The sequence below is a fragment of the Oncorhynchus mykiss genome, chromosome 5 (genome assembly GCF_013265735.2).
Source record: "Oncorhynchus mykiss isolate Arlee chromosome 5, USDA_OmykA_1.1, whole genome shotgun sequence".
NCBI classification, from domain to species: Eukaryota; Metazoa; Chordata; class Actinopteri; order Salmoniformes; family Salmonidae; genus Oncorhynchus; species Oncorhynchus mykiss.
This window is the reverse complement of record NC_048569.1, coordinates 84,582-228,760: the sequence shown is the minus strand read 5'-3', so window position 1 is coordinate 228,760 and position 144,179 is coordinate 84,582. Positions and strand designations below refer to the sequence as shown.

Below are 144,179 nucleotides of genomic sequence, written 5' to 3'. Positions count from 1 at the left end.
GACAGGCTATGTGCACACTATCCACAAAATGAGGTGGAAACTGAGCTGCGCTTTCTAACCACCTGCCAAATGTATGACCATATTAGAGACACATACTTCCCTTAGATTATACAGATCCACAAAGAATTTGAAAACAAACCCGATTTTGATAAACTCCCATATCTACTGGGTGATAGACCACAGTGTGCCATCGCAGAAGCAATATTTGTGATCTGTTGCCACAAGAAAAGGGCAACCAGTGAAGAACAAACACCATTGTAAATACAACCCATACATCCAGGTCTGTGCCCAAACAGTTTGAGCTTCTACTTTTTAAAAATCAACCTTTCAAGAAATAAGTCTCTCAATGTTGCCGCTTGTTATAGACCCCCCTCAGCCCCCAGCTGTGCCCTGGAGGCCATATGTGAATTAATTGCCCCCCATTTATCTTCAGAGTTCGTACTGTTACGTGACCTAAACTGGGATCCACTTAACAGTCCGGCGATACTACAATCTAAGCTAGAGGTCCTCAGTCTCAAACAAATTATCAAGGAACCTACCAGGTACAACCCTAAATCCATAAACATGGGCACCCTCATAGATATAATCCTGACCAACCTGCCCTCCAAATACACCTCTGCTGTCTTCAACCAGGATCTCAGCGATCAGGATCTCAGATAAAACACTTCTGCGAGCAGACTTTTCTAATCAACCTGGCCCGGGTATCCCGGAAGGATATTGACCTCATCCCGTCAGTAGAGGATGCCTGGTTGTTCTTTAAAAGTGCTTTCCTAACCATCTTAAATGAGCTTAAATAAGCTTAAATAAGAACACTCCACTCCAGACTTGAATGCACTTGACCAGCACAAAAAATATTCTGTGGTGTACAGCACTAGCATCGAATAGTCCCCGTGGCTATGGCTGGCCATGCTTTCCACCTGGCTACCCCAACCCCAGCCAACAACTCTGCACCCCCCCGCAGCAACTGGCCCAAGCCCCCTCCCCCCCACTTCTCCTTCACCCAAATCCAGACTGCTGATGTTCTGAAAGAGCTGCAAAATCTGGATCCCTACAAATTAGCTGGGCTAGACAATCTAGCCGCCATTGTTGCAATCCCTATTACTAGTCTGTTCAACCTCTCTTTCGTACCCCTCTTCATAGGGGGAGACACTCTAGACCCAAACTGTTACAGACCTATATCCATCCTGCCCTGCCTTTCTAAAGTCCAGGAACACAATGACAACCGCCGCCCTCGAAGCAGCGTTACCCATGCAGAGCAAGGGGAACAACTACTCCAAGTCTCAGAGCGAGTGACGTTTGAAACGCTATTAGCGCGCACCCCGCTAACTTGCTAGCCATTTCACATCACATCGTTACACCAGCCTAATCTCGGGAGTTGAAAGGCTTGAAGTCATAAACAGCAGAGCTGCTGGCAAAACGCACAAAAGTGCTGTTTGAATGAATGCTTCAGAGCCTGCTGGTGCCTACCACTGCTCAGTCAGACTGATCTATCAAATCATAGACTTAATCATAATAAACACACAGAAATATGAGCCTGCTGGTGCCTACCACCACTCAGTCAGACTGCTCTATCAAATCATAGACTTACGATCCTTAGGTCATTAATATGGTTGAATCCAGAAACTATCATCTCGAAAACAAAACGTTTGTTCTTTCAGTGAAATACGGAACTGTTCCATATTTTGACATCCATCAGTCTAAATATTCCTGTTACATTGCACATCCTTCAATGTTACGTCATAATTACGTAAAATTCTGGCAAATTAGTTCGCAATGAGCCAGGCATCCCAAACTGTTGCATATACCCTGACTCTGCGTGCAATGAGCCAGGCGGCCCAAACTGTTGCATATACCCTGACTCTGCGTGCAATGAGCCAGGCATCCCAAACTGTTGCATATACCCTGACTCTGCGTGCAATGAGCCAGGCGGCCCAAACTGTTGCATATACCCTGACTCTGCGTGCAATGAGCCAGGCGGCCCAAACTGTTGCATATACCCTGACTCTGCGTGCAATGAGCCAGGCGGCCCAAACTGTTGCATATACCCTGACTCTGCGTGCAATGAACGCAAGAGAAGTGACACAATTTCACCTGGTTAATATTGCCTGCTAACCTGGATTTCTTTTAGCTAAATATGCAGGTTTAAAAATATATACTTCTGTGTATGGATTTTAAGAAAGGCATTGGTGTTTACGGTTAGGTACACGTTGGAGCAACGACAGTCCTTTTTCCCGAATGCACACTGCATCGATTATGTGCAACGCAGGACATGCTAGATAAACCAGTAATATCATCAACCATGTGTTGTTATATCTAGTGAATATGATTGATTAAGTTTAATGCTAGCTAGCAACTTACCTTGGCTTCTTACTGCATTTGTGTAACAGGCGGGCCCCTCGTGAGGCAGGTGGTTAGAGCGTTGGACCAGTTAACTGTAAGGTTGCAAGATTGGATCCCTTGAGCTGACAAGGTGAGAATCTGTCGTTCTGCCCCTGAACAAGGCGGTTAACCAACCGTTCCTAGGCCGTCATTGAAAATAAGAATATGTTCTTAACTGACTTGCCTAGTTAAATAAAGATTAAATAAAGGTGTAAACATTTTTTTTTTTTAATGGCATAATCGGCATAATTAATCTGCCATTCCAATTAATCGGTCGACCTCTGACTTAGAATATGTGGACAACTACAAATACAAATACCTAAGTGTCTGGCTAGACTGTAAACTCTCCTTTCAGACTCATATTAAGCATCTCCAATCCAAAATTAAATCTAGAATCAACTTCCTATTTCGCAACAAAGCCTCCTTCATTTATGCTGCCAAACGTACCCTCGTAAAACTGACTATCCTACCGATCCTTGACTTCGGCGATCTCATTTACAAAATGGCCTCTAACACTCTACTCAGCAAACTGGATGCAGTCTATGACAGTGCCGTCCGTTTAGTCACCAAAGCCCCATATACTACCCACTTTTTTATTTTACTCACCAGTATCTCTACTTGCACATCCTCATCTGCACATATATATCACTCCAGTGTTATTTGCTAAATTGTAATTACTTCGCCACCATGGCCTGTTTATTGCCTTACCTCCTTACTTCATTTTCCCACACTGTATATAGATTTTTCTATTGTGTTATTGACTGTACGTTTGTTTATCCCATGTTTTGTCGCACTGCTTTGCTTAATCTTGACCAGGTCGCAGTTGTAAATGATAACTTGTTCTCAACTGGCCTACCTGGTTAAATAAAGATGTATAAAATAAAAAATTTATATATTTTTTTCCATTTTGTACTTTCGTTATTTTCGTACATCGTTACAACACTGTATATAGACATAATATGACATTTGTAATGTCTTTATTCTTTTGAAACTTCTGTGAGTGTAATGTTTACTGTTCATTTTTATTGTTTATTTCACTTTAGTTATTATCTACTTCACTTGCTTTGGCAATGTTAACATAAGTTTCCCATGCCAATAGTCTCTTGGACGGACGGACAGACGGACAGACAGACAGACAGACAGACAGACTCATTCATTCATTCATTCATTCATTCATTCATTCATTCATTCATTGAGGGACTCACCATAGCTGTGAGGGCTGGTTTAGACATGATTCCGTTTCCTGTAGCCATGGGGACTTGTGGAGTCCGCCCTTTAACTAGAGAAAGAAAACCATAACACTGATGAGATCACCATCAGCATCACCATCATCACTATCATCATCATCATCATCATCATCATCACCATCACCATCATAAATTAAATCACCATTACCTTCATCATCATCATCATCATTACCATCATCCTCCTCCTCATCATCATCATCCCCATCATCATCATTACCATCATCATCATCATCATCATCACCACCACCACTACATTATTCACCATCACCATCATCACCACCACCACTACATTATTTACCATCATCATCATCATCATCATCATCATCACCATCATCACCACCACCACTACATTATTTACCATCATCATCATCATTACCATTATTACCTTCCTCATTACCACCATCACCACTGTACCTCCCTGCTGCTAAGACATCATATATACCACTGTACCTCCCTGCTGCTAAGACATCATATATAGCACTGTGTGTACTGTAGCTACCCATTTTGTACTGGCTATGCTTACTGAAGCCCCACAGGGATTCTCCCAGCTGAGGTTCGCATGGAAGATGCCATTCATCAAAATGTATTATTTAATGAATATTCATCAAAATTGATGACCACAAACAGGAGGCACTGCTGTAGTAGAGAATGTTTACTCTAATCTGTCCCTCCAGGGTTCTACCAGTGATTATCTCTGGCTTTATCTCAATAGGGTAGCGTGTGTTTGTCTCTTCTTTGTTCATGCTACATGAGCCACCTAATTGAATTGGCCAGCCGTCACCCCTTGTTGCAGGGGCAGACCGGGACCAGAAATCGGCCCTGGTATTTCAAACACAACAGACAATTTTCTCCTTTCAGGCCCCAACATCGGCCTATTGTTTTCCTTAAAGTCGCCATTAACAGCCAGATTAAAAAGTTAGACATGTCCACTGGGCTAAAAATGGACCAGCCCATCTGGCATTCGCTCGGATGGCCAGTCCACCCTGCCGTGTTGTCTTCAGATAAATTAGGGCAGTAGCCTGACTGTATATCAAGGAGGGAGCTGTGAGGTGGAGGTGGTTTGGTGGGGGGCAGAGAGAGAGAGAGTGCCCAGGCTGCTTCTCAGCCCTATCTGCCCTGGTCAAAAGTAATGCACTATATAGGAAATTCTACTTGGGATGCAGCCGTAGCGTCTTCCAGGAACAGCTTGATCTGTTACCATGACTCCTCCTGTCCTCCCCATGCTCCATATTGTCAGCATATTACTGTTCTCTCCAGCATGTCCTATGTGGTGTTTGTCATCAGAGAAACATTATTTATGGGGTTTGTCATCAGAGGAACATTATTTATGGGGTTTGTCATCAGAGGAATATTATTTATGGGGTTTGTCATCAGAGAAACATTATCTATGGGGTTTGTCATCCCATCAGAGAAACATTATTTATGGGGTTTGTCATCCCATCAGAGAAACATTATTTATGGGGTTTGTCATCCCATCAGAGAAACATTATTTATGGGGTTTGTCATTCCATCAGAGAAACATTATTTATGGGGTTTGTCATCAGAAAATATTATTTATGGGGTTTGTCATCCCATCAGAGAAACATTATTTATGGGGTTTGTCATCCCATCAGAGAAACATTATTTATGGGGTTTGTCATCAAATAAACATTATTTATGGGGTTTGTCATCAGAGAAACATTATTTATGGGGTTTGTCATCCCATCAGAGAAACATTATTTATGGGGTTTGTCATCAGAGGAACATTATTTATGGGGTTTGTCATCAGAGAAACATTATTTATGGGGTTTGTCATCAGAGAAACATTATTTTTGGGGTTTGTCATCCCATCAGAGAAACATTATTTATGGGGTTTGTCATCAGAGGAACATTATTTATGGGGTTTGTCATCAAATAAACATTATTTATGGGGTTTGTCATCAGAGAAACATTATTTATGGGGTTTGTCATCAGATAAACATTATTTATGGGGTTTGTCATCCCATCAGAGAAACATTATTTATGGGGTTTGTCATCAGATAAACATTATTTATGGGGTTTGTCATCAGATAAACATTATTTATGGGGTTTGTCATCAGAGGAACATTATTTATGGGGTTTGTCATCAGAAAAACATTATTTATGGGGTTTGTCATCAGATAAACATTATTTATGGGGTTTGTCATCAGAGAAACATTATTTATGGGGTTTGTCATCCCATCAGAGAAACATTATTTATGGGGTTTGTCATCCCATCAGAGAAACATTATTTATGGGTTTTGTCATCCCATCAGAGAAACATTATTTATGGGGTTTGTCATCAGAGGAACATTATTTATGGGGTTTGTCATCAAATAAACATTATTTATGGGGTTTGTCATCAGAGAAACATTATTTATGGGGTTTGTCATCAGATAAACATTATTTATGGGGTTTGTCATCCCATCAGAGAAACATTATTTATGGGGTTTGTCATCAGATAAACATTATTTATGGGGTTTGTCATCAGATAAACATTATTTATGGGGTTTGTCATCAGAGGAACATTATTTATGGGGTTTGTCATCAGAAAAACATTATTTATGGGGTTTGTCATCAGATAAACATTATTTATGGGGTTTGTCATCAGAGAAACATTATTTATGGGTTTTGTCATCCCATCAGAGAAACATTATTTATGGGGTTTGTCATTCCATCAGAGAAACATTATTTATGGGGTTTGTCATCAGAAAATATTATTTATGGGGTTTGTCATCCCATCAGAGAAACATTATTTATGGGGTTTGTCATCCCATCAGAGAAACATTATTTATGGGGTTTGTCATCAAATAAACATTATTTATGGGGTTTGTAATCAGAGAAACATTATTTATGGGGTTTGTCATCCCATCAGAGAAACATTATTTATGGGGTTTGTCATCAGAGGAACATTATTTATGGGGTTTGTCATCAGAGAAACATTATTTATGGGGTTTGTCATCAGAGAAACATTATTTTTGGGGTTTGTCATCCCATCAGAGAAACATTATTTATGGGGTTTGTCATCAGAAAACATTATTTATGGGGTTTGTCATCAGATAAACATTATTTATGGGGTTTGTCATCAGATAAACATTATTTATGGGGTTTGTCATCAGATAAACATTATTTATGGGGTTTGTCATCAGATAAACAATATTTATGGGGTTTGTCATCAGAGGAACATTATTTATGGGGTTTGTCATCAGATAAACATTATTAATGGGGTTTGTCATCAGATAAACATTATTTATGGGGTTTGTCATCAGAGGAACATTATTTATGGGGTTTGTCATCAGATACACATTATTTATGGGGTTTGTCATCAGAGGAACATTATTTATCGGGTTTGTCATCAGATAAACATTTTTTATGGGGTTTGTCATCAGATAAACATTATTTATGGGGTTTGTCATCAGAGAAACATTATTTTTGGGGTTTGTCATCAGATAAACATTATTTATGGGGTTTGTCATCCCATCAGATAAACATTATTTATGGGGTTTGTCATCCCATCAGAGAAACATTATTTATGGGGTTTGTCATCCCATCAGATAAACATTATTTATGGGGTTTGTCATCCCATCAGAGAAACATTATTTATGGGGTTTGTCATCAGAGGAACATTATTTATGGGGTTTGTCATCAAATAAACATTATTTATGGGGTTTGTCATCAGAGAAACATTATTTATGGGGTTTGTCATCCCATCAGATAAACATTATTTATGGGGTTTGTCATCAGATAAACATTATTTATGGGGTTTGTCATCAGATAAACATTATTTATGGGGTTTGTCATCCCATCAGATAAACATTATTTATGGGGTTTGTCATCAGATAAACATTATTTATGGGGTTTGTCATCAGATAAACATTATTTATGGGGTTTGTCATCCCATCAGATAAACATTATTTATGGGGTTTGTCATCAGAGAAACATTATTTATGGGGTTTGTCACTCTACCCTATACTACTCTACCCTACACTCTACCCTATAATACACTACACTACTCTACCCTACACTCTACACTACACTACACTACTCTACCCTATACTACACTACTCTACACTACACTACACTACTCTACTCTACTCAACTCTACACTACACTATTCTACACTACCCTGAACTACCCTACCCTAACCTACACTACTCTACCCTACACTCTACCCTATACTACACTACACTACACTACTCTACACTACACTACACTACTCTACACTACACTACACTACTCTATCCTACACTACTCTACCCTACACTACACTACTCTACACTCTACCCTATATTACACTACACTACTCTACTCTACTCTACTCAACACTACACTATTCTACACTACCCTACCCTAACCTACACTACTCTACCCTACACTCTACCCTATACTACACTACACTACACTACTCTACCCTATATTACACTACACTACTCTACTCTACTCTACTCTACTCTACTCTACACTACACTACTCTACTCTACACTCTACCCTATACTACACTACACTACACTACTCTACCCTATATTACACTACACTACTCTACTCTACTCTACTCTACTCTACACTACACTACTCTACCCTACACTCTACCCTATACTACACTACACTACACTACTCTACCCTACACTACTCTACACTACACTACTCTACCCTACACTACACTACACTACTCTACCCTATATTACACTACACTACTCTACTCTACTCTACTCTACTCTACACTACACTACTCTACTCTACTCTACTCTACTCTACACTACACTACTCTACTCTACACTCTACCCTATACTACACTACACTACACTACTCTACCCTATATTACACTACACTACTCTACTCTACTCTACTCTACTCTACTCTACACTACACTACTCTACTCTACACTCTACCCTATACTACACTACACTACACTACTCTACCCTATATTACACTACACTACTCTACTCTACTCTACTCTACTCTACACTACACTACTCTACCCTACACTCTACCCTATACTACACTACACTACACTACTCTACCCTACACTACTCTACACTACACTACTCTACCCTACACTACACTACACTACTCTACCCTATATTACACCACACTACTCTACTCTACTCTACTCTACACTACACTACTCTACTCTACACTACCCTACCCTACACTACACTACACTACTCTACACTACCCTACACTACACTACCCTACCCTAACCTAACCTACACTACTCTACCCTTCCCTACCCTACCCTACTCTACCCTTCCCTACCCTACCCTACACTACACTACCACTACACTACTCTACCCTACACTACACCTACTACACTACTACTACTACACTACACTACCACTACACTACTACTACAGTACACCACTACTACACTACACTACACTACTACTACATTACACTACTACTGCACTACACTACTACTGCAGTACACTACACTACACTACTACCACACTACACTACTACTACACTACACTACACTACACTATGACTACACTACTCCACACTACACTACTACTACACTACACTACAAATACTGTGTATACTACACTACAACTAATATGTACACTACACTACACTAGACTACACTGCAAATACTGTGTACACTACACTACACTACAAATACTGTGTACACTACACTACACATACTGTGCACACTACACTACAAATACTGTGTACACTACACTACACTACAAATACTGTGTACACTACACTACAAATACTGTGTACACTACACTACAAATACTGTGTACACTACACTGTGCCCTGTGCATATGAGAAATATGTGTTTCATTATAGTGTGTTTCATTATAGTGTGTTTTATTATTCGGTGTCAGGATCATTCACAGCTAGATTCAATCAAAACATTTAGTGGAAAAATCTCCCTGTCCCCCGTTAGCTGATCACACTACATTGTGTGTTTTTGTATGGTGCCGTAACACTGGCACTTTGCAGTGTGGGTTTGATTGAATATATTTTCAGTGACCTCCTTGCTCTTCCCCCAACCTGGGGATTTTGGGGGTTAGAGACACATCTGGAGGGTGCAGTACGTCACATCACAGCACAGCGCTTACCCTAATCTGACCTGGGTGGGTCTAACTAACATTGTCAGTTACATTGGTTAGGAAATCCTCTTCAAGTAGAATATATGTAGGGGGTTAAAGGACCCGCCCCTTTTTTTTAAATGTTCACCTAAAATGACATTCCCAAATCTAACTGCCTGTAGCTCAGGCCCTGAATCAAGGATATGCATATTCTTGGTACATTTTGAAAGGAAAACACTTTGAGGTTTGTGGAAATGTGAAAGGAATGTAGGAGAAAATAACCCATTAGATCTGGTAGAAGATAATACAAAGAAAAAACAACCGTTAGTTTGTACCATCTTTGAAATGCAAGAGAAAGACCGTAATGTATTATTCTAGCCCAGGCGCAATTTAGACTTTGGCCACTAGATGGGATCAGTGTATGGGCAAAGTGACTGATCCAATGAACTCTTACATATCTATTAAAAATGTTGTATCAACACTGCCCAAATGTGCCTAATTGGTTAATTCATACATTTTCAAGTTGAAAGTTGTGCACTCTCCTCAAACAATAGCATGGTATTCTTTCACTGTAAGAGCTACTGTAAATTGGACAGTGCAGTTAGACTAATAAGAATTTAAGCTTTCTGCCAATATCAGATATGTCTATGGCCTGGGAAATGTTCTTGTTACTTATAACCTCATGCTAATCGCATTAGCCTACGCTAGCTCAACCGTCCCGCGAGGGGGATACTGATCCTGGAGAAGTTTTCAAGTGAGCTGTTTTCATTATGTTGTGAATTGATTTAAAAACAAGATGGGTTTACCTTTCTCTGTGTGTATTGAGCTGGGTTTAGCTCTCAGTGTATTGAGCTGGGTTTAGATCTCTGTGTATTGAGCTGAGTTTAGATCTCTGTGTATTGAGCTGATTTTAGCTCTCTGTGTATTGAGCTGGGTTTAGCTCTCTGTGTATTGAGCTGGGTTTAGCTCTCTGTGTATTGAGCTGGGTTGACCTCTCTTAGAGTAAGCACAGCTCAACACAATGTGTATTGAGCTGTGTTGACCTCTGTGTGTACTGAGCTGTGTTGACCTCTCTCTGTGTTGACCTCTATGTGTACTGAGCTGTGTTGACCTCTCTTTGTGTTGACCTCTTTGTGTTGAGCTGTGTTGACCTCTTTGTGTTGAGCTGTGTTGACCTCTCTCTGTGTTGACCTCTCTTTGTGTTGAGCTCTCTCTGTGTTGATCTCTCTGTGTTGACCTCTCTTTGTGTTGAGCTCTCCCTGTGTTGATCTCTCTATGTGTTGAGCTGTGTTGACCTCTCTCTGTGTTGACCTCTCTTTGTGTTGAGCTCTCTCTGTGTTGACCTCTCTTTGTGTTGAGCTCTCTCTGTGTTGATCTCTCTGTGTTGACCTCTCTTTGTGTTGAGCTCTCCCTGTGTTGATCTCTCTTTGTATTGAGCTGTGTTGACCTCTCTTTGTATTGAGCTGTGTTGACCTCTCTTTGTATTGAGCTGTGTTGACCTCTCTTTGTATTGAGCTGTGTTGACCTCTGTGTGTACTGAGCTGTGTTGACCTCTCTCAATGTTGACCTCTATGTGTACTGAGCTGTGTTGACCTCTCTTTGTGTTGACCTCTTTGTGTTGAGCTGTGTTGACCTCTTTGTGTTGAGCTGTGTTGACCTCTCTCTGTGTTGACCTCTCTTTGTGTTGAGCTCTCTCTGTGTTGATCTCTCTGTGTTGACCTCTCTTTGTGTTGAGCTCTCCCTGTGTTGATCTCTCTTTGTGTTGAGCTGTGTTGACCTCTCTCTGTGTTGACCTCTCTTTGTGTTGAGCTCTCTCTGTGTTGACCTCTCTTTGTGTTGAGCTCTCTCTGTGTTGATCTCTCTGTGTTGACCTGTCTTTGTGTTGAGCTCTCCCTGTGTTGATCTCTCTTTGTATTGAGCTGTGTTGACCTCTCTTTGTATTGAGCTGTGTTGACCTCTCTTTGTATTGAGCTGTGTTGACCTCTCTTTGTATTGAGCTGTGTTGACATCTCTTTGTATTGAGCTGTGTTGACCTCTCTTTGTATTGAGCTGTGTTGACCTCTCTTTGTATTGAGCTGTGTTGACCTCTCTTTGTATTGAGCTGTGTTGACCTCTCTTTGTATTGAGCTGTGTTGACCTCTCTTTGTACTGGGCTGTGTTGACCTCTCTTTGTATTGAGCTGTGTTGACCTCTCTTTGTATTAGGCTTTGTTGACCTCTCTTTGTGTTGACCTCTCTTTGTATTAGGCTTTGTTGACCTCTCTTTGTGTTGACCTCTCTTTGTGTTGAGCTGTGTTGACCTCTCTTTGTGTTGCACTGTGTTGACCTCTTTTTGTGTTGAGCTGTGTTGACCTCTCTTTGTGTTGAGCTCTCTGTGTTGATCTCTCTTCGTATTGAGCTGTGTTGACCTCTCTTTGTGTTGAGCTGTGTTGACCTCTCTTTGTGTTGCGCTGTGTTGACCTCTCTTTGTGTTGAGCTGTGTTGACCTCTCTCTGTGTTGACCTCTCTTTGTGTTGAGCTGTGTTGACCTCTCTCTGTGTTGAGCTGTGTTGACCTCTCTTTGTGTTGAGCTGTGTTTACCTCTCTCTGTGTTGACCTCTCTCTGTGTTGAGCTTGGTAGTTGCATCAGTAGATGAAACAGGAAGTATATGAAACCGGAAGTGGTTGGGATGTTAGTTACAATAGTTGTGGTACTGGAAGGTTTCAGACTGTTGCTGCTTTCCAAATGGCACCCTATTAGAGCAGTGAAACTACTGACCTGGTCACTATATAGGGATTAAGATGCCATTTTGGATTTACACTGTTTATGGAGTTAGTTGTTATGGCTTGGTGATATAGTAGAGATGCATTGGACCCAGAAGGCAGAGAGTAGTAGAGAGTAGCTTAGTGGTAGAGTAGTGGTAGAGTAGTGTAGTGGTAGAGTAGTGGTAGAGTAGTGGTAGAGTAGTGTAGTGGTAGAGTAGTGGTAGAGTAGCGTAGTGGTTGAGTAGTGTAGTAGTAGAACAGTGTAGTGGTAGAGTAGTGGTAGAGTAGTGTAGTGGTAGAGTAGTGGTAGAGTAGTGTAGTAGTAGAGTAGTGGTAGAGTAGCGTAGTGGTTGAGTAGTGTAGTAGTAGAACAGTGTAGTGGTAGAGTAGTGTAGTAGTAGAGTAGTGGTAGAGTAGTGGTAGAGTAGCGTAGTGGTTGAGTAGTGGTAGAGTAGCGTAGTGGTAGAGTATTGTAGTGTAGTAGTAGAGTATTGTAGTGTAGTAGTAGAGTAGTGTAGTGTAGTAGTAGAGTAGTGTAGTAGTTGAGTAGTGTAGTAGTAGAATAGTGTAGTGGTAGAGTAGTGTAGTAGTAGAGTAGTGGTAGAGTAGCGTAGTGGTTGAGTAGTGTAGTAGTAGAGTAGTGGTAGAGTAGCGTAGTGGTTGAGTAGTGTAGTAGTAGAACAGTGTAGTGGTAGAGTAGTGTAGTAGTAGAGTAGTGGTAGAGTAGCGTAGTGGTTGAGTAGTGTAGTAGTAGAGTAGTGGTAGAGTAGCGTAGTGGTTGAGTAGTGTAGTAGTAGAACAGTGTAGTGGTAGAGTAGTGTAGTAGTAGAGTAGTGTAGTAGTTGAGTAGTGTAGTAGTAGAATAGTGTAGTGGTAGAGTAGTGTAGTGGTAGAGTAGTGTAGTAGTAGAACAGTGTAGTGGTAGAGTAGTGTAGTAGTAGAGTAGTGTAGTAGTTGAGTAGTGGTAGAGTAGCGTAGTGGTTGAGTAGTGTAGTAGTAGAACAGTGTAGTGGTAGAGTAGTGTAGTAGTAGAGTATTGTAGTGTAGTAGTAGAGTAGTGTAGTGTAGTAGTAGAACAGTGTAGTGGTAGAATAGTGTAGTGGTAGAGTAGTGTAGTGGTAGAGTAGCGTAGTGGTTGAGTAGTGGTAGAGTAGTGGTAGAGTAGTGGTAGTAGTAGAACAGTGTAGTGGTAGAGTAGTGGTTGAGTAGCGTAGTGGTTGAGTAGTGTAGTAGTAGAACAGTGTAGTGGTAGAGTAGTGTAGTAGTAGAGTAGTGTAGTGGTTGAGTAGTGTAGTGGTTGAGTAGTGTAGTGGTTGAGTAGTGTAGTGGTAGAGTAGTGGTAGAGTAGTGTAGTGGTAGAGTAGTGTAGTGGTTGAGTAGTGTAGTTTTAGAGTAGTGGTAGTGTAGTGGTTGACTAGTGGTAGTGTAGTGGTAGAGTCGTGTAATGGTAGAGTAGTGTACTGGTAGAGTGGTGTAGTAGTTAAGTAGTGTAGTAGTTGAGTAGTGTAGTGGTAGAGTAGTGTAATGGTAGAGTAGTGTACTGGTAGAGTGGTGTAGTAGTTGAGTAGTGTAGTAGTTGAGTAGTGTAGTTGTAGCGTAGAGTAGTGTAGTGGGAGAGTATTGTGGTAATAGTGTAGTGTAGAGTAGTGTAGTGGTTGAGTAGTGTAGTGGTAGATTAGTGGTAGTGTAGTGGTAGAGTCGTGTAATGGTACAGTAGTGTAGTGGTTGAGTAGTGTAGTTTTAGAGTAGTGGTAGTGTAGTGGTTGACTAGTGGTAGTGTAGTGGTAGAGTCGTGTAATGGTAGAGTAGTGTACTGGTAGAGTGGTGTAGTGGTAGAGTAGTGTGTTAGTAGAGTAGTGTAGTGGTAGAGTAATGTGTTAGTAGAGTAGTGTAGTGGTAGAGTAATGTAGTGGGAGAGTAGTGTGATAATAGAGTAGTGTAGTAGTAGTGTAGTAGTAGAGAAGTGTAGTGGTAGAGTAGTAGTAGAGTAGTGTAGTATTAGAGTAGTAGTGGAGTAGTGTAGTGGTAGTGTAGTAGAGTAGTGGTAGAGTAGAGTAGTAGTAGAGTAGTGTAGTAGTAGAGGTGTGTCGTAGTAGAGTAGTGTAGTAGTTGTGTAGTGGTAGAGTAGTGTAGTAGTAGAGTAGTGGTATAGTAGTGTAGTAGTAGCGTATTGTAGTGTAGTGGTAGAGTAGTGGTAGACTAGTGGTAGAGTAGTGTAGTAGTAGAGTAGTGTAGTGTAGTGGTATAGTAGTGGTAGAGTAGTGGTAGAGCAGTGTAGTAGTAGAGTTGTGTAGTGTAGTGAAAGTGTAGTGGTAGGGTAGTGTAGTAGTAGAGGAGTGTAGTAGTAATGTAGTGTAATAGTAGAGTAGTGTAGTAGTCGAGTAGTGTAGTATAGTGGAAGTGTAGTATAGTGGAAGCGTAGTGGTAGAGTAGTGTAGTAGTAGAGTAGTGTTGTAGTAGAGTAGTGTAGTGTAGTGGTAGAGTAGTGTATTAGTAGTGTAGTGTATTGGTAGAGTGGTGTAGTAGTAGAGTGGTGTAGTGTAGTGGTAGAGTAGTGTAGTAGTAGAGATGTGTAGTGTCGTGGAAGTGTAGCGGTAGAGTAGTAGAGTAGTGTAGTGTAGCGGTAGAGTAGTGTAGTATTAGTGTAGTGTAGTGGTAGAGTAGTATAGTAGTAGAGTGGTGTAGTGTAGTGGTAGAGTAGTTTAGTAGTGTAGTGTAGTGGTAGAGTAGTGTAGTAGTAGAGTAGTGTAGTAGTAGTGTAGCGTAGTAGTAGAGTAGTGTAGTAGTAGTGTAATTGTAGAGTAGTGTTGTAGTAGAGAAGTGTAGTGTAGTGTAGTGGTAGAGTAGTGTAGTGGTAGAGTATTGTAGTAGTAGAGTAGTGGTAGAGTAGTGTAGTGTAGTGTTGTAGTAGAGTAGTGTAGTGTAGTGGTAGAGTAGTGTAGTAGTAGTGTAGTGTAGTAGTAGAGTAGTGTAGTAGTAGAGTGGTGTAGTGTAGTGGTAGAGTAGTGTAGTAGTAGAGTTGTGTAGTGTCGTGGAAGTGAAGCGGTAGAGTAGTGTAGTAGTAGAGTAGTGTAGTGGAGTAGTGTAGTAATAGTGTAGTGTAGTATTAGAGTAGTGTAGTGTAGCGGTAGAGTAGTGTAGTATTAGTGTAGTGTAGTGGTAGAGTAGTGTAGTAGTAGAGTGGTGTAGTGTAGTGGTAGAGTAGTTTAGTAGTAGTAGTGGTAGAGTAGTGTAGTAGTAGAGTAGTGTAGTAGTATTGTAGTGTAGTAGTAGAGTAGTATAGTAGTAGTGTAGTAGTAGAGTAGTGTAGTAGTATTGTAGCGTAGTAGTAGAGTAGTGTAGTAGTAGTGTAATTGTAGAGTAGTGTTGTAGTAGAGAAGTGTAGTGTAGTGTAGTGGTAGAGTAGTGTAGTAGTAGTGTAATTGTAGAGTAGTGTTGTAGTAGAGAAGTGTAGTGTAGTGTAGTGGTAGAGTAGTGTAGTGGCAGAGTAGTGTAGTAGCAGAGTAGTGTAGTAGTAGTGTTGTGTAGTAGTAGTAGTAGTGTAGTGTGGTGGTAGAGGAGAGTAGTGGTTGAGGAGAGTAGTGGTAGAGGAGAGTAGTGGTAGAGTAGTGTAGTGGTAGAGTATTGTAGTAGTAGAGTAGTGGTAGAGTAGTGTAGTGTAGTGTTGTAGTAGAGTAGTGTAGTGTAGTGGTAGAGTAGTGTAGTAGTAGTGTAGTGTAGTAGTAGAGTAGTGTAGTAGTAGAGTGGTGTAGTGTAGTGGTAGAGTAGTGTAGTAGTAGAGTTGTGTAGTGTCGTGGAAGTGTAGCGGTAGAGTAGTGTAGTAGTAGAGTAGTGTAGTGGAGTAGTGTAGTAATAGTGTAGTGTAGCGGTAGAGTAGTGTAGTATTAGTGTAGTGTAGTGGTAGAGTAGTGTAGTAGTAGAGTGGTGTAGTGTAGTGGTAGAGTAGTTTAGTAGTAGTAGTGGTAGAGTAGTGTAGTAGTAGAGTAGTGTAGTGTAGTGGTAGAGTAGTTTAGTAGTAGTAGTGGTAGAGTAGTTTAGTAGTAGAGTAGTGTAGTAGTATTGTAGTGTAGTAGTAGAGTAGTATAGTAGTAGTGTAATTGTAGAGTAGTGTTGTAGTAGAGTAGTGTAGTGTAGTGGTAGAGTAGTGTAGTAGCAGAGTAGTGTAGTAGCAGAGTAGTGTAGTAGCAGTAGTGTTGTGTAGTAGTTGTGTAGTAGTAGTGTAGTAGTAGTAGTGTAGTGTGGTGGTAGAGTAGTGTAGTGGTAGAGGAGAGTAGGGGTAGAGTATTGTAGTAGTAGAGTAGTGGTAGAGTAGTGTAGTGTAGTGGTTGAGTAGTGTAGTGTTAGAGTAGTGGTAGAGTAGTTTAGTAGTAGTGTAGTAGTCGAGTAGTGTAGTGGTTTAGTAGAGTAGTGTAGTGGTAGAGTAGAGTAGGAGTAGAGTAGTGTAGTGGTAGAGTAGTGTAGTAGTAGAGTAGTGTAGTAGTAGAGTAGTGTAGTGTAGTGGTAGAGTAGAGTAGTAGTAGAACAGTGTAGTGGTAGAGTAGTGTAGTAGTAGAGTAGTGTAGTGTAGTAGTAGAGTAGTGTAGTGGTAGTGTAGTGGTAGAGTAGTGTAGTGGTAGAGTAGAGTAGTAGTAGAATAGTGTAGTGGTAGAATAGTGTAGTGGTAGAGTAGTGTAGTAGTAGAGTATTGTAGTGTAGTAGTAGAGTAGTGTAGTGTAGTAGTAGAGTAGTGTAGTAGTAGTGTAGTGTAGTAGTAGAGTAGTGTAGTAGTAGAGTAGTGTAGTAGTAGAGTAGTGTAGTGTAGTAGTAGAGTAGTGTAGTGGTAGAATAGTGTAGTGTAGTAGTAGAGTAGTGTAGTGGTAGAATAGTGTAGTGGTAGAGTAGTAGTAGTAGTAGAGTATTGTAGTGTAGTAGTCGAGTAGTGTAGTGTAGTAGTAGAGTAGTGTAGTGTAGTAGTAGAGTAGTGCAGTGGTAGAGTAGAGTAGTAGTAGAATAGTGTAGTGGTAGAGTAGTGTAGTAGTAGAGTAGTGTAGTAGTAGAGTAGTGTAGTAGTAGAGTAGTGTAGTGTAGTGGTAGAGTAGTGTAGTGGTAGAGTAGTGTAGTGGTAGAGTAGTGTAGTAGTACAGTATTGTAATGTAGTAGTAGAGTAGTAGTAGAGTAGTTTAGTGTAGTAGTAGAGTGGTGTAGTGGTAGAGTAGAGTATAGTAGTAGTAGAGTAGTGTAGTGGTAGAATAGTGTAGTGGTAGAGTAGTGTAGTAGTAGAGTATTGTAGTGTAGTGCTAGAGTAGTGTAGTGTAGTAGTAGAGTAGTGTAGTAGTAGAGTAGTGTAGTGTAGTAGTAGAGTAGTGTAGTAGTAGAGTAGTGTAGTGTAGTAGTAGAGTAGTGTAGTAGTAGAGTAGTGTAGTGTAGTAGTAGAGTAGTGTAGTAGTAGAGTAGTGTAGTAGTAGAGTAGTGTAGTAGTAGAGTAGTGTAGTGTAGTAGTAGAGTAGTGTAGTGGTAGAGTAGTGTAGTGTAGTAGTAGAGTAGTGTAGTGTAGTAGTAGAGTAGTGTAGTGGTAGAGTAGAGTAGTAGTAGAATAGTGTAGTGGTAGAATAGTGTAGTGGTAGAGTAGTGTAGTAGTAGAGTAGTGTAGTGTAGTAGTAGAGTAGTGTAGTAGTAGAGTAGTGTAGTGTAGTAGTAGAGTAGTGTAGTAGTAGAGTAGTGTAGTGTAGTAGTAGAGTAGTGTAGTAGTAGTGTAGTGTAGTAGTAGAGTAGTGTAGTAGTAGAGTAGTGTAGTAGTAGAGTAGTGTAGTAGTAGAGTAGTGTAGTAGTAGAGTAGTGTAGTAGTAGAGTAGTGTAGTGTAGTAGTAGAGTAGTGTAGTGTAGTAGTAGAGTAGTGTAGTAGTAGAGTAGTGTAGTGTAGTAGTAGAGTAGTGTAGTAGTAGAGTAGTGTAGTAGTAGAGTAGTGTAGTAGTAGAGTAGTGTAGTGTCATAGTAGAGTAGTGTAGTAGTAGAGTAGTGTAGTAGTAGAGTAGTGTAGTAGTAGAGTAGTGTAGTAGTAGAGTAGTGTAGTAGTAGAGTAGTGTAGTAGTAGAGTAGTGTAGTGTCGTAGTAGAGTAGTGTAGTAGTAGAGTAGTGTAGTAGTAGAGTATTGTAGTGTAGTAGTAGAGTAGTGTAGTGTCGTAGTAGAGTAGTGTAGTAGTAGAGTAGTGTAGTAGTAGAGTAGTGTAGTGTAGTAGTAGAGTAGTGTAGTGGTAGAGTAGAGTAGTGTAGTAGTAGAGTAGTGTAGTAGTAGAGTAGTGTAGTGTAGTAGTAGAGTAGTGTAGTGGTAGAGTAGAGTAGTGTAGTAGTAGAGTAGTGTAGTAGTAGAGTAGTGTAGTGGTAGAGTAGTGTAGTAGTAGAGTAGTGTAGTGTAGTAGTAGAGTAGTGTAGTAGTAGAGTATTGTAGTGTAGTAGTAGAGTAGTGTAGTAGTAGAGTAGTGTAGTAGTAGAGTAGTGTAGTAGTAGAGTATTGTAGTGTCGTAGTAGAGTAGTGTAGTAGTAGAGTAGTGTAGTAGTAGAGTAGTGTAGTAGTAGAGTAGTGTAGTAGTAGAGTAGAGTAGTGTAGTAGTAGAGTAGTGTAGTAGTAGAGTATTGTAGTGTAGTAGTAGAGTAGTGTAGTGTCGTAGTAGAGTAGTGTAGTAGTAGTAGAGTAGTGTAGTAGTAGAGTAGAGTAGTGTAGTAGTAGAGTAGTGTAGTGGTAGAGTAGAGTAGTGTAGTAGTAGAGTAGTGTAGTGTAGTAGTAGAGTAGTGTAGTAGTAGAGTAGTGTAGTGGTAGAGTAGAGTAGTGTAGTAGTAGAGTAGTGTAGTGTAGTAGTAGAGTAGTGTAGTGTCGTAGTAGAGTAGTGTAGTAGTAGAGTAGTGTAGTAGTAGAGTAGAGTAGTGTAGTAGTAGAGTAGTGTAGTGGTAGAGTAGAGTAGTGCTAGAATAGTTTAGTGTCCTGATAATTGAAGAACAGTGTGTTAGAGAAAGAACCATAGCAAAGACACAGGAGGGTAGGCACACTGAACAACTGCTGTTTATTGGACTGCTTATCATACCGTACAGAGGGAGATGGGGAGAATAAAAATCACTGCTTCAGCAGGCCAGACCACCGATAGATTGACTGGACTGAAGGGCATGAAGGAGGAACAGTTTGAATTGACAGAGAGAAAATATCGTAAGCATAAATAACTGTAAAAAAAAAAAAAATGGCACCTCAGCTTTCCAAAGTGAAGTATTACTTTGTTGTTTGGTTAGTTCTGAAACCTGGCACCTTATTCTGTCCACAATGCTCTCTGTTTGACCTGATTCCAGGGCCCTCAGCGTCACACCGATGGGTCTAAAGTAGTGCTCTGTTGGAATAGGGGGCCATTTGGGAAGGGGGCCATTTGGGATGCACTTTGTCTGCTCAACGGCATTCGGTCAAGGCCCGGTACGTCCTCACACACAAACTCACGGTTATTATCGTCAACTCAAAACACAGAGGGTTCTTCTACATGGCACCACATTCCCTATATAGTGCACTACTTTTTTACCAGTGTCCGGTCAAAACTGCTTCACTATGTAGGGAATAGGGAGACATTTTGGGACACAGGCCCATATTTGCAGACGATATTTCAGTGATATTTCTAGATTTTTTTTCACACAAAAACATCTTCACTAACAAATGCTCACTTCCCGAAGATGTGAAAAACATTCCTTGTTTATAGCTAGTGGTCTGAATTAATTCGATCATGGAGGTTTGTCGATTGGTGAGTACAGTGGTGGCCTCTGTAAGACGAGAGAACAGGTGTGGCGGATTGTGCTTGGCTTAGAATGAAGGGATATTGTAGCGACCTTAAGCCAACACCTAGCAACTTCAGCAGGCGGTTCAGATCTCTTGGTGTAACGGAGAAGGCATTGGGTTGGCAGTTGTTGGACCAGAGTTGGAATCCGGTGGGGGGGGGGCGGCTGCCCCCTGAATTCACTTCCTTAGTATTGTGTTATTATTCCATCGTCTCTGAGTTGAACTACTAAGGCCTTTTGAAACCAGACACGTGCTGTCATCCTGAAGTAATCACACGTTGCATAAAAACAAAAATAATTATAAATCATTGTTTTATATACGTAGAAACTTCAACACACTCTAGGAAAAAAATTATCCAGGTTTGTTGTTATTAGAACGTGTTGGCTTTGACTAGAATACCCCTGTCTACTCTCTGCTGTGGTGCATCTCGGGGCCTGAATAAGAGGTGTGTGTCCCCCCCCCCCCAATGCCCTGTCTACTCTCTGCTGTAGTGCATCTTGGGCCTGAATAAGAGGTGCCACCCCCCCCCCCCCAATGCCCTGGCTACTCTCTGCTGTGGTGCATCTTGGGGCCTGAATAAGAGGTGTCCCCCCCCCCAATGCCCTGGCTACTCTCTGCTGTGGTGCATCTCGGGGCCTGAATAACAGGTGCCCTCCCCCCAATGCCCTGGCTACTCTATGCTGTAGTGCATCTTGGGGCCTGAATAAGAGGTGCCCCCCCCCCAATGCCCTGTCTACTCTCTGCTGTAGTGCATCTTGGGGCCTGAATAAGACTGCTGAACAATTAATAAAATGGCCACCGGATTATTTACATTGACCCCCCCTCCATTTGTTTTTACACTGCTGCTACTCACTGTTTATTATCTATTACCTGTCCATAGTCACTTCAACCCTACCTACATGCACATATTACCTGTCCATAGTCACTTCACCCCTACCTACATGCACATATTACCTGTCCATAGTCACTTCACCCCTACCTACATGTACATATTACCTGTCCATAGTCACTTCACCCCTACCTACATGCACATATTACCTGTCCATAGTCACTTCACCCCTACCTACATGTACATATTACCTGTCCATAGTCACTTCACCCCTACCTACATGCACATATTACCTGTCCATAGTCACTTCACCCCTACCTACATGCACATATTACCTGTCCATAGTCACTTCACCCCTACCTACATGTACATATTACCTGTCCATAGTCACTTCACCCCTACCTACATGCACATATTACCTGTCCATAGTCACTTCACCCCTACCTACATGCACATATTACCTGTCCATAGTCACTTCACCCCTACCTACATGCACATATTACCTGTCCATAGTCACTTCACCCCTACCTACATGCACATATTACCTGTCCATAGTCACTTCACCCCTACCTACATGCACATATTACCTGTCCATAGTCACTTCACCCCTACCTACATGCACATATTACCTGTCCATAGTCACTTCAACCCTACCTACATGTACATATTACCTCGACTAACCTGTACCCCTGCACATTGACTCTGTACCGGTACCCCCTGTATATAGCCTCCACATTGACTCTGTACCGGTACCCCCTGTATATAGCCTCCACATTGACTCTGTACCGTAACACCCTGTATATAGCCTCCACACTGACTCTGTACCGGTACCCCCTGTATATAGCCTCCACATTGACTCTGTACCGTAACACCCTGTATATAGCCTCCACACTGACTCTGTACCGCTACCCCCTGTATATAGCCTCCACATTGACTCTGTACCGTAACACCCTGTATATAGCCTCCGCATTGACTCTGTACCGTAACACCCTGTATATAGCCTCCACATTGACTCTGTACCGTAACACCCTGTATATAGCCTCCACATTGACTCTACCGGTACCCCCTGTATATAGCCTCCACATTGACTCTGTACCGTAACACCCTGTATATAGCCTCCACATTGACTCTGTAACCGGTATCCCCTGTATATAGCCTCCACATTGACTCTGTACCGGTATCCCCTGTATATAGCCTCCACATTGACTCTGTACTGGTACCCCTGTACATAGCCTCCACATTGACTCTGTACCGGTATCCCCTGTATATAGCCTCCACATTGACTCTGTACTGGTACCCCCTGTATATAGCCTCCACATAGACTCTGTACCGTAACACCCTGTATATAGCCTCCACATTGACTCTGTACCGGTACCCCCTGTATATAGCCTCCACATTGACTCTGTACCAGTACCCCCTGTATATAGCCTCCACATTAACTCTGTACCGGTACCCCCTGTGTATAGCCTCCACATTGACTCTGTACCAGTACCCCCTGTATATAGCCTCCACATTGACTCTGTACCGTAACACCCTGTATATACCCTCCACATTGACTCTGTACTGGTACCCCCTGTATATAGCCTTCACATTGACTCTGTACCAGTACCCCCTGTATATAGCCTCCACATTGACTCTGTACCGGTACCCCCTGTATATAGCCTCCACATTGACTCTGTACTGGTACCCCCTGTATATAGCCTCCACATTGACTCTGTACCGGTACCCCCTGTATATAGCCTCCACATTGACTCTGTACCGGTACCCCCTGTATATAGCCTCCACATTGACTCTGTACCGGTATCCCCTGTATATAGCCTCCACATTGACTCTGTACTGGTACCCCTGTATATAGCCTCCACATTGACTCTGTACCGGTATCCCCTGTATATAGCCTCCACATTGACTCTGTACCGTAATACCCTGTATATAGCCTCCACATTGACTCTGTACCGTAATACCCTGTATATAGCCTCCACATTGACTCTGTACCGGTACCCCCTGTATATAGCCTCCACATTGACTCTGTACCGGTATCCCCTGTATATAGCCTCCACATTGACTCTGTACCGGTACCCCCTGTATATAGCCTCCACATTGACTCTGTACCGGTACCCCCTGTATATAGCCTCCACATTGACTCTGTACCGGTACCCCCTGTATATAGCCTCCACATTGACTCTGTACCGGTATCCCCTGTATATAGCCTCCACATTGACTCTGTACCGTAATACCCTGTATATAGCCTCCACATTGACTCTGTACCGTAATACCCTGTATATAGCCTCCACATTGACTCTGTACCGGTACCCCCTGTATATAGCCTCCACATTGACTCTGTACTGGTACCCCCTGTATATAGCCTCCACATTGACTCTGTACCGGTATCCCCTGTATATAGCCTCCACATTGACTCTGTACCGGTACCCCCTGTATATAGCCTCCACATTGACTCTGTACCGGTACCCCCTGTATATAGCCTCCACATTGACTCTGTACCGGTACCCCCTGTATATAGCCTCCACATTGACTCTGTACTGGTACCCCCTGTATATAGCCTCCACATTGACTCTGTACTGGTACCCCCTGTATATAGCCTCCACATTGACTCTGTACCGGTACCCCCTGTATATAGCCTCCACATTGACTCTGTACCGGTACCCCCTGTATATAGCCTCCACATTGACTCTGTACCGGTACCCCCTGTATATAGCCTCCACATTGACTCTGTACCGGTACCCCCTGTATATAGCCTCCACATTGACTCTGTACCGGTACCCCCTGTACATAGCCTCCACATTGACTCTGTACCGGTACCCCCTGTATATAGCCTCCACATTGACTCTGTACCGGTACCCCCTGTATATAGCCTCCACATTGACTCTGTACCGGTACCCCCTGTACATAGCCTCCACATTGACTTGGTACCGGTACCCCCTGTATATAACCTCACTATTGTTATTTTATTGTGTTACTTTTTATTATTGTTTACTTTAGTTTATTTGGTAAATATTTTCTTAACTCTTTCTTAAACTGCACTGTTGGTTAGGGGCTTGTAAACATTTCAGGTAAGGTTGTATTCCCCGCATTTGACTAATAACGTTTTGGGGGATTTGATCAGTTCACTACTTTAGGGCTAGAGGGCAGGAGGGCAGGAGGGCAGGAGGACAGGAGGACCGGAGGACAGGAGGAACAGAGGACAGGAGGACTGGAGGACAGGAGGGCCGGAGGGCCAGAGGACAGGAGGACTAGAGGACAGGAGGACTAGAGGACAGGAGGACTGGAGGACAGGAGGACTGGAGGACATGAGGACAGGAGGGCTAGAGGACAGGAGGACTAGAGGACAGGAGGGCTAGAGGACAGGAGGGCTAGAGGACAGGAGGACAGGAGGACAGGAGGGCTAGAGGACAGGGGGACTAGAGGACAGGAGGGCTAGAGGACAGGAGGACTGGAGGACAGGAGGGCCGGAGGGCCAGAGGACAGGAGGACTAGAGGACTAGAGGACAGGAGGACTAGAGGACTAGAGGACAGGAGGACTGGAGGACAGGAGGGCTAGAGGACAGGAGGACTAGAGGACAGGAGGGCTAGAGGACAGGAGGGCTAGAGGACAGGAGGACAGGAGGGCTAGAGGACAGGGGGACTAGAGGACAGGAGGGCTAGAGGACAGGAGGACAGGAGGACAGGAGGACAGGAGGGCTAGAGGACAGGAGGACTAGAGGACAGGAGGGCAGGAGGACAGGAGGGCAGGAGGACTAGAGGACAGGAGGACTAGAGGACAGGAGGGCTAGAGGACAGGAGGACTAGAGGACAGGAGGGCAGAAGGACTAGAGGACAGGAGGGCTAGAGGGCAGGAGGACTAGAGGACAAGAGGACTAGAGGACAGGAGGGATAGAGGACAGGAAGTCAAGAGGACAGGAGGGCTGGAGGACAGGAGGGCTGGAGGACAGAAGGGCTAGAGGACTAGAGGACAGGAGGACAGAAGGACTAGAGGAAAGGAGGGCTAGAGGGCAGGAGGGCAGGAGGACTAGAGGACAGGAGGACCAGAGGACTAGAGGACAGGAGGGCTAGAGGACAGGAGGGTTAGAGGACAGGAGGGCTAGAAGACAGGAGGACAGGAGGACTAGAGGACAGGAGGGTTAGAGGACAGAAGGGCTAGATGACAGGAGGACAGGAGGACTAGAGGACAGGAGGACAGGAGGACTAGAGGACAGGAGGGATAGAGGACAGGAGGACTAGAGGACAGGAGGACAGGAGGACTAGAGGACAGGAGGACAGGAGGACTAGAGGACTAGAGGACTAGAGGACATGAGTTGGAATAGATCCCCATTATGTTTCTCTACAGATTGGAAAACATCCCCATTATGTTTCCCTCCAGATGTCACACCCTGATCAGTTTCACCTGTCCTTGTTATTTATTTTTTTTTTGTTATTTATCCCTGTGTTTCCTGTCTCTCTGTGCCAGTGTATTTATCCCTGTGTTTCCTGTCTCTCTGTACCAGTGTATTTATCCCTGTGTTTCCTGTCTCTCTGTACCAGTGTATTTATCCCTGTGTTTCCTGTCTCTCTGTGCCAGTGTATTTATCCCTGTGTTTCCTATCTCTCTGTGCCAGTGTATTTATCCCTGTGTTTCCTGTCTCTCTGTGTATTTATCCCTGTGTTTCCTGTCTCCCTGTACCAGTGTATTTATCCCTGTGTTTCCTGTCTCTCTGTACCAGTGTATTTATCCCTGTGTTTCCTGTCTCTCTGTACCAGTGTATTTATCCCTGTGTTTCCTGTCTCTCTGTACCAGTGTATTTATCCCTGTGTTTCCTATATCTCTGTGCCAGTGTATTTATCCCTGTGTTTCCTGTCTCTCTGTGTATTTATCCCTGTGTTTCCTGTCTCCCTGTACCAGTGTATTTATCCCTGTGTTTCCTGTCTCTCTGTGCCAGTGTATTTATCCCTGTGTTTCCTATCTCTCTGTGCCAGTGTATTTATCCCTGTGTTTCCTGTCTCTCTGTGTATTTATCCCTGTGTTTCCTGTCTACCTGTACCAGTGTATTTATCCCTGTGTTTCCTGTCTCTCTGTACCAGTGCATTTGTCCCTGTGTTTCCTGTCTCTCTGTACCAGTTCCTCTTATATGTTCCAAGTCAACCAGCGTGTTTTTCCCATGCTCCTGCCTTTTCTATTCTCTTTTACCTTTACTAGTCCTCTTTTACTAGATTTAATGGCTATGCACATCACAAATGAGAATATTTTGTGTTTAATTCATCTCTTATAATATGCCCACAAGGTTTCCACAACCTAATTAAATGTTCCGGAAACCTCTAAAGATCTCTGAAAGGATGTTCTGTAAACAGAATATTTTGTGCACACTGATACAAACATGATCATAATATGAGCGTGACTGGACATACAGTATGCCCACAATGTTCCCAGAAAAACCTAAATAACATTTCTGGGAACCTTTAAAGAACAGACAACGTTTTGTTCTGGGAATGTTGTTGAACCCTAAGGTGACTGTTTTTTCCACCCTAAAATAAACATTGTAGAATCACCCGGCTGTCATTAACTACTGTAACCACTCGATAGTCTGTCATTAACTACTGTAACCACTCGATAGTCTGTCATTAACTACTGTAACCACTCGATAGTCTGTCATTAACTACTGTAACCACTCGATAGTCTGTCATTAACTACTGTAACCACTCGATAGTCTGTCATTAACTACTGTAACCACTCGATAGTCTGTCATTAACTACTGTAACCACTCGATAGTCTGTCATTAACTACTGTAACCACTCGATAGTCTGTCATTAACTACTGTAACCACTCGATAGTCTGTCATTAACTACTGTAACCACTCGATAGTCTGTCATTAACTACTGTAACCACTCGATAGTCTGTCATTAACTACTGTAACCACTCGATAGTCTGTCATTAACTACTGTAACCACTCGATAGTCTGTCATTAACTACTGTAACCACTCGATAGTCTGTCATTAACTACTGTAACCACTCGATAGTCTGTCATTAACTACTGTAACCACTCGATAGTCTGTCATTAACTACTGTAACCACTCGATAGTCTGTCATTAACTACTGTAACCACTCGATAGTCTGTCATTAACTACTGTAACCACTCGATAGTCTGTCATTAACTACTTTATCCAACACATACAGTGCATTCTGAAAGTATTCAGACCCCTTGACTTTTTCCACATTTTGTTACACATTTTGTTACAGAATATATAGTGGTGACAGTAAAGTATTCAGACCCCTTGACTTTTTCCACATTTTGTTACACATTTTGTTACAGAATGTATAGTGGTGACAGTAAAGTATTCAGAGCCCTTGACTTTTTCCACATTTTGTTACGTTATTCTAAACTTGATTAAATAGTTGTTTTCCCTCATCCATTGACACTACAAGCTTGGCACACCTTTATTTGTGGAGTTTCTCCCATTCTTCTCTGCAGATCCTCTCAAGCTCTGTCAGGTTGGATGGGGAGCATCGCTGCACAGCTATCGTCAGGTCTCTCCAGAGATGTTCGATCGGATTTAAGTCCGGGCTCTGGCTTGGCCACTCTAGGACATTCAGAGACTTGTTCCAAAGCCACTCCTGCGTTGTCTTGGCTGTGTGCTTAGGGTCAGTGTCCTGTTCGAAGGTCAACCTTCGCCTCAATCTGAGGTCCAAAGCGCTCTGGAGCAGGTTCTCATCAAGGATCTCTCTGTACTTTGCTCCGTTCATCGATCCTGACTTGTTTCTCAGTCCCTGTCAAATCCCCACAGCATGATGCTGCCACCACCATGCTTCACCGTAGGGATGGTGCCAACTTACCTCCTGACGTGACGCTTGGCGTTCAGACCAAAGACTTCAGTCTTGGTTTCATCAGACCAGAGAATCTTGTTTCTCATGGTCTGAGAGTCCTTTAGGTGCCTTTGACAAACTCAAGGTGAGCTGTCATGTGCCTTTTACTGAGGAGTGGCTTCCATCTGGCCACTCTACCATAAAGGCCTGATTGGTGGAGTGCTGCAGAGATGGTTGTCCTTCTGGAAGGTTCTCCCATCTCCACAGAGGAACTCTGGAGTTCTGACCAAGGCCCTTCTCCCCAGATTGCTGAATTTGTCCGGGCAGCCAGCCCTAGGAAGAGTCTTGGCGGTTCCAAACTTCTTCCATTTAAGAATGATGGAGGCCACTGTGTTCTTGGGGACCTTCAATTTCTGCAGAAACGTTTTGGTATCGTTCCCCAGATCTGTTTCTCGACCCCAATCCTGTCTCAGAGCTCCTTCGACCTCATTGCTTGATTTTTGCTCTGACTTGCACTGTCAACTATGGGACCTTATATAGACAGATGTGTGCCTTTCCAAATCAATTTCCAATCAATTGAATTTACCACAGGTGGACTCCAATCAAATTGTAGAAACATCTCAAGGATGATCAGTGGAAACAGGATGAACCTGATCTCAATTTAGAGTCTCATAGCAAAGAGTCTGAATACTTATGTAAATAAGGGATTTCTGTTTTAATTTTTTTTTAAATAAATGAGTAAAAAGTAAAAAAAAAAAATGTTTTTGCTTCGGCATTATGGGGTATTGTGTTTAGATTGAGGATTTTGATTTATTTGTAACGTGGAAAAAAGGGTTCTCAATACTTTCCGAATGCACTGTATACAACATATGAAAACAAAAGAAGAGATCAATAATATCTGTCCAGCCTTTGCTGCTTTGCTCGCAGATTTGTAAAATATCACCCAAAAGTATTTAATAATAATAATGTAAAATGAGACACACAAAGCAGCGCAATAGAAATTGAATTTCACCTATGCAGATCAGACGGTAATTTCATAAAGTAGATGACTCAACTGTTAATTAATTTATACTCTCTTGTGTTTCCTATTTGGCTCAGTGTTTGATACACCTATTAGTCACGTTATGACTGACTTGTGATCATTTCCGTTGCTAGTTTGATTATATTGACATTCCCTGCCTTAGTTACATTCGTCCGTTTTTTGTCCGAAATATTGAACTGAAGCAGTGCATCCCGAATGGAGGCAGCAAACAATGTACCAGGCCTGTTGGGATTTAAAACCTCATTGGGATTTAAAACTTCATTGGGATTTTGTTTTGGACGAGCAAGAAGTTAATTATATTAATCAAGCATTGAACTGCATCCATCTATTCAGCCAACAATACCTCACTGTACGTCATGGGATTCTGATTCAAATATAAACTTTGTTTACTTATTTTCCACCATAATTTGCAAATAAATTCATTAAAAATCCTACAATGTGATTTTCTGGATTTTTTTTCTCATTTTGTCTGTCATTGTTGAAGTGTACCTATGATGAAAATTACAGGCCTCTCTCATTTTTTTAAGTGGGAGAACTTGCACAATTGGTGGCTGACTAAATACTTTTTTGCCTAACTGTATATTTGTGGTGGGCTTGTGCAGAGCTAAGCCAGATCCCACAATTGTTAGCACCATGTTAACTAGAGATTGACCGACTGGCCGATTAATTAGGGCCGATTTCAAGTTTTCATAACAATTGGTTATCGGCCTTTTTGGACGCCGATTATGGCCGATTACATTCCATGAGGAGACTGCGTGGCTGTTAAGCGAGTGCAGCGGCAAAAGGACCTAGTGGAGCCAAGGTAAGGTGCTATCAATCTTAACATAATCACTAGTTATAACTAAACATGGTTGATGATATTACTAGGTTAACTAGCTTGTCCTGTGTTGCATATAATCAATGCGGTGCCTGTTGATTTACCATTGAATCAAAGCCTACTTCAACTTCGGAGCGGTTCCGTATTTCACTGAAAGAATAAACGTTTTGTTTTCTAAATGATAGTTTCTGGATTCGACCATATTCATGACCTAAGGCTCGTATTTCTGTGTGTTATTATAATTAAGTCTATGATTTGATAGAGCAGTCTGACTGAGTGGTGGTAGGCACCAGCAGGCTCATATTTCTGTGTGTTTATTATGATTAAGTCTATGATTTGATAGATCAGTCTGACTGGGCGGTGGTAGGCACCAGCAGGCTCGTAAGCATTCATTCAAACAGCACTCTACTGCGTTTGCCAGCAGCCCTTTGCAATGCTTGAAGCATTGCGCTGTTTATGACTTCAAGCCTATCAACTCCTGAGATTAGATTGGCAATACTAAAGTACCTAATAGAACATCCAATAGTCAAAGGTATATGAAATAAAAATGGTATAAAGAGAAATAGTCCTATAAATACTACAACCTAAAACTTCTTACCTGGGAATATTGAAGACTCATGTTAAAAGGAACCACCAGCTTTCATGTGTTCTCATGTTCTGAGCAAGGAAATTTAAACGTTAGCTTTCTTACATGGCACAAATTGCACTTTTACTTTCTTCTCCAACACTGTGTTTTTGCATTATTTAAACCAAATTGAACATGTTTCATTATTTATTTGAGACTAAATAGATTTTATTGATGTTGTCACGAACCTCACCGAGGTTGGTGCCTCTTCCTGTTCGGGCGGTGCTCGGCGGTCGTCGTCGCCGGCCTATTAGCTGCCATCGATTCCCTTTCCGTTTGTTTTGGGTTATTGGTTAATTGGGTACACCTGTTTTGTATTAGGATTTGTTTGTAGGGTATTTAAGGGCACTAGGCCCGCTGGGTATTTGTGCGGGCTTGTTTTTGTTACTCTGTGTTTTGTTGGTGTGATTTATTATTGTATTTATTCTCCGGACTGTTTAGTCCTGTTGTTGTTTTGGACTAGCAACGTATTTACGCCCTGTGTGTTGGCGTGACTGTTTTTGTTGCGCTGGGGAATAAATCTGAGGAAAACGACTGAACCCTGCTCTCTGCGCCTGATTCCACCCACCACACCTAGTAGATCGTAACAGAAGCCCGCACCACCTGAAATGGAGTCAGCAGGAGCAGCGACCACTCCTCTCCCCACTATGGAGGAGCGCGTTCATCACCATACAGCTGTCCTCCATCGGATTGGTACCGCGATGGATCAGATGATGGAGAGGATGGAACGATGGGAGCGGAGTGGTCTCCCGACATCTACCCCAGCTCCCCCACTCCCGACACCACCTACTCTACCTACATCGTCCTCTGGGTCCGGCGCACTACGTCTCTCCCCCCCGAGGGAGTACGATGGAGCGGCTGCTGGGTGCCAGGGATTTTTGCTCCAGCTGGAGCTCTACCTGGCTACCGTGCGTCCGGCTCCCTCGGGTGAGGAGAGTGTGAGCCTCCTCGTCTCCTGTTTAACGGGCAGGGCCCTGGACTGGGCTAACGCAGTCTGGAACAGTCCAGACTCAGCTCGGGACAACTGCCTGGAGTTCACTCGCCGTTTCCGTGCAGTGTTCGATCATCCACCAGAGGGTAAAGCGGCGGGTGAGCGACTGTTCCACCTCAGACAGGAGACGAGGAGCGCGCAGAACTTCGCGTTGGAGTTTAGGACCCTAGCTGCTGGTGCTGGGTGGAATGACAGGGCCCTGATGGACCATTACCGGTGTAGTCTCCGGGAGGACGTCCGCCGGGAGCTGGCTTGCAGGGACACAACTCTCTCCCTGGATGAACTAATAGACATGTCTATTCGATTGGACAACCTGCTAGCTGCCCGCGGGCGTTCAAAAGGGGTCCTGTTAATTCCACCGTCCAGCTCTCCCACTCCCACTCCGATGGAGTTGGGAGGAGCTGCATCTAGGGGGATCAGAGGGGGCTCCTCCTGCTCCTATTGTGGACGGAGAGGACACACTTCGGACCGGTGTTGGAGGAGTCCCTCTGGGAGTCGAGATGGTCGGCAGAGCGCTCCTCGGCCACCCCAGGTGAGTAAGCACCAAACTCACCCAGAGCTCCCTGTTGGTCACATGTTTTTGTTAATTTTTTTCCCTGCATTTTTCCCCTCTCTTCAGCATAAGGCGCTAGTCGATTCAGGCGCAGCTGTGAGCTTTATGGATCGTGGACTCGCCCGTAAATTGGGTATTCCGTTAGTGCAGATAGACCCACCTGTCCCCGTGCACTCCTTAGATAGCCGACCGCTAGGGTCAGGGCTGGTCAGGGAGGCCACGATTCCGCTGGACATGGTAACGCAGGGGAATCATAGGGAGAGGATCAGTTTCTACCTTATTGATTCACCTGGGTTTCCGGTGGTGTTGGGGGTTCCCTGGCTGGCTATTCACAATCCCCTTATTTCCTGGAAACAGGGGGCTCTTAAGGGGTGGTCAGACGAGTGTTCAGAGAGGTGTTTAGGAGTTTCCATCGGTGCCACGACGGTGGAGAGTCCAGACCAGGTTTCCACCGTGCGCATTCCCCCAGAATATGCCGATTTGGCTATCGCTTTTAGTAAGAGGAAAGCGACCAAATTACCACCCCATCGACGGTGGGATTGCGTGATAAACCTCCTGGAGAACGCTGCACTTCCCCGGAGTCATGTGTACCCACTGTCACAGGAGGAGACGCTGGCTATGGAAACATATGTCACGGAAGCTCTGAGACAGGGGTACATTCGGCCCTCCATGTCACCCGTCTCCTCGAGTTTCTTTTTTGTGAGGAAAAAGGAGGGAGGTCTGCGTCCGTGCATTGATTATCGAGGTCTCAATTCGATCACAGTGGGTTTTAGTTATCCGCTACCTCTCATCGCTACGGCGGTGGAATCATTCCACGGAGCGCGTTTCTTCACAAAACTGGACCTCAGGAGCGCGTATAATCTGGTGCGTATTCGGGGAGGAGACGAGTGGAAAACAGCGTTTAGTACCACATCAGGCCACTATGAGTACCTCGTCATGCCGTATGGGTTGAAAAATGCTCCAGCCGTCTTTCAATCCTTTGTAGATGAGATTCTCAGGGACTTGCACGGGCAGGGTGTGGTAGTCTATATTGATGACATCTTGATTTATTCTGCCACACGCGCCGCGCATGTTTCCCTGGTGCGCAAGGTTCTTGGGCGACTGCTGGAGCATGACCTATACGTCAAGGCTGAGAAATGTGTGTTTTCCAAACCAGCCGTTTCCTTCCTGGGTTATCGCATTTCCAGCTCGGGGATGATGATGGAGTGTGACCGCGTTAATGCCGTGCGTAATTGGCCGACTCCGACCACGGTAAAGGAGGTGCAGCGGTTTTTAGGGTTTGCCAATTACTACCGGAGGTTTATCCGGGGTTTTGGCCAAGTAGCGGCGCCCATTACCTCACTGCTGAAGGGAGGGCCGGTGCGTTTGCGGTGGTCAGCAGAGGCTGATGGAGCCTTCAACCAGTTGAAGGCACTGTTCACTGGGGCTCCCGTGTTGGCGCATCCGGACCCTTCGTTAGCATTCATAGTGGAGGTGGATGCGTCCGAGGCTGGGGTTGGAGCCGTGCTGTCTCAGCGTTCGGGTACGCCACCGAAGCTCCGTCCCTGCGCTTTCTTTTCTAAGAAGCTGGGTCCGGCAGAGCGGAACTATGATGTGGGGGACCGGGAGTTACTAGCTATGGTAAAGGCCCTGAAGGTGTGGAGACACTGGCTAGAGGGGGCTAAACACCCTTTTCTCATCTGGACTGATCACCGTAATCTGGAGTATATTCGTGCAGCGAGGAGACTGAATCCGCGCCAGGCTAGGTGGGCCATGTTCTTTACACGTTTTAGATTTACGATCTCTTACAGACCAGGTTCCCTCAACACTAAGGCCGACGCGCTGTCCCGTCTCTATGACACTGAGGACCGGTCTATCGAACCCACTCCCATCCTTCCTGCTTCTCGGCTGGTGGCCCCAGTGGTATGGGAGGTGGACGCGGACATCGAGCGGGCGTTGAGGGTTGAACCTGCGCCTGCACAGTGTCCGACTGGCAGAAGTTACGTACCGCTTGGTGTTCGTGATAAGTTGATTCGGTGGGCTCACACACTACCGTCTGCGGGTCATCCGGGGATCGATAGGACAGTGCGGGGTCTTAGAGGGAAATACTGGTGGCCCACCTTAGCTAGGGATGTGAGGCTCTATGTCTCTTCCTGTTCGGTATGCGCCCAGAGTAAGGCTCCTAGGCACCTTCCTAGAGGGAAGTTACAGCCCCTCCCGATTCCACAACGGCCATGGTCCCATCTCTCGGTAGATTTCCTTACTGATCTTCCCCCTTCTCAGGGGAACACTACCGTTCTGGTCGTTGTGGATCGGTTCTCTAAGTCCTGCCGTCTCCTTCCATTGCCTGGTCTCCCTACGGCCCTACAGACTGCAGAGGCTCTTTTTACCCACGTCTTCCGGCACTATGGGGTCCCAGAGGAGATCGTCTCCGATCGGGGTCCCCAGTTCACATCTCGGGTTTGGAAGGCGTTTATGGAGCGTCTGGGGATCTCGGTCAGCCTTACCTCTGGTTATCACCCCGAAAGTAATGGGCAGGTGGAGAGAGTAAACCAGGAAGTGGGCAGGTTTCTGAGGTCATATTGCCAGGACCGGCCAGGAGAATGGGCAAGGTACGTCCCATGGGCAGAGTTAGCCCAGAATTCTCTTCGGCATTCGTCCACGAATATGTCGCCATTCGAATGTGTACTGGGTTACCAGCCGGTCCTGGCTCCGTGGCATCAGAGTCAGACCGAGGCTCCTGCGGTGGAGGAGTGGGTACAGCGCTCTAGAGAGACCTGGCGGGCAGTCCAGGATTCTCTCAGGCAGGCCAGTGAACGGCAGAAGAGAGACGCTGACCGCCACCGCAGTGAGGCCCCGGTGTTCGCACCAGGGGACAGGGTCTGGCTCTCGACCCGAAACCTGTCCCTCCGCCTGCCCTGCCGGAAGCTGGGGCCGCAGTGTGTGGGGCCATTTAAAGTCCTGAGGAGGATAAACGAGGTGTGTTATAGATTGCAACTTCCCTCTTATTATCGTATTAACCCCTCGTTTCATGTGTCTCTCCTCAGGCCGGTGGTAGCTGGTCCCCTACAAGACAGTGAGGTACCGGAGGTCCCTCCACCCCCTCTGGACATCGAGGGGTCCCCGGCGTACACAGTACGAGCTATTCTGGACTCGAGACGCCGGGTGAGGGGCCTGCAGTACCTCGTGGACTGGGAGGGGTACGGTCCGGAGGAGAGGTGCTGGGTACCGGGGAGGGACATTTTAGATCCTTCCCTCTTGAGGGATTTCCATCGCCTCCACCCGGATCGCCCTGCGCCTCGTCCTCCGGGTCGTCCTCGAGGCCGGGGTCGGCGCGCTGCGGGAGCCGCGCGTCAGGGGGGGGGTACTGTCACGAACCTCACCGAGGTTGGTGCCTCTTCCTGTTCGGGCGGTGCTCGGCGGTCGTCGTCGCCGGCCTATTAGCTGCCATCGATTCCCTTTCCGTTTGTTTTGGGTTATTGGTTAATTGGGTACACCTGTTTTGTATTAGGATTTGTTTGTAGGGTATTTAAGGGCACTAGGCCCGCTGGGTATTTGTGCGGGCTTGTTTTTGTTACTCTGTGTTTTGTTGGTGTGATTTATTATTGTATTTATTCTCCGGACTGTTTAGTCCTGTTGTTGTTTTGGACTAGCAACGTATTTACGCCCTGTGTGTTGGCGTGACTGTTTTTGTTGCGCTGGGGAATAAATCTGAGGAAAACGACTGAACCCTGCTCTCTGCGCCTGATTCCACCCACCACACCTAGTAGATCGTAACAGATGTATTATATTGAGTTAAAATAAGTGTTCATTCAGTATTGTTGTAATTGTCAGATCATGTTTTCACTGTGTCAGACATGTTCTCACTGTGTCAGACATGTTCTCATTGTGTTAGACATGTTCTCACTGTGTTAGACATGTTCTCACTGTGTTAGACATGTTCTCACTGTGTCAGACATGTTCTCACTGTGTTAGTTAGACATGTTCTCACTGTGTCAGACATGTTCTCACTGTGTCACTGTGTCAGACATGTTGTCACTGTGTCAGACATGTTCTCACTGTTTTAGTTAGACATGTTCTCACCGTGTCAGACGTGTTCTCACTGTGTCACTGTGTCAGACATGTTCTCACTGTGTTAGACATGTTCTCAATGTGTCAGACATGTTCTCACTGTGTTAGTTAGACATGTTCTCACTGTGTCAGACATGTTCTCACTGTGTCAGACATGATCTCACTGTGTTAGTTAGACATGTTCTCACTGTGTTAGACATGTTCTCACTGTGTTAGACATGTTCTCACTGTGTTAGACATGTTCTCACTGTGTTAGACATGTTCTCACTGTGTTAGTTAGACATGTTCTCACTGTGTTAGACATGTTCTCACTGTGTTAGACATGTTCTCACTGTGTTAGACATGTTCTCACTGTGTCAGACATGTTCTCACTGTGTTAGTTAGACATGTTCTCACTGTGTTAGGCATGTTCTCACTGTGTCAGACATGTTCTCACTGTGTCAGACATGTTCTCACTGTGTTAGTTAGACATGTTCTCACTGTGTTAGACATGTTCTCACTGTGTCAGACATGTTCTCACTGTGTCAGACATGTTCTCACTGTGTCAGACATCTTCTCACTGTGTCAGACATGTTCTCACTGTGTTAGACATGTTCTCACTGTGTCACTGTGTCAGACGTGTTCTCACTGTGTCAGACATGTTCTCACTGTGTCACTGTGTCAGACGTGTTCTCACTGTGTCACTGTGTCAGACGTGTTCTCACTGTGTCACTGTGTCAGACATGTTCTCACTGTGTCAGACATGTTCTCACTGTGTCAGACATGTTCTCACCGTGTTAGACATGTTCTCACTGTGTTAGACATGTTCTCACTGTGTCAGACATGTTCTCACTGTGTCAGACATGTTCTCACTGTGTTAGACATGTTCTCACTGTGTCAGATATGTTCTCACTGTGTCAGACATGTTCTCACTGTGTTAGTTAGACATGTTCTCACTGTGTTAGTTAGACATGTTCTCACTGTGTCACTGTGTCAGACATGTTCTCACTGTGTCATACATGTTCTCACTGTGTCACTGTGTCAGACATGTTCTCACTGTGTTAGAAATGTTCTCACTGTGTTAGTTAGACATGTTCTCACTGTGTCACTGTGTCAGACATGTTCTCACTGTGTCAGGCATGTTCTCACTGTGTCACTGTGTTAGACAAGTTCTCACTGTGTTAGTTAGACATGTTCTCACTGTGTCAGACATGTTCTCACTGTGTCAGACATGTTCTCATTGTGTTAGTTAGACATGTTCTCACTGTGTTAGTTAGACATGTTCTCACTGTGTCAGACATGTTCTCAATGTGTTAGTCATGTTCTCACTGTGTTAGTCATGTTCTCACTGTGTTAGACATGTTCTCAATGTGTCAGACATGTTCTCACTGTGTTAGACATGTTCTCACTGTGTCAGACATGTTCTCACTGTGTCAGACATGTTCTCACTGTGTTAGACATGTTCTCACTGTGTCAGACAGGTTCTCACTGTGTTAGACAGGTTCTCACTGTGTCAGACATGTTCTCACTGTGTCACTGTGTCAGACATGTTCTCACTGTGTTAGTTAGACATGTTCTCACTGTGTCAGACATGTTCTCACTGTGTTAGACATGTTCTCACTGTGTTAGACATGTTCTCACTGTGTCAGACATGTTCTCACTGTGTTAGTTAGACATGTTCTCACTGTGTCAGACATGTTCTCACTGTGTCACTGTGTCAGACATGTTCTCACTGTGTTAGACATGTTCTCACTGTGTCAGACATGTTCTCACCGTGTATGACATGTTCTCACTGTGTCAGACATGTTCTCACTGTGTCAGACATGTTCTCACTGTGTTAGACATGTTCTCACTGTGTCAGACATGTTCTCACTGTGTTAGAAATGTTCTCACTGTGTTAGTTAGACATGTTCTCACTGTGTCACTGTGTCAGACATGTTCTCACTGTGTCACTGTGTTAGACAAGTTCTCACTGTGTTAGTTAGACATGTTCTCACTGTGTCAGACATGTTCTCATTGTGTTAGTTAGACATGTTCTCACTGTGTTAGTTAGACATGTTCTCACTGTTTCAGACATGTTCTCAATGTGTTAGTCATGTTCTCACTGTGTTAGACATGTTCTCACTGTGTCAGACATGTTCTCACTGTGTTAGACATGTTCTCACTGTGTCAGACATGTTCTCACTGTGTTAGACATGTTCTCACTGTGTCAGACATGTTCTCACTGTGTCACTGTGTCAGACATGTTCTCACTGTGTTAGACATGTTCTCACTGTGTCAGACATGTTCTCACTGTGTTAGTTAGACATGTTCTCACTGTGTTAGACAATTTATCACTGTGTCAGACATGTTCTCACTGTGTCAGACATGTTATCACGGTGTTAGTTAGACAAGGTTCTCACTGTGTCACTGTGTCAGACATGTTCTCACTGTGTTAGACATGTTCTCACTGTGTTAGACATGTTCTCACTGTGTCACTGTGTTAGACATGTTCTCACTGTGTCACTGTGTTAGACATGTTCTCAGTGTGTCACTGTGTTAGACATGTTCTCACATGTTCTCACACCAGCTGGCCGGTGTGTTTACGGACATATTCAATCAATCCCTATACCAGTCTGCTGTTCCCACATGCTTCAAGAGGGCCACCATTGTTCCTGTTCCCAAGAAAGCTAAGGTAACTGAGCTAAACGACTACCGCCCCGTAGCACTCACTTCCGTCATCATGAAGTGCTTTGAGAGACTAGTCAAGGACCATATCACCTCCACCCTACCTGACACCCTAGACCCACTCCAATTTGCTTACCGCCCAAATAGGTCCACAGACGATGCAATCTCAACCACACTGCACACCGCCCTAACCCATCTGGACAAGAGGAATACCTATGTGAGAATGCTGTTCATTGACTACAGCTCGGCATTCAACACCATAGTACCCTCCAAGCTCGTCATCAAGCTCGAGACCCTGGGTCTCGACCCCGCCCTGTGCAACTGGGTACTGGTAGGCAACAACATCTCCTCCCCGCTGATCCTCAACACTGGGGCCCCACAAGGGTGCGTTCTGAGCCCTCTCCTGTACTCCCTGTTCACCCACGACTGCGTGGCCACGCACGCCTCCAACTCAATCATCAAGTTTGCGGACGACACGACAGTGGTAGGCTTGATTACCAACAACGACGAGACGGCCTACAGGGAGGAGGTGAGGGCCCTCGGAGTGTGGTGTCAGGAAAATAACCTCACACTCAACGTCAACAAAACTAAGGAGATGATTGTGGACTTCAGGAAACAGCAGAGGGAACACCCCCCTATCCACATCGATGGAACAGTAGTGGAGAGGGTAGCAAGTTTTAAGTTCCTCGGCATACACATCACAGACAAACTGAATTGGTCCACACACACAGACAGCATTGTGAAGAAGGCGCAGCAGCGCCTCTTCAACCTCAGGAGGCTGAAGAAATTAGGATTGTCACCAAAAGCACTCACAAACTTCTACAGATGCACAATCGAGAGCATCCTGGCGGGCTGTATCACCGCCTGGTACGGCAACTGCTCCGCCCTCAACCGTAAGGCTCTCCAGAGGGTGGTGAGGTCTGCACAACGCATCACCGGGGGCAAACTACCTGCCCTCCAGGACACCTACACCACCCGATGTCACAGGAAGGCCATAAAGATCATCAAGGAAATCAACCACCCGAGCCACTGCCTGTTCACCCCGCTATCATCCAGAAGGCGAGGTCAGTACAGGTGCATCAAAGCTGGGACCGAGAGACTGAAAAACAGCTTCTATCTCAAGGCCATCAGACTGTTAAACAGCCACCACTAACATTGAGTGGCTGCTGCCAACACACTGACACTGACTCAACTCCAGCCACTTTAATAATGGGAATTGATGGGAAATGATGTAAATATATCACTAGCCACTTTAAACAATGCTACCTTATATAATGTTACTTACCCTACATTATTCATCTCATATGCATACGTATATACTGTACTCTATATCATCGACTGTATCCTTATGTAATACATGTATCACTAGCCACTCTAACTATGCCACTTTGTTTACATACTCATCTCATATGTATATACTGTACTCGATACCATCTACTGTATCTTGCCTATGCTGCTCTGTACCATCACTCATTCATATATCCTTATGTACATATTCTTTATCCCCTTACACTGTGTACAAGACAGTAGTTTTGGAATTGTTAGTTAGATTACTTGTTGGTTATTACTGCATTGTCGGAACTAGAAGCACAAGCATTTCGCTACACTCGCATTAACATCTGCTAACCATGTGTATGGGATAAATAAAATTTGATTTGATTTGATTTGACTTTGTCAGACATGTTCTTACTGTATTAGACATGTTCTCACTGTGTCAGACATGTTCTCACTGTGTTAGACATGGTCTCACTGTGTCAGACATGTTCTCACTGTGTTAGACATGTTCTCACTGTGTTAGTTAGACATGTTCTCACTGTGTCAGACATGTTCTCACTGTGTTAGACATGGTCTCACTGTGTCAGACATGTTCTCACTGTGTTAGACATGTTCTCACTGTGTTAGTTAGACATGTTCTCACTGTGTCAGACATGTTCTCACTGTGTCAGACATGTTGTCACTGTGTCAGACATGTTCTCACTGTGTCACTGTGTTAGACATGTTCTCACTGTGTTAGACATGTTCTCACTGTGTCAGACATGTTCTCACTGTGTCAGACATGTTCTCACTGTGTTAGACATGGTCTCACTGTGTCAGACATGTTCTCACTGTGTTAGACATGTTCTCACTGTGTTAGTTAGACATGTTCTCACTGTGTCAGACATGTTCTCACTGTGTTAGACATGTTCTCACTGTGTTAGTTAGACATGTTCTCACTGTGTCAGACATGACATGTTCTCACTGTGTTAGTTAGACATGTTCTCACTGTGTTAGTTAGACATGTTCTCACTGTGTCAGACATGTTCTCACTGTGTTAGTTAGACATGTTCTCACTGTGTCACTGTGTCAGACATGTTCTCACTGTGTTAGTTAGACATGTTCTCAATGTGTCAGACATGTTCTCACTGTGTCAGACATGTTCTCACTGTGTCACTGTGTCAGACATGTTCTCACTGTGTCAGACATGTTCTCACTGTGTTAGTTAGACATGTTCTCACTGTGTCACTGTGTCAGACATGTTCTCACTGTGTTAGTTAGACATGTTCTCAATGTGTCAGACATGTTCTCACTGTGTCAGACATGTTCTCACTGTGTCACTGTGTCAGACATGTTCTCACTGTGTCTGACATGTTCTCACTGTGTCAGACATGTTCTCACTGTGTTAGACATGTTCTCACTGTGTCAGACATGTTCTCACTGTGTCAGACATGTTCTCACTGTGTTAGACATGTTCTCACTGTGTCAGACATGTTCTCACTGTGTTAGACATGTTCTTACTGTGTCAGACATGTTCTCACTGTGTCACTGTGTCATACATGTTCTCACTGTGTTAGACATGTTCTCACTGTGTCAGACATGTTCTCACTGTGTTAGACATGTTCTCACTGTGCCAGACATGTTCTCACTGTGTTAGACATGTTCTCACTGTGTTAGTTAGACATATTATCACTGTGTTAGACATGTTCTCACTGTGTCAGACATGTTCTCACTGTGTCAGACATGTTCTCACTGTGTCAGACATGTTCTCACTGTGTTAGACATGTTCTCACTGTGTCAGACATGTTCTCACTGTGTTAGACATGTTCTCACTGTGTCAGACATGTTCTCACTGTGTTAGTTAGACATGTTCTCACTGTGTCACTGTGTCAGACATGTTCTCACTGTGTTAGTTAGACATGTTCTCAATGTGTCAGACATGTTCTCACTGTGTCAGACATGTTCTCACTGTGTCACTGTGTCAGACATGTTCTCACTGTGTCAGACATGTTCTCACTGTGTTAGTTAGACATGTTCTCACTGTGTCACTGTGTCAGACATGTTCTCACTGTGTTAGTTAGACATGTTCTCAATGTGTCAGACATGTTCTCACTGTGTCAGACATGTTCTCACTGTGTCACTGTGTCAGACATGTTCTCACTGTGTCTGACATGTTCTCACTGTGTCAGACATGTTCTCACTGTGTTAGACATGTTCTCACTGTGTCAGACATGTTCTCACTGTGTCAGACATGTTCTCACTGTGTTAGACATGTTCTCACTGTGTCAGACATGTTCTCACTGTGTTAGACATGTTCTTACTGTGTCAGACATGTTCTCACTGTGTCACTGTGTCATACATGTTCTCACTGTGTTAGACATGTTCTCACTGTGTCAGACATGTTCTCACTGTGTTAGACATGTTCTCACTGTGCCAGACATGTTCTCACTGTGTTAGACATGTTCTCACTGTGTTAGTTAGACATATTATCACTGTGTTAGACATGTTCTCACTGTGTCAGACATGTTCTCACTGTGTCAGACATGTTCTCACTGTGTCAGACATGTTCTCACTGTGTTAGACATGTTCTCACTGTGTCAGACATGTTCTCACTGTGTTAGACATGTTCTCACTGTGTCAGACATGTTCTCACTGTGTCAGACATGTTCTCACTGTGTCAGACATGTTCTCACTGTGTTAGACATGTTCTCACTGTGTCAGACATGTTCTCACTATGTCAGACATGACATGTTCTCACTTTGTCTGAGACAGTAGGGCTATGCAAATAGAGCTCCCTCCTATACTCTGATACGCTGGTAGAGTTCCCTCTATACTCTGATACCCTGGTAGAGTTCCCTCCTATACTCTGATACGCTGGTAGAGTTCCCTCTATACTCTGATACCCTGGTAGAGTTCCCTCCTATACTCTGATACGCTGGTAGAGTTCCCTCTATACTCTGATACCCTGGTAGAGTTCCCTCCTATACTCTGGTAGTTCCCTCCTATACTCTGATACCCTGGTAGAGTTCCCTCCTATACTCTGGTAGTTCCCTCCTATACTCTGATACGCTGGTAGAGTTCCCTCTATACTCTGATACTCTGGTAGAGTTCCCTCCTATACTCTGATACGCTGGTAGAGTTCCCTCTATACTCTGATACCCTGGTAGAGTTCCCTCCTATACTCTGGTAGTTCCCTCCTATACTCTGATACCCTGGTATAGTTCCTTCCTATACTCTGGTAGTTCCCTCCTATACTATGATACCGTGGTTGTTCCCTCCTATACTCTGATACCCTGGTATAGTTCCTTCCTATACTCTGGTAGTTCCCTCCTATACTATGATACCGTGGTTGTTCCCTCCTATACTCTGATACTCTGGTAGTTCCCTCCCATACTATGATACCGTGGTTGTTCCCTCCTATACTCTGATACCCTGGTAGAGTTCCCTCCTGTAATCTATTACCCTGGTAGTTCCCTCCTATACTCTGATACCCTGGTAGTTCCCTCCTATACTCTGATACCCTAGTAGAGTTCCCTCCTACACTCTGATACCCTGGTAGAGTTCCCTCCTATACTCTGAAACCCTAGTAGAGTTCCCTCCTATACTCTGATACCCTGGTAGAGTTCCCTCCTATACTCTGGTAGTTCCCTCCTATACTCTGATACCCTAGTAGAGTTCCCTCCTATACTCTGATACGCTGGCAGAGTTCCCTCCTATACTCTGAAACCCTGGTAAATTTCCCTCACATACTCTGATTGTTCCCTCGTATACTCTGATACCCTGGTAGAGTTCCCTCCTATACTCTGATACCCTGGTAGTTCCCTCCTATACTCTGATGCACTGGCAGAGTTCCCTCCAATACCCTGATACCCTGGTAGTTCCCTCCTATACTCTGATACCCTGGTAGAGTTCCCTCCTATACTCTAATACCCTGGTAGTTCCCTCCTATACTCTGATACCCTAGAAGAGTTCCCTCCTATACTCTGATACCCTAGAATAGTTCCCTCCTATACTCTGATACCCTGGTAAAGTTTCCTCCTATACTCTAATACCCTGGTAGTTCCCTCCTATACTCTGATACCCTGGTAGAGTTCCCTCCTATACTCTGATACCCTGGTAGTTCCCTCCTATACTCTGATACGCTGGCAGAGTTCCCTCCTATACTCTAATACCCTGGTAGTTCCCTCCTATACTCTGATACCCTGGTAGAGTTCCCTCCTAGACGCTAATACCCTGGTAGTTCCCTCCTCTACTCTGATACCCTAGAAGAGTTCCCTCCTATACTCTGATACCCTAGAATAGTTCCCTCCTATACTCTGATACCCTGGTAAAGTTTCCTCCTATACTCTAATACCCTGGTAGTTCCCTCCTATACTCTGATACCCTGGTAGAGTTCCCTCCTATACTCTGATACCCTGGTAGTTCCCTCCTATACTCTGATACGCTGGCAGAGTTCCCTCCTATACTCTAATACCCTGGTAGTTCCCTCCTATACTCTGATACCCTGGTAGAGTTCCCTCCTATACTCTGATTGTTCCCTCCTGTACTCTGTCATGGTTCGGATGAGGAGCTTATGTACAGTGCCTATCGTTAATTATGATAACTGTTCATGTTTCTTACAGTACAGACAGAAGGTCATAAGTAATGCCCTTCTCAGGATATATCCCAAATTGCACCCTATTCCCTATATAGTGCACTACTTTAGACCAGAGCCCTATTCCTTATATAGTGCACTACTTTAGACCAGAGCCCTATTCCCTATATAGTGCACTACGTTTTACACAAATCCTCACATAAAACATATTTGGTGTTGTATCAAGGTCAGGGCCTCTCTACCCTCAAGGCTCTGGTCAAAAGCACTGTGTTACATAGGGAATAAGGTGCAGTTTCCTCTAGGTACAGATCTAGGATCAGCTTCCCCTCATCCAATTCTGACCTTCATCTGTAGTCATAAAAATCTAAAACTGACCCTTTATTCGGGGCAACTTCAACTTCCACCGTTGTCCTACTGAAGGGAGTGACAGAGTGCCTTTACTTTCCTGGGGGGAGGGGGGGGTCAAAGGTCAAAGTTAAAAAGAATGATGTCAATGCAGCCAAGTTCCAGGCGTCAGAGGGTAGGTTCTGTTAGTAGCCGTGAGGAGGAATAGGAGGAGGAGGAGGAGGAGGGTTTAGGGAGGAGGGAGATCAGAGCCTTGATTAACCAATGAGCTCCTCTCTCCCTGCAGTCCCAAGAGTAACAGAGAGTTGTGGGTAGTTTAGTTAAAGTAATGAGGTCACATGATAGTACAGCAGTGGCAGCGCTCTTTCTTCTCTATACCTGCTGGGGAGGGGAGTTCCTTGGTGGCCGTGGCAGAGCTCTCGTCCTTCCCCTCCGACGACAGTTCAGTGGTGTCACTGAGCGGCCGGGAGCCGGACACCAGGTCGGCGGCATTGCCGTCCATGGTGGAGTAACCGTCTGTCACCGTTTTCTCCCGTAGCGACTTCTCATCGTCCTCATCGATCAGGACGATCTCAGCCTTGATGGTGCCGTCGAATCCCAGCAGCCTCTTGGTCTCATCCTGGTCGTCTACATTATGATTGCCCATGAAGATCATCGTGATCGGCTTCTCTGCCGTAGCCTGGGGAGCCTCCGTCACCTCACCCCCGTATATCACCTCCCGGCAGGATGGAGGCTGGGTGGTGATAGGGGCGCTTGGAGCGTGGGGCTGGGGAATCTTGTGGGCCGTGGTGGCAGAGCTAGGGACAGCTGGGGGGGTAGTGTAGGGGGTGTAGTTGGTAGGGAGGTCAGCGGAGTGGTAAATGGACCTGGGGGAGGTTTTGGGGTCATCAGCGTCGGTGTGGTTGACAGTGACCTTAGCCTTGCCTCCCTGAGCACAGCCGGTGGTCGCCCCGACCCGCTTCATCAGCTCATCCACCTGTTGGGAGCTCCAGTGGTGAACCCCATTGTCCAGGGTAGAGGACCCCCCCGAGCGGACCTCGTAGACAACATTCCGGCCGTCGTCGAAAACCTTGACCCCGCAGTCAGGCACTTCGTCAGGGCTGACTGCAGACGCTGACAGGATCCTGGTGTCCCCTGTCTTTCTGTCCTTCTCCACGTTGATCTCCATGGCGTACATCGCTGGATAAAAGACAGACAGACAGACAGACAGACGGAGGGAGGGGGAGAGAGAGAAAGAAGATATCATGTTACCATTATAGTACATCTCTGGGAGACAGACAGACAGACAGACAGACAGACAGACAGACAGACAGACAGACAGACAGACAGACAGACAGACAGACAGACAGACAGACAGACAGACAGACAGACAGACAGACAGACAGACAGACAGACAGACAGACAGACAGACAGACAGACAGACAGACAGACAGACAGACAGACAGACAGACAGACAGACAGACAGACAGACAGACAGACAGACAGACAGACAGACAGACAGACAGACAGACAGACAGACAGACAGACAGACAGACAGACAGACAGACAGACAGACAGACAGACAGACAGACAGACAGACAGACAGACAGACAGACAGACAGACAGACAGACAGACAGACAGACAGACAGACAGACAGACAGACTGACTGACTGACTGACTGACTGACTGACTGACTGACTGACTGACTGACTGACTGACTGACTGACTGACTGACTGACTGACTGACTGACTGACTGACTGACTGACTGACTGACTGACTGACTGACTGACTGACTGACTGACTGACTGACTGACTGACTGACTGACTGACTGACTGACTGACTGACTGACTGACTGACTGACTGACTGACTGACTGACTGACTGACTGACTGACTGACTGACTGACTGACTGACTGACTGACTGACTGACTGACTGACTGACTGACTGACTGACTGACTGACTGACTGACTGACTGACTGACTGACTGACTGACTGACTGACTGACTGACTGACTGACTGACTGACTGACTGACTGACTGACTGACTGACTGACTGACTGACTGACTGACTGACTGACTGACTGACTGACTGACTGACTGACTGACTGACTGACTGACTGACTGACTGACTGACTGACTGACTGACTGACTGACTGACTGACTGACTGACTGACTGACTGACTGACTGACTGACTGACTGACTGACTGACTGACTGACTGACTGACTGACTGACTGACTGACTGACTGACTGACTGACTGACTGACTGACTGACTGACTGACTGACTGACTGACTGACTGACTGACTGACTGACTATCATGTGGTTTCAACTATAGTACAACTCTGGGTGATTATTTAAGATACTATTTGAAGACAGAGTTTCAGATATTTTTGGAAGATGGGCAGGAAGCTTTCCCACAAGGACCTGAGGTGGCGGAACAGAGTGCTCTCGTTTGGGGTGTAGGGTTTGAGCCTGAAAGTAGGGAGGGGTAGCTCCTCTTGCTGCTCCGTAGGCAAGCACAATGGTCTTGGAGTGGATGCGAGCTTCGACTGGAAGCCAGTGGAATGTGCGGATGAGTGGGGTGACGTGGGAGGACTTGGTAAGGTTGAACACCAGGCGGGCTGCAGCATTTGATGGCGCAAGCGAGGGAGCCCTGCCAAGAGTGAGTTGCGGTAGTCCAGACGGGAGATGACAAGTGCCTGGATTAGGACCTGCTCTGCTTCCTGTATGAGGAAGGGTGGTTCTATGGATGTCGTAGAGCATGAACCTGCAGGATGTTTTGCAGAGAACGACAGGGCAACGCCAATGTTCTTTGATGTCTGAGATGGGGACACCATGGAGTTGTTCACCATGATGAAGAGGTCTTTGAGCAGGTAGGCCTTCCCCGGGAGAAAGAGCAGCTCCGTCTTATTGAGGTTGAGCTTCAGGTGGTGAACCGACCAAGCTGAGGTATCTGGCAGGCATGCAGAGATGCATGTCACTACCTGGGTGTCAGAAGGGGGGAAGGAGAAAAGTAGTTGAGTGTCATTCGCATAGCAATGATAGGAGAGACATTGAGAGGAAATCATGGAGCCAAGTGACTTGGTGTATAGAGAGAAGAGGAGAGGGCCTAGAACCGACACCAGTCGTGAGTGGTGCAGACACTGATCCTCTCCACGTCACCTGGTAGGATCGGCCTGCCCGGTAGGATGCAATCCAAGAGCGTGCAGAGCCTGAGACGCCCAGCCCTGAGTGGGTGGAGAGGAGGATCTGATGGAGCCTGAGACACCCAGCCCTGAGAGAGTGGAGAGGAGAATCTGATGGCGCCTGAGACGCCCAGCCCTGAGAGAGTGGAGAGGAGGATCTGTTTTATCACGGTGTTGAAAGCAGCGTATAGATCTAGGAGGATGAGAACAGAGGAGAGAGAGTCAGCTTTGGCAGTGCAGAGAGCCTCTGTGACAAAGAGAAGAGCAGTCTCTGTTGAGTGACCCGTCTTGAAGTCTGACTGGTAAGGATGGAACACAGCCAGTGGTCAGGGATGAGTTGATAAGGATGGAACACAGCCAGTAGTCAGGGATGAGTTGATAAGGATGGAACACAGCCAGTGGTTAGGGATGAGTTGATAAGGATGGAACACAGCCAGTAGTCAGGGATGAGTTGATGAGGATGGAACACAGCCAGTGGTCAGGGATGAGTTGATAAGGATGGAACACAGCCAGTAGTCAGGGATGAGTTGATAAGGATGGAACACAGCCAGTAGTCAGGGATGAGTTGATAAGGATGGAACACAGCCAGTAGTCAGGGATGAGTTGATGAGGATGGAACACAGCCAGTGGTCAGGGATGAGTTGATAAGGATGGAACACAGCCAGTGGTCAGGGATGAGTTGATAAGGATGGAACACAGCCAGTAGTCAGGGATGAGTTGATAAGGATGGAACACAGCCAGTAGTCAGGGATGAGTTGATAAGGATGGAACACAGCAAGTAGTCAGGGATGAGTTGATGAGGATGGAACACAGCCAGTGGTCAGGGATGAGTTGATAAGGATGGAACACAGCCAGTAGTGAGGGATGAGTTGATAAGGATGGAACACAGCCAGTGGTCAGGGATGAGTTGATAAGGATGGAACACAGCCAGTAGTCAGGGATGAGTTGATGAGGATGGAACACAGCCAGTAGTCAGGGATGAGTTGATAAGGATGGAACACAGCCAGTAGTCAGGGATGAGTTGATAAGGATGGAACACAGCCAGTAGTCAGGGATGAGTTGATGAGGATGGAACACAGCCAGTAGTCAGGGATGAGTTGATAAGGATGGAACACAGCCAGTAGTCAGGGATGAGTTGATGAGGATGGAACACAGCCAGTAGTCAGGGATGAGTTGATAAGGATGGAACACAGCCAGTAGTCAGGGATGAGTTGATAAGGATGGAACACAGCCAGTAGTCAGGGATGAGTTGTTGAGGATGGAACACAGCCAGTGGTCAGGGATGAGTTGATAAGGATGGAACACAGCCAGTGGTCAGGGATGAGTTGATGAGGATGGAACACAGCCAGTGGTCAGGGATGAGTTGATAAGGATGGAACACAGCCAGTAGTCAGGGATGAGTTGAGGGAAGTGAGGAATGGCAGAAGGTCTCCAGAGATGGTCTGGAGAAAGGAAGAGGTGTTGGAGTCGAGTGGGTTGTTGGGCGGCTGGACCTCACTAGTCAAAGGATTTCATCTGGAGAGAGATGGGGAGAAAGAGGTCAAGGCGTTAGATAATTCTGTGTGAGTGGGACCAGTGGACTCAATAGGCTGAGTGAATGAGACCAGTGGACTCAATAGGCTGAGTGAATGAGACCAGTGGACTCAATAGGCTGAGTGAATGAGACCAGTGGACTCAATAGGCTGAGTGAATGAGTGGGACCAGTGGACTCAATAGGCTGAGTGAATGAGACCAGTGGACTCAATAGGCTGAGTGAATGAGACCAGTGGACTCAATAGGCTGAGTGAATGAGACCAGTGGACTCAATAGGCTGAGTGAATGGGACCAGTGGACTCAATAGGCTGAGTGAATGAGACCAGTGGACTCAATAGGCTGAGTGAATGGGACCAGTGGACTTAATAGGCTGAGTGAATGAGACCAGTGGACTCAATAGGCTGAGTGAATGAGTGGGACCAGTGGACTCAATAGGCTGAGTGAATGAGGGGGACCAGTGGACTCAATGGGCTGAGTGAATGAGTGGGACCAGTGGACTCAATAGGCTGATTGAATGAGTGGGACCAGTGGACTCAATAGGCTGAGTGAATGAGTGGGACCAGTGGACTCAATAGGCTGAGTGAATGAGTGGGACCAGGGGACTCAATAGGCTGAGTGAATGAGACCAGTGGACTCAATAGGCTGAGTGAATGAGACCAGTGGACTCAATAGGCTGAGTGAATGAGACCAGTGGACTCAATAGCCTGAGTGAATGAGACCAGTGGACTCAATAGGCTGAGTGAATGAGACCAGTGGACTCAATAGGCTGAGTGAATGAGACCAGTGGACTCAATAGGCTGAGTGAATGAGTGGGACCAGTGGACTCAATAGGCTGAGTGAATGAGTGGGACCAGTGGACTCAATAGGCTGAGTGAATGAGTGGGACCAGTGGACTCAATAGGCCGAGTGAATGAATGGGACCAGTGGACTCAATAGGCTGAGTGAATGAGTGGGACCAGTGGACTCAATAGGCTGAGTGAATGAGACCAGTGGACTCAATAGGCTGAGTGAATGAGTGGGACCAGGGGACTCAATAGGCTGAGTGAATGAGACCAGTGGACTCAATAGGCTGAGTGAATGAGTGGGACCAGTGGACTCAATAGGCTGAGTTAATGAGTGGGACCAGTGGACTCAATAGGCTGAGTTAATGAGTGGGACCAGTGGACTCAATAGGCTGAGTGAATGAGACCAGTGGACTCAATAGGCTGAGTGAATGAGACCAGTGGACTCAATAGGCTGAGTGAGTGAGACCAGTGGACTCAATAGGCTGAGTGAGTGAGACCAGTGGACTCAGTAGGCTGAGTGAGTGGGACCAGGGGACTCAATAGGCTGAGTGAATGAGTGGGACCAGTGGACTCAATAGGCTGATTGAATGAGTGGGACCAGTGGACTCAATAGGCTGAGTGAATGAGTGGGACCAATGTACTCAATAGGCTGAGTGAATGAGTGGGACCAGTGGACTCAATAGGCTGAGTGAATGAGTGGGACCAGTGGACTCAATAGGCTGAGTGAATGAGTGGGACCAGGGGACTCAATAGGCTGAGTGAATGAGTGGGACCAGTGGACTCAATAGGCTGAGTGAATGAGCGGGACCAGTGGACTCAATGGGCTGAGTGGGACCAGTGGACTCAATAGGCTGATTGAATGAGTGGGACCAGTGGACCCAATAGGCTGAGTGAATGAGTGGGACCAGTGGACTCAGTAGGCTGAGTGAATGAGACCAGTGGACTCAATAGGCTGAGTGAATGAGACCAGTGGACTCAATAGGCTGAGTGAATGAGTGGGACCATTGGACTCAATAGGCTGAGTGAATGAGGAACAGATGTTGTCGACTTTCTTGTCAAAGTGGTTGACAAAGTCATCCACAGAGAGGGAGGAGGGGGGAGGAGGGAGGAGGGAGGGGGAGAAGGATTAAGGAAGGAGGAGAAGGCGGTAAAGAGTTTCCTAGGGTTAGAGGCAGAAGCTTGAAATTTAGAGTGATAAAAGTGGCTTTAGCAGCGGACCCAGAGGAAGAGAAAGTAGAGAGGAGGGAGAGGAAGTGTGATATGTCCTCCGGATGTTTAGTTTTCCTCCATTCACACTCAGCTGCCCGCAGCCCTGTTCTGTAAGCTCGCAATGAGTAACTCAGCCACGGAGCAGGGGAGTAGGCAAACAGCCTCTAGTAAAGATGAGGTCAACTGTATTGTCTGCCTTGTGAGTGGGAGGGGACTGGGAAAGGGTCAAAGTTGGAAAGAAATTAATAGAAGTCAGTCGTCGGGAGGTTGAAGTCGCCAAGTACGAACAGCGGTGAGCCATCGTCAGGACATTAGCTTATCAAGGTGTCAAGATCATTGATGAACTCTCTAAGGGTTACAGTGAGATTAGTAGGAGAACAGAGACCTGAAGGGGGTCACAGTGAGATTAGTAGGAAAACAGAGACCTGGAGGGGGTCACAGTGAGATTAGTAGGAGAACAGAGACCTGGAAGGGGTTACAGTGAGATTAGTAGGTGAACAGAGACCTGGAGGGGGGTCACAGTGAGATTAGTAGGAGAACAGAGACCTGGGGGGGGTTATAGTGAGATTAGTAGGTGAACAGAGACCTGGAGGGGGTTACAGTGAGATTAGTAGGAGAACAGAGACCTGGAAGGGGGTTAAAGTGATATTAGTAGGAGAACAGAGACCTGGAGGGGGTTATACTGAGATTAGTAGGAGAACAGAGACCTGGAGGGGGTCACAGTGAGATTAGTAGGAGAACAGAGACCTGGAGGGGGTCACAGTGAGATTAGTAGGAGAACAGAGACATGGAGGGGGTCACAGTGAGATTAGTAGGAGAACAGAGACATGGAGGGGGTCACAGTGAGATTAGTAGGAGAACAGAGACCTGGAGGGGGTTACAGTGAGATTAGTAGGAGAACAGAGACCTGGAGGGGGTTACAGTGAGATTAGTAGTTGAACAGAGACCTTGAGGAGTTTGTAGTGAGATTAGTAGGAGAACAAAGACCTGGAGGGGGTTACAGTGAGATTAGTAGGAGAACAGAGACCTGGAGGGGGTTACAGTGAGATTAGTAGTTGAACAGAGACCTTGAGGAGTTTGTAGTGAGATTAGTAGGAGAACAAAGACCTGGAGGGGGTCACAGTGAGATTAGTAGGAGAACAGAGACCTGGAAGGGGGTTACAGTGAGATTAGTAGGAGAACAGAGACCTGGGGGAGGTTTACAGTGAGATTGGTAGGAGAACAGAGACCTGGAGGGGGTCATAGTGAGATTGGTAGGAGAACAGAGACCTGGAGGGCTGTTACAGTGAGATTAGTAGGAGAACAGAGACCTGGAGGAGGGTTACAGTGAGATTAGTAGGAGAACAGCCTCCAGTAAAGATGAGGTTAAGAGTATTGTCTGCCTTGTGAGTTGGAGGGGATTGGAAAAATAAATCAATCGAAGGCGATCTCGGGAGGTTGAAGTAACCAAGTACGAATAGCGGTTAGCCATCGTCAGGAAGTGAGTTTATCAAAGTGTCAAGCTCAGTGGATGAAGTCTCCAAGGTGTGGAGCTCATTGGATGAACTCTCCAAGGTGTGGAGCTCATTGGATGAACTCTCCAAGGTGTGGAGCTCATTGGATGAACTCTCCAAAGTGTGGAGCTCATTGGATGAACTCTCCAAGGTGTGGAGCTCATTGGATGATCTCTCCAAGGGCTTCTGGTGGGCGATATATGACAATAATGTTAAGCTTGAGTGGACAAGTGACAGCGATAGAATGGAATTGAAATGAGGAGATGGACAGGCAAGAGGAAAAAAACTGAAAATCTCCACTCAGGAAAAATGTGTATCAATGTGCCACCAGAGCGATGACCAGATGCTCTCGGATTATGATAGAAAAAGTATTCAGATGAAGAGAGAGCAGCTTGAGTAGCAGTATTTTCTGAGTTGATCCAAGCCTCCGTCAGGGCCAAAAAGTCAAGGAACTGAAGGGCAGCGTAGGATAGGATGAACTTGGAGTTCTTGACCTCAGATGGGCAGTTCCAAACACTACCTTAGACGAAGGAATTCCACATTGGGTTGTGCGGGCTTGGTACGCTAAATCAGAAATAGCCAGTTGTGAGATCTGTAAATAACTAAGTAAGATACTCAAGTGAGAGAGTGATGGGAAGCTACTCTATTTCCTTCCAGAATAACTCAGCTGAACGGTATTAGTTTAACAACCAGACCACTGCTGAGAAAAACAGGAGAGACTGATGTACTAATACTATTGCTGATTGGCTTGAAGATGAACCCCCCCCCCCCCCCCCCCCCCCTTGATTACCTAAACAAGTCATAAATTGCCCTGACAATCCTGGTCGATGTGTCAACAAATGTCTTCAAGTTGTGAGCAGTCAGCAGTTCACACACCAAGTAGGTCACTGGGAAGACAGACAGCATTTAAAGTAGATGGCCCTAGTTAAACCTCTCACGTCCGGAGATAACAGGAGTCCTCTAGCTCTAGAACCTGTTAGTCCTGTGATCAGAGCCCAGTCCCAGGACCCAGTCCCAGCACCCAGTCCCAGGACCCAGTCCCAGGGCAGCTCCAGTGTTAATATGTTGAACTGATCAGTGTTCTGAGTTTGAGTGTATTTATATTTTTACAGGGACAGTGCACATGAATCAACGTTTCAGTAAAAGTGATGGTTTTAGCCAGTCGGCAAATTTTGACCTGGAGTCCCTGGGCAAGTTTTTAAAAACAAATGACAATACAGACAGACCATGAGTAGTGAGCACATGCAGAGAAACATAGAACGAGGGACACGGAGCACGCAGACAGAGACACGTAGAACAAGAGACACTTAGCACGCAGACAAAAAAACATAGAACAAGAGACACGTAGCACGCAGACAGAGAGACATATAGAACAAGAGACACGTAGAACAAGAGACATATAACACGCAGACAGAGAAACATAGAACGAGGGACACGGAGCAAGCAGACAGAGACACGTAGAACTATAGACACTTAGCACGCAGACAGAGAAACATAGAACAAGAGACACGTAGCACGCAGACAGAGACACATAGAACATGAGACACGTAGCACGCAGACAGAGACACATAGAACAAGAGACACGTAGCACGCAGACAGAGAGACATATAGAACAAGAGACATATAACACGCAGACAGAGAAACATACAACGAGGGACACGGAGCAAGCAGACAGAGACACGTAGAACTATAGACACTTAGCACGCAGACAGAGAAACATAGAACAAGAGACACGTAGCACGCAGACAGAGAGACATATAGAACAAGAGACACGTAGAACAAGAGACATATAACACGCAGACAGAGAAACATAGAACGAGGGACACGGAGCAAGCAGACAGAGACACGTAGAACTATAGACACTTAGCACGCAGACAGAGAAACATAGAACAAGAGACACGTAGCGCGCAGACAGAGACACATAGAACATGAGACACGTAGCACGCAGACAGAGACACATAGAACAAGAGACACGTAGCACGCAGACAGAACAACATAGAACAAGAGACACGTAGAACAAGAGACACGTAGCACGCAGACAGAAACACATAGAACAAGAGACATGTAGCACGCAGACAGAGACACATAGAACATGAGACACGTAGCACGCAGACAGAGGCACATAGAACAAGAGACACGTAGCATGCAGACAGAACAACATAGAACAAGAGACACGTAGAACAAGAGACACGTAGCACGCAGACAGAAACACATAGAACAAGAGACATGTAGCACGCAGACAGAGACACATAGAACAAGAGACATGTAGCACGCAGACAGAGACACATAGAACAAGAGACACGTAGCACGCAGACAGAGACACATAGAACAAGAGACATGTAGCACGCAGACAGAGACACATAGAACAAGAGACACGTAGCACGCAGACAGAAACACATAGAACAAGAGACATGTAGCACGCAGACATAGCAACATAAAACAAGAGACACGTAGCACGCAGACAGAGACACATAGAACGGGACACGTAGCACGCAGACAGAAGAACATAGAACAAGAGACACGTAGCACCCAAACAGAGACACATAGAACAAGAGACACGTATAACAAGAGACACGTAGCACGCAGACAGAGAAACATAGAACAAGAGACATGTAGCACGCAGACAGAGAAACATAGAACAAGGAACACATAGCACGCAGACAGAAACACATAGAACAAGACACGTAGCACGCAGACAGAACAACATAGAACAAGAGACACGTAGCATGCAGACAGAGAAACATAGAACAAGAGACACGTAGCACGCAGACAGAGCCACAGAACAAGAGACACGTAGCACCCAAACAGAACAACATAGAACAAGAAACATGTAGCACGCAGACAGAGAAACATAGAACAAGGAACACGCAGACAGAGAAACATAGAACAAGAGACACGTAGAACAAGAGACACGTAGAACGCAGACAGAACAACATAGCACAAGAGACACGTAGCACACAGACAGAGAAACATAGAACAAGAGACACGTAGCACGCAGACAGAGACACAGAACAAGAGACACGTAGCACCCAAACAGAACAACATAGAACAAGAAACATGTAGCACGCAGACAGAACAACATAGAACAAGAGACACGTAGCATGCAGACAGAGACACATAGAACAAGAGACACGTAGCACGCAGACAGAACAACATAGAACGAGGGACACGTAGCACGTAGACAGAGCAACATAGAACAAGAAAAACGTAGCACGCAGACAGAGACACATAGAACAAGAGACACGTAGCACGCAGACAGAACAACATAGAACGAGGGACACGTAGCACGCAGACAGAGCAACATAGAACAAGAGACACGTAGCACGCAGACAGAGACACATAGAACAAGAGACACGTAGCACGCAGACAGAGACACATAGAACAAGAGACACGTAAGCACGCAGACAGAGACACATAGAACAAGACACGTAGCACGCAGACAGAACAACATAGAACAAGAGACACGTAGCACCCAGACAGAGACACGTAGCAGGCAGACAGAGCAACATAGAACAAGAGACACGTAGCACGCAGACAGAGACACATAGAACGAGGGACACGTAGCACGCAGACAGAGCAATAGCACAAAAAACCACAGTGTTTCCACACCTCACCAGCTACAGACAACAGGCAACATGGAAAGCGACAACACACAGCTAGGGATGATGTTCATTAGTCTGATTGACCTATAGCCATGTCTTTATGTTTTTTGTGAAGGTGTGATCGGTGGTGCAGGTCTGTGTCTGATGGCAGTGTATTCCAGACATGGGAAGCTCTCACAGTGAAAGCAGATTTACTAAAGGTGCTTTTCCTTAAGGGAACTATACAGTCACCTCTCATGGCAGACTTGTTGATCTGCTGCCATATGTTTGGGTTTTCTGTTTAACAGAAGTACTGAGTGGAGGGGGAGGAGCCTGGCCATTTAGGATCTTGAATACAAGACATGCGTCGGTGTATTGTACATGATTTCTGAGGATGTAACAGTGATGATGGCTATTGGGCTTCCTATCAAGCACTTTGAGAGCCTGTTTGTAGACAGACTGAATAGGTTTCAATGTTGTACAGCAAGCTGGGCCCAACTAGTCAAGCAGTATGTTTAAGTGGGGGAGTATCATAGATTTGAAGTACAGTTTTGCTACCTCTGTAGTCAAACAATTTCGTATAAATCGGAAAATTAGCGAGGTTGAATTTGGTCATTTGAGTTGCCTTTTTCACCTGCTTTTTAAAAGACAGGTTAAAATCAGATACCACCTGCAGCATCTCCCCTGACACATAGACATCTGTCTCAGTAGCATCTGATACCACCTGCAGCTTCTCCCCTGACACATAGACATCTGTCTCAGTAGCATCTGATACCACCTGGAGCATCTGCCCTGACACTTAGACATCTGGCGCAGTAGCATCAGATACCACCTGGAGCTTCTCCCCTGACACATAGACATCTGGCTCAGTAGCATCTGATACCACCTGGAGCATCTGCCCTGACACACAGACATCTGGCTCAGTAACATCTGATACCACCTGGAGCATCTGCCCTGACACACAGACATCTGGCTCAGTAGCATCAGATACCACCTGGAGCTTCTCCCCTGACACAGACATCTGGCTCAGTAGCATCAGATACCACCTGGAACATCTGCCCTGACACACAGACATCTGGCTCAGTAACATCAGATACCACCTGGAGCTTCTCTCCTGACACATAGACATCTGGCTCAGTAACATCAGATACCACCTGGAGCATCTGCCCTGACACACAGACATCTGGCTCAGTAACATCAGTTGTCAACTTTGTGAAGGAGATGCAGACAGTTTTTTCACATTGAGATTCAAACATGAATCACTGAGCCACTTTGTACCTTCCTATTGGTGAGTCTGTGGGTTGCCACATTGTACCTCCCTCACTCTCCGTTAGCTAGCTACTACCCGCTACCCCTCCCTGGTCCTAGTACTGTCCTCCCTTGGCTCCGGTCCAAACCTCACAACTCCTTCCTCCCCCACCCAGCACCTACCAGGTTTCTTTGGCTGTTCCCCAGAGGCAGGTGCTGTTGAGGCTGTGGCCTGATGAAGAGAAGTGGTGGAGGAGTCTCTGATGTCTGGCTGCTGCTCTGGGAGCTGGTCGGGGAGCTGGGGTGAGGCGTTACTCACAGCATCTGGTTGGGGCGGAGATTAGGAGAGGAAGTCAGACTGGACTCTCCCACCCTAGCACACTCAATCTCTCTCTCTTTGTATCTGTCCCTTTCTTGCTCTCTCCCCCCTCTCTCTCCCTCTCTCCCTCTCTCTCTGTATTCCTCTCTTCCTCCCCCTCTATCTCTCTTCCCCCTCTCTCCCTCTCACTTCCCTTCTATCTCTCTTCCCCTCTCTTCCCTCTCTGTATCTCTCTCTCCCCCCTCTGTATCTCTCTCTCTTTTTCTCTCTCTCTCTCTCTCTGTATCTCTCTCTCTCTCTCTCTCTTCCCCCTCCCCCCCCTGTATCTCTCTCTCTCTCTGTATCTCTCTCTGTATCTCTCTATCTCTCTTCCCCCCTCCCCCCTCTGTATCTCTCTCTCTGTATTCCTCTCTTTCTCCCCCTCCCATGTATCTCTCTTCCCCTCCCCTCTCTCTCTCTGTAACTCTTTCTCTTCATTCCCCCAGCCCAGTGCTACGTTCAGCAGAATGTGTAGAGTGGTGTATTAGAGAGGATCAAAGCGACCCTGGGTTGGGGGGATTCCCTGTGAATAGGTGGATCAGGGTGAACAAAGTACAGGGCTACTGTCTTATGTTGGAGCACTCAATAGTACCGCTGAGGCAGGTGGGAAACGATCCAAGGGGCAAATGTGGCAGAGAGAGAGAGAGACCGAGAGTAGAGATCGTAGGGAGAGAGCAGAGAGAGACACGGAGAGAGTAGAGAGAGAGTAGAGAGATAGTAGAATGAGAGTAGAGAGAGAGTAGAGAGAGAGAGTAGAGAGAGAGAGTAGAGAGTAGAGAGTAGAGAGAGTAGAGAGTAGAGAGAGTAGAGAGAGAGTAGAGAGAGAGAGTAGAGACTGAGTAGAGAGAGAGTAGAGAGAGAGAGTAGAGAGAGAGTAGAGAGTGAGTAGAGAGTAGAGAGTGAGAGTAGAGAGAGAGAGAGAAGAGAGTAGAGAGAGAGTAGAGAGAGAGAGTAGATAGAGAGAGAGAGTAGATAGAGAGAGAGAGTAGAGAGAGAGAGAGAGTAGAGAGAGAGAGGAGAGAGAGAGTAGGGATTGAGAGTAGAGAGTAGAGAGAGAGTAGAGAGAGACAGACAGAGAGTAGAGAGAGAGCAGAGAGAGAGAGCAGAGAGAGACACAGAGAGAGGAGAGCAGAGAGAGAGGGGGGAAAGAGAGAGAGCAGAGAGAGAGAGCAATATGCAGGGCACTGTTTTACAAAGCCCTGTAACAGCGAGGGGGGAGTGTTTAAAAAACATTTTTTTATTTTATTTTATTTAACCTTTATTTAACTAGGCAAGTAACGTTATCAGGCAGTAGGACTGTGTGTGTGTGTGTGTGTGTATGTGTGTAGAGGGACTGTGTGTGTAGTGTGAAGTGTGTGTAGAGGGACTGTGTGTGTGTGGTGTGTGTGGTGTGTGGTGTGTGGTGTGTGTGGTGTGTAGTGTGTGGTGTGGTGTGTAGTGTGTGTGTGTGTGTAGAAGGTATATCAGTGGCATGGAGCTGTTGATCATGAACGTATTTGAATAGCCATGGTAACCATCCAACACCACACTGTTCTGAGTGTTAAATGAGTGTTTTGAGTGTTAAATGAGTGTTTTGAGTGTTAATGTGTTAATGCTTCATTGTGCTTTCCTCTGGAATCAACACAACTAACATCAATAAATCAACCTGATCAATAATGATCAACAGTATGTAAATAATAGATCACTCACCATGCTCATTCTGGAGACTCTGGAGAGAAAAGAGACATGAAGAGACATGATGAGACAAAGAGACATGATGAGACATGATGAGACAGGATGAGACATGAAGAGACATGATGAGATAAAGAGACATGATGAGACAGGATAAGACATGATGAGACATGATGAGACATGATGAGACAGGATGAGACATGATGAGACATGATGAGACATGGTGAGACAAAGAGCCATGATGAGACATGATGAGACAGGATGGGACATGATGAGACATGATGAGACATGAAGAGACATGAAGAGACATGATGAGACATGATGAGACAAAGAGACATGATGAGATAAAGATACATGATGAGACAGGATAAGACATGATGAGACATGATGAGACATGAAGAGACATGATGAGACATGATAAGACATGATAAGACATGAAGAGACATGATGAGACATGATGAGACAAAGAGACATGATGAGACATGATGAGACAGAATGAGACATGAAGAGACATGATGAGACATGATGAGACATGATGAGATAAAGAGACATGATGAGACATGATGAGACATGATGAGATAGGATGAGACATGATGAGACATGAAGAGACATGAAGAGACATGATGAGACATGATGAGACATGATGAGACAGGATGAGACATGAAGGGACATGATGAGACATGATGAGACATGATGAGACAAAGAGCCATGATGAGACATGATGAGACAGGATGGGACATTATGAGACATGAAGAGACATGACATGATGATACAGGATGAGACAGGATGAGACATGAAGAGACATGAAGCGACATGATGAGACAAAGAGACATGATGAGACATGATGAGACAAAGACATGATGAGACAGGATGAGACATGATGAGGCATGAAGAGACATGATGAGACAAAGAGACATGATGAGACAGGATGAGACAGGATGAGACATGAAGAGACAAAGAGCCATGATGAGACATGATGAGACAGGATGGGACATGATGAGAGATGAAGAGACATGAAGAGACATGATGATACATGATGAGACAAAGAGACATGATGAGACATGATGAAACAAAGACATGATGAGACATGATGAGACATGAAGAGACATGAAGAGACATGATGAGACATGATGAAACAAAGAGACATGATGAGACATGAGGATACATGATGAGACATGATGAGACATGATGAGACATGAAGAGACATGATGAGACATGATGAGACATGAAGAGACATGATGAGACATGATGAGACATGATGAGACAAAGAGCCATGATGAGACATGATGAGACAGATGAGACATGATGAGACATGAAGAGACATGAGACATGGTGAGACATGATGAGACATTATGAGACATGAAAAGACATGATGAGACATGATGAGACATAATGAGACATGAGACAGGATGAGACATGAAGAGACATGATGAGACATGATGAGACATTATAAGACATGAAAAGAAATGATGAGACATAAAGAGACATGATGAGACAGGATGAGACATGAAGAGACATGAAGAGACATGATGAGACATGATGAGACATAATGAGACATGAAGAGACATGATGAGACATGATGAGACATTATGAGACATGAAAACAAATGATGAGACATGATGAGACAGTATGAGACATGAAGAGACATGAAGAGACATGAGACATGATGTGACATGAAGAGACATGAAGAGACATGAAGAGACACAATGTGACATGAAGAGACATGAAGAGACATGAAGAGACATGATGAGACATGATGAGACATGATGAGACATGATGAGACATGATGCGATAAGACAAACATTTCTAAATGATTTGACAATTGCTTTACTGATTTTAAAGTGCTTTACCAATTACTGGAATCATTTCAACAATCAGTCAATCAATTGGTAAAGCACTTTACAATCAGTCACTCAATTGGTAAAGCACTTTACAATCAGTCAATCAATTGGAAAAGCACCAATAGCTTTACTGATTGTAAAGTGCTTGACTGATTGTAAAGTGCTTGACTGATTGTATTGACAGTGCATTGAAGCTGAAATCTTAATAGAAAAACTCCCACATGTGAAGTATGACTTTATTGAGCTCATCTATTGGCAACTGGTCATTGAACTTACCATTACCATTATATTGGTTTGATACGAGATGTATTTTCATATACAATTTTATCAACTAATACAAAACTAGAATATGAGCTAGGGTTCTACAGGTCTGCAGTTCGATGATAGAGCAGTCACAGAGTGTTCATGCAGTCACAGTTGGCTGAAACTATTAAATCTGTGTCCTAAACGGTACCCTAATCCCTAGGCTCCTGGTCCAAAAAGTGCACTATATAGGGAATAAGGTGCCATTTTGGACTTAAAGTGATATGTTGTGTCGGTAAATAGATGAACGCTCTCTTACTTTCTGTAGGTCTTCTATGGACCTCTCTGTCTTCCTCAGTCTCTCCCTGAGGGTCTGCTCTTTAGCTGAGATCTGACACTCCTCGCTCTCCAAAAGACCAATCTCTGACTCCAACCTAGAACGACAGAACAGGAAGAACATCACCTCTGTTAATACAGATCTATAATATAGAATGACAGAACAGGAAGAACATCACCTCTGTTAATACAGATCTATAATATAGAATGACAGAACAGGAAGAACATCACCTCTGTTAATACAGATCTATAATATAGAACGACAGAACAGGAAGAACATCACCTCTGTTAATACAGATCTATAATATAGAATGACAGAACAGGAAGAACATCACCTCTGTTAATACAGATCTATAATATAGAACGACAGAACAGGAAGAACATCACCTCTGTTAATACAGATCTATAATATAGAACGACAGAACAGGAAGAACAACATGCCCCGAGTCCTGTAGAACACATCTCACTGCCCTGAGTCTTGTAGAAAAAATCTACCTGCCCTGAATCCTGTAGAACACATCTCACTGCCCTGAGTCCTGTAGAACACATCTCACTGCCCTGAGTTCTGTAGAACACATCTCACTGCCCTGAGTCCTGTAGAAAACATCTCACTGCCCTGAGTCCTGTAGAACACATCTCACTGCCCTGAGTCCTGTAGAACACATCTCACTGCCCTGAGTCCTGTAGAACACATCTCACTGCCCTGAGTCCTGTAGAACACATCTCACTGCCCTGAGTCCTGTAGAACACATCTCACTGCCCTGAGTCCTGTAGAACACATCTCACTGCCCTGAGTCCTGTAGAACACATCTCACTGCCCTGAGTTCTGTAGAACACATCTCACTGCCCTGAGTCCTGTAGAAAACATCTCACTGCCCTGAGTCCTGTAGAACACATCTCACTGCCCTGAGTTCTGTAGAACAAATCTCACTGCCCTGAGTTCTGTAGAACAAATCTGTGTGTGTGTGTGTGTGTGTGTGTGTGTGTGTGTGTGTGTGTGTGTGTGTGTATGTGTGTGTGTGTGTTTGTGTGTTTGTGTGTGCGTGCATAACTGAGACAGCTCAGATCGACATGCAGGGTGTATATTTTGTGTATATAATGTGTATACATGCAGGGTGTATATAATGTGTGCATAATGTGTATACATGCAAGGTGTATATAATGTGTATATAATGTGTATACATGCAGGGTGTATATAATGTGTATACATGCAGGGTGTATATAATGTGTATATAATGTGTATATAATGTGTATATAATGTGTATACATGCAGGGTGTATATAATGTGTATATAATGTGTATACATGCAGGGTGTATATAATGTGTATATAATGTGTATATAATGTGTACATAATGTGTATACATGCAGGGTGTATATAATGTGTTTATCATGTGTATACATGCAGGGTGTATATAATGTGTATATAATGTGTATACATGCAGGGTGATTATAATGTGTATATAATGTGTATATAATGTGTATACATGCAGGGTGTATATAATGTGTATATAATGTGTATATAATGTGTATATAATGTGTATATAATGTGTATATAATGTGTATACATGCAGGGTGTATATAATTTGTATACATGCAGGGTGAATATAATGTGTACATAATGTGTATACATGCAGGGTGTATATAATGTGTATATAATGTGTATATAATGTGTATACATGCAGGGTGTATATAATGTGTATATAATGTGTATATAATGTGTATATAATGTGTATACATGCAGGGTGTATATAATGTGTATATAATGTGTATATAATGTGTATATAATGTGTATATAATGTGTATACATGCAGGGTGTATATAATGTGTATATAATGTGTATACATGCAGGGTGATTATAAGGTGTATATAATGTGTATATAATGTGTATATAATGTGTATACATGCAGGGTGATTATAAGGTGTATACAATGTGTATACATGCAGGGTGATTATAAGGTGTATATAATGTGTATATAATGTGTATATAATGTGTATACATGCAGGGTGAATATAAGGTGTATATAATGTGTATATAATGTGTATATAATGTGTATACATGCAGGGTGATTATAAGGTGTATACAATGTGTATACATGCAGGGTGATTATAAGGTGTATATAATGTGTATATAATGTGTATATAATGTGTATACATGCAGGGTGATTATAAGGTGTATACAATGTGTATACATGCAGGGTGATTATAATGTGTATATAATGTGTATATAATGTGTATATAATGTGTATACATGCAGGGTGTATATAATGTGTATATAATGTGTATACATGCAGGGTGAATATAAGGTGTATATAATGTGTATACATGCAGGGTGTATATAATGTGTATACATGCAGGGTGAATATAAGGTGTATATAATGTGTATATAATGTGTATACATGCAGGGTGTATATAATGTGTATATAATGTGTATATAATGTGTATACATGCAGGGTGATTATAAGGTGTATATAATGTGTATACATGCAGGGTGTATATAATGTGTATACATGCAGGGTGAATATAAGGTGTATATAATGTGTATACATGCAGGGTGTATATAATGTGTATATAATGTGTATATAATGTGTATATAATGTGTATATAATGTGTATATAATGTGTATATAATGTGTATACATGCAGGGTGTATATAATGTGTATATAATGTGTATATAATGTGTATACATGCAGGGTGAATATAATGTGTATATAATGTGTATATAATGTGTATATAATGTGTATATAATGTGTATATAATGTGTATATAATGTGTATACATGCAGGGTGTATATAATGTGTATATAATGTGTATATAATGTGTATATAATGTGTATACATGCAGGGTGTATATAATGTGTATATAATGTGTATACATGCAAGGTGTATATAATGTGTATATAATGTGTATACATGCAGGGTGTATATAATGTGTTTATCATGTGTATACATGCAGGGTGTATATAATGTGTATATAATGTGTATACGTGCAAGGTGTATATAATGTGTATATAATGTGTATACATGCAGGGTGTATATAATGTGTATATCATGTGTATACATGCAGGGTGTATATAATGTGTATATAATGTGTATACATGCAGGGTGTATATAATGTGTATACATGCAGGGTGTATATAATGTGTATATAATGTGTATACATGCAAGGTGTATATAATGTGTATATAATGTGTATACATGCAGGGTGTATATAATGTGTATACATGCAGGGTGTATATAATGTGTATATAATGTGTATACATGCAGGGTGATTATAAGGTGTATATAATGTGTATACGTGCAGGGTGTATATAATGTGTATACATGCAGGGTGTATATAATGTGTATATAATGTGTATACATGCAGGGTGTATATAATGTGTATATAATGTGTATACATGCAGGGTGATTATAAGGTGTATATAATGTGTATACGTGCAGGGTGTATATAATGTGTATACATGCAGGGTGTATATAATGTGTATATAATGTGTATACATGCAGGGTGTATATAATGTGTATATAATGTGTATACATGCAGGGTGTATATAATGTGTATATAATGTGTATATAATGTGTATATAATGTGTATACATGCAGGGTGTATATAATGTGTATATAATGTGTATATAATGTGTATACATGCAGGGTGTACATACTATGCATGTGATTGATTGTATCTGTCATGTTCAAAACTCTTGATCAAGTTCATGGTCTTAATTTTAGGTGCTCCTGTAACTGTACAGAACCTTGAATATAATTAATCTGAACTGAGCAGGAACATCCTTGTAGCATGCAACACACACACACACACACACACACACACACACACACACACACACACACACACACACACACACACACACACACACACACACACACACACACACACACACACACACACACACACACACACACACATTCCAGATTTCCCTGAGGGCCTGGATCTGGGTAATTCTTAATGCTGACAGCCAATCAGGAAGCAGCGTTCGGAGGAATCCGCTCTGCCTCCTCCCTGGCCATTTCCTGCCATTGTTTAGTCCTGGAGGTTCTAGAACACCTCAGAGGTTCCATGGTCAGCCATAACAAAGACAAGGATGCTTCCCACGACATCAAAACTTATTCCACACTAAGCCGTGAATACTGGAGAATAGACTATTGTCTCAACTACTTGACATCGATTGGCTTGTTGATATCTAGTCTGAATGGGAGGTTGTTGTGGGTTGTAGGCCGTGAACTTTCTCTACAGTGCTGTATCGTGAGGTAGGGGCCAGGGTTAATACAGTATCTGCCCTGTGGGACAAGGTGAAAAGTAGTGCACACATTGATGTCAGACGTGCACCTATCCCCAATGCTCTGTTTCTGATGACTGGGGTGAATGCAGGAGCAGATTTCAGGAGCAGGACACCCTCCCGTTGACTAATTACTGGGGTGAATGCAGGAGCAGATTTCAGGAGCAGGACACCCTCCCGTTGACTGTTGACTGGGGTGAATGCAGGAGCAGATTTCAGGAGCAGGACACCCTCCTGTTGACTGTTGACTGGGGTGAATGCAGGATCAGATTTCAGGAGCAGGACACCCTCCTGTTGACTGTTGACTGGGGTGAATGCAGGAGCAGATTTCAGGAGAAGGACACCCTCCCGTTGATTGATGGCTGACATAAGGGCATTTACTTTAAGTGATAGGCCTATCTGGCTTATATCATTATGATAGTCATAATGCTCCTTGACATAAAGGGTGCGTTCGTAAATTCACTCTAGATTGTCAGAGTGCGCTCTGGCAGTTCATAAATTCAGAGCGTTCTTTGATTGTCAGTTAGTGAATCCAGAGCGTTTTGCTCTCGGAGCATTCAGAGCCACACTGGACACTCTGGCCGAGGAGTCGAGTTGATCCGAGCGTTCTGACCTCAAAATGGCAGTGTCACATCTTCTCCCGCTTCTCCTCCGCCGTTCTGACCTCACAACGGCAGTGTCACATCTACTCCCGCTTCTCCTCCGGCGTTCGACGTCGCCTGTATACTCATCACCGGTCCTGGGATCCATCATTATGCCCACCTCTTCAGAATAACGTACAAAGTACCGGTTCGTTCCATCCCCTGGATGCTGCTTCAGTCCGGAAGGTGAGCGTGTACTCAGCAGCCATCTGGTCCCTTGCCGTAATTGGAGTGAGCGCTCACTAAAGATTTGGCATGGTCCCTCAGATCCTCAAAAAGTTTTACAGCTGCACCATTGAAAGCATCTTGACAGGCTGCGTTGTCACTTGGTATGGCAACTGCTTGGCATGTAAAGTGCTTCTCCAGGACTGAGTAGTCAACTGAGCTGGTTTAAGAGAGCTTCAAAGTGTCCACCCTACCTCGGGACTACTTAGTTTGGTCCTTTATGAGAGTGGACCTACTTCTGAGGAGGCGCTCCCATCCAGAGCAACCCACAGCTAGTGCGTTCATCTCAAGATAGCCAGGCTAGACAACCACATATCACAGTCGTATCCCAACCACGTATCACATCCATAATACAATGGAGAAGAAAAAAATATCTGTTTTTATTGCTAGTTTGAGTTGCCTGGGTTACCAGAGAGTTCCATGTAGTCATGGCTCCATTTAATACTGTGTGTTTCCCAGCCTCTGTTCTGGACCTGGGAGCTGGACCTGGGAGCTCTGTTTTGGACCAACTGCAATTTGCCGATGTCCCTTCTTGCCACAACAGACCACCCAGCTGGACAGTAGTCTTATACAACTGACTAGATATCCCCCTTTCCCTGTACAACTGATGAGGTATCCCCCTTTCCCTTTACAACTGACTAGGTATCCCCCTTTCCCTTTACAACTGACTAGATATCCCCCTTTCCCTTTACATCTGACTAGATATCCCCCTTTCCTTTACAACTGACTAGATATCCCCCTTTCCCTTTCGAACTGACTAGGTATCCCCCTTTCCAACTGACTAGGTATCCCCCTTTCCCTTTCCAACTGACTAGATATCCCCATTTCCTTTACAACTGACTAGGTATCCCCCTTACCTTTACAACTGACTAGGTATCCCCCTTTCCCTTTACAACTGACTAGATATCCCCCTTTCCCTTTACAACTGACTAGGTATCCCCCTTTCCCTGTACAACTGACTAGATATCCCCCTTTCCCTTTACAACTGATTAGATATCCCCCTTTCCCTTTACATCTGACTAGATATTCCAGGTGTAACAAAACGAGGTTCTGTAGGCCATTTGTGGTTGACTGAGATATGTTTCTGTCATTGTTTCTGTCCCACTCTGTTATCATGGACAGCCCTCTTCCCATGTCAGTAACCAATGAGACTATATGTTTTAAGCTCTCTATCTAGGGTTTCACCCAGTGTTTTAGTCTCTTCAGCTGGAAGGCTCCACCATGGATGTCATTATCTCTGGTCCAGGGTGTTAGTTCAGCTCCACCATGGATGCTTGTCATTGTCTCTGGTCCAGGGTGTTAGTTCAGCTCCACCATGGATGTCATTATCTCTGGTCCAGGGTGTTAGTTCAGCTCCACCATGGATGCTTGTCATTGTCTCTGGTCCAGGGTGTTAGTTCAGCTCCACCATGGATGCTTGTCATTATCTCTGGTCCAGGGTGTTAGTTCAGCTCTACCATGGATGCTTGTCATTATCTCTGGTCCAGGGTGTTAGTTCAGCTCCACCATGGATGCTTGTCATTATCTTTGGTCCAGGGTGTTAGTTCAGCTCTACCATGGATGTCATTATCTCTGGTCCAGGGTGTTAGTTCAGCTCCACCATGGATGCTTGTCATTGTCTCTGGTCCAGGGTGTTAGTTCAGCTCCACCATGGATGCTTGTCATTATCTCTGGTCCAGGGTGTTAGTTCAGCTCTACCATGGATGCTTGTCATTATCTCTGGTCCGTGGCGTTAGTTCAGCTCCACCATGGATGCTTGTCATTATCTCTGGTCCGTGGCGTTAGTTCAGCTCCACCATGGATGTCATTATCTCTGGTCCAGGGTGTTAGTTCAGCTGCACCATGGATGTCATTATCTCTGGTCCAGGGTGTTAGTTCAGCTCCACCATGGATGCTTGTCATTATCTCTGGTCCAGGGTGTTAGTTCAGCTCCACCATGGATGTCATTATCTCTGGTCCAGGGTGTTAGTTCAGCTCCACCATGGATGCTTGTCATTATCTCTGGTCCAGGGTGTTAGTTCAGCTCCACCATGGATGCTTGCCATTATCTCTGGTCCAGGGTGTTAGTTCAGCTCCACCATGGATGCTTGTCATTATCTCTGGTCCAGGGTGTTAGTTCAGCTCCACCATGGATGCTTGTCATTATCTCTGGTCCAGGGTGTTAGTTCAGCTCCACCATGGATGTCATTATCTCTGGTCCAGGGTGTTAGTTCAGCTCCACCATGGATGTCATTATCTCTGGTCCAGGGTGTTAGTTCAGCTCCACCATGGATGCTTGTCATTATCTCTGGTCCGTGGCGTTAGTTCAGCTCTACCATGGATGTCATTATCTCTGGTCCAGGGTGTTAGTTCAGCTCCACCATGGATGCTTGTCATTATCTCTGGTCCAGGGTGTTAGTTCAGCTCCACCATGGATGTCATTATCTCTGGTCCGTGGCGTTAGTTTAGCTCCACCATGGATGTCATTATCTCTGGTCCAGGGTGTTAGTTCAGCTCCACCATGGATGCTTGTCATTGTCTCTGGTCCAGGGTGTTAGTTCAGCTCTACCATGGATGTCATTATCTCTGGTCCGTGGCGTTAGTTCAGCTCTACCATGGATGCTTGTCATTATCTCTGGTCCGTGGCGTTAGTTCAGCTCCACCATGGATGTCATTATCTCTGGTCCAGGGTGTTAGTTCAGCTCTACCATGGATGCTTGTCATTATCTCTGGTCCGTGGCGTTAGTTCAGCTCCACCATGGATGCTTGTCATTATCTCTGGTCCAGGGTGTTAGTTCAGCTCCACCATGGATGTCATTATCTCTGGTCCAGGGTGTTAGTTCAGCTCCACCATGGATGCTTGTCATTATCTCTGGTCCGTGGCGTTAGTTCAGCTCCACCATGGATGTCATTATCTCTGGTCCAGGGTGTTAGTTCAGCTCTACCATGGATGCTTGTCATTGTCTCTGGTCCAGGGTGTTAGTTCAGCTCCAACATGGATGCTTGTCATTATCTCTGGTCCGTGGCGTTAGTTCAGCTCCACCATGGATGTCATTATCTCTGGTCCAGGGTGTTAGTTCAGCTCTACCATGGATGCTTGTCATTGTCTCTGGTCCAGGGTGTTAGTTCAGCTCCAACATGGATGCTTGTCATTATCTCTGGTCCGTGGCGTTAGTTCAGCTCCACCATGGATGTCATTATCTCTGGTCCAGGGTGTTAGTTCAGCTCTACCATGGATGCTTGTCATTGTCTCTGGTCCAAGGTGTTAGTTCAGCTCCACCATGGATGTCATTATCTCTGGTCCGTGGCGTTAGTTCAGCTCTACCATGGATGCTTGTCATTATCTCTGGTCCGTGGCGTTAGTTCAGCTCCACCATGGATGTCATTATCTCTGGTCCAGGGTGTTAGTTCAGCTCTACCATGGATGCTTGTCATTATCTCTGGTCCGTGGCGTTAGTTCAGCTCTACCATGGATGTCATTATCTCTGGTCCAGGGTGTTAGTTCAGCTCCACCATGGATGCTTGTCATTATCTCTGGTCCAGGGTGTTAGTTCAGCTCCACCATGGATGTCATTATCTCTGGTCCAGGGTGTTAGTTCAGCTCCACCATGGACGCTTGTCATTATCTCTGGTCCAGGGTGTTAGTTCAGCTCCACCATGGATGCTTGTCATTATCTCTGGTCCAGGGTGTTAGTTCAGCTCCACCATGGATGTCATTATCTCTGGTCCAGGGTGTTAGTTCAGCTCCACCATGGACGCTTGTCATTATCTCTGGTCCAGGGTGTTAGTTCAGCTCTACCATGGATGCTTGTCATTATCTCTGGTCCAGGGTGTTAGTTCAGCTCCACCATGGACGCTTGTCATTATCTCTGGTCCAGGGTGTTAGTTCAGCTCCACCATGGATGCTTGTCATTGTCTCTGGTCCAGGGTGTTAGTTCAGCTCCACCATGGATGTCATTATCTCTGGTCCAGGGTGTTAGTTCAGCTCCACCATGGATGCTTGTCATTGTCTCTGGTCCAGGGTGTTAGTTCAGCTCTACCATGGATGTCATTATCTCTGGTCCGAGGCGTTAGTTCAGCTCTACCATGGATGCTTGTCATTATCTCTGGTCCAGGGTGTTAGTTCAGCTCCACCATGGATGTCATTATCTCTGGTCCAGGGTGTTAGTTCAGCTCTACCATGGATGTCATTATCTCTGGTCCAGGGTGTTAGTTCAGCTCCACCATGGATGTCATTATCTCTGGTCCAGGGTGTTAGTTCAGCTCCACCATGGATGCTTGTCATTATATCTGGTCCAGGGTGTTAGTTCAGCTCCACCATGGACGCTTGTCATTATCTCTGGTCCAGGGTGTTAGTTCAGCTCCACCATGGATGCTTGTCATTGTCTCTGGTCCAGGGTGTTAGTTCAGCTCCACCATGGATGTCATTATCTCTGGTCCAGGGTGTTAGTTCAGCTCCACCATGGATGTCATTATCTCTGGTCCAGGGTGTTAGTTCAGCTCCACAATGGATGCTTGTCATTGTCTCTGGTCCAGGGTGTTAGTTCAGCTCCACCATGGATGTCATTATCTCTGGTCCGTGGCGTTAGTTCAGCTCTACCATGGATGCTTGTCATTATCTCTGGTCCGTGGCGTTAGTTCAGCTCCACCATGGATGCTTGTCATTATCTCTGGTCCGTGGCGTTAGTTCAGCTCTACCATGGATGTCATTATCTCTGGTCCAGGGTGTTAGTTCAGCTCCACCATGGATGCTTGTCATTGTCTCTGGTCCAGGGTGTTAGTTCAGCTCCACCATGGATGTCATTATCTCTGGTCCAGGGTGTTAGTTCAGCTCCACCATGGATGCTTGTCATTATCTCTGGTCCAGGGTGTTAGTTCAGCTCCACCATGGATGCTTGTCATTATCTCTGGTCCAGGGTGTTAGTTCAGCGCCACCATGGATGCTTGTCATTATCTCTGGTCCAGGGTGTTAGTTCAGCTCCACCATGGATGTCATTATCTCTGGTCCAGGGTGTTAGTTCAGCTCCACCATGGATGCTTGTCATTGTCTCTGGTCCAGGGTGTTAGTTCAGCTCCACCATGGATGTCATTATCTCTGGTCCGTGGCGTTAGTTCAGCTCTACCATGGATGCTTGTCATTATCTCTGGTCCGTGGCGTTAGTTCAGCTCCACCATGGATGCTTGTCATTATCTCTGGTCCAGGGTGTTAGTTCAGCTCTACCATGGATGCTTGTCATTATCTCTGGTCCGTGGCGTTAGTTCAGCTCTACCATGGATGTCATTATCTCTGGTCCAGGGTGTTAGTTCAGCTCCACCATGGATGCTTGTCATTGTCTCTGGTCCAGGGTGTTAGTTCAGCTCCACCATGGATGTCATTATCTCTGGTCCAGGGTGTTAGTTCAGCTCCACCATGGATGCTTGTCATTATCTCTGGTCCAGGGTGTTAGTTCAGCTCCACCATGGATGCTTGTCATTATCTCTGGTCCAGGGTGTTAGTTCAGCACCACCATGGATGCTTGTCATTATCTCTGGTCCAGGGTGTTAGTTCAGCGCCACCATGGATGTCATTATCTCTGGTCCAGGGTGTTAGTTCAGCTCCACCATGGATGCTTGTCATTATCTCTGGTCCAGGGTGTTAGTTCAGCTCTACCATGGATGCTTGTCATTATCTCTGGTCCAGGGTGTTAGTTCAGCTCCACCATGGATGCTTGTCATTATCTCTGGTCCAGGGTGTTAGTTCAGCTCCACCATGGATGCTTGTCATTGTCTCTGGTCCAGGGTGTTAGTTCAGCTCTACCATGGATGCTTGTCATTGTCTCTGGTCCAGGGTGTCACCCAGCCTCATCTGCTTCAGCCTGTCCCTATTCACATCCAGTTCAAGAGGAAATGCTTTACCATAGATGCTTCCGTTCCTTATGCTTCTTAGCTCAACACTGAATGTATCTGCAGTAAATTTGTGAATGATGGTAAAAAGTGAAAGAGACAGAGACAGTGACAGAAAGAGAAACGAAAACAGAAAGACAGTGACAATAACAGAAATATAGACAGAGACAGACACAGAGACAGAGGAGACAGAAACACTGATAGAGACAGAGACAGTGACAGAAAGAGAAACGAAAACAGAAAGACAGTGACAATAACAGAAATATAGACAGAGACAGACACAGAGACAGAGGAGACAGAAACACTGATAGAGACAGAGACAGACACAAAGACAGAGACAGAGGAGACAGAAACACTGATAGAGACAGAGACAAAGACAGAGGAGACAGAAACACTGATAGAGACAGAAACAGAGACAGACAGAAACAGAGACAGAAACAGAGAAAGAAACAGAGAAAGAAACAGAGAAAGACACAAAGACAGAGACAGAGGAGACAGAAACACTGATAGAGACAGAAACAGAGACAGAAACAGAGACAGAGACAGAGACAGAAACAGAGAGAGACAGAGACAGAAACACTGATAGAGACAGAAACAGAGACAGACAGAAACAGAGAAAGAAACAGAGAAAGAAACAGAGAAAGAAAGAGAGAAAGACACAAAGACAGAGACAGAGGAGACAGAAACACTGATAGAGACAGAGACAGAAACAGAGACAGAAACAGAGACAGAGACAGAAACAGAGACAGAGACAGAGACAGAAACACTGATAGACAGAGACAGAAACAGAGACAGAAACAGAGACAGAGACAGAAACAGAGACAGACAGAAACAGAGACAGAGACAGAAAAAGAGACAGAAACAATGATAGAGACAGAGACAGAAACAGAGACAGAAACAGAGACAGAACACTGACAGAGACAGAAACAGAGACAGAAACAGAGACAGAAACAGAGACAGAACACTGACAGAGACAGAAACAGTGACAGAAACAGAGACAGAACAAAGACAGAATCAGTGACAGAGACAGAAACAGTGACAGAACACTGACAGAGACAGAAACAGAGACAGAAACAGTGACAGAAACAGAACACTGACAGAGACAGAAACAGTGACAGAAACAGAGACAGAACACTGACAGAGACAGAAACAGTGACAGAAACAGAGACAGAACAAAGACAGAATCAGTGACAGAGACAGAAAATGTATGTGAAACCAGTGTGTAACATTTTCCCCGTCTCATATTCACCAGCCATCAGAGACTTAACAGGTTATGCTGCTCTCTAGTGATGCAACTGGTAACTACTGCTATTCAGAAGCACACCAATGACTAGTCACGCCACAAACCAGTCAGATGGAGAAAGGGACACAAATCCTTAGCCTGATTAGAAAGGTCTGCAGAGGGAAACCACCTCAATCAGCAGTGTCACTGTGTATTTAGTGTGCTTTTAACTGGAACAGTGTGAGGATACAGCTAGAACACTGAGAGGATAGAGCTAGAACACAGAGAAGATAGAGCTACAACACAGAGAGGATAGAGCTAGAACACTGAGGAAACATCTAGAAAACTCAGGATATAGCTAGAACACTGAGGATACAGCTAGAACACTGTGGAAACAGCTAGAACACTGAGGATACAGCTAGAACACTGTGGATACAGCTAGAACACTGAGGATATAGCTAGAAAACTGAGGATACAGCTGGAACACTGAGGATACAGCTAGAACACTGAGGATACAGCTAGAACACTCAGGATATAGCTAGAACACTCAGGAAACAGCTGGAACACTGAGGATACTTCTAGAACACTTAGGATATAGCTAGAATACTGAGGATACATCTAGAACACTGAGGATACATCTGGAACACTGAGGATACAGCTAGAACACTGAGGATACAGCTAGAACACTGAGGATAGAGCTAGAACACTGAGGATACAGCTAGAACACTGGGGATACAGCTAGAACACTGAGGATACAGCTAGAACACTGAGGATACAGCTAGAACACTGAGGATACAGTTAGAACACTGTGGAAACAGCTAGAACACTGAGGATACAGCTAGAACACTGTGGATACAGCTAGAACACTGAGGATACAGCTAGAACACTGAGGATACAGCTAGAACACTGAGGATACAGCTAGAACACTGAGGATACAGCTAGAACACTGAGGATACAGCTAGAACACCGAGGATACAGCTAGAACACTGAGGATCAATCTAGAACACTGAGGATAAAGCTATAACACTGAGGATACAGGTAGAATACTGAGAATACATCTAGAACACTGAGGATACATCTAGAACGCTGAGGATATAGCTAGAACACTGAGGATATAGCTAGAACACTGAGGATATAGCTAGAATACTGAGAATACATCTAGAACACTGAGGATACATCTGGAACACTGCGGATACATCTGGAACACTGAGGATACATCTAGAACACTGAGGATATAGCTAGAGCACTGAGGATATAGCTAGAACACTGAGGATACCGCTTGAATACTGATGATACAGCTAGAACACTGAGGATATAGCTAGAACACTGAGGATATATCTAGAACACTGAGGATACCGCTAGAACACTGAGGATACATCTATAACACTGAGGATACAGCTAGACCACTGAGGATAAATCTAGAACACGGAGGATACAGCTAGAACACCGAGGATAAATCTAGAACACCGGGGATACAGCTAGAACACCAAGAATATAGCTAGAACACCGAGGATACAGCTAGAACATCGAGGATATAGCTAGAACACCGATAATATAGCTAGAACACTGAGGATATAGCTATAACACTGAGGATACAGCTAGAACACTGTGGAAACAGCTAGAACACTGAGGATACAGCTAGAACACTGAGAATACATATTGAACACTCAGGATATAGCTAGTACACTGAGGATATAGCTAGAACACTGAGGATATAGCTAGAAGAATGAGGATACAGCTAGAACACTAAGGATACATCTAGAACACTGAGGATACAACTGGAACACTGAGGATACAGCTAGAACACTGAGGATACAGCTAGAACACTGAGGATGTAGCTAGAATACTGAGAATACATCTAGAACACTGAGGATACAGCTGGAACACTGGGGATACAGCTAGAACACTGAGGATATAGCTAGAACACTGAGGATATAGCTAGAAGAATGAGGATACAGCTAGAACACTGAGGATATAGCTAGAAAACTGAGGATAAATCTAGAACACTGAGGTTACATCTTGAACACTCAGGATATAGCTAGTACACTGAGGATATAGCTAGAACACTGAGGATATAGCTAGAACACTGAGGATATAGCTAGACCACTGAGGATACAGCTAGAACACTGAGGATATAGCTAGAACACTGAGGATATATCTATAACACGGAGGATACAGCTAGAACACTGAGGATATAGCTAGAACACTGAGGATACAGCTAGAACACTGAGGATATAGCTAGACCACTGAGGATATAGATGGACCACTGAGGATATAGCTAGAACACTGAGGATATAGCTAGAACACTGAGGATACAGCTAGAACACTAAGGATACAGCTAGAACACTGAGGATACAGCTAGAACACTGAGGATATAGCTAGAATACTGAGAATACATCTAGAACACTGAGGATACATCTGGAACACTGCGGATACATCTGGAACACTGAGGATACATCTAGAACACTGAGGATATAGCTAGAGCACTGAGGATATAGCTAGAACACTGAGGATACCGCTTGAATACTGATGATACAGCTAGAACACTGAGGATATAGCTAGAACACTGAGGATATATCTAGAACACTGAGGATACCGCTAGAACACTGAGGATACATCTATAACACTGAGGATACAGCTAGACCACTGAGGATAAATCTAGAACACGGAGGATACAGCTAGAACACCGAGGATAAATCTAGAACACCGGGGATACAGCTAGAACACCGAGAATATAGCTAGAACACCGAGGATACAGCTAGAACATCGAGGATATAGCTAGAACACCGATAATATAGCTAGAACACTGAGGATATAGCTATAACACTGAGGATACAGCTAGAACACTGTGGAAACAGCTAGAACACTGAGGATACAGCTAGAACACTGAGAATACATATTGAACACTCAGGATATAGCTAGTACACTGAGGATATAGCTAGAACACTGAGGATATAGCTAGAAGAATGAGGATACAGCTAGAACACTAAGGATACATCTAGAACACTGAGGATACAACTGGAACACTGAGGATACAGCTAGAACACTGAGGATACAGCTAGAACACTGAGGATGTAGCTAGAATACTGAGAATACATCTAGAACACTGAGGATACAGCTGGAACACTGGGGATACAGCTAGAACACTGAGGATATAGCTAGAACACTGAGGATATAGCTAGAAGAATGAGGATACAGCTAGAACACTGAGGATATAGCTAGAAAACTGAGGATAAATCTAGAACACTGAGGTTACATCTTGAACACTCAGGATATAGCTAGTACACTGAGGATATAGCTAGAACACTGAGGATATAGCTAGAACACTGAGGATATAGCTAGACCACTGAGGATACAGCTAGAACACTGAGGATATAGCTAGAACACTGAGGATATATCTATAACACGGAGGATACAGCTAGAACACTGAGGATATAGCTAGAACACTGAGGATACAGCTAGAACACTGAGGATATAGCTAGACCACTGAGGATATAGATGGACCACTGAGGATATAGCTAGAACACTGAGGATATAGCTAGAACACTGAGGATACAGCTAGAACACTAAGGATACAGCTAGAACACTGAGGATACAGCTAGAACACTGAGAATATAGCTAGAACACTGAGGATATAGCTAGACCACTGAGGATACAGCTAGAACACTGAGGATACAGCTGGAATACTGAGGATACAGCTAGAACACTGAGGATATAGATAGAACACTGAAGATACATCTTGAACACTCAGGATATAGCTAGAACACTGAGGATATAGCTAGAACACTGAGGATGTAGCTAGAAGAATGAGGATATGCTAGAACACTGAGGATATAGCTAGAAAATTGAGGATACATCTAGAACACAGAGGATACTTCTTGAAAACTCAGGATATAGCTAGTACACTGAGGATATAGCTAGAACACTGAGGATATAGCTAGAAGAATGAGGATACAGCTGGAACACTGAGGATACATCTAGAACACTGAGTATATAGCTAGAATACTGAGGATACATCTAGAACACTGAGGATACAGCTGAAACACTGAGGATCCAGCTAGAACACTGAGGATACAGCTAGAACACTGAGGATACAGCTAGAACACTGAGGATACAGCTAGAACACGGAGGATTTAGCTAGAACACTGAGGATACAGCTAGAACACTGAGGATATAGCTAGAACACTGAGGATACAGCTGGAACACCGAGGATACATCTAGAACACTGAGGATATAGCTAGAATACTGAGGATACATCTAGAACACTGAGGATACAGCTGGAACACTGAGGATACAGCTAGAACACTGAGGATACAGTTAGAACACTGAGCATACAGCTAGAACACTGAGGATACAGCTGGAACACTGAGGATACATCTGGGAACACTGAGGATACAGCTGGAACACTGAGGATACAGCTAGAGCACTGAGGATACATCTTGAACACTCAGGATATAGCTAGTACACTGAGGATATAGCTAGAACACTGGGGATATAGCTAGAAGAATGAGGATACAGCTAGAACACTAAGGATACATCTAGAACACTGATGATATAGCTAGAACACTAAGGATATAGCTAGAACACTGAGGATATAGCAAGAACACTGAAGATATAGCTAGAACACTGAGGATACATCAAGAACACTGAGGATACATCTGGAACTCTGAGGATATAGCTAGAACACTGAAGATACAGCTGGAACACTGAGGATACATCTAGAACACTGAGGATATAGCTAGAATACTGAGGATACATCTAGAACACTGAGGATACAGCTGGAACACTGAGGATACAGCTAGAACACTGAGGATACAGCTAGAACACTGAGGATAAAGCTAGAACACTGAGGATACAGCTGGAACACTGAGGATACAGCTGGAACACTGAGGATACATCTAGAACACTGAGGATATAGCTAGAACACTGAGGATATAGCTAGAACACTGAGGATATAGCTATAACACTGAAGATACAGCTAGAACACTGAGGATATAGCTAGAACACTGAGTATATAGCTATAACACTGAGGATATAGCTAGACCACTGAGGATATAGCTAGAACACTGAGGATACATCTAGAACACCGAGGATACATCTGGAACACTGAGGATATAGCTAGAACACTGAGAATACAGCTGGAATACTGAGGATACAGCTAGAACACTGAGGATATAGATAGAACACTGAGGATACATATAGAACACTAAGGATACATCTAGAACACTGTGGATATAGCTAGAACACTGAGGATACATCTAGAACACTGAGGATACATCTAGAACACTGAGGATACAGCTGGAACACTGAGGATACATCTAGAACACTGAGGATACAGCTGGAACAAAATTGGTTTCATCAAACCAGAGAATCTTGTTCATCAAGGTTCGAGAGTCCTTTGTGTGCCTTGATCAAACTCCAAGCGTGCTGTCATGTGCCTTTTACTGAGGAGTGGCTTCCGTCTTTCCACTCTACCATAAAGACCTGATTGGTAGAGTGCTGTAGAGATGGTTGTCCTTCTGGAAGGTTCTCCCATCTCCACAGATGAACTCTGGAGCTCTTTCAAAGTGAACATTAGGTTCTAGGTCACTTTCCTTATTTAGTCCCTTCTCCCCCAATTGCTCATTTTGGCCAGGCTGCCAGCTACAGGAAGAGTCTAGGTGGTTCCAACCTGTTTTTGGCCAACCTGGCCAATGTGTTTTTGGGGACCTTCAATGCTGCAGAAATGTGTTGGTACCCTTCCCCAGATCTGTGCCTCAACACAATCCTGTCTCAGAGTGTTGTTGACAATTCATTTGACCTCATGGCTTGGTTTTTGCTCTGACATGCACTGTCAACTGTGGAACTTTATATAGACAGGTGTGTGCCTTTCCAAATCATGTCCAATCAATTGAATTTATCACAGGTGGACTCCAATCAAGTTGTAGAAACATCTCAAGGATGATCAATGGAAACAGGATGCACCTGAGCTCAATTTCGATTCTCATAGCAAAGTGTCTGAATACATAAATAAGGTATTTCAGTTTTTTACTTTTAATACATTTACTAAAATGTCTAAAAGCTTGACACTATGGGGTATTGGGATGTCATTATGGGGTATTGTGATGTCATTATGGGGTATTGTGTAGATTAATGAGGAAAACATTAATTGAATCCATTTTAGAATAAGGCTGTAATGTAACAAAACGGTGATTAAAGACAAGGGGTCTGAATACTTTCTGAATGCACTGTATTGTAGTTCCCAAATAATAACTCTACCAGTCCTGTTTATGATATCATTTACAAAGATATTACCATTTTGTCTTCTTCTAAAATATTTTTTGTTGTTGTTGCAATTAGTATATTTGAGTTTTATCATAAAATGTGTTGTATTATTTGTTCTGTCTTTTCGGGTGGATTAAATTGAAATAGCAACTAGCTTTCTATGGGTTCTTTTAAATATAGCGATATTTGGGAGATTATTTCTTTTTCAAATAACCGAAAGGGAGAGTTGGTAATCTGAATGAAGGGACAGGTTGTAATCTGAATATAGTGAGAGGTTGTAATCTGAATATAGTGAGAGGTTGTAATCTGAATACAGTGAGAGGTTGTAATCTGAATACAGTGAGAGGTTGTAATCTGAATACAGTGAGAGGTTGTAACCTGAATAAAGGGAGAGGTTGTAACCTGAATAAAGGGAGAGGTTGTAATCTGGATAAAGGGAGAGGTTGTAATCTGAATAAAGGGAGAGGTTGTAATCTGAATAAAGGGAGAGGTTGTAATCTGAATAAAGGGACAGGTTGTAATCTGAATATAGTGAGAGGTTGTAATCTGAATATAGTGAGAGGTTGTAATCTGAATAAAGGGAGAGGTTGTAATCTGAATAAAGGGAGAGGTTGTAATCTGAATACAGTGAGAGGTTGTAATCTGAATACAGTGAGAGGTTGTAATCTGAATATAGTGAGAGGTTGTAATCTGAATATAGTGAGAGGTTGTAATCTGAATAAAGGGAGAGGTTGTAATCTGAATAAAGGGAGAGGTTGTAATCTGAATACAGTGAGAGGTTGTAACCTGAATAAAGGGAGAGGTTGTAATCTGAATAAAGGAGAGGTTGTAATCTGAATATAGTGAGAGGTTGTAATCTGAATATAGTGAGAGGTTGTAATCTGAATATAGTGAGAGGTTGTAATCTGAATATAGTGAGAGGTTGTAATCTGAATATAGTGAGAGGTTGTAATCTGAATATAGTGAGAGGTTGTAATCTGAATATAGTGAGAGGTTGTAATCTGAATATAGTGAGAGGTTGTAATCTGAATAAAGGGAGAGGTTGTAATCTGAATACAGTGAGAGGTTGTAACCTGAATAAAGGGAGAGGTTGTAATCTGAATAAAGGGACAGGTTGTAATATGAATATAGTGAGAGGTTGTAATCTGAATAAAGGAGAGGTTGTATTCTGAATACAGGGAGAGGTTGTAATCTGAATAAAGGGAAAAAGGCAAATTCTTGAACATGGGGTGAGACAGTCTTACTGATCTGCTAGAGAACCAGCTTGGATTTAAATATAATGTTTGTATGACTGAAGCGTTTAGTGAGAGGTCTAATGCTTTAATATTTAATCATTTCTGCCCTCCGAATTCATTATAGAAATAGGCCGGTTTAATTTAGTCTGGCTTGCCGTTCAAAATAAAGTGGAATCTTTTTTGCTCATAAAATGTTAAAAACAAGTCGTTAGGTGAAGGAAGGCCATAAGCAAATAGGTAACCTGGAACCTGAGAGTTAATCAGGGGGATTTTTTCCACAAATAGTCAGGTATTTCAACAAATAGTCAGGTATTTCCACAAATAGTCAGGTATTTTCACAAATAGTCAGGTATTTTCACAAATAGTCAGGTATTTTCCTTTCCATGGTGGCAAGATCTTGTCTATTTTTGGTAACTTTCTATTAAAATGTATTGTAGTGAGATCTATCTTTCTTTCGGGAAAGTGTGTACACACACACACACACACACACACACACACACACACACACCCACACACCCACAATTTGCTCACACAGACATAACATTTAAATTGACTCTACAAACACAATTATCATCTCACTCTTCATCTACAAAAATCTCTGAAACTGGAAACACTTATCTCCCTCACTAGCTTTAAGCACCAACTGTCAGAGCAGCTCACAGATTACTGCACCTGTACATAGCCCACCTATAATTTAGCCCAAACAACTACCTCTTTCCCAACTGTATTTCATTTATTTATTTATTTTGCTCCTTTGCACCCCATTATTTTTATTTCTACTTTGCACATTCTTCCATTGCAAAACTACCATTCCAGGGTTTTACTTGCTATATTGTATTTACCTTGCCACCATGGCCTTTTTTGCCTTTACCTCCCTTCTCACCTCATTTGCTCACATTGTATATAGACTTGTTTATACTGTATTATTGACTGTATGTTTGTTTTACTCCATGTGTAACTCTGTGTCGTTGTATCTGTCGAACTGCTTTGCTTTATCTTGGCCAGGTCGCAATTGTAAATGAGAACTTGTTCTCAACTTGCCTACCTGGTTAAATAAAGATGTTCTCAACTAGCCTACCTGGTTAAATAAAGGTGTTCTCCACTAGCCTACCTGGTTAAATAAAGGTGTTCTCAACTAGCCTACCTGGTTAAATAAAGGTGTTCTCAACTAGCCTACCTGGTTAAATAAAGGTGTTCTCAACTAGCCTACTTGGTTAAATAAAGGTGTTCTCAACTAGCCTACCTGGTTAAATAAAGGTGTTCTCCACTAGCCTACCTGGTTAAATAAAGGTGTTCTCAACTAGCCTACCTGGTTAAATAAAGGTGTTCTCCACTAGCCTACCTGGTTAAATAAAGGTGTTCTCAACTAGCCTACCCGGTTAAATAAAGGTGTTCTCAACTAGCCTACCTGGTTAAATAAAGGTGTTCTCAACTAGCCTACCTGGTTAAATAAAGGTGTTCTCAACTAGCCTACCTGGTTAAATAAAGGTGTTCTCAACTAGCCTACCTGGTTAAATAAAGGTGTTCTCAACTAGCCTACCTGGTTAAATAAAGGTGTTCTCAACTAGCCTACCCAGTTAAATAAAGGTGTTCTCAACTAGCCTACCTGGTTAAATAAAGGTGTTCTCAACTGGCCTACCTGGTTAAATAAAGGTGTTCTCAACTAGCCTACCTGGTTAAATAAAGGTGTTCTCAACTAGCCTACCCGGTTAAATAAAGGTGTTCTCAACTAGCCTACCTGGTTAAATAAAGGTGTTCTCAACTAGCCTACCCGGTTAAATAAAGGTGTTCTCAACTAGCCTACCTGGTTAAATAAAGGTGTTCTCAACTAGCCTACCTGGTTAAATAAAGGTGTTCTCAACTAGCCTACCCGGTTAAATAAAGGTGTTCTCAACTAGCCTACCTGGTTAAATAAAGGTGTTCTCAACTAGCCTACCCGGTTAAATAAAGGTGTTCTCAACTAGCCTACCCGGTTAAATAAAGGTGTTCTCAACTAGCCTACCTGGTTAAATAAAGGTGTTCTCAACTAGCCTACCCGGTTAAATAAAGGTGTTCTCAACTAGCCTACCCGGTTAAATAAAGGTGTTCTCAACTAGCCTACCCGGTTAAATAAAGGTGTTCTCAACTAGCCTACCTGGTTAAATAAAGGTGTTCTCAACTAGCCTACCTGGTTAAATAAAGGTGTTCTCAACTAGCCTACCTGGTTAAATAAAGGTGTTCTCAACTGGCCTACCTGGTTAAATAAAGGTGTTCTCAACTAGCCTACCTGGTTAAATAAAGGTGTTCTCAACTAGCCTACCTGGTTAAATAAAGGTGTTCTCAACTAGCCTACCTGGTTAAATAAAGGTGTTCTCAACTAGCCTACCCGGTTAAATAAAGGTGTTCTCAACTAGCCTACCCGGTTAAATAAAGGTGTTCTCAACTAGCCTACCTGGTTAAATAAAGGTGTTCTCAACTAGCCTACCTGGTTAAATAAAGGTGTTCTCAACTAGCCTACCTGGTTAAATAAAGGTGTTCTCAACTAGCCTACCTGGTTAAATAAAGGTGTTCTCAACTAGCCTACCTGGTTAAATAAAGGTGTTCTCAACTGGCCTACCTGGTTAAATAAAGGTGTTCTCAACTAGCCTACCTGGTTAAATAAAGGTGTTCTCAACTAGCCTACCTGGTTAAATAAAGGTGTTCTCAACTAGCCTACCTGGTTAAATAAAGGTGTTCTCAACTAGCCTACCTGGTTAAATAAAGGTGTTCTCAACTAGCCTACCTGGTTAAATAAAGGTGTTCTCAACTAGCCTACCTGGTTAAATAAAGGTGTTCTCCACTAGCCTACCTGGTTAAATAAAGGTGTTCTCCACTAGCCTACCTGGTTAAATAAAGGTGTTCTCCACTAGCCTACCTGGTTAAATAAAGGTGTTCTCAACTAGAATACCTGGATAAATAAAGGTGTTCTCAACTAGCCTACCTGGTTAAATAAAGGTGTTCTCAACTAGCCTACCTGGTTAAATAAATAAATAATAAATAAAATCATACGCTGCTATTACTCTGTTTATCATATATCCTGTTGCCTAGTCACCTTCCTCATATACATATCTACCTCCCTGTCACCTTCCTCATATACATATCTACCTCCCTGTCACCTTCCTCATATACATATCTACCTCCATCACTCCAGTATCCCTGTCACCTTACCCCTATACATATCTACCTCCATCACTCCAGTATCCCTGTCACCTTCCTCATATACATATCTACCTCCATCACTCTAGTATCCCTGTCCCCTTACCCCTATACATATCTACCTCCCTGTCACCTTCCTCATATACATATCTACCTCCATCACTCCAGTATCCCTGTCACCTTACCCCTATACATATCTACCTCCATCACTCCAGTATCCCTGTCACCTTCCTCATATACATATCTACCTCCATCACTCTAGTATCCCTGTCCCCTTACCCCTATACATATCTACCTCCCTGTCCCCTTACCCCTATACATATCTACCTCCATCACTCCAGTATCCCTGTCACCTTACCCCTATACATATCTACCTCCATCACTCCAGTATCCCTGTCACCTTCCTCATATACATATCTACCTCCATCACTCCAGTATCCCTGTCCCCTTACCCCTATACATATCTACCTCCCTGTCACCTTCCTCATATACATATCTACCTCTATCACTCCAGTATCCCTGTCCCCTTCCCTCTATACATATCTACCTCCATCACTACAGTATCCCTGTCTCCTTCCCCATATACATATCTACCTCCCTGTCACCTTCCTCATATACATATCTACCTCCATCACTCTAGTATCCCTGTCCCCTTCCCCCTATACATATCTACCTCCATCACTCCAGTATCCCCTATACATATCTACCTCCCTGTCACCTTCCTCATATACATATCTACCTCCACCACTCCAGTATCCCTGTCCCCTTACCCCTATACATATCTACCTCCCTGTCACCTTCCTCATATACATATCTACCTCCATCACTCTAGTATCCCTGTCCCCTTACCCCTATACATATCTACCTCCATCACTCTAGTATCCCTGTCCCCTTACCCCTATACATATCTACCTCCATCACTCTAGTATCCCTGTCCCCTTACCCCTATACATATCTACCTCCCTGTCACCTTCCTCATATACATATCTACCCCCATCACTCCAGTATCCCTGTCCCCTTACCCCTATACATATCTACCTCCCTGTCACCTTCCTCATATACATATCTACCTCCATCACTCTAGTATCCCTGTCCCCTTACCCCTATACATATCTACCTCCATCACTCTAGTATCCCTGTCCCCTTACCCCTATACATATCTACCTCCATCACTCTAGTATCCCTGTCCCCTTACCCCTATACATATCTACCTCCATCACTCCAGTATCCCTGTCCCCTTACCCCTATACATATCTACCTCCCTGTCCCCTTCCCCCTATACATATCTACCTCCATCACTCCAGTATCCCTGTCACCTTCCTCATATACATATCTACCTCCATCACTCTAGTATCCCTGTCCCCTTACCCCTATACATATCTACCTCCCTGTCACCTTCCTCATATACATATCTACCTCCCTGTCACCTTCCTCATATACATATCTACCTCCATCACTCCAGTATCCCTGTCTCCTATACATATCTACCTCCATCACTCCAGTATCCCTGTCCCCTTCCCCCTATACATATCTACCTCCCTGTCACCTTCCTCATATACATATCTACCTCCATCACTCTAGTATCCCTGTCCCCTTCCCCCTATACATATCTACCTCCATCACTCCAGTATCCCTGTCCCCTTCCCTCTATACATATCTACCTCCATCACTCCAGTATCCCTGTCCCCTTCCCTCTATACATATCTACCTCCATCACTCCAGTATCCCTGTCCCCTTCCCTCTATACATATCTACCTCCATCACTCCAGTATCCCTGTCCCCTTCCCCCTATACATATCTACCTCCCTGTCACCTTCCTCATATACATATCTACCTCCATCACTCTAGTATCCCTGTCCCCTTCCCCCTATACATATCTACCTCCATCACTCCAGTATCCCTGTCCCCTTCCCTCTATACATATCTACCTCCATCACTCCAGTATCCCTGTCCCCTTCCCTCTATACATATCTACCTCCACCACTCCAGTATCCCTGTCCCCTTAGCACTATACATATCTACCTCCCTGTCCCCTTAGCACTATACATATCTACCTCCATCACTCCAGTATCCCTGTACATTGTTAATATGGTGCTGGAACTGATCCTGTATATTGTATGCACACATCTCTACCATCCTCACATCTCTACCTTCCACACATCTCTATCTTCCACACATCTCTACCATCCTCACATCTCTACCTTCCACACATCTCTATCTTCCACACATCTCTACCATCCTCACATCTCTCCCTTCCACACATCTCTACCTTCCACACATCTCTACCTTCCACACATCTCTACCATCCTCACATCTCTCCCTTCCACACATCTCTCCCTTCCACACATCTCTACCTTCCACACATCTCTATCTTCCACACATCTCTACCTTCCACACATCTCTACCATCCTCACATCTCTCCCTTCCACACATCTCTCCCTTCCACACATCTCTACCTTCCACACATCTCTATCTTCCACACATCTCTACCATCCCCACATCTCTCCCTTCCTCACATCTCTACCTTCCACACATCTCTACCTTCCAGACATCTCTCCCTTCCACACATCTCTACCTTCCACACATCTCTCCCTTCCACACATCTCTACTTTCCACACATCTCTCCCTTCCACACATCCCTACCTTCCAGACATCTGTACCTTCCGCACATCTCTCGCGTCCACACATCTCTACCTTCCACACATCTCTACCTTCCTCACATTTCTCCCTTCCTCACATTTCTCCCTTCCTCACATCTCTCCCTTCCACACATCTCTTCCTTCCACACATCTCTACCTTCCACACATCTCTCCCTTCCACACATCTCTACTTTCCACACATCTCTCCCTTCCACACATCCCTACCTTCCAGACATCTGTACCTTCCGCACATCTCTCGCGTCCACACATCTCTACCTTCCACACATCTCTCCCTTCCACACATCTCTACCTTCCACGCATCTCTACCTTCCTCCAATCTCTCCCTTCCACACATTGTCCAGGTCCCAGATCCTAGATCTGTCTTCCCATTGTCCTGGTCCCAGATCTGTCTTCCCATTGTCCTGGTCCCAGATCTGTCTTCCCTTTGTCCAGGTCCCAGATCTGTCTCCCTATTGTCCTGGTCCCAGATCTGTCTTCCCGTTGTCCTGGTCCCAGATCTGTCTTCCCATTGTCCAGGTCCCAGATCTGTTTTCCCATTGTCCTGGTCCCAGTTCTGTCTTCCCATTGTCCTGGTCCCAGATCTGTCTTCCCATTGTCCTGGTCCCAGATCTGTCTCCCTATTGTCCTGGTCCCAGATCTGTCTTCCCATTGTCCAGGTCCCAGATCTGTTTTCCCATTGGCCTGGTCCCAGTTCTGTCTTCCCATTGTCCGTATGGCTAGAGGCTATCTCCTCTCATACTGCTGGATCACAGTAGGACATCTTAATGCAACGGAATAAGAAAACAAGCCTGTTTGCTTCCGTTTCATTCCCAGTGAACACGACCCTGACGTGGGTTTATGAAAGGGCTCTGATCGCTGGTAAGAAAACAACTGACCTCAGATATCCATTTGTTTTGAAGTTACACAGTTCCTGTGTATGTATGTAACTGTGAATAGTGTCCCCCTGTCAGTTCCTGTGTATGTGTGTACCTGTGAATAGTGTCCCCCTGTCAGTTCCTGTGTATGTGTGCACCTTTGAATAGTGTCCCCCTGTCAGTTCCTGTGTATGTGTGTACCTGTGAATAGTGTCCCCCAGTCAGTTTGCTCCTTTGTGTGTACCTGTCAATAGAGTCCTCCAGTCTCTTCCCCTGCTCTTCGTCTTTCTCCAGCTGTTGTCTTCGTCCATCGTCTTCGTCGTTAGTTCCAGGGGTCGTGCCTTGTAGGAGCCAGCGCTCTCTCATGGCTTTAGACTAAAGGTGAGAGACAAGAGGGAGAATATATTAAAAGCATATAACATAATAATAATAACAAAGATTTCTCATGGTTTAAGACTGGACACAAGAGACAGGTGAGGAGAATCATTCAGAGGATCCATCCAACCAAACTGTGTTATAAAGCAGTCTCCATTAGAGAAGTCAAGACACTAAAAGGCTCAAATATCCCATCTAGTAGGTCCACTAAAGATCTAACCAATTAGAGTTGGCCTCCAGGGTCTGGGGTTGAGAGACTTGGGAGAGAGGAGAGGAGGGGAGAATGGGGAAGGGAGTTGAGAGACTTCGGAGAGAGGAGAGAAGGGGAGAATGGGGAGGGGGGTTGAGAGACTTGGGAGAGAGGAGAGAACGGGAGAATGGGGAGGGGGGTTGAGAGACTTGGGAGAGAGGAGAGAAGGGGAGAATGGGGAGGGGAGTTGAGAGACTTGGGAGAGAGGAGAGAAGGGGAGAATGGGGAGGGGGGTTGAGAGACTTGGGAGAGAGGAGAGAAGGGGAGAATGGGGAGGGGAGTTGAGAGACTTGGGAGAGAGGAGAGAAGGGGAGAATGGGGAGGGGAGTTGAGAGACTTGGGAGAGAGGAGAGAAGGGGAGAATGGGGAGGGGAGTTGAGAGACTTGGGAGAGAGGAGAGAAGGGGAGAATGGGGAGGGGAGTTGAGAGACTTGGGAGAGAGGAGAGAAAGGGAGAATGGGGAGGGGAGTTGAGAGACTGTTTTAAGACCTCCAAAAGCACTTGTTTGACCATTGCTTCCTTTCCCACAAAGCTCCCACAGAGCATGACAGTAAAGCTGGAAACTATTTCACAAGCTGGTGTGAGTCATACATACATACATACATACATACATTCTGGGACTCTACAGATTGAGAGGAAAGGGTTACCAGTGTATTCACCATGGACACACAGAGACATGCAGAGACATGCGGAGACACCCGGAGACGCACAGAGACACACAGAGAGACACACAGAGACACACAGAGACACACAGAGAGACACACAGAGACACAGAAACACACAGAGACACAGAAACACACAGAGACACACAGAGAGACACACAGAGACGCACAGAGACACACAGAGAGACACACAGAGAGACACACAGAGACACACAGAGACACACATAGAGACACACAGAGACACACAGAGTACAACCCTAAATCCGTAAACATGGGCAGCCTCATGGACATTATCCTGACCAACTTGCTCTCCAAATACACCTCCACTGTTTTCAATCAGGATCTCAGCGATCACTGCCTCATTGCCTGTATCCGCTATGGGCCCGCGGTCAAATGACCACACTTCATCACTGTCAAACACTCCCTAAAACACTTCTGCGAGCAGGCATTTCTAATCGACCTGGACCGAGTATCCTGGAAGGATATTGATCTCATCCCGTCAGTAGAGGATGCCTGGTCATTCTTTAAAAGTAATTTCGTCACCATCCTAGATAAGCATGCTCCATTCAAAAAATGCAGAACCAAGAACAGATATAGGCCTTGGTTCACGCCAGACCTGACTGCCCTCGACCAGCACAAAAACATCCTGTGGCGGACTGCATTAGCATCGAATAGCCCCCGTGATATGCAACTTTTCGGGGAAGTAAGGAACCAAAACACAGTCAGTTTCTAAAAGCCTTTGCTTTCCTAACAGAAATCATCATCTCTAACTCCAAAAAGGTCTGGGACACTAAAGTCCATGGAGAATAAGAGCACCTCCTCCCAGCTGCCCACTGCACTGAGGCTAGGAAACACTGTCACCACCGATAAATCCACGATAATCAAGAATTTCAATAAGCATTTCTCAATGGCTGGCTATGCCCTCCTCCTGGCTACCCCAACCCCGGTCAACAGCTCTGCACACCCCACAGCTACTTGCCCAAGCCTCCCCAGCTTCTCCTTCACCCAAATCCAGATAGCAGATGTTCTGAAAGAGCTGCAAAACCTGGACCCGTACAAATAAGCTGGGCTAGACAATCTGGACCCTCTTTTTCTAAAAATATCCGCCGCCATTGTTGCAACCCCTATTACCAGCCTGTTCAACCTCTCTTTCGTATCGTACGAGATCCCTAAAGATTGGAAAGCTGCCGCAGTCATCCCCCTCTTCAAAGAGGGTGACACCCTAGACACAAACTGTTACAGACCTACATCCATCCTGCCCTGCCTATCTAAAGTCTTCAAAAGCCAAGTTAATCAACAGATCACTGACCATTTCGAATCCAACCGTACCTTCTCCGCTGTGCAATCTGGCTTCCTAGCCGGTCACGGGTGCACCTCAGCCACGCCCAAGGTACTAAACGATAACATAACCTCCATCAATAAAAGACAGTACTGTGCAGCCGTCTTCATTGACCTGGCCAAGGCTTTCGACTCTGTCAATCACCGTATTCTTATCGGCAGACTAGCCTTGGTTTCTCTAATGACTGCCTCGCCTGGTTCACCAACTACTTTGCAGACAGAGTTTAGTGTGTCAAATCGGAGGACCTGTTGTCCGGACCTCTGGCAGTCTCTATGGGGGTTTCACAGGGTTCAATTCTCGGGCCAACTCTTTTCTCTGTATATATAAATGATGTCGCTCTTGCTGCGGGCCATTCCCGGATTCACCTCTACGCAGACGACACCATTCTGTATACTTCAGCCCTTCCTTGGACACTAACTAATCTCCAAATGAGCTTCAATGCCATACAACACTCCTTCCGTGGCCTTCAAATGCTCTTAAACGCTAGTAAAACCAAATTCATGCTTTTCAACTGTTCGTTGCCCGCACCTGCCCGCCCGACTAGCATCACCACCCTGGACGGTTCTGACCTAGATTATGTGGACAACTATAAATACCGAGGTGTCTGGCTAGACTGTAAACTCTCCTTCCAGACTAATATCAAACATCTCCAATCCAAAATCAAATCTAGAGTCGGCTTTCTATTTCTCAAAACAAAGCCTCCTTCACTCACGCCGCAAAACTTACCCTAGTAAAACTGACTATCCTACCGATCCTCGACTTCAGCGATGTCATCTACAAAATAGATTCCAATACTCTACTCAGCAAACTGGATGCAGTCTTATCACAGTGCCATCCGTTTTGTCACCAAAGCCCCATATACCACCCACCACTGCGACCTGAATGCTCTAGTTGGCTGGCCCTCGCTACATATTCGTCACCAGACCCACTGGCTCCAGGTCATCTATAAGTCTATGCTAGGTAAAGCTCTGCCTTATCTCAGCTCACTAGTCACCATAGCAACACCCACCCGTAGCACTCGTTCCAGCAGGTATATCTCACTGGTCATCCCCAAAGCCAACACCTCATTTGGTCGCCTTTCCTTCCAGTTCTCTGCTGCCAGTGACTGGAACGAATTGCAAAAATCGCTGAAGTTGGAGACTTTTTTTCCCCTCACCATCTTTAAACATCAACTATTTGAGCAGCTAACTGATCGCTGCAGCTGTACATAGTCCATCTGTAAATAGCCCTCCCAATCTACCTACCTCATCCCCATACTGTTTTTATTTTATTTACTTTTCTGCTCTTTTGCACACCAGTATCTCTACTTGAACATCATCATCTGATCATTTATCACTCCAGTGTTCATCTGCTAAATTGTAATTAGTCGCTCCTATGGCCTATTTATTGCCTACCTCCTCGTGCCTTTTGCACACACCGTATATAGACTTTCGTTTTTCTGTTTTCTGTTTCACTGACTTGTTTATTGTGTCACTCCATGTGTAACTCTGAGTTGTTGTTTGTGTCGAACTGCTTTGCTTTATCTTGGCCAGGTCGCAGTTGTAAATGAGAACTCAACTGGCCTACCTGGTTAAATAAAAAAACAAAACAAAAACCTCTGTGACCATCAGTGAGATTAGTGGGGGGAGGGGGGACATTATGAGCCCAGATTGACTGATTGCCCCCATCACATATTAATGTGTTTGCTTGTTGACTGTTTGGCATCAACCTGATTTCTGGTCTACAGATGGAGACAAATGGATCAAATCACTCACTCACTTAATTTAATTAATTACGTAAACTCATTGAAGTCCAAATAAGAGCGAGGTTGAGAGGAGCTAAGCAGGCTGGTTTATCCCCGGAGAAACTCTTCTTTGTGTAAATCTCTCTCTCTGTGTTTATTCTGTCTCGCCCACAGAGCTGATGTTGTTATAGTCGAGGGTTTATGACACTGTCTACATCTCAGAGGGTTTGTCAACAGACAAACATTTTCTCCGGAGAACAGAGGGAACAAAGACTCTCTTCAAGTGCAGCTGAATTTGATTATGTGAGAAGTAATTGCCATTAAATGTTGGCCACTTTTGCAAAAGGGTAATTTACGATCTCCTGCACAGCAACCAACCACTGGGCATCTGATAAAACAAGCTCAGTCCCGAATGGCAACCTATTCTCTATAGTGCACTATTGTTGACCAGGGCCCTCAGGGCTCTGGCTGAAAGTAACGAACTATCGACACTAGTAAATAGGGAACCATTTGGGACTCATTCACAGTCAGCTCTAAATGTGTGAAGTGTTAAAAGGACAGGAATGAGAGAAACTCCTCTGGGTTCTGACTGGCCCTCTATCTGTGGGAAATCTGTGTTCTGACTGACCCTATCTGTGGGAAATCTGCATTCTGACTGTCTCTATCTGTGGGAAATCTGTGTTCTGACTGCCTCTATTTGTGGGAAATCTGTGTTCTGACTGCCTCTATCTGTGGGAAATCTGTGTTCTGACTGCCTCTCTATCTGTGGGAAATCTGTGTTCTGACTGCCTCTATCTGTGGGAAATCTGTGTTCTGACTGCCTCTATCTGTGGGAAATCTGTGTTCTGACTGCCTCTGTCTGTGGGAAATCTGTGTTCTGACTGCCTCTCTATCTGTGGGAAATCTGTGGTCTGACTGCCCATCTATCTGTGCAAAATCTGTGGTCTGACTGCCCCTCTATCTGTGCGAAATCTGTGGTCTGACTGCCCCTCTATCTGTGAGAAATCTGTGGTCTGACTGCCTCTCTATCTGTGGGAAATCTGCGCTCTGACTGCCTCTTCCTGTGGGAAATCTGTGTTCTGACTGCCCCTTTATCTGTTGGAAATCTGTGTTCTGGCTGCCTCTTCCTGTGGGAAAGCTGCGTTCTGACTGCCCCTCTATCTGTGGGAAATCTATGTTCTGACTGCCCCTCTATCTGTGGGAAATCTGTGTTCTGACTGCCCCTCTATCTGTGGGAAAGCTGAGTTTTGACTGCCCCTCTATCTGTGGGAAATCTGTGTTCTGACTGCCTCTATCTGTTGGAAATCTGTGTTCTGACTGCCCCTCTATCTGTGGGAAATCTGTGTTCTGACTGCCTCTCTATCTGTGGGAAATCTGCGTTCTGACTGCCTCTATTAATAGGAAAGCTGCGTTCTGACTGCCCCTCTATCTGTGGGAAATCTATGTTCTGACTGCCTCTTTATCTGTGGGAAATCTGTGTTCTGACTGCCTCTCTATCTGTGGGAAATCTGTGTTCTGGTCAAATGCCATACAGGGCCTTCAGAAGATATTCACACCTCTTGCCTTTTTCCACATTTTGTTGTGTTACAGAATAAATTTAGATGTTTTGTCACTGGCCTACACACAATACCCCATAATGGGGCAGGTATCCTAGTGGGGCAGCAGGTAGCCTAGTGGTTAGAGCAGTGGACTAGTATCCGAAAGGTTGCAAGATTGAATCCCCAAGGTGAAAATCTGTTGTTCTGCCCCTGAACAAGGCAGTTATCCCACTGTTCCTAGGCCGTCATTGTTAATAAGAATGTGTTCTTAACTGACTTGCCTGGTTAAATAAAATAATACCTCACAATGTCAAAGGGGAATTATGTTTTTAGACATTTTTACAAATTAATCAAAAATGTCTGTAGTCAATAAGTATTCAACCCTTTAGTTATGGCAAGCCTAAATTTGCTTAACAAGTCACATAATAATAATTTGTCATATAAATTACATTGACTCAGTCTGTGTGTAATAATAGTGTTTAACATGATTTTTTAACGACTACCTCACCTCTGTACCCCACACATACAATCATATGTAAGGTCTCTCAGTCAATCAGTGCATTTCAATCAGAAATTCAACCACAAAGACCAATGCCTCGTTAAGAAGGGCACCTATTGGTAGATGGGTAAACATAAAATTATGACATTGAATATCTCTTCAAGCATGGTGAAGTTATTATTTAGGCTTTGGATGGTCTATCAATACACCCAGTCACTACAAAGATACAGGCGTCCTTCCTAACTCAGTTGCCGGAGAGGAAGGAAACCGCTCAATAGTAATTTTAAAACAGTTACAGTGTTGAATGGCTGTGATAGGAGAATACTGATAAAATGAAATAAGGAACAGAATAAATATTTTCCAAAACATGCATCCTGTTTGCAATAAGGCATGAAAGTAAAAATGCAAAAAATGCAGCAAATAAATTAACTTCATGTCCTGAACACATTTTTGGGGCATATCCAACACAACACATCACTGAGTACCACTCTCCATATTTTCAAGCATGGTGGTAGCTACATCATGTTATGGGTATGCTTGTCATCGGCAAGGATTAGGGAGTTTGTTAGGATAAAATAAACAACATTTCCAACAGACACTGGGAGACAAATTCACCTTTCAGCAGGAAAATAATCTTAAACACCGGAGTTGCTTACAATGAATGTTCTTGGTCTAGTTACAGTTTGGGCTCAAAAATCAATGGCAAGACTTGAAAACAGATGTCCAGCACTGATAAACAACCAACTTCACAGAGCTTGAAGCATTTGAAAAAGAATAATGTGCAAATATTTTACAATCCAGGTGTGGAATGCTCTTAGAGCTTAGAGGTCCTCTTACCCAGGAAGACTCACAGCTGTAATCACTGCCAAAGGCGATTCTAACATGTATTGACTCAGGGGTGTGAATAATTATGTAAATGTAATGTTTATGTATTTCATTTTCAATAAATTTGCAAATATTTCTAAAAACATGTTCTCACTTTATCATCATGGGGTTTGTAGTTGAGAAAAACTATTAAATCAATATTGAATTCAGGTTGTAAGAATGTGAAATAAGTCCAGGGTAAGAAAACTTTCAGAAGGCTCAGTAAATGTCAGCATGCTTGAAGTCCGGCCTGGTTGTAGTTTGCTGAGAACAAGCAGTACAGTTCTATTGGCTAATCCTGGTCCATTGTTAGATTTCTCTCATAATAGCAGAACATACAGTAGGTGACATATATGTTTTACACGTATGCGCACACACACACGCACGCACGCACAGACACACACACACACACACACACACACACACACACACACACACACACACACACACACACACACACACACACACACACACACACACACACACACACACACACACACACACACACAATACTCAAATTAAATCTGTCAGTCTGCACATTGACCTCACAGTCATTGTATCATTTGAAATCCAAAGTGCTGGAGTACAGAGTCAAAACAACAAAAACGTAGTCACTGAGTTTACCTTGAGATGTTGAAGCTGCAGCACCAGATCGTCCAGCTGTCTCCTTTTGTCCTCTATTTCTGACTGTCTTTTCCTTTTCTCCTGTAAAATAACACAACACTTGATGACCAAAAGATCCTGGTTAAATCCCTATGTAGTGTTCTGACTTCCAGGCACCACAGGGCTGTGGTCAAAAGTTAAAGTTTCAACTTTTACTAGTCGTATGTACAGGATGCACATGGTATACAGCGTTCAACGAAGGGTGTGTGTATTATAGAGGGTGGTCGTGGAGTGTGTGTGTGTTGTAGAGGGTGTGTGTGTGTTGTAGAGGGTGTGTGCGTGTTGTAGAGGGTGTGTGTGTGTTGTAGAGGGTGTGTGTGTGTTGTAGAGGGTGTGTGTGTGCGTGTTGTAGAGGGTGTGTGTGTGTGTGTGTGTGTGTGTGTGTGTGTGTGTGTGCGTGTTGTAGAGGGTGTGTGTGTGTGTGTGTTGTAGAGGGTGGTCGTGGAGAGAGAATTAAGCATCAGATGAAGGGTCATTCTAACCTCAATCAGAACAGAGACAAGATGGAGGACAGCCATGGTCTGTTACTTCACTAGATGTATTCTCTGACTAATAGATCTGGTCCAGAAAAACAGTGCTGTAGACTTGACACCCGGTTCCCTTAGAGCACAGACTGTATGATGTCAGGGTCTGTGAATGTACATTTCTCAGCATTAGAGGATTCCATGTGATTCCAGTTGTCAGAACTAAATGTCTGTTTAGCTCATGTATTGTAGCGATTGTGAATGGACATGTGTTCAGCCTATAGTGAGGTCTCTTACCCACACACTGCACCACACACACACACATACACACACACACACACACACACACACACACACGCAAACACAGATTTTGATGATGAAGTGACACAGCTAGTACAGACAGCCCTCAACATCTTCCGTGTGTGTAGAGCTGCCTGGACTCTTATTGTGTGTGTGTGTGTGTGTGTGTGTGTGTGTGTGTGTGTGTGTGTGTGTGTGTGTGTGTCTGTTGTGTGTGGTGTGTGTGTGTGTATGTGTGTGTGTGTGTGTGTGTGTGTGTGTGTGTATGTGTGTGTGTTTGTGTGGACTCCAGCAGCCCTGTGGACCTTCCAAACTCCCCTTGCTCTCTGGCTAGTAATTCAAAGTGTTGAATTATACTTCCTGTCCTGACTAACAGCTCCCCCACAGTTTCCTGTCCTGACTAACCCCTCCCCCACAGTTCAATGTCCTGACTAACCCCTCCCCCACAGCTCAATGTCCTGACTAACCCCTCCCCCACAGTTTAATGTCCTGACTAACCCCTCCCCACAGTTCAATGTCCTGACTAACCCCTCCCCCACAGTTCAATGTCCTGACTAACCCCTTCCCCACAGTTCAATGTCCTGAATAACCCATCCCCACAGTTCAATGTCCTGACTAACCCCTCCCCACAGTTCAATGTCCTGACTAACCCCTCCCCCACAGTTCAATGTCCTGACAAACCCCTCCCCACAGTTCAATGTCCTGACTAACCCCTCCCCCACAGTTCAATGTCCTGACTAACAGCTCCCCACAGTTCAATGTCCTGACTAACCCATCCCCACAGTTCAATGTCCTGACTAACCCCTCCCCACAGTTCAATGTCCTGACTAACCCCTCCCCACAGTTCAATGTCCTGACTAACCCCTCCCCACAGTATTAACCACACGGTACTAACCACACGGTGTTAACCACATGGACCTCTATACGGACCTCTTTGCAACAAGGACCTCTTTACAACAGACCTCTTTACAACAGACCTCTTTATACAACCGACCTCTTTACAACAGGACCTCTTTACAACAGACCTCTTTAAAACAGGACCTCTTTACAACAGGACCTCTTTACAACAGACCTCTTTACAACAGGACCTCTTTTCAACAGACCTCTTTACAACAGACCTCTTTACAACAGACCTCTTTACAACAGGACCTCTTTACAACAGACCTCTTTACAACAGGACCTCTTTACAACAGACCTCTTTACAACATAACCTCTTTACAACAGACCTCTTTACAACAGGACCTCTTTACAACAGACCTCTTTACAACAGGACCTCTTTACAACAGACCTCTTTACAACAGAACCTCTTTACAACAGAACCTCTTTACAACAGACCTCTTTACAACAGGACCTCTTTACAACAGGACCTCTTTACAACATAACCTCTTTACAAAAGGACCTCTTTACAACAGGACCTCTTTACAACAGGACCTCTTTACAACAGACCTCTTTACAACATAACCTCTTTACAACAGGACCTCTTTACAACATAACCTCTTTACAACAGACCTCTTTACAACAGGACCTCTTTACAACAGACCTCTTTTAAACAGACCTCTTTACAACAGGACCTCTTTACAACAGAACCTCTTTACAACAGACCTCTTTACAACAGGACCTCTTTACAACAGGACCTCTTTACAACAGACCTCTTTACAACAGGACCTCTTTACAACAGGACCTCTTTACAACAGGACCTCTTTACAACAGGACCTCTTTACAACAGGACCTCTTTACAACAGAACCTCTTTACAACAGGACCTCTTTAAAACAGGACCTCTTTTCAACAGACCTCTTTTCAACAGACCTCTTTTCAACAGACCTCTTTACAACAGGACCTCTTTACAACAGGACCTCTTTAAAACAGGACCTCTTTTCAACAGACCTCTTTTCAACAGACCTCTTTACAACAGACCTCTTTACAACAGGACCTCTTTACAACAGGACCTCTTTACAACAGGACCTCTTTACAACTGACCTCTTTACAACATAACCTCTTTACAACAGACCTCTCTACATCAGACCTCTTTACAAAAGGACCTCTTTACAACAGACCTCTTTACAAAAGGACCTCTTTACAACAGGACCTCTTTACAACAGGGCTTCATTGTTTGGGTCTCTGTTTCTTGGTCTCAACACACATCACAGCCCTGATCTCTCACTCTAATTAACTCATTGCATTTAGCTGCTGCCCCAGTGGGTCCACTACACTACTTCTCATCAACCTCTGCTAACCACACCACTCTGCCCTGCTGCCCTGGGACACATGATCACATGATCTAGCCCAGGGAGGGCCACTCTGATGGGGGTGGGGGCTACAAAATATCTGAACTCACGAGGAACTCATGCAATTCTACACATGTTGCCACAGGGTGGAGAGAAATGCAGTTTTTTAAATATAATATCTGAGTGAGAGTGATAAATAAAATCAATGGGGGGCCCCTAGTAATTGGACCGTGATTACTACAGGTTTAGATAGCTGGCCATCTCACCAATCTAAAACATCTTAGCTGACATGGCTAATTGAGCATCTTTCAGCGTCTGACACAACAAGAGGAAAACTGCTGATGCAGAACCACATTTCTGAATAGCACCTTGTGTTTTCTACTATTCTAACTCTGAACCGTAAGTAGAGGCCCCGACTGAGTCCCCCCCCCCCCCCCCATCATTTTTTAAATTATTTTTTTATCTGCGGTCCTACAAAGGGCAACAGTAAAACATGTCAGAAGCTACTAGTACCAGGATGTAGAATGGGACAATAACCTAACAACTTCAACGACTAATTTCTCTGAACTATGGGGGGAAAAAACATCACCAAATTCACTAAGAATGCATTACAAGCATTTCACTACACTCGCAATAACATCTGCTAACCATGTGTATGTGACCAATGACATTTGATTTGATTTGAAGAAACTAGTGGTCAGAACCTAGCAGTCATAGGTTGTAGGATGGGACATTAACCTACAGCTTCAACGACAAATTTCTCTGAACCCCTCCAGAAAACATCACCAAATTCACAGAGAATATATTGCATAGAATGAAGAAACAGTAATTCGAGGCGCAGCTCCATACTACTGGTCAGACATAGAGAACTGATACTGTATGTAGGGTGTGGGGGGTCTGGGGGGTCGGGGGGGTGTGGGGGGTCTGGGGGGTCTGGGGGGTGTGGGGGGTCTGGGGGGTCTGGGGGGTCCGAGGGGTGTGGGGGGTCTGGGGGGTGTGGGGGGTCTGGGGGGTCGGGGGGGTCTGGGGGGTGTGGGGGGTCTGGGGGGTGTGTGGGGTCTGGGGGGTCGGGGGGGTGTGGGGGTCTGGGGGGTGTGGGGGGTGTGGGGGGTCGGGGGGGTGTGGGGGTCTGGGGGGTGTGGGGGGTCTGGGGGGTCCAGGGAGTGTGGGGGGTCTGTGGGGTCCGGGGGGTGTGGGGGTCTGTGGGGTCCGGGGGGTGTGGGGGGTCAGGGGGGTATGGGGGGTCCAGGGAGTGTGGGGGGTCTGGGGGGTGTGTAACTCATTGTTAGACAAAATGTTGTCCAAGTCGGATGTTAGGTACTATAGATATTGAATTAAAAAAACAACACAATACTGTAAATAAAGTAATAGCACAGTATTTATTCCATTGTATACTTTTGTATTTTTTTTCATATTGGCCAGTCACTAATTGGATGCATAATTGGATGCATTAGTTAAAACTTCTTAGGGCTGAAATCCCGTTAACGGGATCGATATGACAACAGCCAGTGAAAGTGCAGGGCGCCAAATTCAAAACAACAGAAATCTCAAAATTAAAATTCCTCAAACATACAAGTACACATCAATTTACAGAAAAACTCATAATAAATGTTGATGAAAATACAAGTGCAATAACCTGAGAACGGTACTCAAAAAACAAATAAATATATCCGCCATGTTGGAGTCAACATAAATCAGAAATAACATTATAAATATTCCCTTACCTTTGATGATCTTCATCAGAATGCACTCCCAGGAATCCAAGTTCCACAATAAATGTTTGATTTGTTCGATAAAGTTCATAATTTATGTCCAAATAGCTTCTTTTGTTAGGGCGTTTAGTACACAAATCCAAACGCGCGTGCAGGACCAGCCGAACGTCGGATGAAAAAGTTCAAAAAGTTATATCACAGTTCGTAGAAACTGAGTATAGAATCAATCTTTAGGATGTTTTTATCATAAATCTTCAATAACGTTCCAACCGGAGAATTCTTACGTCTATTAGCAACTGGGACTGAGGAGCAGGCAATTTACTCTGGGCACCTATTTCATCCAAGCTACTCAATACTGCCCCCATCCATAAGAAGTTAATGGTTTCCTGTACGACTGTACTGCTGCTATCTGAGTCATGAGAAGGGAGCAGGTATTTTCCTAGAGTCATTATTGAATTGGTTTGGGTTAAGTCGGTTGGAGCTTGGCGCTTCAGTACCCTGTGTTTTAGTGCTCAGCTCTAAACCTCAGTCAGAAGCAAACCTGGGTTCAAACACTACTTCAAATATTGAAAATAGTTTCAGCATGTACTTTAGCCTGCCTGAAGTTCCAGGTGGACGGGGGCTCACACGTTTTGGAAGTTTCCTATTGGTTTCATTGCAACATACAACCTCAATGAAGCTAATGTAAAGTATTACCAATGATGTCCAATAGTATGTGAACCCAGGTTTGCATTGCAGTGCTATGGAAGTCTCTAGAGCTGTTACAGGCTGGATGATCGGCCAGCTGCACTCTGCGGCTTTATCACATGGTCCAATCAGCAGAGAGCTCCTTTCCCTCTATACCTCTAATTAACTGGCCTGAGGGGGAGGAGGGTGGATGTGTGTGTGTGCACATGCGTGTGTGTTGAGACCAGGGCAGCCATGCAGTCAGGCCTCGCTCCTCTCAAATCGAATCAAATCTTATTGGTCACATACACGTGTTTAGCAGATGTTATTGCTGGTGTAGCGAAATGCTTGTGTTTCTGGTTCCAACAGTGCAGTATCTAACAAATAATATCTAACAATTTCAGAACAATAGACACAATACACAAAAATCTAAAGTAAAGGAATGGAATTTAGAATATGTAAATACGGGCTCAGTGGTCTACGGCACTGCATCGCAGTGCCAGCTGTGCCACTAGAGAACCTGGTTCGAGTCCAGGCTCAGTCACAGCCGGCCACGACCGGGAGACCCATGGGGCGGCGCACAATTGGTCTGGCATAGGGAAGGGTTGTTCTTGTCCCGTCGCGCTCTAGCGACTCCTGTGGCGGGCTGGGCGCAATGCACGCTGACACGGTCATGTTGACACTAATGACTTCAAAACCCCCTCCTCCCCCTCTTCTGATCCCTTCCTATCCCCTCCTCAGAACACCCTCTTCAGAATCCTTTCTTCGGACCTCTTCAGACCTACCACTGCCCCATTCAGACCCCTTCTTCAGACCTCCTCCTACCCCCCTTCAGAACCCCCTCACCAGACCCCTTCCTGTCCCCCCTTCAGGCCCCCTCTTCGGACCCCTCCTACCCCCTCTTCACCCCCTCCTTCCCCAATCTGTCATAACCTCTCCTACCCCCCCATCCCCATTCCTTCTTCAACAGAGCCCCTGTTAGTGTTGGTGGACTGGGGTAGGAGCTACACGCGGTATGGCTATGGGACAAGCGTTATGGGACAGGGGCTAATTTTAGCAGCAGCTGTCACTCTTGGCCTTCTCTACTCACACATAGTTTAGTTTGAGGGGTGTGGCCGTAGAGCATGTTGGAACTCTGGTCAGGTGGGCTAACCCTAACCCTACCCTGCCCCTAACCCTACCCCTACCCCTAACCCTAACCCTAACCCTAACCCTACCCTACCCCTAACCCTACCCCTAACCCTAACCCTACCCTACCCTACCCCTAACCATAACCCTAACCCTACCCTAACCCTACCCTCCTGTAAACTTTCTAACTTGCGCCTTTGAAAACTTTTGCATTTTCACTACCTCAAAGATCTTAGAGCAAAGATGGGAAATATATAATGTTACAACTGTCACGCCCTGACCTTAGGAATCATTTTAATTCTCTATTTGGTTAGGTCAGGGTGTGACTAGGGTGGGCAATCTATGTTTTCTATTTCTTTGTTGGCCTGGTATGGTTCCCAATCAGAGGCAAACCTGGGTCTATCGTTGTCTCTGATTGGAGATCATATTTAGGCAGCCTTTTCCCACCTGTTGTTTGTGGGATCTTGTTTTTGTGTAGCTGCCTGTGAGCAGCGCAGAACATCACGGTTCGTTCTCTTCGTTTTGTTTTTGGTGAGTTTCATATTTATTAAACATGTGGAACTCTAAGTACGCTGCTCCTTGGCCCATTCATTCAGACGATCGTGACAACAACAAGGAAAGCTTGTTGGTAGATGTATGCTTTTGAAACAACCTCATCTGTTTACTTGATGTACTAGCTGGGAATTTCTTCTGGTGATATGATCCGGAAACACTCCTGGCCCTATTCACCTCGCAAGGCATTACAGAGTGACTGGTCTCCAGTAGTCAAATCTAATCAAACTGTATTTATACAGCACATTTCAGACATGGAATGCAACACAATGTGCTTCACAGGAAAAAACGAATGAAAACATGGAAAATAACTAAAGGCTGGGGGCATAATAACTAAAAGCTGTCTCTCCTTGTCTCTTGGTCACACTCAGGTTCTTTGGCAGGCTATTCCAGAGGCTAGGGGCATAGTAATTAAAGACTGTCGCTCCATGCCTCTTGGTCCCCCTCAGGTTCTCTGGCAGCTATTCCAGAGGCTGAGGGCATAATAACTAAAGGCTGTCTCTCCATGCCTCTTGGTCCGAGGCTTTGGGATAGTTATAAGGCCAGTGCCAGAGGACCTGAGGAACATACTGGGTACATAACTTAAAAGCATGTCTGTATTTGGGCATTCTGTATGTTTTGCTGTTGACACACAGCTTTCTTGGGTAGACCAGACAGGAGAGCATTACAGTAGTCAAGCCTGCTTGTAATAAAATCATGGATGAGAGTCTCCATATCAGTCTGAGTAAAAATATTTGTCTTGAAATGGAGTTCAGAATCTAAAATCACAACTAGGTTTTTTGACCTGGTGTTTTGTCTTTATTGCCTGTGGATTCAAATGTGCGGCCAGATTCTCTCTCTGTGCTTTGGCTCCAACAATAATTACCTTGGCCTTGTCAAGATTTAGCTGGAGGAAGTTGAGCCATCCCAGAGTATCTAGTAACCCTAACCCTAATGGACTAGGAGTAACTAGAATCACACAGTAGTGGACCAGGACTAGGAGACTAGGATAGACTAGGACTAGGGGACTAGGATAGACTAGGACTAGGGGACTAGGATAGACTAGGACTATTAGACTAGGATAGACTAGGATTAGGAGACTAGGATAGACTAGGACTAGGGGACTAGGATAGACTAGGACTAGGGGCTAGGATAGACTAGGATTAGGAGACTAGGATAGACTAGGATTAGGAGACTAGGATAGACTAGGACTAGGATAGACTAGGACTAGGGGACTAGGATAGACTAGGACTAGGGGACTAGGATAGACAAGGACTAGGAGACTAGGATAGACTAGGATTAGGAGACTAGAATAGACTAGGAGACTAGGATGGACTAGGAGACTAGGAAAGACTAGTAGACTAGAATAGACTAGGAGACTAGGATAGACTAGGACTGACATCCTGACCCACTCAAGCATGTGGTTAAATGTCACTGATAGTTGGTGTGGACCTGAGAGCCACACACACACACACACACACGCACACACGCACACACGCACACACACACACACACACACACACACACACACACACACACATTCTGTGTGAGCAATCGATACCTGCCCTAGTCACATGACTATTGTCGGCATCTCAAACATTCACCTATGTGGAGAACGTTAGCATTAGCAGCTAATAGTCCACATGACTATTAAAATGTGTCTGTAACTGATTTACATTGTTAACACACTGAGTTGAATGTGTCTGTAACTGATTTACAGTGTTAAAACACTGAGTTGAATGTGTCTGTAACTGATTTATTTAATTAGTTAAATGGTTCAAGCCAACCCACTCTGTTGATGTAAACTTTAATGCATCTTTTTTTTTCATTTTCTCCCCAATTTCGACCAATTGGTAGTTACAGTCTTGTCCCAACGCTAAGACCTTCCAGCTGGTTGGTTGGTTCCTAACGCTAAGACCTTCCAGCTGGTCCCAGTCTGCTGTTATATCAGCTGGTTGGTTCCTAATGCTAAGACCTTCCAGCTGTTAAATCAGCTGGTTGGTTCCTAGCGCTAAGACCTTCCAGCTGGTCCCAGTCTGCTGTTATATCAGCTGGTTGGTTCCTAACGCGAAGACCTTCCAGCTGGTCCCAGGCTGCTGTTATATCAGTCTATTATGTTTGTGTTTGTGTGTGTGTGTGTGTGTGTGTGTGTGTGTGTGTGTGTGTGTGTGTGTGTGTGTGTGTGTGTGTGTGTGTGTGTGTGTGTGTGTGTGTGTGTGTGTGTGTGTGTGTGAGGGGGGGGGGGGGGGGGATACATTTTGACTTCCCTTCCAGATCTGGAATTGTATCAGCTCACCACCCAGGGCTTTTACTTTCAACATAGTTAATACCACTTAAGAGGAACAATGGGAACATATTGAAGACACACATGCTCATCCCCAGAATATGTTGTCTATTTTGAAAGAATAAAGCTAAGAACATTAACAACAATATAGTTAACTACATTATGGAGGAAAATGAAACCAATATCGCTCCCTACAAACACAACCCTATGGAACGATCCTTGGATATATTGTCACAATTCACTGATACGTTGACCCACATGGAATACTAAAGGCATAGAAACCGTAAATGACTTGTTAACAGGAAATACATATATTTTTTTGTGGATTGACTAATGTAGATATTTTCAAATACGTATAACTTCAAAGTTCAATATCACAACATATTGATTTGAAGTATTTTGGATATCAGGACAATCTTGAGGGAATTCTATGAGTCAGAACATTTAATTTTGGTAACTCTTTACGTCTTGTTGATCACAGATATATTAAAAAAGGGTAGGGGAGTGGATCAGAAAACCAGTCAGTAGTTAGTGTGACCACCATTTGCCTCATGCAGCGGGACACATCTCCTTTACATGATCAGGCTGTTGATTGGGGCCTGTTGTTCTACTCCTCTTCAATTGCTGTGCGAAATTGCTGGATATTAGCGGGAACTGGAACATTTTTGTACATGTCGATCCAGAGCATCCCAAAAAACAGAAGGTAAGATCTCTGAAATATCAAGAACCTCAAGGCTAGGGGGAAGTATTCGGAAGTTCGGATGACTGACGTGCCCAAAGTAAACTGCCTGTTATTCAGGCCCAGAAGCCAGGATATGCATATAATTGGTAGTATTGGATAAAAAAAATTACTCTGAAGTTTCTAAAACTGTTAAAATAATGTCTGTGAGTCTAACAGAACTGATATGGCAGGCGAAAACCCAAGGAGAATCCACCTGGATTTTTGTTGTTGTTGAGGTTGACACTTGTCTATGGGATTTTCAAAAGAAATCCTCCCAGATTGCCGTTCCTATGGCTTCCGGTAGATATCAACAGTCTTTAAAAAGGGTTTCAGGCTTGTTCTTTGAAAAATGAACTAGAATTTGTAGTTTTTCAAGGTGGCTCTCATTTTGACTGTAGTGTTGTGGCGCGCGTGGATGAGGGCGGGCACTTCCTTGTTTATCTCCGGTAATAAACATACTATTCTCCGCCTTAAATTGTATAATTTATTTACATATTAGGGTACCTGAGGATTGATTAGAAACGTTGTTTAACTTGTTTGGATGAAGTTTATTGGTAACTTTTGGGTTTGTTTGTTTGCATGTTGAACGACTGGAACAGGTGGATTACTGAATCAAACGCACCAACTAAACTGACTTTTTTTAGGATCTAAAGAAGGACGTTATCGAACAAACCAACCATTTGCTGTGTTTCTGGGACCATTGTGATTGCAAACAGACAAAGATCTTCAAAGGTAAGTTAATTATTTATAGCTAATTCTGACTTTTGTGACGCCTCTGCTGGTTTGGAAAATGTTTTTGTATGCTGGGCGCTGTCCTCAGATAATCGCATTGGTATGCATTCGCCGTAAAGCCTTTTTGAAATCTGACAAAGCGGCTGGATTAACAAGAAGTTAAGCTTTTAAATGAAGAATGACACTTGTATTTTCATGAATGTTTAATATTACTATTTTTGTATTTTGAATTTCGCGCTCTGTAATTTCACCGGAAGTTGTCAAGATGGGGCGCTAGTCCGACCTAGCCTTTAGAAGAAAACAACAAACCAAGGTTGCATACGTAAATTCACTCTGCCCCTTTTCATGACGATACCAGCAGCCACTTGAGTAAGTGAGAGATTGCCAGCTACCGCCTAAGCTAGGCAAGACCACAACACAAACAAACAGCTACAAGTAGTTAGTGTAGTTACAAATGGACTGTACTAAATAAATTAAATGTCTTACCTGTGATGAAATGTTTTCCACACATATGTGTAGCCTACTGGGACACCTCGTCCCCACAACGCCCTACTAATGAACGTTTACCAATACCTTCGCAGTGAGGTGAGCAAAACATTCCAGAAATGTAAACAACTGTGAGCTTACCCAAACTGGAGATGGTGGATCCATCCCATGACAGGGATCTGGAATCTTCTATTGACCAACACTACTATTCTAACAGCAACATGGATTGCGGGGATGCCTTAACTCAGGCTGGCCATAAAAACCCGGCAAGCACTTGGTCTCTGCCAAAAGATGTAGGAACTCATCCAGTGACATTCATTTAAATAACTTCACCGGCAATGACTTCAACAATGCTTCCAAAGTAAGTGATCTGATCTCCATAAATCAAAAGCTGGTTATTTTAGATGAAATGAGAAAGAACCAAGATGATCTGAATATCACCCTCGCACCTCAATAACATACAACTTGAGGATATGGGCAAAGAGAATACAAGGTTAGAGGGCACTGTTGGCAAACCAGAAAACAAAGTAGACTATGTATCCATGACAACAGAGCACTCAAAGAGATAAACAGACACGCAGTATGCAGGATAACGTAATATAATCTGGCATAGAAGAGGTCGAATCTAGAATGAGGGAAAGGGGAATAGGGGAAAAGGGGGACGGGGGAAAGGGGGATACCTAGTCAGTTGGAAAGGGAAAGGGGGATATCTAGTCAGTTGGAAAGGGAAAGGGGGATACCTAGTCAGTTGGAAAGGGAAAGGGGGATACCTAGTCAGTTGGAAAGGGGGATACCTAGTCAGTTGGAAAGGGAAAGGGGGATACCTAGTCAGTTGGAAAGGGAAAGGGGGATACCTAGTCAGTTGGAAAGGGGAAAGGGGGATACCTAGTCAGTTGGAAAGGGAAAGGGGGATATCTAGTCAGTTGGAAAGGGAAAGGGGGATACCTAGTCAGTTGTAAAGGGAAAGGGGGATACCTAGTCAGTTGGAAAGGGAAAGGGGGATACCTAGTCAGTTGGAAAGGGGATAACTAGTCCGTTGGAAAGGGAAAGGGGGATACCTAGTCAGTTGGAAAGGGAAAGGGGGATATCTAGTCAGTTGGAAAGGGGGATACCTAGTCAGTTGGAAAGGGAAAGGGGGATACCTAGTCAGTTGGAAAGGGAAAGGGGATATCTAGTCAGTTGTAAAGGGAAAGGGGGATACCTAGTCAGTTGGAAAGGGGGATACCTAGTCAGTTGGAAAGGGGGATACCTAGTCAGTTGGAAAGGGAAAGGGGGATACCTAGTCAGTTGGAAAGGGAAAGGGGGATACCTAGTCAGTTGGAAAGGGAAAGGGGGATACCTAGTCAGTTGGAAAGGGAAAGGGGATATCTAGTCAGTTGTAAAGGGAAAGGGGGATACCTAGTCAGTTGTAAAGGGAAAGGGGGATACCTAGTCAGTTGTAAAGGGGGATACCTAGTCAGTTGGAAAGGGAAAGGGGGATACCTAGTCAGTTGTAAAGGGGGATACCTAGTCAGTTGGAAAGGGAAAGGGGGATACCTAGTCAGTTGTAAAGGGGGATACCTAGTCAGTTGGAAAGGGAAAGGGGGATACCTAGTCAGTTGTAAAGGGAAAGGGGGATACCTAGTCAGTTGTAAAGGGAAAGGGGGATACCTAGTCAGTTGTAAAGGGAAAGGGGGATACCTAGTCAGTTGGAAAGGGGGATACCTAGTCAGTTGGAAAGGGGGATACCTAGTCAGTTGGAAATTGGGATACCTAGTCAGTTGGAAAGGGAAAGGGGGATACCTAGTCAGTTGGAAAGGGGGATACCTAGTCAGTTGGTAAAGGGGGATACCTAGTCAGTTGGAAAGGGGTATACCTAGTCAGTTGGAAAGGGAAATGGGGATGCCTAGTCAGTTGGAAAGGGAAAGGGGGATACCTAGTCAGTTGGAAAGGGAAAGGGGGATATCTAGTCAGTTGGAAAGGGAAAGGGGGATACCTAGTCAGTTGTAAAGGGAAAGGGGGATACCTAGTCAGTTGGAAAGGGAAAGGGGGATATCTAGTCAGTTGGAAAGAGAAAGGGGGATACCTAGTCAGTTGTAAAGGGAAAGGTGGATATCTAGTCAGTTGGAAAGGGAAAGGGGGACACCTAGTCAGTTGGAAAGAGAAAGGGGGATACCTAGTCAGTTGGAAAGGGAAAGGGGGATATCTAGTCAGTTGTAAAGGGGGATACCTAGTCAGTTGGAAAGGGAAAGGGGGATATCTAGTCAGTTGGAAAGGGAAAGGGGGATACCTAGTCAGTTGGAAAGGGAAAGGGGGATACCTAGTCAGTTGTGAAGGGGGATATCTAGTCAGTTGGAAATGGAAAGGGGATATCTAGTCAGTTGTAAAGGGAAATTTGGATGCCTAGTCAGTTGTAAAGGGGGATACCTAATCAGAATTAAAGGGGGATACCTAGTCAGTTGGAAAGGGAAAGGGGGATATCTAGTCAGTTGTACAGGGAAAGGGGGATACCTAGTCAGTTGGAAAGGGAAAGGGGGATACCTAGTCAGTTGGAAAGGGAAAGGGGGATACCTAGTCAGTTGTACAGGGAAAGGGGGATATCTAGTCAGTTGGAAAGGGGGATACCTAGTCAGTTGGAAAGGGAAAGGGGGATACCTAGTCAGTTGGAAATGGAAAGGGGGATACCTAGTCAGTTGGAAAGGGAAAGGGGGATACCTAGTCAGTTGGAAAGGGGGATACCTAGTCAGTTGGAAAGGGAAAGGGGGATACCTAGTCAGTTGTAAAGGGAAATTGGGATGCCTAGTCAGTTGTAAAGGGGGATACATAATCAGAATTAAAGGGGGATACCTAGTCAGTTGGAAAGGGAAAGGGGGATACCTAGTCAGTTGGAAAGGGGTGATACCTAGTCAGTTGGAAATGGAAAGGGGGATACCTAGTCAGTTGGAAAGGGGGATACCTAGTCAGTTGGAAAGGGAAAGGGGGATACCTAGTCAGTTGGAAAGGGGGATACTTAGTCAGTTGGAAAGGGTATCATAGTCAGTTGGAAAGTGGGATATCTAGTCAGTTGGAAAGGGGGATACCTAGTCAGTTGGAAAGGGAAAATGGGGATACCTAGTCAGTTGGAAAGGGGGATACCTAGTCAGTTGTAAAGGGAAAGGGGGATACCTAGTCAGTTTGATAGGGGGGATACCTAGTCAGTTTGATAGGGGGGATACCCAGTCAGTTGGAAAGGGGGATACCTAGTCAGTTGGAAAGGGGATACCTAGTCAGTTGGAAAGGGGGATACCTAGTCAGTTGGAAAGGGGGATACCTAGTCAGTTGTAAAGGGAAAGGGGGATACCTAGTCAGTTGGAAAGGGAAAGGGGGATACCTAGTCAGTTGGAAAGGGAAAGGTGGATAACTAGTCAGTTGGAAAGGGGGATACCTAGTCAGTTGGAAAGGGGGATACCTAGTCAGTTGGAAAGGGAAAGGGGGATACCTAGTCAGTTGGAAAGGGAAAGGGGGATATCTAGTCAGTTGTAAAGGGAAAGGGGGATACATAGTCAGTTGGAAAGAGAAAGGGGGATACCTAGTCAGTTGGAAAGGGAAAGGGGGATACCTAGTCAGTTGGAAAGGGAAAGGGGGATACCTAGTCAGTTGGAAAGGGAAAGGGGGATACCTAGTCAGTTGGAAAGGGAAAGGGGGATACCTAGTCAGTTGGAAAGGGAAAGGGGGATACCTAGTCAGTTGGAAAGGGGGATACCTAGTCAGTTGGAAATGGAAAGGGGGATACCTAGTCAGTTGGAAAGGGGGATACCTAGTCAGTTGGAAAGGGAAAGGGGGATACCTAGTCAGTTGGAAAGGGGGATACTTAGTCAGTTGGAAAGGGTATCATAGTCAGTTGGAAAGTTGGATATCTAGTCAGTTGGAAAGGGGGATACCTAGTCAGTTGGAAAGGGAAAATGGGGATACCTAGTCAGTTGGAAAGGGGGATACCTAGTCAGTTTTAAAGGGAAAGGGGGATACCTAGTCAGTTTGATAGGGGGGATACCTAGTCAGTTTGATAGGGGGGATACCTAGTCAGTTGGAAAGGGGGATACCTAGTCAGTTGGAAAGGGGATACCTAGTCAGTTGGAAAGGGGGATACCTAGTCAGTTGGAAAGGGGGATACCTAGTCAGTTGTAAAGGGAAAGGGGGATACCTAGTCAGTTGGAAAGGGAAAGGGGGATACCTAGTCAGTTGGAAAGGGAAAGGTGGATAACTAGTCAGTTGGAAAGGGGGATACCTAGTCAGTTGGAAAGGGGGATACCTAGTCAGTTGGAAAGGGAAAGGGGGATACCTAGTCAGTTGGAAAGGGAAAGGGGGATATCTAGTCAGTTGTAAAGGGAAAGGGGGATACATAGTCAGTTGGAAAGAGAAAGGGGGATACCTAGTCAGTTGGAAAGGGAAAGGGGGATATCTAGTCAGTTGTAAAGGGAAAAGGGGATATCTAGTCAGTTGTAAAGGGAAAGGGGGATACCTAGTCAGTTGGAAAGGAAAGGGGGATATCTAGTCAGTTGTAAAGGGAAAGGGGAAAGGGGATAACTAGTCAGTTGTAAAGGGAAAGGGGGATACCTAGTCAGTTGGAAAGGGGGATACCTAGTCAGTTGGAAAGGGGGATACCTAGTCAGTTGGAAAGGGGGATACCTAGTCAGTTGGAAAGGGAAAGGGGGATACCTAGTCAGTTGGAAAGGGGGATACCTAGTCAGTTGTAAAGGAAAAGCGTGATACATAGTCCGTTGGAAAGGGGGATACCTAGTCATTTGGAAAGGGGGATACCAAGTCAGTTGGAAGGGTGGATACCTTGTCAGTTGGAAAGAGAAAGGGGGATATCTAGTCAGTTTGAAAGGGGGAAACCTAGTCAGTTGTAAAGGGAAAAGGGGATAACTAGTCAGTTGGAAAGGGAAAGGGGGATACCTAGTCAGTTGGAAAGAGAAAGGGGGATACCTAGTCAGTTGTAAAGGGAGAGGTGGATATCTAGTCAGTTGGAAAGGGAAAGGGGGACACCTAGTCAGTTGGAAAGAGAAAGGGGGATACCTAGTCAGTTGGAAAGGGGGATATCTAGTCAGTTGTACAGGGAAAGGGGGATACCTAGTCAGTTGGAAAGGGAAAGGGGGATACCTAGTCAGTTGGAAAGGGAAAGGGGGGTACCTAGTCAGTTGTACAGGGAAAGGGGGATATCTAGTCAGTTGGAAAGGGGGATACCTAGTCAGTTGGAAAGGGAAAGGGGGATACCTAGTCAGTTGGAAATGGAAAGGGGGATACCTAGTCAGTTGGAAAGGGAAAGGGGGATACCTAGTCAGTTGGAAAGGGGGATACCTAGTCAGTTGGAAAGGGAAAGGGGGATACCTAGTCAGTTGTAAAGGGAAATTGGGATGCCTAGTCAGTTGTAAAGGGGGATACATAATCAGAATTAAAGGGGGATACCTAGTCAGTTGGAAAGGGAAAGGGGGATACCTAGTCAGTTGGAAAGGGGTGATACCTAGTCAGTTGGAAATGGAAAGGGGGATACCTAGTCAGTTGGAAAGGGGGATACCTAGTCAGTTGGAAAGGGAAAGGGGGATACCTAGTCAGTTGGAAAGGGGGATACTTAGTCAGTTGGAAAGGGTATCATAGTCAGTTGGAAAGTGGGATATCTAGTCAGTTGGAAAGGGGGATACCTAGTCAGTTGGAAAGGGAAAATGGGGATACCTAGTCAGTTGGAAAGATGGATACCTAGTCAGTTGTAAAGGGATAGGGGGATACCTAGTCAGTTTGATAGGGGGGATACCTAGTCAGTTTGATAGGGGGGATACCTAGTCAGTTGGAAAGGGGGATACCTAGTCAGTTGGATAGGGGATACCTAGTCAGTTGGAAAGGGGGATACCTAGTCAGTTGGAAAGGGGGATACCTAGTCAGTTGTAAAGGGAAAGGGGGATACCTAGTCAGTTGGAAAGGGAAAGGGGGATACCTAGTCAGTTGGAAAGGGAAAGGTGGATAACTAGTCAGTTGGAAAGGGGGATACCTAGTCAGTTGGAAAGGGGGATACCTAGTCAGTTGGAAAGGGAAAGGGGGATACCTAGTCAGTTGGAAAGGGAAAGGGGGATATCTAGTCAGTTGTAAAGGGAAAGGGGGATACATAGTCAGTATGAAAGAGAAAGGGGGATACCTAGTCAGTTGGAAAGGGAAAGGGGGATATCTAGTCAGTTGTAAAGGGAAAAGGGGATATCTAGTCAGTTGTAAAGGGAAAGGGGGATACCTAGTCAGTTGGAAAGGAAAGGGGGATATCTAGTCAGTTGTAAAGGGAAAGGGGAAAGGGGATAACTAGTCAGTTGTAAAGGGAAAGGGGGATACCTAGTCAGTTGGAAAGGGGGATACCTAGTCAGTTGGAAAGGGGGATACCTAGTCAGTTGGAAAGGGGGATACCTAGTCAGTTGGAAAGGGAAAGGGGGATACCTAGTCAGTTGGAAAGGAAAAGCGTGATACATAGTCCGTTGGAAAGGGGGATACCTAGTCATTTGGAAAGGGGGATACCTAGTCAGTTGGAAGGGTGGATACCTTGTCAGTTGGAAAGAGAAAGGGGGATATCTAGTCAGTTTGAAAGGGGGATACCTAGTCAGTTGTAAAGGGAAAGGGGGATACCTAGTCAGTTGGAAAGGGGGATACCTAGTCAGTTGGAAAGGGAAAGGGGGATACCTAGTCAGTTGGAAAGGGAAAGGGGGATACCTAGTCAGTTGGAAAGGGAAAGGGGGATACCTAGTCAGTTGTAAAGGGAAAGGTGGATATCTAGTCAGTTGGAAAGGGAAAGGGGGACACCTAGTCAGTTGGAAAGAGAAAGGGGGATACCTAGTCAGTTGGAAAGAGAAAGGGGGATACCTAGTCAGTTGGAAAGGGAAAGGGGGATATCTAGTCAGTTGTAAAGGGGATACCTAGTCAGTTGGAAAGGGAAAGGGTGATATCTAGTCAGTTGGAAAGGGAAAGGGGGATACCTAGTCAGTTGGAAAGGGAAAGGGGGATACCTAGTCAGTTGTGAAGGGGGATATCTAGTCAGTTGGAAATGGAAAGGGGATATCTAGTCAGTTGTAAAGGGAAATTTGGATGCCTAGTCAGTTGTAAAGGGGGATACCTAATCAGAATTAAAGGGGGATACCTAGTCAGTTGGAAAGGGAAAGGGGGATATCTAGTCAGTTGTACAGGGAAAGGGGGATACCTAGTCAGTTGGAAAGGGAAAGGGGGATACCTAGTCAGTTGGAAAGGGAAAGGGGGATACCTAGTCAGTTGTACAGGGAAAGGGGGATATCTAGTCAGTTGGAAAGGGGGATACCTAGTCAGTTGGAAAGGGAAAGGGGGATACCTAGTCAGTTGGAAATGGAAAGGGGGATACCTAGTCAGTTGGAAAGGGAAAGGGGGATACCTAGTCAGTTGGAAAGGGAAAGGGGGATACCTAGTCAGTTGGAAAGGGAAAGGGGGATACCTAGTCAGTTGTAAAGGGAAATTGGGATGCCTAGTCAGTTGTAAAGGGGGATACATAATCAGAATTAAAGGGGGATACCTAGTCAGTTGGAAAGGGAAAGGGGGATACCTAGTCAGTTGGAAAGGGGGATACCTAGTCAGTTGGAAAGGGAAAGGGGGATACCTAGTCAGTTGTTCAACTGAATGCCTTCAACTGAAATGTGCCTTCTGCATTTAACCCAACCCATCTGAATCAGAGAGGTGCGGGGGGACTGCCTTAATCGAGATCCACGTCTTTGGTGCCCCGGTGAACAGTGGGTTAACTGCCTTGCTCAAGGGGCAGAACGACAAATGTTTACCTTGTCAGCTAGGGGATTTGAAACAGCAACATTTTGGCCTGAGGCATCTGTGCACGAGTTCATACACAACATGATCAAAGGTATGTGGACATCTGCTCGTCAAACACCTCATTCTAAAATCATGGGCATTCATCTCGAGTTGGTCCCTCCTTTGCTGCTATAACAGACTCCATTCATCTGGGAATTCTTTCCACTAGATGTTGTAACATTGCTCCTGGGATTTGCTTCCATTCAGCCACAAGAGCATTAGTGACGTCGGCCACTGATGTTGGGCGATTAGGCCTGGCTCTCAGTCGGTGTTCCAATTCATCCTAAAGGTGTTCGATGGAGTTGAAGTCAGGGCTCTGTGAAGGCCATTTCTGTATGGATAAACCATTTCTGTATGGACTTCACTTTGTGTATAGGGGCTTTGTCATGCTGAAACAGGAAATGGCCAAACTGTTGCCACAAAGTTGGATGCACAGAATCGTCTAGAACAGTGTTTCTTAAACTTTTTCAGCCTGGGACCCAAATGAGAAATTCTGTGTTTTCCTGGGACCCAAGCTCACGAAAACATGCAACTATATGTACATATTTCATTACCCTTATGCCTAAAACAAATGCAATATAGAAACAAATAACAATTACATTTACAATTAAATGAAATACTCATATAAATTGCTATTCGTGTTCATTTTCCCCCATTAAAATCACTCTTACGTATCTGTCTAGGTTGGAACTGTTGCTGTTAAAAGACAATAAATGATTTTCATTCTGAACTGGAATGAGCAGGTCTATTCTGGGCTCCGTTTTAACCAGTGCAGCCCTGAGGTCATGTTCAGCATGGAGTCTGTTTCTGTACTTGTTTTTTACGTATGCCAGAGTTGAGAACCCTGACTCACATGGGTATGTGGTGTCAAACTGGATCAGAACATCTACTGCTTTCTCAGTCAGGCAGGAGACCGCTTCCTGCTGCAGATGATCAACCCAGAGTGTTTGCCTCAAAAAGCATCTTGCTTCAATCAATTTATTCCAGTTCAGAATAAAAAAGGATTCGTATTTCAACAGCAACCGTTCCAACCTAGACATCTTTTCAACAATAATTTCTACATTAAGATGTACAGTAGGCCTGATCATTTTTCATCTGTGCTGTTACTTGGCGGTTGCACTATTAGTAGCTAGCTAGCTTGCTTTGGCTGTGAACAAGGGGATTGCTTGGAAGAGAAACTCGCATCGACATCGATTACTATGAGAGATGGTGCTCCCTTATTTCTGCTTATCGTCACCTGTTATAAAATGACAACAATTCCTTGCTAGCTGACTTACTCTTCCACTATTTGAAGCACTGTTTCCTGAAGCATTATGCTGCTGTTATTATTATATAACATTATTATTATTAAAAATTCTCTCAAGTTCTCTTCTTAGCATGTTTCACCCTATATAAATGGTAGACTATCAGGTAATCAGCAAGAAGGTCTGATTTCACTATCACTGAAACAGGACCAAGGTGGTAAGTTTAAAGATCCAATCTGTTTGGGCCAACAAACATGCGCAATGGACATTCGATCGATCGATCTATCAATCTATCAATCTATCTATCTGTCTATTCAATTCAATTCAAGGGGCTTTATTGGCATGGGAAACGTGTTAACATTGCCAAAGCAAGTGAGGTAGATAATATACAAAAGTGAAATTAACAATAAAAATTAACAGTAAACATTACACATACAGAAGTTTCAAAACAATAAAGGCATTACAAATGTCATATTATATATATATATATATATATATACAGTGTTGTAACAATGTACAAATGTTTAAAGTACACAGTACGCTTTCCTTAAGTTTAAGCTTTCCTTAAGTTTGGGTCAGTCAGAGTGGTCAGGTATTCTGCCACTGTGTACTCTCTGTTTAGGGCCAAACAGCATTCTAGTTCGCTCTGTTTTTTTGTTAATTCTTTCCAATGTGTCAAGTAATTATCTTTTTGTTTTCTCATGATTTGGTTGGGTCTAAATGTGTTTCTGTCCTGGGGCTCTGTGGGGTGTGTTTGTGTTTGTGAACAGAGCCCCAGGACCAGCTTGCTTAGGGGACTCTTCTCCAGGTTCATCTCTCTGTAGGTGATGTCTTTGTTATGGAAGGTTTGGGAATCGCTTCCTTTTAGGTGGTTGTAGAATTTAACGGCTATTTTCTGGATTTTGATAATTAGTGGGTATCGGCCTAATTCTGCTCTGCATGCATTATTTGGTGTTCTACGTTGTACACTGAGGATATTTTTTGCAGAATTCTGCATGCAGTCTGAATTTGGTGTTTGTCCCATTTTGTGAATTCTTGGTTGGTGAGCGGACCCCAGACCTCACAACCGGGCTCTATGACTGAATTAAGTATTTTTAGCCAGATCATAATTGGTATGTTGAATTTTATGTTCCTTTTGATGGCATAGAAGGCCCTTCTTGCCTTGTCTCTCAGATGGTTCACAGCTTTGTGGAAGTTACCTATCTCTCTATCTATGCCAGGGGAGCTAACCCTTAGAGCCAGATGAGAAACGGCTTGACTCTTTATAGGTAATAGTGTGCCATTTGTAACAATCCCTGTAGCATGATTACCATTACAGACTCTATACTTACCCTTTTACAGAAACCCTCCTCTTCACAGTCATTTGACATTCACTTCAAACCTGGGTTCAAATACGATTTGAAATCAATTCTAATATTGTATCTCTGCTTGATTGAGCTTGTTGGACCCATAGAATAGTCAAACAACTGCAAACCCCACCCCACTGCAGGCAGGTTGGACAAAATCTCAAAGGATTTAAAGTATTTAAAATAGTACTTCAACCCAGGTGTGACACTATTAAAAAGGCTCGGAGATGTGCTAACAGACATTACGTGTAAAATGTTGAATGGGAGTAAGGTTTCCTTTATAATAAACAACCCTCTTAGCACTGCGCTCCATGTCAACGTATCTTGGGCTGTACAGTGTTTGTCGGAGTCAAGTATATATATCGGAATGACAGGGACGTAACAACACAGCCAAAATAGTATTTCCATCTGTCGCTTGCTGCTCCTCCCTGTTTCTGTGTCTGTGTGTGTGTGTGTGTGTGTGTGTGTTTTGTCCATCTCAGAGTCTCTTGTACAACTGATTCTCTGCACTCCAACTACAGCTCAGAGCAGAGAACTACTGACGCTTTTCATCCCTCTTAATGACCGCTAAACTGTGAACCGGTCAACAAACTGAACATAACAGTAGTAGCTGTAGAGGTAGCTATAAAAACCAACAGCCAGTCACTATCCACCAATGTTTTTGTTGTTGTTGTTGACATTTTCCTTTAACACCAACTTTCCACCACACATTTTCCACCCTCAACAACACAAAGATACATGAGATTAACAATGAACAATACGGAACCACATCAGCAGAGAGAAAGAGAAAGATTTTACATGGTTTATGTCTTGTCTATTTCACTTGTTTTAGCAATGATAATATGTTTCTTGCGCCAATAAAGCCTATTGAATTGAGAGAGAGGGAGAGGGAGAGAGAGAGAGAGAGAGAGAGAGAGAGAGAGAAACAGAGGTAGACAGAGAGAGAGAGAGACAGAGGTAGACAGAGAGAGAGAGAGAGAGAGAGAGAGAGAGAGAGAGAGAGAGAGAGAGAGAGAGAGAGAGAGAAAGAGAGAGAGCAAGAGAGAGAGAGAGAGAAACAGAGGTAGACAGAGAGAGAGAGATTTAGAGGAATTGGTTTTGGGACTTACTGCAAGGGCTTGGAGCCTCTCCTTGTGAAGTTCAGCCTCAGCCATCCTGTAAGGCACAGGAGAGAGAGGTCAGTGACAGCCTAGCAGGGGGAGAGAGGTTGGCTGCCTGCCTGCGTCTGGGTCTGTGTCCAGGTGGAGGGACAGAGTGCCAAGCTGGTCCTGTATGGGTCCTGTAGTTGCTGTTATCCAGTCAAAGTGAGAGCTTTCTCATTCACTGGCCATGTGCCTGTACTGATCCTGCTGCCTGGCGCTCGCATTCTCCCTCCCTCCTTCCCTCCCTCCTCCTCCCCCTCCCTCCTTCCCTCCCTCCCTCCCTGGTCATGTATGTAGTGCAGCAGCAGAACCAGCTGAGTAATGGAGAGATTGACATTTTTCAGCCTGACGTCTGAAGGTTCAGCTTGGCTGCTATAGTCTCTGGCTCTGTGCAGGGACAGGAGAGAGGATACCTGGGATCCACAGCAGGGAGACAGACATGCAGGAAGTGGGGATACCGGAGGACCATTTATCAGTTCAGAGTGACAGCCTACACCTGAGAACCAAGACCGAGAGAGAGGGGGAAGGAGAGAGAGAGCAGGTGAGAGAGAGAGAGAGAGAGAGAGAGAGCGAGAGAGAGAGAGAGAAAGGGCAGAGAGAGAGAGACACCGAGAGCTTGGGCTCCTGAGTTCTCCTGAAATAAAGTAGAATTAGAGTTGGATAAATGTAGAAAAAATTGAATATTTTCGCAAGGACTTATACAAGATAATAACATCAAAACAACATCAAAACCTTAAATCCAAATAACAATTTCAGACCTAAAACCCTGATTTTGGACAAATAGACCTGAATAGACTATTACTACCAAGACTTCTATCAAACCAAAACCTGCAGAGGAATCACAGTGGAAACGTGGCATGGCACAGTGCTATATTAACCAGACCATCCCCTGGCACAGTGCTATATTAACCAGACCATCCCCTGGCACAGTGCTATATTAACCAGACCCTGGAAACAGTGCTATATTAACCAGACCATCACCTGGCACAGTGCTATATTAACCAGACCATCCCCTGGCACAGTGCTATATTAACCAGACCCTGGAAACAGTGCTATATTAACCAGACCATCCCCTGGCACAGTGCTATATTAACCAGACCCTGGAAACAGTGCTATATTAACCAGACCATCCCCTGGCACAGTGCTATATTAACCAGACCATCCCCTGGCACAGTGCTATATTAACCAGACTCTGGAAACAGTGCTATATTAACCAGACCATCCCCCGGCACAGTGCTATATTAACCAGACCATCCCCTGGCACAGTGCTATATTAACCAGACCATCCCCTGGCACAGTGCTATATTAACCAGACCATCCCCAGGCACAGTGCTATATTAACCAGACCATCCCCTGGCAGAGTGCTATATTAACCAGACCATCCCCTGACACAGTGCTATATTAACCCGACCATCCCCTGGCACAGTGATATATTAACCAGACCATCCCCAGGCACAGTGCTATATTAACCAGACCATTCCCTGGCAGAGTGCTATATTAACCAGACCATCCCCTGGCACAGTGCTATATTAACCAGACCCTGGAAACAGTGCTATATTAACCAGACCATCACCTGGCACAGTGCTATATTAACCAGACCATCCCCTGGCACAGTGCTATATTAACCAGACCCTGGAAAGGAGAGAACTGGCTGCTCTACAGACTGAGAGGAGAGAACTGGCTGCTCTACAGACTGAGAGGAGAGAACTAGCTGCTCTACAGACTGAGAGGAGAGAACTGGCTGCTCTACAGACTGAGAGGAGAGAACTGGTTACTCTACTGAGAGGAACGAACTGGCAGCTCTACTGAGAGAAGAGAACTGGCTGCTCTACTGAGAGAAGAGAACTGGCTGCTCTACAGACTGAGAGGAGAGAACTGGCGGCTCTACAGACTGAGAGGAGAGAACTGGCAGCTCTACTGAGAGAAGAGAACTGGTTGCTCTACTGAGAGGAGAGAACTGGTTGATGTACTGAGAGGAGAGACATTAAAGAGGCACACATGGCACTGAAGGAGGGGGTGAGAAAGCTGAGCTGTTACAGAGAAGCTAGTAGAACAGCCCACCCCAGACCCGAACCCCAACACAACAATGGGACAGACAACACAGAACCCACCAACCCAACATGGCATTGAGGAATAAACCACATCAGTCACTGGCTTGATCAACAAGTGCATCGAGGACGTCGTCCCCCAATGATTTTTAATACATACCCCAACCAGAAGCCATGGATTACAGGCAATATTCACACTGAGCTAAATGGTAGAGCTGCCTCTTTCAAGGTGCGGGACTCTAACCCGGAAGCTTACAAGAAGCTTAAAAGAAATCCTGCTATGCCCTGCAACGGACCATCAAAGAGGCAAAGCGTTAATACAGGGCTAAGATTGAATCATACTACACCGGCTCCGACGCACGTCAGATGTGGCAGGGCTTGCAAGCTATTACAGAGTACAAAGGGAAGCACAGCTGAGAGCAGCCCAGTGACACGAGCCTAACAGACGAGCTAAATCACTTCTATGCTCGAGGCAAGCAACACTGAGGCATGCATGAGAGCATCAGCTGTTCCGGACGACTGTGTGATCACGCTCTCCACAGCCGATGTGAGTAAGACCTTTAAACAGGTCAACATTCACAAGACTGCGGGGCCAGACGGATTACCAGGACGTGTGCTCCGGGCATGTGCTGACCAACTAGACAGGTGTCTTCACAGACATTTTCAACATGTCCCTGATTGAGTCTGTAATACCAACATGTTTCAAGCAGAACAGCATAGTCCCTGTGCCCAAGGACACTAAGTTAACCTGACTAACTGACTACTGACCCATAGCACTCACGTCTTTAGCCATGAAGTGCTTTGAAAGGCTGGTAATGGCTCACATCAACACCATTTCCCAGAAACCCTAGACCCGCACCAATTTGCATACCACCCGAACAGATCCACAGATGATGCAATCTCTATTGCACTCCACACTGCCCGCTCCCACCTGGACAAAAGGAACACCTATGTGAGAATGATGTTCATTGACTACAGCTCATCACTAAGCTAAGGATCCTGGGACTAAACACCTCCCTCTGCAACTGGATCCTGGACTTCCTGACGGGCCACCCCCAGGTGGTGAGGGTAGGTAGCGACACATCTGCCACGCTGATCCTCAACACTGGAGCTCCACAGGGGTGCATGCTCAGTCCCCTCCTGTACTCCCTGTTCACCCACGACTGCATCGCCAGGCACGACTCCAACACCATCATTAAGTTTGCAGACGACACAACAGTGGTAGGCCTGATCGCAGACAACGACGAGACAGCCTATAGGGAGGATGTCAGAGACCTGGCCGTGTGGTGCCAGAATAACAACCTATCCCTCAACATAACAAAGACTAAGGAGCTGATAGTGGACTAGAGGAAAAGGATGACCGATCACGCTGTCACGCCCTCTCATCGACAGGGCTGTAGTGGAGCAGGTAGAGAGCTTCAAGTTCCTTGGTGTCCACATCAACAACAAACAAGAATGGTCCAAACACACCAAGACAGTCGTGAAGAGGGCACAACAAAGCCTATTCCCCCTCAGGAAACTAAAAAGATTTGTACGGGTCCTGAGATCCTAAAAAGGTTCTACAGCTGCAACATTGAGAGCATCCTGACTGGTTGCATCACTGCTGGTATGGCAATTGCTCCCCTGTCAGCTCCCCTGATAGCTCCCCTGTCAGCTCCCTTGTCAGCTCCCCTGATAGCTCCCCTGTCAGCTCCCCTGATAGCTCCCTGTAAGCTCCCCTGTCAGATCCCCTGTCAGCTCCCATGTCAGCTCCCCTGTCAGCTCCCCTGATAGCTCCCCTGATAGATCCCCTGTCAGATCCCCTGTCAGCTCCCATGTCAGCTCCCATGTCAGCTCCCCTGTCAGCTCCCCTGATAGCTCCCCTGATAGATCCCCTGTCAGATCCCCTGTCAGCTCCCATGTCAGCTCCCCTGTCAGATCCCCTGTCAGCTCCCATGTCAGCTTCCCTGTCAGCTCCCCTGATAGCTCCCTCCCCTGATAGATCCCCTGTCAGATCCCCTGTCAGCTCCCATGTCAGCTCCCCCAATAGCTCCCCTGTCAGCTCCCCTGTCAGCTCCCCGGTCAGCTCCCCTGATAGCTCCCTTGTCAGCTCCCCTGATAGCTCCCCTGATAGCTCCCTTGTCATCTCCCCTGTCAGCTCCCATGTCAGCTCCCCTGTCAGCTCCCCGGTCAGCTCCCCGGTCAGCTCCCCTGATTGCTCCCTTGTCAGCACCCCTGTCAGCTCCCCCGATAGATCCCCCGATAGCTTCCCTGTCAGCTTCCCTGATAGCTCCCGTCAGCTCCCCGGTCAGCTCCACTGATAGCTCCCTTGTCAGCTCCCCTGTCAGCTCCCCTGTCAGCTCCCCTGTCAGCTCTCCTGATAGCTCCCCTGTCAGCTCCCCGGTCAGCTCCCCTGATAGCTCCCTTGTCAGCACCCCTGTCAGCTCCCCCGATAGCTCCCCCGATAGCTTCCCTGTCAGCTCCCCTGATAGCTCCCTTGTCAGCTCCCCTGTCAGCTGCCCCGATAGCTCCCCTGATAGCTCCCCTGTCAGCTCCCCAGATAGCTCTCCTGTCAACTCCCCTGATAGCTCCCATGTCAGCTCCCCTGTCAGCTCCCCGGTCAGCTCCCCGGTCAGCTCCCCTGATTGCTCCCTTGTCAGCACCCCTGTCAGCTCCCCCGATAGCTTCCCTGTCAACTTCCCTGATAGCTCCCCTGTCGGCTCCCCTGTCAGCTCCCCTGTCAGCTCTCCTGATAGCTCCCCTGTCAGCTCCCCGGTCAGCTCCCCTTGTCAGCTCCCCTGATAGCTCCCTTGTCAGCACCCCTGTCAGCTCCCCCGATAGCTCCCCCGATAGCTTCCCTGTCAGCTCCCCTGATAGCTCCCTTGTCAGCTCCCCTGTCAGCTGCCCCGATAGCTCCCCTGATAGCTCCCCTTTCAGCTCCCCTTTCAGCTCCCCGGTCAGCTCCCCTTTCAGCTCCCCTGTCACCTCCCCTGATAGCTCCCCTGTCAGCTCCCCTGATAGCTCCCCTGTCAGCTCCCCTGATAGCTCCCCTGTCAGCTCCCATGATAGCTCTCCTGTCAGCTCCCCTGATAGCTCCCTTGATAGCTCTCCTGTCAGCTCCCCTCATAGCTCTCCTGTCAGCTCCCCTGATAGCTCCCCTGTCAGCTCCCCTGATAGCTCCCCTGTCAGCTCCCCTGATAGCTCCCCTTTCAGCTCCCCTGATAGCTCCCGTGATATCTCCCCTGTCAGCTCCCCGGTCAGCTCCCCTGTCAGCTCCCCTGTCAGCTCCCCCGACTGAACACACAAAACAAAATATCAAAACGAATGGAAGAAACGAAACAGTTCTGTCAGACAGAAAACAACCACCCACAAATCATAGTGGGAACACAGGCTACCTAAGTATGGTTCTCAATCAGAGACAACAATTGACAGCTGCCTCTGATTGGGAACCATACCAGGCCAAAAGCAGAAATACAAAACATAGAACAAAAAAATAGAATGCCCACCCCAACTCACGCCCTGACCATAAAAAGGAACTAAGGTCAGGACGTGACACCCATCCACCAAACTACCAGGTGTGAAACAGGGAAGAGACTCAGGGGGTACGCTAATTTGGTATAGAGCAGACCTAACCCACTCTATTAAATTAGTCAAAACAGGATAATTTTACATCTGGCTAGATATTAATAAGGAAATTATCTCAACAGAGAAAAATGTCCTCCTGTGTGCTACCTATATCCCCCGAAGATAATCCCCATACTTTAACGATGACAGCTTCTCCATCCTAGGGGGGAGATCAACCATGTGTCACTGTAATAGTGAAGGTATAAACCTGGCAGTAGAAACAGTACATTTGACCTCTCAGTGTAACGCACTTAAGGCGTAGTGGGTGCGGAGTCAGGCGCAGGAAGCAGAAGGTACAGAACAATGTTTTATTCCGGCATAGAGAAAGATGGTCACGCCAATACCGAGCACACATACTGTACAAGACCGGCCCAAAACCAGGACCCAACCAGTCCGGAGGCAAAACAAAGGGAAACTCAATACCACAAACATACACAGAGCAAAAATAAGCTTGCACAAAGAGCAGGCGGACCTTACCGGCTTAAATAGCCCAACTAAAAACCTAAACAAGAAACAGGTGAAACCAATAAGACAAAAACCAACAGAAAAGGGATCGGTGGCAGCTAGTAGACCGGTGACGATGACCGCCGAGCGCCGCCCGAACATGAAGTGGAGCCACCTTCGGTGGGAGTCCTGACACTCAGCTACCCTATCAAATCTAAACATGTCAAGCGGACAGCCTGAGAAAATTCAAAACAATGACAAATGGTTTGATGAAGAATGCAAAAACCTAAGACAGAAATTGAGAAACCCATCCAACTAAGACCCAGAGAACCTGAGTCTACTCCTTCACTATGGTGAATCACTCAAACAATACAGAAATACACTACGGAAAAAGAAGGAACAGCACGTCAGAAATCAGCTCAATGTAATTGAATAATCCATAGACAAACCACTTCTGGGAAAATTGGAAAACTCTAAACAAACAACAACACAAAGAGTTATCTATCCAAAGCGGAGATGTATTGATCAAACAATTCTGATTTTTTTTGGCTCTATAACAAAGAACAAACAGCAAAAATATGATCAAATACAAATCTTAGAATCAACTATTAAAGACTACCAGAACCCACTGGATTCTCCAATTACATTGGATGAACCACAGGACAAAATAAAAACCCTCAACCCCAAAAGGCCTGTGGTGTTGATGGTATCCTTAATGAAATGATAAAATATACAGACCACAAACTCCAAATTGGCTATACTAAAACTCTTTAACATCATCCTTAGCTCTGGCATCTTCCCCAATATTTGGAACCAAGGACTGATCACCCCAATCCACAAAAGTGGAGACAAATGTGACCCCAGTAACTGGGATATGCATCAACAGTCCTCTGCATTGTCATTAACAGCAGACTAGTTAATTTCCTCAGTGAAAACAATGTACTGAGCAAATGTGAAATGGATTTTTTACCAAATGACCGTACGATAGACCACGTATTCACCATAAATTCACCCTGCACACCCTAATTGACAAACAAACCAAAACAAAGACAAAGTCTTCTCATTCTTTGTTGATTTCAAAAAAAGCTTGACTCAATTTGGCATGAGGGTCTGCTATACAAATTGATGGAAAGTGGTGTTGGGGGTAAAACATACAACATTATAAACTCCATGTACACAAACAACAAGTGTGCGGTTAAAATAGGCAAAAAACACATTTCTTCCCACAGGGCCGTGGGGTGAAACAGGGATGCAGCTTAAGCCCCACCCTCTTCAACTTATATTTTAATCAATTGGCGAGGGCACTAGAACAGTCTGCAGCACCCGGCCTCATCCTACTAGAATATGAAGTCAAATGTCTACAGTTTGCTGATGATCTGGTGCTTCTGTCCCCAACCAAGGAGGGCCTACAGCAGCACCTAGATCTTCTGCACATATTCTGTCAGACCTGGAACCTGTCAGACCAGGGTCCTGACAGTAAATCTCAGCAGGACAAAAATAATGGTGTTAAAAAAAAGAGTCTGTGAACGATATGAGAGACGAGGCAAGAAGGGCCATCAAAAGGAACATCAAAATCAACATACCAATTAGGATCTGGCAAAAAAATACTTGAATCAGTTATAGAACCCATTGCCCTTCATGGTTGTGAGGTCTGAGGTCCGCTCACCAACCAAGAATTCACTCAATTGGACCAACACCAAATTGAGACTGCATGCAGAATTCCACCAACAAATTCTGTGTGTGAATATTTATTCTTTGTCAGAGGCAATGAGTTCTATGAGTGTCCTGCTGCCCTGTGACCAATGTGAGTGCCTGTGAATGCCAATGTGGGTATGACTATAATGTGACTGCCTTGTGTCTGTGTGTGTGTGTGTGTGTGTGTGTGTGTGTGTGTGTGTGTGTGTGTGTGTGTGTGGTACAAACATTAGTGTGTATACTACAAACCCCCTGATGTGTGTCCTTCAGACCAAAGGTAGAAGACAGAGCAGATAGAACACAGCGGACCACAGTAGAGCAGATAGAACACAGCAGACCACAGTTAGAACACAGCAGACCACAGTTAGAACACAGCAGACCACAGTTAGAACACAGCAGACCACAGTTAGAACACAGCAGACCACAGTTAGAATACAGCAGACCACAGTTAGACAACAGCAGACCACAGTTAGAACACAGCAGAACAGTTAGAACACATAGCAGTTAGAACACAGCAGAACAGTTAGAACACAGCAGAGCAGTTAGAACACAGCAGAGCAGATATAACACAGCACACAACAGTTAGAACACAGCAGAACAGTTAGAACACAGCAGAGCAGATAGAACACAGCAGAGCAGATAGAACACAGCAGAGCAGATAGAACACAGCAGAACAGTTAGAACACAGCAGAGCAGTTAGAACACAGCAGAACAGTTAGAACACAGCAGAGCAGTTAGACACAGCAGAGCAGTTAGAACACAGCAGAACAGTTAGAACACAGCAGAGCAGTTAGAACAAAGCAGAACACAGTTAGAACACAGCAGAACACAGTAGAGCAGTTAGACACAGCAGAACAGTTAGAACACAGCAGAACAGTTAGAACACAGCAGAGCAGATAGAACACAGCAGAACACAGTTAGAACACAGCAGAACACAGTAGAGGAAATATAACACAGCAGACCACAGTTAGAACACAGCAGGGCAGTTAGAACACAGCAGAACACAGTAGAGCAAATAGAACACAGCAGAGCAGTTAGAACACAGCAGCGGGAGATAGAACACAGCAGAGCAGATAGAACACAGCAGAACACAGTTTGAACACAGCAGAGCAGATAGAACACAGCAGAACACAGTTTGAACACACCAGAAAAGTTAGAACACAGCAGAGCAGATAGAACACAGCAGAACACAGTTTGAACACAGCAGAACAGTTAGAACACATCAGAGCACAGTGGAGGCTATATACAGGGTATTACGGTACAGAGTCAATGTGGAGGCTATATACAGGGTATTACAGTACAGAGTCAATGTGGAGGCTATATACAGGGTATTACGGTACAGAGTCAATGTGGAGGCTATATACAGGGGATACCGGTACAGAGTCAATGTGGAGGCTATATACAGGGTATTACGGTACAGAGTCAATGTGGAGGCTATATACAGGGTATTACGGTACAGAGTCAATGTGGAGGCTATATACAGGGGATACCGGTACAGAGTCAATGTGGAGGCTATATACAAGGTATTACAGTACAGAGTCAATGTGGAGGCTATATACAGGGTATTACGGTACAGAGTCAATGTGGAGGCTATATACAGGGTATTACGGTACAGAGTCAATGTGGAGGCTATATACAGGGGGTACCGGTACAGAGTCAATGTGGAGGCTATATACAGGGTATTACGGTACAGAGTCAATGTGGAGGCTATATACAGGGGGTACCGGTACAGAGTCAATGTGGAGGCTATATACAGGGTATTACGGTACAGAGTCAATGTGGAGGCTATATACAGGGTATTACGGTACAGAGTCAATGTGGAGGCTATATACAGGGTGTTACGGTACAGAGTCAATGTGGAGGCTATATACAGGGGATACCGGTACAGAGTCAATGTGGAGGCTATATACAGGGTATTACGGTACAGAGTCAATGTGGAGGCTATATACAGGGTGTTACGGTACAGAGTCAATGTGGAGGCTATATACAGGGTGTACCGGCACAGAGTCAATGTGGAGGCTATATACAGGGTGTTACGGTACAGTCAATGTGGAGGCTATATACAGGGTGTACCGGTACAGAGTCAATGTGGAGGCTATATACAGGGGGTACCGGTACAGAGTCAATGTGGAGGCTATATACAGGGGATACCGGTACAGAGTCAATGTGGAGGCTATATACAGGGTATTACGGTACAGAGTCAATGTGGAGGCTATATACAGGGTATTACGGTACAGAGTCAATGTGGAGGCTATATACAGGGGATACCGGTACAGAGTCAATGTGGAGGCTATATACAAGGTATTACAGTACAGAGTCAATGTGGAGGCTATATACAGGGTATTACGGTACAGAGTCAATGTGGAGGCTATATACAGGGGATACCGGTACAGAGTCAATGTGGAGGCTATATACAGGGTATTACGGTACAGAGTCAATGTGGAGGCTATATACAGGGTATTACGGTACAGGGTCAATGTGGAGGCTATATACAGGGGATACCGGTACAGAGTCAATGTGGAGGCTATATACAAGGTATTACAGTACAGAGTCAATGTGGAGGCTATATACAGGGTATTACGGTACAGAGTCAATGTGGAGGCTATATACAGGGTATTACGGTACAGAGTCAATGTGGAGGCTATATACAGGGGGTACCGGTACAGAGTCAATGTGGAGGCTATATACAGGGTATTACGGTACAGAGTCAATGTGGAGGCTATATACAGGGGGTACCGGTACAGAGTCAATGTGGAGGCTATATACAGGGTATTACGGTACAGAGTCAATGTGGAGGCTATATACAGGGTATTACGGTACAGAGTCAATGTGGAGGCTATATACAGGGTGTTACGGTACAGAGTCAATGTGGAGGCTATATACAGGGGATACCGGTACAGAGTCAATGTGGAGGCTATATACAGGGTATTACGGTACAGAGTCAATGTGGAGGCTATATACAGGGTGTTACGGTACAGAGTCAATGTGGAGGCTATATACAGGGTGTACCGGCACAGAGTCAATGTGGAGGCTATATACAGGGTGTTACGGTACAGTCAATGTGGAGGCTATATACAGGGTGTACCGGTACAGAGTCAATGTGGAGGCTATATACAGGGGGTACCGGTACAGAGTCAATGTGGAGGCTATATACAGGGTGTTACGGTACAGAGTCAATGTGGAGGCTATATACAGGGTGTTACGGTACAGAGTCAATGTGGAGGAGCCTTTTGGACCGAGACCTGGCGCTCTGGCACCGCTTTCCTTGCGGTAGCAGAGAGAACAGTCTTTGATTGTGGTGACTGAAGTCTTGGACAAATTTCCTCTGACACTGCCTGGTGTAGAGGTCCTGGATGGCAGGAAGCTTGGACCCAGTGATGTACTGGACCGTACTCACTACCCTCTGTAGTGCCTTGGACCCAGTGATGTACTGGACCGTACTCATTACCCTCTGTAGTGCCTTGGCCCCAGTGATGTACTGGACCGTACTCACTACCCTCTGTAGTGCCTTGGACCCAGTGATGTACTGGGCCATACTCACTACCCTCTGTAGTGCCTTGGCCCCAGTGATGTACTGGACCGTACTCACTACCCTCTGTAGTGCCTTGGACCCAGTGATGTACTGGACCGTACTCACTACCCTCTGTAGTGCCTTGGACCCAGTGATGTACTGGGCCATACTCACTACCCTCTGTAGTGCCTTGGCTCCAGTGATGTACTGGACCGTACTCACTACCCTCTGTAGTGCCTTGGACCCAGTGATGTACTGGACCGTACTCACTACCCTCTGTAGTGCCTTGGACCCAGTGATGTACTGGGCCATACTCACTACCCTCTGTAGTGCCTTGGCTCCAGTGATGTACTGGACCGTACTCACTACCCTCTGTAGTGCCTTGGCTCCAGTGATGTACTGGACCGTACTCACGTACTCAGTACCCTCTGTAGCGCCTTGCGGTTGCCGTAACAGGCGGTGACGCAACCAATCAGGATGCTCTCGATTATACAGCTGTTGAACTTTTTGAGGCTCTGGGAACCCATGCCAAATGTTTTTAGTCTCCTGAGGGGGAATAGGCCTTGCTATGCCCTCTTCCCCACTGTCTTGGTGTGCTTGGACAGTGATAGTTTGTTGGTGACGCCAAGGAACTCGAAGCTCTCAACCCTACTTTACTGTGATTGTTCAGTATTATAATTCATGTAGTAGGATGTTTCATTCTACAGACAGAGCACCAACCGCTGGCACACACACACACACACCCACACCCACACACACACACTCACACTCACACACACACACACACACACACTCACACTCACACTCACACTCACACTCACACTCACACTCACACTCACACTCACACACACACACCCACACACTCACACAAATGTATAACATATTGATGATAATGTTTAACATATTGAAATAGGCCTCAACCAATAGCTAGCCAGAATATGACTTATTGTTTACACAGTGATGTTTTTTACTCTGTGTTGGAGGGGAAACTCTCCTTTAGCTGCATGAATGGTAACAGTCGACGTGAGGCGGATGGGAGGAATCTCTACTGGTAGATTCAACAACCCTAAGACTCACAATGACTTGTTTCATAATAACTTGTTTTTCTTCACAAGAGTAATAAGCTTTCTTTCACTCCCTCTGTTTATTTTGTTTGTGTGTGTGTGTGTGTGTGTGTGTGTGTGTGTGTGTGTGTGTGTGTGTGTGTGTGTGTGTGTGATATCGACAGCAGCACATCTGGAAGGCATTACTGTCCTGAGACAGATTAACTGTCTGGTGACGTAGAGCTTAGTTTGAGAGAGAGAGAGACAGAGAGAGGGGGAGAGATGCTGAGAGAGAGAGAGAGACGGAGAGAGGGAGAGAGGGGGAAAGAGAGGAGAGAGACGGAGAAACCTGGTTGAGTCAGACAGCCCTCTCCCTCTCTCTCTCTCTCTCTCTCTCTCTCTCCCTCTCTCCCCCTCTCTGTCTCTCTCTCTCAGCATCTCTCCCCCTCTCTCTGTCTATTTTCTCTCACAGCATATCTCCCCCTCCCTCTCCCTCTCTCTCTCTCCCACTCCCTCTCCCGCCCTCTCTCCGTCTCTCTCTCTCTCCCTCCCTCCCTCTCTCTCTCTCCCTCTCTCTCTCTCTCCCTCTCCATATCTCTCTCCCCCTCCCTCTCTCTCCCTCTCCCTCTCTCTCTCCCTCTCCCTCTCCCTCTTCCTCTTCCTCTCTCTCCCTCCCTCTCCCTCTCTCTCCCTCTCTCTCTCTGTATTCTGTGGCGTAATCCAGTAGTTATATGAACAACCAGGCCTTTCTTCATCAGAGACTCTCTCTCTCCCTCTCTCTCTCTCTCTCCCTCCCTCCCTCTCCCTCTCTCTCTCTCTCTCTCTCTGTATTCTGTGGCGTAATCCAGTAGTTATATGAACAACCAGGCCTTTCTTCATCAGAGACTCTCTCCCTCTTCCTCTCGTAATACAGAGCAGAACTCCAGTAGTTATATGAACAACCAGGCCAGAGTTTGCATGCTTTCTCTGATTGGCTATAGACTGACTAAGGCTCTAATACATGCTTTCTCTGATTGGCTATAGACTGACGAAGGCTCTAATACTAGAGTCTGCATGCTTTCTCTGATTGGCTGTAGACTGACTAACGCTCTAATACCAGAGTCTACATGCTTTAAGAGTTAACAAACGGAAGTAGAAATGATTGATATGATAACACAGTGGTAGGTGTGATAACACAGTGGTAGATATGATAACACAGTGGTAGATACAATACAGTGGTAGATACAATAACACAGTGGTAGATATGATAACACCGTGGTAGATATGATAACGCAGTGGTAGATACGATAACACAGTGGTAGATACGATAACACAGTGGTAGATACAATAACACAGTGGTAGATACGATACCACAGTGGTAGAAACAATAACACAGTGGTAGATACGATAACACAGTGGTAGATACAATAACACAGTGGTAGATACAATAACACAGTGGTAGATACGATACCACAGTGGCAGGTGTGATAACACAGTGGTAGATATGATAACACAGTGGTAGATATGATAACACAGTGGTAGATACAAAAACACAGTGGTAGATACAATAACACAGTGGTAGATACAATAACACAGTGGTAGATACAATAACACAGTGGTAGATACAATAACACAGTGGTAGATACGATAACACAGTGGTAGATACGATAACACAGTGGTAGATACGAAAACACAGTGGTAGATACAATAACACAGTGGTAGATACGATAACACAGTGGTAGATACGATAACACAGTGGCAGGTGTGATAACACAGTGGTAGATACGATAACACAGTGGTAGATACAATAACACAGTGGTAGATACAATAACACAGTGGTAGATACAATAACACAGTGGTAGATATGATAACACAGTGGTAGATATGATAACACAGTGGTAGATATGATAACACAGTGGTAGATATGATAACACAGTGGTAGATATGATAACACAGCGGTAGATATGATAACACAGTGGTAGATACGATAACACAGTGGTAGATACGATAACACCGTGGTAGATACAATAACACAGTGGTAGATACAATAACACAGTGGTAGATACAATAACACAGTGGTAGATATGATAACACAGTGGTAGATATGATAACACAGTGGTAGATATGATAACACAGTGGTAGATATGATAACACAGTGGTAGATATGTTAACACAGCGGTAGATATGATAACACAGTGGTAGATACAATAACACAGTGGTAGATATGATAACACAGTAGTAGATATGATAACACAGTGGTAGATATGATAACACAGTGGTAGATATGATAACACAGTGGTAGATATGATAACACAGCGGTAGATATGATAACACAGTGGTAGATACAATAACACAGTGGTAGATACGATAACACAGTGGTAGATATGATAACACAGTGGTAGATATGATAACACAGTGGTATTCATGTTCCCTGGCTTCTCATGTATGTTAATTTTCCCTGGCTTCTCCTGTATTAATGATCCCTGGCTTCTCCTGTATGTTAATGTTCCCTGGCTTCTCCTGTATTAATGATCCCTGGATTCTCCTGTATGTTAATGTTCCCTGGCTTCTCCTGTATTAACGATCCCTGGCTTCTCCTGTATGATAATGTTCCCTGGCTTCTCCTGTATGTTAATGTTCCCTGGCTTCTCCTGTATTAATGTTCCCTGGCTTCTCCTGTATGTTAATGTTCCCTGGCTTCTCCTGTATTAATGATCCCTGGCTTCTCCTGTATGTTAATGTTCCCTGGCTTCTCCTGTATTAATGATCCCTGGCTTCTCCTGTATGTTAATGTTCCCTGGCTTCTCCTGTATTAACGATCCCTGGCTTCTCCTGTATGATAATGTTCCCTGGCTTCTCCTGTATGATAATGTTCCCTGGCTTCTCCTGTATGTTAATGTTCCCTGGCTTCTCCTGCATTAACGATCCCTGGCTTCTCCTGTATGTTAATGTTCCCTGGCTTCTCCTGTATTAATGATCCCTGGCTTCTCCTGTATTAATGTTCCCTGGCTTCTCCTGTATTAATGATCCCTGGCTTCTCCTGTATGTTAATGTTCCCTGGCTTCTCCTGTATTAATGATCCCTGGCTTCTCCTGTATTAATGTTCCCTGGCTTCTCCTGTATTAATTATCCCTGGCTTCTCCTGTATGTTAATGTTCCCTGGCTTCTCCTGTATTAATGATCCCTGGCTTCTCCTGTATGTTAATGTTCCTTGGCTTCTCCTGTATTAATGTGAGAGAGAGAGAGCCTGTCTCTGTGAATAACACTGAGAACACAGCTGAGTAAACCAGCATAGTATTTCCCTGCAATCACAGAACTGTCAACTGGCTGTTAGCCTGGCCAGCCCTGATACACTGCAGTAGTCACATACTGTTAGCCTGGCCAGCCCTGATACACTGCAGTAGTCACATACTGTTAGCCTGGTCAGCCCTGAGACACTGCAGTAGTCACATACTGTTGGCCTGGCCAGCCCTGAGACACTGCAGTAGTCACATACTGTTAGCCAGGCGTTCTGCACAATCATTGGTATGGGTTGAGAACGCTCACAACACCTTTCCTTGCTCTGCCACAGGTCTCTCGCACTTCTAGTGTTCCTTGGGCTATCAGCCTCCGCTCTTCCCTGAGCAAGAGGAGGAAGTCAGCAATACGTCTGCCCAGATGTTCATCCGCCTCTGTCGCCGTACCTGGAAGAGAGCCCGGGCTGCTCTGTTGAAGACCACTTCCAGGTATAGGCGACAAGTGGATCGCCACTGGACCCCTGCGCCACGCTATCGGCTCGGGCAGAGAGTATGGCTCTCCACCCAGGACCTGCCCCTCCGGGTGGAGTCCCGTAACCTTTCCCCCCATTTCATCGACCCGTCCCCCATCTCTAGAGTCATTAGCACCACTGCTGTCTTCTGTTACCGCGTACCCTCCGTATTCACCCTACTCCACAGCCAGCCCTGATACATTCCACTACTCCACAGCCCTTTGTATTGTGTTACCCCGTACCCTCCGTTTTCACCCTACTCCACAGCCCTTTGTCTTCTGTTACCCCGTACCCTCCGTATTCACCCTACTTCCACAGCCCTTTGTCTTCTGTTACCCCGTACCCTCCGTTTTCACCCTACTCCACAGCCTTTTGTCTTCTGTTACCCCGTACCCTCCGTATTCACCCTACTTCCACAGCCCTTTGTCTTCTGTTACCCCGTACCCTCCGTTTTCACCCTACTCCACAGCCTTTTGTCTTCTGTTACCCCGTACCCTCTGTATTCACCCTACTCCACAGCCCTTTGTCTTCTGTTACCCTGTACCCTCCGTATTCACCCTACTTCCACAGCCCTTTGTCTTCTGTTACCCCGTACCCTCCGTATTCCACTACTCCACAGCCCTTTGTCTTCTGTTACCCCGTACCCTCCGTATTCACCCTACTTTCCATGTGTCTAGGATTAAGCCGTTGTCTCACAGCCCTTTGTCTTTTGTTTCCAGGTCCACCCCTCCTCCCCTGTGTCATCAATGGCCATCAGGCGTACACGGTGAGACGCCTCCTGAGTGTTCGACCACGGGGCAGGGTTTTCCAGTACCTGGTTGACTGGGAGGGTTACGGCCTGAAGGAGAGGTGCTGGGTCCCCGCTAGAGACATCCTGGACCCAGCCCTCATCGCCAACTTCCACCGCCGGCACCTCGGTCAACCAGGTATGCACCCAGATAGGACGCCAGGGGATGGGGCGGTACTGTCTCACAGCCTGTTCTGATTCATCTGTCTTTGTGATTGTCTCCACCGCCTCCAGGTTCTGAGTCCGCCTGCCTGACCACACTGCCTACCCTGACATTGAGCCTGCCTGACCACACTGCCTACCCTGACCTTGAGCCTGCCTGACCACACTGCCTACCCTGACCTTGAGCCTGCCTGACCACACTGCCTACCCTGACCTTGAGCCTGCCTGACCACACTGCCTACCCTGACCTTGAGCCTGCCTGACCACACTGCCTACCCTGACCTTGAGCCTGCCTGACCACACTGCCTACCCTGACCTTGAGCCTGCCTGACCACACTGCCTACCCTGACCTTGAGCCTGCCTGACCACACTGCCTACCCTGACCTTGAGCCTGCCTGACCACACTGCCTACCCTGACCTTGAGCCTGCCTGACCACACTGCCTACCCTGACCTTGAGCCTGCCTGACCACACTGCCTACCCTGACCTTGAGCCTGCCTGACCACACTGCCTACCCTGACCATGAGCCTGCCTGACCACACTGACTACCCTGACCTTGAGCCTGCCTGACCACACTGCCTACCCTGACCTTGAGCCTGCCTGACCACACTGCCTACCCTGACCTTGAGCCTGCTTGACCACACTGCCTACCCTGACCTTGAGCCTGCTTGACCACTCTGCCTACCCTGACCTTGAGCCTGCTTGACCACACTGCCTACCCTGACCTTGAGCCTGCTTGACCACTCTGCCTACCCTGACCTTGAGCCTGCTTGACCACTCTGCCTACCCTGACCTTGAGCCTGCTTGACCACTCTGCCTGCCGACCTGTACCGTTGCCCCACCTCTGGTTTACTGACCCCTGCCTGACCCCTGCCTGACCCCTGCCTGACCCCTGCCTGCCCTGCCTGCCTGACCCCTGCCTGACCCCTGCCTGCCCTGCCTGCCCTGCCTGCCTGCCCTGCCTGCCCTGCCTGCCGTGCCTGCCCTGCCTGCCCTGCCTGCCCTGCCTGCCCTGCCTGCCTTGCCTGCCTTGCCTGCCCTGCCTGCCGTGCCTGCCCTGCCTGCCTGACCCCTGCCTGACCCCTGCCTGCCCTGCCTGCCTGCCCTGCCTGCCCGCCTGACCCCTGCCTGCCCTGCCTGACCCCTGCCTGACCCCTGCCTGACCCCTGCCTGACCCCTGCCTGACCCCTGCCTGCCCTGCCTGCCTGCCCTGCCTGCCCTGCCTGCCTTGACCTGTCTCTTGGCTGCCCCTGTTGGATTATTAAACCATTGTTAACTCGACGTTGTCTGCATCTGGGTCTTACCTTTATACCTGATAGACATAATATGACATTTGAAATATCTTTATTATTTTGGAACTTCTGTGAGTGTAATGTTTACAGTTCATTTTTATTGTTTCTTTCACTTTAGTTATTATCTACTTCACTTGCATTAGCAACGTTAACATATGTTTCCCATGCCCATAAAGATCAATGTTAACATGTTTCCCATGACAATAAAGATCAACGTTAACATGTGTTTCCCATGCCCATAAAGATCAATGTTAACATGTTTCCCATACCAATACAGATCAATGTTAACATGTGTTTCCCATGCCCATAAAGATCAATGTTAACATGTTTCCCATGACAATAAAGATCAACGTTAACATGTGTTTCCCATGCCCATAAAGATCAACGTTAACATATGTTTCCCATACCAATACAGATCAATGTTAACATATGTTTCCCATGCCCATAAAGATCAATGTTAACATGTTTCCCATGACAATAAAGATCAACGTTAACATGTGTTTCCCATGCCCATAAAGATCAACGTTAACATATGTTTCCCATACCAATAAAGATCAATGTTAACATGTTTCCCATACCAATAAAGATCAATGTTAACATGTTTCCCATACCAATAAAGATCAATGTTGGGGGCGGCAGGGTTGCCTAGTGGTTAGAGCGTTGGACTAGTAACCGGAAGGTTGCAAGTTCAAACCCCCGAGCTGACAAGGTCGTTCTCTGCCGTTCTGCCCCTGAACAGGCAGTTAACCCACTGTTCCTAGGCCGTCATTGAAAATAAGAATTTGTTCTTAACTGACTTGCCTGGTTAAATAAAATAAAAATAAATAATAATAATAATAACAATGTTAACGTGTTTCCCATACCAATAAAGATCAATGTTAACGTGTTTCCCATACCAATAAAGATCAATGTTAACATGTTTCCCATACCAATACAGATCAATGTTAACATGTTTCCCATGCCAATAAAGATCAATGTTAACGTGTTTCCCATACCAATAAAGATCAATGTTAACATGTTTCCCATGCCAATAAAGAGCAATGTTAACATGTTTCCCATACCAATACAGATCAATGTTAACATGTTTCCCATACCCATAAAGAGCAATGTTAACATATGTCTCAAATACCAATTCCAATAAATCCCTAAAATGTACTGTAATGTACTGTAATGTACTGTACTGTAATGTAATGTAATGTAATGTACTGTAATGTACTGTAATGTACTGTAATGTAATTGACAGGGAAGGAGGGAAAGAGCGGGAGCTTGGGAAGGAATGGAGTAGGATCTCTATGACAATATTACTGACCCAACCCTACGATTACTTCTCCTGATGAACCGTCCACACACACAGAGAAAGGGAAAGACAGAAGGGATGGAGAGAGAGAAGAGAGAGAGGAGAGAGAGAGATAGAGAAGAGAGGGAGAGGAGAGAGAGAGATAGAGAGCGATGGAGAGGAGAGAGAGAGAGAAGAGGGAGAGGAGAGAGAGAGAGCGATGGAGAAGAGAGATGAGAGAGCGATGGAGAAGGGAGGGAGAGGAGAGAGATAGAGAGCGATGGAGAAGAGAGAGATGAGAGGGAGAGGAGAGAGAGAGATAGAGAGCGATGGAGAAGAGAGGGAGAGGAGAGAGAGAGATAGAGAGAGATAAGAGAGGGAGAGGAGAGAGAGAGAGAGCGATGGAGAGAGAGAGAGAGCGATGGAGAAGAGAGGGAGAGGAGAGAGAGCAATGGAGAAGAGAGAGATGAGAGAGAAGAGGAGAGCACGAGAGAGAGAGAAAATGATGACACATTCAGCAGCAGCGTTTCCCTGTATAGCTGACAGTATGAGTTAGTGTCCTACACATCCAGACCTGCCGTTGCCACAGCAACCCCGGGGTGATGTCCGTCCGTCTGAGGAGGATGAGGATGGAGCGACGGAGGGAGGAGGGAGGAATATAGAAATGATATAGCTACTCACTGTGATGATGCTATCCTGCACAGAGGTGTGACTATCATGGCAGCTTGGATGTAGCCGGCAGCCTCGGCTCGGCTCTTTCTTTCCCCCAACACTTTCGCTCCTCTCTTCCGAGGAGCTTCTTCAACTCTGAAATGACTTGCGGTCCTCCCTCTGTCCTCCACCCTGTGAGTCACTCCACCAGCAGCATGGCTGTGTGTCAGCAGCATGGCTGTGTGTCAGCAGCATGGCTGTGTGTCAGCAGCATGGCTGTGTGTCAGCAGCATCACGTCTCCACAGAAACACACAGCACCGGACCTCAGCCAGAATCACTTCTGTCTCATCACCTGTCTTCAGCCAGCAGCATCACTTCTGTCTCATCACCTGTCTTCAGCCAGCAGCATCACTTCTGTCTCATCACCTGTCTTCAGCCAGCAGCATCACTTCTGTCTCATCACCTGTCTTCAGCCAGCAGCATCACTTCTGTCTCATCACCTGTCTGCAGCCAGCAGCATCACTTCTGTCTCATCACCTGTCTTCAGCCAGCAGCATCACTTCCGTCTCATCACCTGTCTTCAGCCAGCAGCATCACTTCTGTCTCATCACCTGTCTGCAGCCAGCAGCATCACTTCTGTCTCATCACCTGTCTGCAGCCAGTAGCATCACTTCTGTCTCATCACCTGTCTGCAGCCAGCAGGATCACTTATGTCTCATCACCTGTCTACAGTTGGCAGCATCATGTCTCTGTATCATCACCTGTCTTCAGCCAGCAGCATCACTTTTGTCTCATCACACCTGCCTTCAGCAAGCATCATCACTTTTGTCTCATCACACCTGCCTTCAGCTAACATCATCACTTCCGTCTCATCACACCTGCCTTCAGCCAGCAGCATCATGTCTCTGTCTCATCACACCTGTCTTCAGCCAGCAGCATCACTTCTGTCTCATCACCTGTCTGCAGCCAGCAGCATCACTTCTCACAAATCACGTGTCTTCATCCAGCAGCATCACTTCTGTCTCATCATCTTTCTTCAGCCAGCAGCATCACTTCTGTCTCATCACCTGTCTGCAGACAGTAGCATCATTTCTGTCTCATCAGCTTTCTTCAGCCAGCAGCATCACTTCTGTCTCATCACCTGTCTTCAGCCAGCAGCATCACTTCTGTCTCATCACCTGTCTTCAGCCAGCAGCATCACTTCTGTCTCATCACCTGTCTTCAGCCAGCAGCATCACTTCTGTCTCAACACCTGTCTGAAGCCAGCAGCATCACTTCTGTCTCATCAGCTGTCTTCCGCCAGCAGCATCACTTCTGTCTCAACACCTGTCTTCCGCCAGCATCATCACTTCTGTCTCATCACCTGTCTTCAGCCAGCAGCATCACTTCTGTCTCATCACCTGCCTTCAGCAGCACTGTAGAAATGTGTGTCAGTGAGCTTTGTTGAACACTTCTGTTTCCTGGGGCTACTGGGGACTCTGGGGCTACTGGGGACTCTGGGGCTACTGGGGACTCTGGGGCCTCTGGGCGGGGCCTCTGGGTGGGGCCTCTGGGTGGGGCCTCTGGGCGGGGCCTCTGGGCGGGGCCTCTGGGCGGGGCCTCTGGGCGGGGCCTCTGGGCCGGGCCATGGAATGTCTACTGCTATCTGGGTCCTTACACTATCTTCTCTTTATCTTAGCAGATGGCCAGGTCATGTGACAACCAAATGTGGACATGATTATATATTAAAGATATATTATTATACAATATCATACATTAAATGATCTGCCAACTATGTGAGCTTTCTTTTAGGTCCGTGAAGGATTTAACACTAGAACCGTTGGGGTTGCCTTTGCAATGAATAGCTGCCGTTTTACGGGATTCTGACCAAGTCTGTTATTTTCTCTGTTTTTTTTCTGTACTGAATTTAACTGTTCTTGTACATTATGTTTACGCCGTTGTTTCCTATGATCGAAAAAGAGCTTCTGAACATCAGAACAGCGATCACTCCTATGAGTTGGATTTCTACTTCAACGAGTGGGCGGAGCAGGACATACTGCTCACCCCGGATGAAGCACTAATCCTCAAGACTCCGAAAAGGAAGAGACGCCTTAAGAGATGCGGGCACCCTCATGAATCTACGTCGTAAATAAATCTGCTTGTTACGCACGCCTCTATGAAGAGGGAACGCAACACCCTGCTACAACTAAACTCTCCGTGAAGTGAAAGAGGTATGGGCTGTAGGTGCGAGTAAGGATGACAACAGGCAGAATGTGGTACCGTTTACAAGGACTTTATTCCTTTACACGGTAATATGGGGAAAAGGGGCTGGACGGAACCAAAGCAAAGAAAGTAAATCTCAAAGTCCCCCCTCTCCTATCTTACCTGCCTACCCACTACTTACCTAATTTAGCACCACCTGGTGCCCTAACCAAAATACAGGGGGTGGTCTGCCCAGGTCTTACCTAGTGTGCCTAGACAGTGAATATACTACGGGTATATGTATGCCCGCGGGCCTCTTGCCTAAGCACTCCCAAGGTGCCTTCCCCTTCCCCCCTGGGAACAAATGAAACAGAATATTAAACAATTTTACAAACAAACTAAGAAACAAATGACATCAACTAAGCTCTACCTGAGCAACAAACTCACAGAACATACCACTTCCCAGCAATGAACTCCCAGCAAATCAACCTCCAGCAAATCTCTCTAGCAAAATCTCTCTATGCAATGACCTCCCAGCAAATCTCTCTCAGTAATCCCTACCTCCAAATTTCTCTCTCCTGAACAGAACACTGGCTTTTATATAGCTTCAGAATGAATGTAACTGGAGACAGCTGTGTCTTGACGAGGGGGCGGGGTCAGCTCTCCAATTAGCCCTGGAGTTGACCAATCAGCTGCTTGAGGGTTTTCAGGAAGCCATTTCCTGAAATAAAACACATGCAAATACACAAACTACAACACATAAACTGGGGAACGTAACACGCCCACCACAAAAATTGCAAACCTAGTTTTGCAATAACAAAAGCCATCGCTTCCCCAGTTAGTAAACCCGTGATAGAGCATCAGCAACCACATTCGCCGAGCCCTTCACATAAGCGATCTGTACATTATATCCTTGTACAATCAGAGCCCACCGCATAAGGCGGCGGTTCTGGTTGTACATTTGTTTCAAGAACACCAACGGATTATGGTCCGTGAAGACCATAACAGGCAAAGCACTGGAGCCCACATATACCTCAAAGAACTGTAAGGCAAGCAATAAAGCCAGCGTCTCTTGTTCAATTGTAGAGTATCTTGACTGACACGAGTTGAACTTACGGGAGAAGAAACTGACGGGCCGATCCACTCCGTCTTCATCTTCCTGTAAGAGAACCGCTCCCACCCCCACTATACTAGCATCTACCTCCAACTTAAAAGGTTTGTCAAAGTTGGGGGCGGCAAGCACTGGGGCACTACAAAGTAGCGCTTTAGCGGACTCAAAAGCGTAGTTACAGTCCTTGGACCACTTGAATGGTACCTTGGGACTAAGCAGAGATGAAAGGGGAGCTACTACCGTTGTGAAATTCTTACAGAAGGTACGATAGTACCCTACCATCCCCAGGAATCTGCGCAACTGGCGGCGAGTAGTGGGAGCAGGAAAAGCAACAATTGCTTCCACTTTGCCAGTTACTGGACGCACTTGACCTCGTCCCACTTGTTTACCTAAGTAAGTCACTGTAGCTTTCCCAAACTCACACTTGGCCAGATTGAGGGTTAAAGAAGCCTTCTCCAACCGCTGAAACACACTTTTCAAAGTGGAGAGATGATCAGACCAAGTAGACGAATGAATCACCACATCGTCAAGGTAAGCAGTACAATTTGGCAGATCTGCAAACACAATGTTAACTAGCCGCTGAAAAGTAGCAGGTGCATTACACATGCCAAAGGGCATCACAGTGTATTGTACGAAGTTATCTGGCGTAACAAAAGCCGATATGTCAGAAGCTCGAGAGGTCAGAGGCACCTGCCAATAACCTTTTAGCAAATCTAACTTACTAACGTAAGCAGCAGAGCCAATTCTATCAATACAGTCATCTAAGCGAGGTAGAGGAAAAGAATCAGACTTTGTAACTGCATTTACGCAACGATAGTCCGTACATAAGCGGGATGTACCGTCAGGCTTAGGAACAAGAATACATGGGGAACTCCCATGTACTAGCCTTTTGTTAATCACCCTGTCATCTCAGATTTTCAAAATATGCTTTACAGCCAAAGCTAGACAAGTAAGTTTATCGATAGCCTAGCATAGCATTTTGTCCAGCTAGCAGCAGGTAACTTGGTCACGGTAATCAGAAAAGCAATCAAATTAAATATTTTACCTTTGATGAGCTTCGGATGTTTTCACTCACGAGACTCCCAGTTATATAGCAAATGTTCCTTTTTTCCAAAAATATTATTTTTGTTGGCGAAATAGCTTCGTTTGTTCTTCACGTTTAGCTGAGAAATCGCCCGGAAATTGCAGTCACGAAAACTGCGAAAAATATTCCAAATTAGCTCCATAATGTCAACAGAAACATGGCAAACGTTGTTTATAATCAATCCTCAAGGTGTTTTTCAAATATCTATTCGATAATATATCCATCGGGACAATTCGTTT

The 144,179-nt window shown here is 45.2% G+C and overlaps 2 protein-coding genes across 2 annotated transcripts in view; both read right to left on the bottom strand.

Moving 5' to 3' along the window:
• LOC110523064 (A-kinase anchor protein 2) overlaps positions 1 to 3,752 on the bottom strand; it is a 60,125-nt gene extending 56,373 nt beyond the window's left edge. The window contains exon 1 of the mRNA XM_036976548.1: positions 3,585 to 3,752. Within this exon, the coding sequence (XP_036832443.1) occupies positions 3,585 to 3,632 (48 nt within the window). The 5' untranslated portion in view covers positions 3,633 to 3,752. The remainder of the gene's footprint in view (positions 1 to 3,584) is intronic.
• Positions 3,753 to 42,421: 38,669 nt separating this feature from the next.
• palm2akap2 (palm2 and akap2 fusion) lies at positions 42,422 to 139,713 on the bottom strand. Its single transcript, XM_036976551.1, has 8 exons — positions 139,594 to 139,713; positions 119,293 to 119,338; positions 96,490 to 96,570; positions 88,860 to 88,990; positions 62,173 to 62,287; positions 59,788 to 59,806; positions 57,924 to 58,064; positions 42,422 to 45,903 (listed from the first exon to the last, which is right to left on the bottom strand). Exons 1-8 carry the CDS (start codon positions 139,629 to 139,631, stop codon positions 45,059 to 45,061), a joined length of 1,416 nt encoding a protein of 471 aa, XP_036832446.1. The 5' UTR covers positions 139,632 to 139,713; the 3' UTR covers positions 42,422 to 45,058.
• Positions 139,714 to 144,179: the final 4,466 nt, after the last annotated feature.

Excerpts from the sequence above, each read along its gene's own strand:
- palm2akap2 (XM_036976551.1), bottom strand. The coding sequence starts at position 139,631 with ATGATAGTCACACCTCTGTGCAGGATAGCATCATCACA. Across the intron at positions 96,571-119,292 it reads AGAGGCTCCAAGCCCTTGCA|GAGAAAAGGAAAAGACAGTC; the intron begins GTAAGTCCCAAA and ends GTTATTTTACAG. Across the intron at positions 62,288-88,859 it reads CTGGAGGACTCTATTGACAG|GTTGGAGTCAGAGATTGGTC; the intron begins GTACACACAAAG and ends CTGTCGTTCTAG.